This window comes from Oncorhynchus kisutch, linkage group LG8 (genome assembly GCF_002021735.2).
Source record: "Oncorhynchus kisutch isolate 150728-3 linkage group LG8, Okis_V2, whole genome shotgun sequence".
Classification (NCBI taxonomy): Eukaryota; Metazoa; Chordata; class Actinopteri; order Salmoniformes; family Salmonidae; genus Oncorhynchus; species Oncorhynchus kisutch.
The window spans coordinates 20,535,431-20,679,295 of NC_034181.2; the positions used below are offsets into that span (position 1 = coordinate 20,535,431).

Genomic DNA, 143,865 nt, shown 5'->3' on the forward strand with positions numbered 1-143,865 from the left:
TCCGTTCCTCTCTTTCCCTTTTTCTCTCGCTCTCCGTATCTCTCTCAACCTTATCTCCTCCTCCTCTCTCTCTCTCTCCCCTTCTCTCACTCCCACCTTTAGTTTTTGACAAACCCTTTACATAGTCCCGGGGGGCATCTCTCTCTTCATTCACCTCTTCAGGTGTGAAATATATTCCGTCACTGTTAAATTCCAAAACCAACTGGCAGGGGAGTCAGATTCCAAGTGTGCAATTTTGGTCTTAGCAAAGCTACATACAGTGGACGGATAGCAAGGCTATATTCGTATTAAGTAGACCAGCAGTTTATCTTTGATACTACGTGACTGTTCACATGACAACATCAAATGAGAACCTAAACATGTCAGTGTGAATGGAGCAGTCTACTGAATGAAAGCAATCAACGTTGGTAACATTTTGTCTACAAGAGTATTTACCCTTACACAGACAGGCTTAATATCCAATATAGAGTATTGATTTCTATCATACATCTGTCAAAAAATCAACACGTCTCACACCCTGAAGGCCAAGCCCATATCTTCTGGCCTGTAGCTAGTCCATTAAGAAGATCCTATGGGCTCTCCTGGGCTCCCTTAGTAAATCAGTCTTGCTAATCACAAATCTTTTTACTGAATTTGTCCAAGAAAAAGTCAATGAAACAAATATTTAAAGTCCCACCTTCTCAGTAATTGCTATCAGTATTCATATATTTGCCACAAGGAAATTCAAAATGTTGATGTGGCAACACTGCTGGGCCATTTAGCAGTGACTACCTGATTTAACTACCTGATTTAACTTTCCCTTCTCTTAATATAAGTATAAGGGATTTTATGCATTACATGTAAGCAATTTACGTTTCCATGGATGCAAGCTCCTGCCAAGTAAAGGCTGCCATGTGGGTACGGAGCTCCTTACTACAATGATATAGCTTCTCATATTTTTTAAGATGTCTCTCTTTACTCTTGCTGTATGTGTAATGAATAGTATCCCTCTTAAAATATGGAAGAACATATCTTAAGATAGTCTGCTGTATATACAGTATGTTTGAAACAAATGTTTTCATAGGCTATAAGATTTTATATAACCCACACTCACCAACATTGTCCTTTTCCAAAGGTCTTTCTCTGATGGCCAATGGAACAGCAGGATGGCCTTACCAAAAATACCCAATAATATCTGTGTGTCTACCTTTTATAAGGTCAACAAAGTGCCCAAGCAGGTGATTGGAGTGTCCCACAGGTAATTTGTTACAGATGAAATGATGGCAGGAGAATGAGAGAAATTGATATAGGGATGCAAGCCCTTGCTCGTAGGACCAGCCTCACTACACCTCTCAGTCCTTCAATTTACAATACATACATAGACAATAGAAAAGTCCTTACCAATACATCGTACCAGCCAGTTTTGCAATTTTATTGGGAGTAAAGTGCCAGTATCCCCATTGCTTCTGGTTGCCCTGTTTGGAGATAGTCAGCCGATGACTGCTGATATAGTGAACTAATGACAGTGGTGTACACAGACGAGGATGGTAGACTTAACTATCAGTACATGTAATCACTATATGAACTCTCAAAGAACATCAACACTCAATAATAAGAATAGGGGTGGATTCAAATATCCGTTGGAAAGATAAATGGCCTCTTTTTCTCCCCCTCATCCCATCCTCCCAGGCACTCTATCCGCTTTCTACTCATGGTGTGTGTGTGTTTATTTTCCAGTTTCCTCTATAATCCATAACCATATATCATTGGGGCACTTCTCTGCAGATGCATTAGCCAGATTATACACCACATCTCTCCAGGAGGAGGGAGGGAAAGGGAGTAGTGCAAGCCAGGGTATTTAGACTGACTGTGGGAGTAAACAATGAAGGCGTGACTGCTTCCTCAATGCAGGTATTCCAGGAATAGGTAGGCTTTGGCTGAGAAAAACAACATAGAGAGATTATATGCTGATGGGGAGATAATTGGCACTAGAGTAGCATAGAAAAATGGAATAGACAAATAGACTACATATGGTGAGACCCATTGATAGGAAATAGGGTTTGTTGAAAGAGTACACATGTGCAATGACTGTGTGTTTATTCATAAGGGGTGAAATGTTAAAACCAAATATCTGTGCACACAATTTCACTAACTATTACTACATCATAATACATAGTCCTGATCACCATCACCATCACAGAACTATAAAATACTTGTATTGGAAAGGCCACAAACCTACCCAATGCAATGATTCTGTTCTCTTCTAGACCTATTTACCGCCATCTAGTGTCATTTATGGATAAATCATCAGTACTGTATTTGAAAATGTTTGAATAAGTCTAGCAATTCTTTCATAGGTTACCAATGTTTTTTATGACAGAAATAGGGTAATATTTCAATAAGCAAACCTAAATTAAATTACAATGATAAGGTTCTGGCCTAAACCATGGACCTTTATCTTTTCTAAATCGATCTTTTCTGAATCGATCTTTTCTAAATGATTTAAAAATAAGTAATACATTTCTTTAATATAGCGCTTTCTTTACAAGTAGAATCTCAAAGTCGCTTCAAAAATAAAATAAACAAAAAAACAATTTAACACATGTAGGAATATGGCAGTTCTTGGGCGATGGTCTTGCACAGCTTTAGATGATAAGCAGTTGAGAAAGGTACTATCTTGAGAGGAGAGAGAAAGCGGTAGTACACATCAGCAGCGGTCCAGAAGAGCCGAAGCAAGCCTCTGCATCTCCTCAACGCAGTCCACTTCCCTCGAGAAACTGGGGAAGGGGGCCAAAAAGCAGATGCTCTTTATCTGGTGTTGCTGCATCATTCAAATTACAATTAGCAAGATAGCTAGCTAGCCAAGCCAAATATAAACAGACTTGTCACAATCATATAAGCATTTCGCTACACCGCAATAACATCTGCTAATCACGTGTGTGACCAATACAATTTTATTTTGATTTGAAAGACCTTATCTCTTCTGTTTAAAGGGTGAATATGCTCTGGAATTTGGTGCCATTTGGGACACAACTTGGTCAAATATTTTAATTAGAGAGAGGACTCTGCTCCGCAGGTGGGTCACCCACTCTGGAGATAAAACACCAGAGAAAATGTTTCCAACTTTTAATGGGGTGATTGGTGGCTAATCGGGTGTCTAAACACAAAATGTGGTATGGGCGGAGCTACCTCAATGGGGCGGAGTCGAGTGTCGATTCAACATGGTAACGCCCACTGTCATTACGTAAACCCTTCGGCGCACATTTTCAAATCTGATCAGGAACAAAAGTGCATTCATACAAAGCTAAATACGCGTTGTTTTCATTTTAATGTAGCTATATATAAAGAAACAGTTCACTGTTCCAGAAGCTTTGGAAATAATCGAGGTAATGTAGGAATTCAATCTATTTACAGCTTTTGTTTTCATACTCGTTAGCTAGCATAAACAAAATCTGGGGATGGCAAATGAGCACATTTTAGTTAACCTTTAATTCAAATCAAATTCATTTATATAGCCCTTCATACATCAGCTGATATCTCAAAGTGCTGTACAGAAACCCAGCCTAAAACACCAAATAGCAAGCAATGCAGGTGTAGAAGCACGGTGGCTAGGAAAAACTCCCTAGAAAGGCCAAAACCTTGGAAGAAACCTAGAGAGGAACCAGGCTATGAGGAGTGGCCAGTCCTCTCCTGGCTGTGCCGGGTGGAGATTATAACAGAACATGGCCAAGATGTTCAAATGTTCATAAATGACCAGCATGGTCAAATAATAATAATCACAGGCAGAACAGTTGAAACTGGAGCAGCAGCACGGCCAGGTGGACTGGGGACAGCAAGAAGTCATCATGCCAGGTAGTCCTGAGGCATGGTCCTAGGGCTCAGGTCCGCCGAGAGAGAGAAAGAAAGATCCTGATATCAATAAACGAGTTAAATTAGCTAAAGTTAGTGAAGGTTGGGTGGGCGTTTGTTGTTGGCATCCTTGTTATTTACGAAGTTTTTGGAACGGATTCCTGTTGGAACGTTACACAAATCATACCCACCCAACCTTCACTAACTTTAGCTAACTTAACTAGTTTATTGATATCAGATATAGTTAATTAGAGTAGCAAGTTATCTAATCCAGTTGTGTTTTTAGCTAGCTAAAAAGTTGGCTAACTAGGTAACGTTAACGTTAGTATCACAGCTACCAACAATCAAACGATACCTTCCTGTATTTAGGCTAGCTAGGTTTAGCTTTGCCAGCCCAAGTGCCAACTAAAATTACTTTGTTTACAGGTGGCCAATAACAAAAACGTGTTAATTTAGGATTGCTTTGAAAAAAATCAAGACGCCTTTGCTTTGGTAACGTTAGATAGCTATGATCAAATATCCAACAGCTAACGTTACTGTTAGCTACCGACAGTATAACTCATTTTAATAAATGTAACTTTAGGAAGCAGAGAGGAATAAAGAACTTAATGTGCATCTGTGTCCCCCTCTCCCCACTGGCAGTCACGATGAGCTCATCGTCCTCACCCCTTTCCCGGGTGCGTCAGTGGGCCTCACCGTCCCTGAAGCACAGAGGCGCCTCTCCTGTCGCGAGCAGCACCCCGCTCTTCGCATCTTTCGAGGGAAACGATGATGAGCTAGAGCGGCGTCAGAGGCGCAGATCCCGGGTCATTGGCCTGCAAGCTGCCGCTGACTCCTCATTTAATGAATCTACCTCTCATAGGTAGGACAAGCCCTCTCTCTGCCAGTAATCTCCTTTAGTACTACATCTTGACAGGTATTCTGTTGATTTAGACCTTTGTAAGAGACAATCCTTGTGTTTGTGTTCAGCACCAAGGGGACCCCTGCTGCTGTGCCCAAACTGTCAAATGCACAGATCTCAGAGCATTACTCCACCTGCATCAAGCTCTCCACTGAAAATGTAAGCAGCATGTGCATGCATATACTGCCGTTAAAAGGCCCTCTTCTAAGAGGGGCAGAATATGTTCTCGCTCCGAGTCATCGCTTATGGCTTCATGCGTTTTCTTCAGAAGGTATTAATACCCCTTGACTTATTCCACATTTTGTTACAGCCTGAATTTTAAAAAAAATCTCGCCCATTTACACACTCTCATAATGACAAAGTGGAAACATGTTTTTTTTTTTATGACACCCCTGTGTCAGTACATGTTACAATCACATTTGGAAGCAATTTTAGCTGTGTCTTTTTCTGGAAGAATCTCTAAGAATTTAGCAAACCTGGATTGTACAACATTTGCACATTATTATTTTTCAGCTCTGTTCCTTTATGATTTTGCCTGTGCTTAGTTCTTCTGTTTCTTTTTATCCTAAAAAGCTCCATAGTCCTTGCCAATGACAAGCATACCCATAACATGATACAGCCTTGAAAAAAAGAGTGCTACTCAGTGATATGTTGTGTTCAATGTGTCCCAAACAAAACGCTTTATATTCAGGACATAAAGTTAATTTCTTTGCCAAATATTTTGCAGTTGTACCTTGTTTAGGAATATTATTCTGTGCAGGCATCCTTCTTTTCACTTTGTCAATTAGGTTAGTGTTTGCGGAGTAACTACAATGTTGTTGATCTATCCTCAGTTTTGTCCTATCACAGCCATTAAACTCTAACTGTTTTAATGTCACTTTTGGCCTCATGTTGAAATCCCTGAGTGGTTTCCTTCCTCTTCGGGAACTGAGTTAGGAAGGACTTATCTATCTTTGTAGTGATTGGGTGTATTGATACACCATCCAAAGTGTAATTAATAACTTCACCATGCTCAAAGGGATATTCAATGTCTGCTTTTTTTTTTATTTTTTTTTTACCCATCTACCAATAAATGCCCTTCTTTGCAAGGCATTGGAAAAACTCCCTGGTCTTTGTGGTTGAAATTCACTGCTCGGTTGAAGGACCTTACAGTTATCTGTATGTGTGGGGTACAGAGATTGAGGTAGTCGTTCAAAAATCATGTTAAACGCTCTTGCACACAGTCCATGCAACTTATTATGTGACTGGTTAAGCAAATTCTTACTCCTGAACTTCATTGGGCTTGCATAACAAAGGGGTTGAATACTTATTGACTCAAGACATTTCAGCTGTAATTTTTGTTATTAATTTGCAAAAATAAAAACACTTTGACATTGTGTGGTATTGTGTGTCACTGGCATGCCTACAGCCAATCTCAATTTTAATCAATTTTATATTCAGGCTATAACAGAACGAAATGTGGGGAAAAGTCAAGGGGTGTGAATAATTTCTGAAGGCACTGTATCTCCAGCCATGCAGGTTATTGGAAACTGGCGTCTCAGATTCACAAAGCCTTGTCCTATTTTTGTAGAAAATTACCACCAAAAATGCCTTTGGTCTCCACCTGATTGACTACATGGCTGACATCCTCAAACAGAAGGATTCTGAGCTCACAAATTTCAAGGTATGGCTTGATACATTAATTATTCATTTTATTGTAGTTTCTGTTTCTTATCTCTCTTTAAATTTACTCATCACAAAACTCTTCAGATTTCCACTACTATTGAGGAGATTAAAGTGTAATCTACTAATGAAGAAATAAGCTTGTAGCGCAACCCCTTAAGATATACATTGTTTGTTTTAATAGGCTTATTCCAAACTAATGGAGTATATTGATGACAGACTGGTCATTTCACTTTATGGGCCTAGCGTCTATTGGCTGTATGAGATTGTGTTTTTCTCTCTCCTTGCCAAGGTGGCAGCGGGTACCTTGGACGCCAGCACCAAGATTTACGCAGTCCGAGTGGATGCTGTCCATGCTGATGCCTACAGAGTACTGGGAGGACTGGGTGCTGAGACCAAGCCTGGGGAAGGTGAGAGCCTCTTAACTATAACATCCATACACTGTCTGTGTGTCCCAAATGGCAAACTATTCTATGGTGCCATACTGTGACGTGCTCTGTTGTAAAAAAATTTTTGTTGTCAATAAAAGATAATCAGGCTCTGACCTTTTCCTATGCGCATGGAGCAGGAGATGGGGGAGAGATGGCGGAAGGTGCTGCAGGAGAACTGGCTGCCAAGCAGGTGGTGAAGAAGAAGAAGAGGCCTCCCAAAAAGACTGTGGAGCAGAACCTGAGCAACATCGACAGCTCTGAGTCGGAGAGGAAGTGTGAGGTAAGTGATGGTTTTCCTGCTCCAGGAATAGCCTGAGGTAAAGGACCAAGCTATGCCTGTGAGGTTTGATGTGGAGTCACCTGGACATTTTTGAGACACATAGCCAAACTCTGAATATAAATGGAATTGGTGCAGAAAGCCTTTTGAATTTTATAAAGTGAGTGTGGAATAGGTGAAATAATTGTTGTTATTGTATTACTAGAAAGTGTATGCCCTCAGGCCTGGAGGGAAGCAAGTCATTCTGCCACCTAAGAATAGAGGAATGACTGGCTCAAATAGCCACCCAATCAGACTCTTACCAACCCTTAATAAAGTTTTGGGAAAAAATTGTGTTTGACCAGATACAATGCTATTTTACAGTAAACAAATTGACAACAGACTTTCAGCACGCTTATAGGAAAGGACATTCAACAAGCACACCACTTACACAAATGATTGGCTGAGAGAAATTAATGATAAATATTGTGGGGGCCGCTTTATGATTCAGTGGGCTTTTGACATTATTGATCATAGTCTACTACTGGAAAAACGTATGTGTTATGGCTTTGCACCCAATGAAATATTGTGGATAAACAGTTACCTGGCTAACAGAACATGGAGAGTGTTCTTCAACAGAAGCCTCACCAACATAATCCAGGTAGAATCAGGAATTCCACAGGCAGCTGTCGAGGCCCCTTACTTTTTTTTTTCAATCTTTACTAACGTCATGCCACTGGAAAATGAGCACGTTGAGGTGACTAAACTGCTTGGAGTAACCCTGGATTGTAAACTGTCATGGTTAAAACATATTGATACAACAGTAGCTAAGATGGGGAGAAGTCTGTCCATAATAAAGAGCTGCTCTACCTTAACAGCACTATCAACAAGGCAGGTCCTACAGGCCCTAGTTTTGTCGCACTGTTCAGTCGTGTGGTCAGGTGCCACGGAGAGGGAGTTACATTTTTTTGCAATTGGCTCAGAACAGGGCAGCATGGCTGGCCCTTGGATGTACACAGAGAGCAAACATGAATCTATCCTGGCTCAAAGTGGAGGAGAGATTGACTTGATCACTAATTGTATTTGTGGGAGGTATTGACATGTTGAAAGCACCGAGCTTTTTGTTTAAATGACTAGCACACAGCTCAGACTCCCATGCATACCCAACAAGACATGGCACCAGAGGTCTCTTCACTGTCCAAGTCCAGAACCGACTATGGCTACATGGAACTCTATTCCACATCAGCGGGGACTGTGAAGCAACACAAACATAGGCACAGACACATGCATGTACACACAATAACATACGCACTATACACACAAGTACACATGGATTTTGTGTTGTAGATATGTGGTAGTGGAGTGGGGGCCTGAGGGCACACACTAGGTGTGTTGTGAGCTGCTGTCTGAAAGATGACTGGGAATATGACCGAATATAAACCGTGTATTTATTCCCTCCAAGGCAATCAAACAACCGACATGTTGTTGTAGGGAAAAAGTGGAGTCGCAATTCAACAGCTCAGACACGAGACGTATGTGGCAGGGTCTACAGGCAGTTACGGACTACAAAAAGAAAACCAGCTACGTCACGGACACCGTCTTGCTTCCAGACAAACAAAACACCTTCTTTGCCCGCGTTGAGGATAATACAGTGCCACCGAAGAGCCCGCTACCAAGGACAGCGGGCCCCCCTCTCCTTCTCCGTGGCTGACGTAAGACATTTTAACGTGTTAACCCTCGCAGGGCTGCTGGCCCAGACAGCATCCCTAGCCGCATGCGCAGACCAGCTGGCTAGTGTTCTTACGGACATATTCAATCGCTCCCTATCCCAGTCTGCTGTCCCCACATGCTTCAAGATGTCCACCATTATTCCTGTACCCAGGAAGGCAAAGATAATTGAACTAAATGACTATCGTAGCACTCACTTCTGTCATCATGAAGTGCTTTGAGAGACTAGTCAAGGATCACCTCCACCTTACCTGCGTGGCCATGCATGCCTCCAACTCAATCATCAAGTTTGCAGACGACACAACAGTAGTGGGCTTGATTACCAACAACGACGAGACAGCCTACAGGGAGGAGGTAAGGGCACTCGGAGTGTAGTGTCAGGAAAACAACCTCTCACTCAATGTCAACAAAACAAAGGAGATGATCGTGAACTTCAGGAAACAGCAGAGGTAGCATCCTCTCTCTATCCACATCGACGGGACAGCAGTGGAGAAGGTGGAAAGTTTTTAATTTCCTCAGCGTACACATCACAGACTAACTGAAATGGTCCACCCACACACACTGTGTGGTGAAGAAGGCGCAACAGTGCATCTTCAACCTCAGAAGAAATTTGGCTTGTGACCTAAAACACTGTCAAACTTTTAATGATGGGCAATTGAGAGCTTCCTTTCAGACTGTATCCCCGCCTGGTACGGCAACTGCACCACCCTTAACCGCAAGGCTCTCTAGAGGGTGGTGCGGTCTGCACAACGCATCACCGGGGGCAAACTATATTCTCCAGGACACCTAAAGCACCCGATGTCACAGGAAGGCCAAAAAGATCATCAAGGACAACAACAACCCGAGCCACTGCCTGTTTACCCCGCTACCATCCAGAAGGCGATGTCAGTATAGGTGCATCAAAGCTGGGACTGAGAGACTGAAAAACAGCTATCTCAAGGCCATCAGACTGCTAAACAGCCATCAGTAACACAGTGGCTGCTGCCTACATAGACTCAAATCATTGGCCACTTTAATAAATGGATCACTAGTCACTTTAAATAATGCCACTTGAATGTTTGCTGCTCGGTCATCGCTCATCCATATATTTATATGTACATATTCTTATTCCATCCCTTTAGATTTGTGTGTATTAGGTAGTTGTTGTTTAATTGTTAGATTACTTGTTAGATATTTGTGCACTGTCGGAACTAGAAGCACAAGCATTTCGCTACACTCGCATCTGCTAACCATGTGTATGTGACCAATGAAATTTGATTTGTGTAATCTGTTATGAATGTAATGTTATTAAAATTGTATAACTGCCTTTTGCCGGACCCCAGGAAGAGTAGTTGCTGCATTGGTAGCAGCTTATGGGGATCCATAATAAATACAAAGCCAGAGGACTTATTATGATATTTACTGAGAGTATGGATCCTACAGATCCTACAAAGCTCACACATGGTAAACTCACCAATATTCTCCTCGTTATCATCCCACCCCTCCAACTCCAGGTCGACCCCATGTTCCAGCGCATGGCGTCGTCCTTCGACGAGAGCAGCACAGCAGGTGTATTCCTGTCGGTGCTGTTCAGTGAAGACAGTAGCTGTGAGCTGCTCTTCCCCTCCCACATGACCCTGCTGCACTCCACTCACTCCTGCTCCCAGTCTCCTCCGCAGCACGTCCCTTCGCTGCCCTTCACAGGTAACACTGACTGGGTCACGTCAGCATCACACTTTTTGACCCGGGACATATGTAGCAAGTACCCCAGAGTAGAAGTTCTGATTTAGGATCAGCTTTGCCTTTTAGATCACAATGTATATGATTGTGTACAATGGGAGTCTGATCCGAGAACAGCACTCCTACTGTACAGTGCTTAATTTGTCAATTGGGAGGTGCCTGAACAAAGTGATCCTGAGAGAGGGGTGACCTGGGGGGGCTCTGAGGTACCAGAGCGTATAAAAAATGCTTTCACCTTCATAATAAAGCATTGGATGCATTATCGCTTTTGCGTACTGGCATAGCGTAGAGGCGATTTGTAGAAGTTGCACTCATGGGGGACCGTTTTGTAGCCTGGGATCTGAGGAAAATTTGGTCTTGCATAAACTCATTTCATGCAATTCTATATCATTTTAGATGACTCGAGACTTTAGCAGAATCTTTTTTTAATACCCAACAAGTTATTGGAATTTCTGGATACTTTGACACTGACAAACTAAGAATCAATAAAAACGACCTGTCTTGAATTCATCACTAACTTTGGCCTAGGTGTGTGGAGACAAACGTATTGTACAATATGAATATGACAATATGAAAAGGAAATGAGTCTTTAAAAAGCTTTCCAGTTTCACTGACTCACCCAATGATGTGCAGCTCACTCACCAGTGATGATTGATGTGCTCGTGCCAAAAGCTTATATCTCTCGTTTTACTTTGTAAAACAATGAAGTTCACTCAATAGGTCCATTTGGAAGTTGATAGCTTGGTAGACATATTAGTCTTTTCAGCAGGATCCATTTGCTTTACAACCTGTTTTCCCGAGATTGTATTTGAAATGATTGCTAAAGGCCTGTTTTTGGCTGCATGCTGTTAACCTACAGATTTACTGCTGGTTCCCGACTGTAGGCATCAAATCACATTTTATTGGTCACATGCGCCGAATGCATGTGAACGTGTGTGGGTAGAGTCTAGAGAGTGTGCATAGAGCCGGTGCAAAACAATTAAGATGAATAAATAAAATGGTCAATGTAAATTGTCCGGATAGCCATTTGATGAACTGTTCCGCAGTCTTTTGGCTTGAGTTATGATTGGGCTACGCACAATCCACAGCTAGGCTATTAAACAAACCAAAAAAGTTATTGATCCTCTGTGGCTAAATTATAGGCCTACTCCTTATTTCTGAACGGACGGCAGTGATTCCATAACTTTGGTAAATATATGGACATTTATCAGGGGTGCTACGGCACCTCCAGCACAATTCTTGTGGCTATGGTTCTATAAGGAAATAAATAATGTAGTGCAAGATACAGGCGTGTTTCTTTCTCTCACCACAGCAATGGCCACGTGCGTTGGTCTATATAGGCTACAATGTTGCGCAAAAACCCAGGCTGGCCCACACAAATCAATTCTTAGAATATCAGGCATGTTTTCACATCACATATGTTAGGGGGCAGAATAAATCTGGTGGAGTCAACTTTCATTTTTACATTGAAAACAGTGAAAATAATTTTTCATGCCACGACAGGTACTGAATCCCGGCAAATAGGTTCCGAAACGAAACGGTGAAGTGCCAGATCCTGTTGCAGCAGAATCCAGATTAAATTAAGCACTGCTCCTACTCTGAGACACATGAATACATATGACCCCTGGGCTGTTTTTGCTGTAGTCTGGCATAGTATCTCTAGATTTTCTCAAAGCCTGGTTGTGTTGATTGTTGAGTGATGCTGTAAGGCAGTGTTTCTCAATCCTGGTCCTGGGGACCCAAAACGGTTCACATTTTTGTTTTGCCCTAGCACTACACTCCTGATTTTACTAATCTAAGGTATGATGATGAGTCTGTTAGTGGAATCGGGTATGTAGTGCGAGGACAAAACGAAAATGTGCACCCACCCAGAACCAGGATTAAGAAACGATGCTGTAAATTATTGGCACTTGGCCTACATATTCCGATTTAATGGTATCATTCATGAAATGATTGTGTGATTGGACAGGTGGTCTCCAGCAGACCCAGGAGAAGAGCTCCATCTGCCCCTCCCTGGCAGACTTCTCTTTCACCAGCTGGAACCCTGACCAGGTGAGCGCAACGTACACTTGCAATATACACAGCTTCCATTCCAAATGGCACCCTATTTCCTATATAGTGCACTACTTTTGACCAGGACTCTATGGGCCCTGGTCAAATATAGTGCACGGTATAAGGAATAGGGTGCCATTTGGGAAGCACACGTCTTTATTTTAGTTTGGAAATGATACAGATCGGAGGTATTGTTTTGATACAGTAGTCATATAGCCCTATATAAATCGTTCTTCTATTACAGACCATGACCCAGATGCTGGAGAAGATGAAGCAGGGGGATCACGTGTTTGACCGGAACGCTGAGGCGGAGCCAGATGAGGAGTGTCAGGATTTTGGGGATCATTTTGATGGAGACTATGAGGATGGTCAGGGGGATTATGGTGGAGAGGGCTCCAAGGAACACAAGGATGGCTGTAAGGCTGGAGGGACGGGGAGAGGAAGGTGAGTGCACTGAGGGTGTTTGTTACAGGGTGGTAACAACCTGGGGGTGTTTGTTGGTACTCTGCTTGTTTATACCTGTAGAGCAGTGGTTCCCAAACTCTTTATAGTCCCGTACCCCTTCAAACATTAAACCTCCAGTTGCGTACCCCCTGGTTGTCCTGGTTTGCAGAAGAGGATGTCTTCCTTAATTGACCCCCCCCCATCAACGTAACAGACATATGCCAGAAGCTGTGCCAGGCCCGCCATGTCTGTTGACTCATCTAGCTGTAACGCTTAGAATTCACTGGCTTGTATGCCGAAGCAGTAATTGTTTCAAAACATCTCCATCCATGTTACTAATGTGTCATGAAACAGTGTTGTTGGATGAAGGCATTGTCTGTATAGTTTTATTTGCCTTTTCCCCCAATATTGCCCCAGCCATATCCACTGCAGCAGGAAGAATGAAGTCCTCCACAATAGTATGAGGCTTGCCTGTCCTTGCCACTCGGTAGCTCACCATATAAGACGCTTCTAGCCCCTTCTTCTTAATGGTATCTGTTGCTTTTATACACGTCTTACCACTCGAAAGTCATGTTAATTTTCGCTCAAACTCCTGTGGTGTATTTTTCAAATTGGCATGTTTTGTTTCTAAATATCTGCGCAAGAGTGACGGTTTCACCCATGGGAGAGCAACGGTTAATGTGATTTTATGTAAATTTTCTGGCTACCTGTATTTGACATTGTTATTTCGCTGAACCCTAGATAGTTTCATTAGATTTTTTTTGGCAGTGAAATGAGGCTACTTAAACGAGGGGGGAAAAACCTCACCTAAATGTTGTATAGCCCCTTTCGAAAATATAAATTGGCTGTTTGAAAATGTGAATACACACGCACATAAAAATCTTCACATTTTCAAACAGCCAATTTATATTTTGTATATATACACACACGCACACACTATTATGCATACCCCAGTTTGGGAATAGTTGCCATAGAGGATCCCAGAGATGTTTCATGAGGAACGGTATCCCACAAGGAAACCTGTCTGGTAGTTTTAATTGACCTTGTTCTGTCTCTAGTTTTGTTGTTGTTGTGTGTACCATGATGTCCTGAGTGTTTCAAAACTGTTATGACGGTAACACACCCAAACCCTTTAAATATCCAGTTTAGATGTCTGGATGAATGAAGGGAAACAATTTGACTCGACAGAAAAAGCTCTACTAATGACCTCCTTATCTTAGGTCCAGGCAGGCTTTAGAATGAGTTACTTATCCTAGCAAAAGTAATTGGATTAACTGAAGATGTGTTTATTAAATCCATATTTTTCCCAGTCTAGGTTTAAAAATGAAACTGATGTTTTTTTTCCATCTTGGGCAATAGTTACAGGGGAGATGGATGAGCCAATTAGACAATTAGGTGGCCATGATAGTATGCGGGCCAGATTGGGAATTTAGCAAGGACACCGGGGTTAACACCCCTACTCGTACAATAAATGCCATGGGATCTTTAGTGACCACAGTCAGGACACTCATTTAACGTCCTATCTGAAAGATGGTACCATACACAGGGTAATGTCCCCAATCACTGCACAGGGGGATTGGCTTTTATTTATTTTTTATCAGAGGAAAGAGGGCCTCCTACTGGCCCTCCAACACCACTTCCAGCAGCATCTGGTCTCACATCTGTGGACCGACCAGAACCAACCCTTAGCTTCAGAGGCAAGCCAGCAGTGGGATGCAGGGTGCTATGCTGCTGGCCATGTATTTTAATGTCATTCTGTGGTGTGGTTGACTGTCCACAGGGATGTGATTCCCATTGGAGGGGGGGACATAGCCACCATGTGTCTGCAGCTGTCCAACCAGCCCAGAGAGTACTCCTACTTCAGCCCTAGGACCATGGCTACCTGGGCAGGTCCTGGCTACTGGCGCTTCAAACCTCTGCACAAGAGTGAGTGGTGGTTGTACGGACAAAGTCATGTTGTGTATGTAGTTTATCTGTGTTTGAGAGAATTCCTTAACAGCATTGGCCACTAAATATCACCTGTTCATTCCTCTGTCTCGCTCGTGTGTGTGGTGTGTGTGTGTGTGTGTGTGTGTGTGTAGAGGACAACATGCCTGAGAAGGAGGGTCGCAAGAGGAAGTCTAAGAATGCCTTTGAAATTGACTTTAACGATCATGTCAACATTGAAACCTACTTCTGCACCACTAGAGTAAGCCCTTGGTAACCCCCCCAGTTCTCTGATTATTGTTTGAGCTACATTTTTGGAAATAATATTCTCAAGGTTTTGCTCACCTGAGGTAGTGTGGTCTACAGCTTATCATGAGATACTCTATCTACCTAGAGACTTTTCAGCTGTATTTTTCGTAGCTGTCTACATCCCACCGCAGACCGATGCTGGCACTAAGACATCACTGAATGTGCTGTATTCCGCCATAAGCAAACAGGAAAACACTCACCCAGAGGCGGTGCACTTAGTAGCCGGGGACTTTAATGCAGGGAAACTTAAATCAGTTTTACCAAATTTCTATCAGCATGTTAAATGTGCAACCAGAGGGAAAAAACTCTGAACCACCTTTTACTCCGCATACAAAGCTTGTCCTCCATTTGGCAAATCTGACCATAATTCTATCCTCCTGATTCCTGCTTACAAGGAAAAATAAAGCAGGAAGCACCTGTGACAAGATCAATAAAAAAGTGGACAGATCAAACAAATGCTAAGCTACAGGATTGTTTTACTAGCACAGACTGGAATATGTTCCGGGATTTCTCCGATGGCATTGGGGAGTACACAACATCAGTCATTGGCTTCATCAATAAGTGCATTGACGACGTCGTCCCCACAGTGACCATACGTACATACCCCAACCAGAAGCCATGGATTACAGGCAACATCCGCACTGAGCTAAAGGCCAGAGCTGCCACTTTCAAGGATCATGACTCTAACCCGGAGGCTTATAAGAAATCCCGCTATGCCCACCGATGAACCATCAAAGCATCAATGGAGGACTAAGATCGAATTGTACTACATAGGCTCTGATGTTCGTCGGATGTGACAGGGCTTGCAAACCATTACAGACTACAAAGAAACACAGCTGAGATCTGCCCAGTGACACGAGCCTACCAGATGAGCTAAAGTACTTCTATGCTCGCTTTGAGGCAAATAACACTGAAACATGCATGAGAGCACCAGCTGTTCCGGAAGACTGATCATGCTCTCCGCAGCCGATGTGAGTAAGACCTTAAACCTATTTGGGATCAGTGTCCCTTCCACGGGATGGTTGAGCTGACACAGGCTAATTCGATTAGCATGAGGTTCTAAGTACAATAAAATTTCCCAGAACATAATTTAGATATCTGATAGTCAGGAAGATTAACAAGAATTTAATCTAACTGCACTGTCCAATTTACAGTAGCTATTACAGTGAAAGAGTGAGGAGAGGTGCACAATTTTGAACATGAAAAGTTATTAATAAACAAATTAGGCACATTTGAGCTGTCTTGACACAACATTTTGAACATAAATGCAATGGTTCATTGGATCGGTCTAAAATGTTGCACATACATTGCTACCATCTAGTGGCCAATATCTAAATTGCACCTAGGCTGGAATAATACATTATGGATTTCAAAGATGATGGTACAAAATAACACTTTTTTTTTCTCCCCTTTGTATTATCTTTTACCAAATCTAGTGTGTTATTCTCCTACATTCCTTTCACATTTCCACAAACTTCAAAGTGTATCCTTTCAAATGGTACCAAGAATATGCATATCCTTGCTTCAGGGCCTGAGCTACAGGCAGTTAGATTTGGGTATGTCTTTTTAGGTGAAAATTGAAAAAAGAGGGTGGATCCTTAAGATCAACATTCACAGACTGATTACCAGGACATGCACTGCGAGCATACGCTGACCAACTGCCAAGTGTCTTAACTGACATTTTCAACCTCTTCCTGTCCGAGTCTGTAATACCAACATGTTTTAAGCAGACCACCATAGTCCCTGTGCTCAAGAACCCTAAGGTAACCTGCCTAAATGACTACCGACCCGTAGCACTCAGGTCTGTAGCCATGAAGTGCTTTGAAAGGCTGGTCATGGCTCACATCAACACCATTATCCCAGAAACCCTAGGCCCACTCCAATTTGCATACCGCCCTAACAGATCCACAGATGATGCAATCTCTATTGCACTCCACACTGCCCTTTCCCACCTGGATAAAAGGAACACCTATGTGAGAATGCTATTCATTGACTACAGCTCAGCATTCAACACCATAGTGCCCTCAAAGCTCATCAATAAGCTAACGACCCTGGGACAAAACACCTCCCTCTGCAACTGGATCCTGGACTTCCTGACGGGCCGCCCCCAGGTGGTAAGGGTAGGTAACAACACATCCAACACACTGATCCTCAACACAGGGCCCTCAGGGGTGTGTGCTCTGTCCCCTACTGTACTGCCTGTTCACTCATGGCTGCACTGCCAGGCATGACCCCAATACCATCATTAAGTTTGCCGATGACAAAACAGTGGTAGGCCTGATCATCGACAACGACAGTGGTGCCAGGACAAAAACCTCTCCCTCAACGTGATCAAGCCAAAGGAGATGATTGTGGACTATAGGAAGAAGAGGACCGAGCATGCCCCCATTCTCATCAACAGGGCTGTAGTGGAGCAGGTTGAGAGCTTCAAGTTCCTTGGTGTCCACATCACCAACAAACTTACTTACTTCTCATATCCTGATATCGATACATATCACGATAGACATTCTGTAAATTCAATGAATAAATAGTTTATATAATGTGTCCACATGTAAAGGCCTATTTCTTATGACCTTTTATTTGTTGAGTATAATTCAAAAAAAAAATTTTTTTGCATTTGGTATCTTGAGTCGAGTGTTAGCACCAACTCACGAAACCCCTGTTTCTCGACAGTGTAAATTAGGGCCATGTCTTTGCAAATGTAAGTTATAACGGCAGCTGTTACCTCCTTCCATCGAATTGTACTACATAGAGTTTAGTGGTGTTTGAGCCTGTTGTCGGGACCGGCCTGTGGCATATTTTGCAGAGGGTGTTTTTCTGGTGTGTGTCAGACTTTACATACCCAAACCACGCCCTTGCGACTGAAGTAGCCTCTCTTTTAGGTACGGTCTCGGTGCTCTGTATCACGTTCACTCTCCATGTTTTGCTTGTGTTGCAAATGTCCAAATATAAAGAGTGTGATTTGCGACACAACGAAATAAACGAGAGCATAATATGAAACGATAGAAAATCGTCTATCGTCACACGATATTTATCATCATCTCGCCTAGCCCTGGTCCAAGCACACCAAAACAGTCGTGAAGAGGGCACGACAAAACCTGTTCCCCCTCAGGAGACTGAAAAGATTTGGCATGGGTCCTCAGATCCTCAAAATGTTCTACAACCGCACCATCGAGAGCATCACTGGTTACATCACTACCTGGTATGGCAACTGCTCGGCCTCCGACCGTAAGGCACTACAGAGTTTAGTGTGTATGGCCCAGTACATCACTGGTGCCAAGCTTCCTGCCATCCAGGACCTCTACACCAGGCAGTGTCAGAGGAAGGCCCTAAAAATTGTCAGACTCCAGCCACCCTAGTTAGACTTCTCTCTGCTATCACACAGCAAGCGGTACAGGAGCGCCAAGTCTAGTTCCAAGAGGCTTCTAAACAGCTTCTACCCGGGCCGACTCTTTTCTCTGTATACATCAATGATGTCACTCTTGCTGCTGGTGATTCTCTGATCCACCTCTACGCAGACGACACCATTCTATATACTTCTGCCCCCTCTTTTGGACACTGTGTTAACTAACCTACAGACGAGCTTCAATGCCATACAACTCTCCTTCCGTGGCCTACAACTGCTCTTAAATGCAAGTAAAACTAAATGCATGCTCTTCAACCGATCGCTGCCCGCACCTGCCCGCACGTCCAGCATCACTACTCTGGACGGTTCTGACTATGTGGACAACTACAAATACCTAGGTGTCTGGTTAGACGATAAACTCTCCTTCCAGACTCACATTAACCATCTCCAATCCAAAATTAAATCTAGAATCTGCTTCCTATTTCGCAACAAAACATCCTTCACTCATGTTGCCAAACATACCCTAGTAAAACTGACCATCCTCCTGATCCTCGACTTCGGCGACGTCATTTACAAAATAGCCTCCAATACCCTACTCAATCAATTTGATGCAGTCGATCACAGTGCCATCCATTTTGTCACCAAAGCCCCATATACTACCCACCACTGCGACCTGCATGTTCTCGTTGGCTGGCCCTCGTTTCACATTTGTTGCCAAACCCACTGGCTCCAGGTCATCTATAAGTTTTTGCTAGGTAAAGCCCTGCCTTATCTCAGCTCACTGGTCACCATTGCAGCACCCACCCATAGCACTCGCTCCAGCAGGTATATCTCACTGGTCACCCCCAAAGCCAATTCCGCCTTTGGCCGCCTTTCCTTCCAGTTCTCTGCTGCCAATGACTGGAAGGATTTGCAAAAATCCCTGAAGCTGGAGACTCATTTCTCCCTCACTAACTTTATGCACCAGCTGTCAGCGCAGCTTACAGATCACTGCACCTGTACATAGCCAATCTGTAAATAGCCCATCCAACTACCTTATCCCCATACTGTTATTTATTTTTTACTCCTTTGCACCCCAGTATCGCTACTTGCATATTCATCTTTTGCACATCTATCACTCCGGTGTTTAATTGCGAAATTGTTATGATTTTGCCATTATGGCCTATTTATTGCGAACCTCTCTTATCTTACCTCAGTTGCACATGTATGTAGACTTTTTCTCTATTGTGTTATTGATTGTATGTTTGTTTATTCCATGTGTAACTCTGTTGTTGTTTGTCACACTGCTTTGCTTTATCTTGGCCAGGTCGCAGTTGTAAATGAGAACTTGTTCTCAACTAGCCTGGTTAAATAAAGGTGAAATAAAAAACCCAAGCCATAAGACTCATGAACATCTAATCATATGGCTTCCCAGACTATTTGCATTGCCCCCCCTCCTTTACACCACATGTATAGTCACTTTAATAACTCTACCTACATGTACTTATTACCTCAACTAACCGGTGCACATTGACTCTGTACCGGTACCCCCCATGTATAGTCTCGCTATTGTTAATTTACTGCTGCTCTTTAATTACTTGTTACTTTTATTTCTTATTCTTACTCAGTTATTTGTTTTCCTGCATTGTTGGTTAGGGGCTCGTAAGCATTTCACTGTAAGGTTGTATTCGGCGCATGTGACTAAATTTGATTTTATAATCACTAGTAGGCAGTCACATTCTAAAGTTAAAGTGCCCGTTTTCTGAGCCGTTGTCAATCACTTTTGATGCTAATACAGGGGTCAAGTGTCTTGACAATCCCTGCCTATGTGTAAGACAGTTATGCAATTTCTGCACCCGAGGAAATGTGGTTTTAGTGGCTATAGGAGTTTCCTCACCACTCACACATTGATTCAAATCTTTCTCTCACCTCTGCTTAATGTGTTCTCCCAGGCTGCTACCACTATCATCAAGTCCGCCCTCAGTACCAGCAACAAGAGAACCACTCTAGCTGCAGACTTCCAGTTCCCCCTTAAGACCCTGTCCCAACTCAGCCTCAAACCTGCCAGCACAGTAAGACCTTCTGTACACAACAACCAGCATGGAATAAACACATTTTGGGTGAAATGAATGTAACGCACACTAGTTGACCCTGTCCGGTGTCTCCATGGTGATACCAGGGGACAGTGGTGTGCTAAAACAATGTGCAGCCGCCACCAGATACAGTCAGGCTTCATAACCGTAGCTGAATGGAACTGATATGCTGGTGCAACTGATAAAGTGAAGATTGTGATGCCACTGACGTGTGCTCCATGTCAGTAAACGTGTGTGTGCTCCATGTCAGTTATCGTGTGTGTGTGTGCTCCATGTCAGTAAATGTGTGTGTGTGTGTGCTTCATGTTAGTTATCGTGTGTGTGTGCTTCATGTTAGTTATCGTGCGTGTGCTCCATGTCAGTAAACGTGTGTGTGCTCCATGTCAGTAAACGTGTGTGTGTGTGTGTGCTCCATGTCAGTTGTGTAAAGAGGGCCAGAAGAGGTTGTCTGGAGAGCTGGAAGGCATCGGAGACTACGACTACAACAACGCCAACGACACAGCCAACTTCTGTCCTGGCCTGCAGGTCTGTATTGTAACTCCTGTGTCAGTCTTATACAGTTTCCATTATGTGTCAATAAGACCACTACAGAGATAGACCTTGCCAGTGTATCATTACCCCCACTAATTCTATAGCTTCAGCCCTACTTTGTTAGTAGCTGGTTTTGTAATTATTTGGCTAATCTCTTTCTCGTCCTCTCTCTCTACATATCTATCCGACTCTCTCTATAGGGTGGGTACAGTGATGATGGGGAAGGTTTCAGTAGAGGTGCAGATCACACCCAGCCTTCTGCAGACAGTAACCTTGCCTCCTCACAAGACCATGACGACGTGTCCACCTATGGGGAGGACGACCTGGTGCCAGAACCACACCGGGTGGGAAGGGGAATGGTTATGGGGAGCCAGTGTTCAGCAAGTGTCATACTCTAAAATTTGTGTAGAAAGGATTAAAGACTGCAACAACACCAACGACACAGCCAACTTCTGCCCTGGCCTGCCCCGACACTGGCACCCAGTGCCGCCTTCAGGGTATAAATGCTCTGAAATGGCAGCATCATGTTTGAAATGTTGTTAAAGCCCAGCTTTGCCTTTCATTTCAGGTGAACAAGATTGAGATAAACTATGCCAAAACTGCCAAGAAGATGGACATGAAGAGGCTCAAGAACATCATGTGGAATCTTCTGACTGACAGTCTGGAAAAAACAGCCAAGGTCAATTTTAAAGTGTTTTCATGCCTCTCTTTCCCCTCCGAGGTCTCATTGACTGACTTCTATGGTTGGCTAATATGTTGTTTTTTTCCCTCCGTGCCTCTTCCTTGCAGACCTGGGTAGAATATCAATAGGTTTTGCTCGACTCCTATCACTTCTGTCCTCTCCTCACCTGCTCTTGAAAAAGGTCAAAGGTAGTCAAGGAGAAGAAACAAATGTTATTGTATGAAGTGAGACTGCTCCAATCACGTTTCATCGGGCAAAATGCGTATACAGGGGTGGAATGCCAAAATAAATGTGTTGTGATAAAATCAAATGTGGCTAGATGTGAAAGACATTTTACAGGTAAAAGGATGAGTAGCATATAGTTTTTAAATGTGTGCATGCTTTTCTCATATGAGAAAACAGCTGATTCAATGGGGGTGTGGCAGATTTTAAAACACTTCCGTGATAGAAGCTGAAAGGATACTCTTGTGCATCCTCTGCTGAAGTAGTTAATCAAGGAGGTAAGCACTCCTCTGTTCGCCTACTAACAATTTGACACACACTCCTTGACCATGGAGTTTCCAGGTCATGGAGGAGTGGACAGACTTGCCCAGTAGCTGACATGCATAAAGATGGTGACCCCCATGTACAGTGGGGCAAAAAAGTATTTAGTCAGCCACCAATTGTGCAAGTTCTCCCACTTCAAAAGATGAGAGGCCTGTAATTTTCATCATAGGTACACTTCAACTATGGCAGACAAAATGAGAAGAAAAAAAATCCAGAAAATCACATTGTAGGATTTTTAATGAATTTATTTGCAAATGATGGTGGAAAATAAGTATTTGGTCACCTACAAACAAGCAAGATGTCTGGCACTCACAGACCTGTAACTTATTCTTTAAGAGGCTCCTCTGTCCTCCACTCGTTGCCTGTATTAATGGCACCTGTTTGAACTTGTTATCAGTATAAAAGACACCTGTCCACAACCTCAAACAGTCACACTCCAAACTCCACTATGGCCAAGACCAAAGAGCTGTCAAAGGACACCAGAAACAAAATTGTAGACCTGCACCAGGCTGGGAAGACTGAATCTGCAATAGGTAAGCAGCTTGGTTTGAAGAAATCAACTGTGGGAGCAATTATTAGGAAATGGAAGTCATACAAGACCACTGATAATCTCCCTCGATCTGGGGCTCCACGCAAGATCTCACCCCGTGGGGTCAAAATGATCACAAGAACGGTGAGCAAAAATCCCAGAACCACACGGGGGGACCTAGTGAATGACCTGCAGAGAGCTGGGACCAAAGTAACAAAGCCTACCATCAGTAACACACTACGCCGCAGGGACTCAAATCCTGCAGTGCCAGACGTGTCCCCCTGCTTAAGCCAGTACATGTCCAGGCCCGTCTGAAGTTTGCTAGAGAGCATTTGGTTGATCCAGAAGAAGATTGGGAGAATGTCATATGGTCAGATGAAACCAAAGTATAACTTTTTGGTAAAAACTCAACTCGTCGTGTTTGGAGGACAAAGAATGCTGAGTTGCATCCAAAGAACACCATACCTACTGTGAAGCATGGGGATGGAAACATCATGCTTTGGGGCTGTTTTTCTGCAAAGGGACCAGGACGACTGATCCGTGTAAAGGAAAGAATGAATGGGGCCATGTATCGTCAGATTTTGAGTGAAAACCTCCTTCCATCTGCAAGGGCATTGAAGATGAAACGTGGCTGCGTCTTTCAGCATGACAATGATCCCAAACACACCGCCCAGGCAACGAAGGAGTGGCTTCATAAGAAGCATTTCAAGGTCCTGGAGTGGCCTAGCCAGTCTCCAGATCTCAACCCCATAGAAAATCTTTGGAGGGAGTTGAAAGTCCATGTTGCTCAGCAACAGCCCCAAAACATCACTGCTCTAGAGGAGATCTGCATGGAGGAATGGGCCAAAATACCAGCAACAGTGTGTGAAAACCTTGTGAAGACTTACAGAAAATGTTTGACCTCTGTCATTGCCAAAAAAGGGTATATAACAAAGTATTGACAAACTTTTGTTATTGACCAAATACTTATTTTCCACCATAATTGACAAATTCATTAAAAATCCTACAATGTGATTTTCTGGATTTCTTTTCTAATTTTGTCTGTCCTAGTTGAAGCGTACCTATGATGAAAATGTACAGGCCTCATCTTTTTAAGTGGGAAAACTTGCACAATTGGTGGCTGACTAAATACTTTTGTGCCCCACTGTACTTACTACAAATGCCTAATTTCACTGTGTTATACAGTGCTCCCCATTTCCTCTTGTATTGTATCTGCATTAGCACAGTAAACTTGATCCCGACTTTTGATCCAAGACCATTCTAAAAAGAAAAAAAGTAGATTGTGCAGATTTATTGGCACATTGAACCATGTCGTGTGCCGTAGTTTTTTTTTAAACTGTGGGTATTGCTAAAACAATAACTTAATCTGAATTCCTCCATCTTTATGCACCTTTCGCCATTGAGAATCTTCCCTGGGTTCAAATAGTATTCAAAATCTTTCAAATACTTTGAGCGTTTGCTAAGGTGTGCCAGGAGTCCCAGGTCTGCAAGGTTTGCACTTTTCGATTGGTTCCATTCCAACAGCAAAGCTTAATTTACCACAAATTAAATTTTAAATGTATTTGAACCCAGGACTGCATCCTTGTGGTTGACAGTGTTATGTTTTGTTCTCAGCAGGAGGTGGAGAATGCTGAGACTTCAGAGGTGTCTGGGGAGAAAGTCTTCAGTCAGACCACAAAGACCCTGCTTCAAAGGTACCAAGCCTTAGTATCACCACTGGGCCCATTTCTTAAATGGCTATAGTGTTTTCTCAGCTGCCATTGAAGAGAATTCTAGTTGTTTTTCTTCTTCGTCTTTTCATTAAACTAGTAGCGAGATAGACATGCGTCATTTATTTAGACATTACTGCCAACTGAGGGACTTTGGATGGTGATGGTCCAAACATTCATTTGCTAAAAGGGATGTGGATGGGACATACGTGCTGATAAATAATGTAATAAAAGCCATGTCTTGTTCTCCTGTCACTTCAGCCTGCCCCCCACCATGGCTCAGAACCTGTCTGTGCCCCTGGTGTTCGTCGCCCTGCTGCACTTGGCCAATGAGAAGGTGAGTAGCTACTTCTCTGACCTATTGCACCATGTCATTACTAAAATAAGTTGGTTCTAGACATGGCTATTATGTTGGCATGTAGTGGTAGTACATATCTACATTATTAACTCAATACATTTAGAGCTTTTATTCATTGAGTGGGTGTCTGGCACAATTTATTTTGTCTGTGTTAAATATAAACTCTATGAATCTTTCAGATAGTCGTCAGTATCAAGGCTGTTTCCACTTGGTAGTTGAGTGTGAATGAAGAGTTAACCACGCCACTCAATTTTTCTTGTCATTCATTGTCTGTTTTCTTTTAAAAGAATTTGGAGCTCGTGAAGGTGGACGACATGTCAGATATCCTCATCAAGCAAGGTCAATGAAAAGGGCTAAACAATGGGATTTAAACAGAGACTTGTTTCCTTTTCTCCTCAAACTGCTTATTCTCACTTTTTCTATGTATATGATGAATTCCCGGCCATTCGTGTCAAAGGCGCCATCACATTTAGGTGAAATATGTTATTTCTAGGAAATGTATAGTAAGTGTCCCTCATCTGTTTATTACCTGAATAGTGTTAACATATTTACCTGTACATTCAGTAGAACCTGTCCTTTTTTTGTTCTACATCTATTGTGTGTAAATAACTGTGGAGGCTGCTGAGGGGAGAGTGGCTCATAATAATGTCTGGAATGGTATCAAACACATGAAAACCATGTGCTTGATACCATTCCATTCCAGCCATTTATTATGAGTCGTCCTCCCCTCAGGAGCCTCCACTGGTAAATAATATAAATGCCTCCCTCAAGACTGTGTAATGTGTACATACCAAAAATAAAAAAAGTTTGTTTTTCTACATTACACAGGAATCCGGTACAAGATGGCTATTTATGCTCTACCTTGTTATACATTCAACTGGCGTCATTGGATTGTAGTGTACTCCCTGCAGCCTTGTCACGAATGTCCCAAACTGCACTCATTTTTACCAGAGCTCTAAGGGAATGGGTGCCATTTGGGATCCAGACGCAGGCCAAACCAGTTGGTCAAGGTTAACTGTGTGCGGGCTGGTTGATACCGCGTCAGCATGAGTGGTAGAACAGGAGCTGCTGGGATGGGTGGAGTCACCCACTTATTGATCTGGTGGCTGTAGAGGGAGGTTTGCATCTTGATACAGCCTGACTTGTCTGAGAATGTATTGTATGTTGTTACACCGCCTCACTCTCACCCCTCCCTATCTTCAATGACACACTACATTTGGAATGTAAAGCAGATAATTTTTTTTCCATAGGTCCACTCCCAGCATTAACACTATTACATATAATATAGGCCTACTGTATTTTGGCATCAAAAGCTTACAGCAAACTACCTACAAGCAACCACACAATACTGTCGACCTAAAGGCATGTCTGAGACTGAACTGCATCAGATATGTAGTATCTGTCAGCATGTGAGATCAGTCCTTTTAGACAAGATCCATCTTTATCACTGGGACATTATTCTGTGTTCAAAACAACTAGGAAATCCCTGACTCGGGGCATTCAAGACAACAGTTAACTCGGTTCCGACTGGAAAAAGTAGTTTAATGGTCATCTAACTCTGAATTCCAAGTCGGAAAATGTAGGACAGCATTTCAGAGCTCCGACCTGAAGATCGCTGACATCATGATTTGACCTCGTTTTTTTCCTGAGTTCCCAGTTGTTTTGAACGTACTGAAGTCGGAGATGTCCGAGTTCCCAGTTATGAACGCGGCATCGGTCCAGACTGCAGATTGAGGTGCTGACGTCAATCGACCTGCTGTATTTTATACAGTTCTTGCACACAGAAGTTACAGGTAAAAAGGAAACCGTTCCTTACTGTAGCACCCAGCACATACCAACGATGATCAAGAATCCTGATGTGAAAGTTTGTGGGCTAACCAGCACAACGACATTCTGATTTGGGTCCATTATTTTACCTGCTGCAGGTGCACCAGAGAACGGCGTGCTCCAACGCCCTCGTGAGGATGCAAAGTGGAAGCAGAAGACCCGAAGAGGTGGGTCAAGGCGAAGGACTTCACTTTAAGGAAGAAACAAAAGTTCATGAGCAGCAGGAGTCAACGTAGGCTGTTCAGCAAGAACATCAAACTCTCATTATCCATAAATAACAGTTATACTAATTGGATGCATCGGGATTTTAATTAATAAACTCTCCGGTTACGATAAACCAAGATCGAAGACAATGGATAATGATTTGGTAGGTGCCGATCATGGAACGGTCTGTTCTTTTCTGATGTGTTGTTGAACCAGTCTCAATCAAATCCACACATTAATAGCCTAGCTTTCTCACTTGAGAATACATGTAACAGGTCAACAGTCGCCTGTTTTGCTTACTTAGTTTGTGAAAATGTTCTGTTTTACCTTCATTCATTGCGCACATGGTATCTGACCAAGAGGTCACTGGCAGTATCGCTTTTGCGGAAGATTGCGTTTGAATTATTTAAATTGTAACGTTTGTGTATTTGACATGGCGCCTGTTACTTTGGGTGTTTGTTTTGATAATCACCACAAATTGTAGCCTATCTATTCCCTAACGACAACAATTGGTGAAAGTATACCCCTGTCAGAGCATATAAAGAGTCATTATGTAACACTTCAACGATTTTCGCTTGAGTCGTCAGCTGGAAAATATAGGAGAATAGTCAAATATACCAAACTCAAATACTACACCTTACTTTTTATGGGCTCTATGGGGGAATACTTGGAGAAACCCGGAATGAATTTAGTGTGGATTACTGTACTGTACTTTCCCATCAGGAGTGGATGTCAAGTTTTGAATTGCCACTACAAGGGGGACATCAGCTAAACTAACACAAACATGCATTTGGCCTTTCTTGCCTGTACCTGGATTGTTCGTTCCCTTCATCTCTGTTAACATGAAACGGTTATTACAGTAAGTGGTTTATTTGTTTGGTAATTCATCAGCCTGTTGACTCATCATACTCTCCAAATGAAGAAACTTATATGCACAGGATGGAACCTAGGCTATTTTCTACTTCTGAGCTAGAGCTGAGTTTAGACCATTCACAAGGAAGTGGGCAGGTTGGTATGCCTAATATTGCTTGCCTGGTGTCAGTTGCCTGGGTTGTATGGTCTTGGAGGGTAGATTGTAGACAGACCACTTGATAGGCTCTTCAGCATTAGTTTATCCAAAATCCATTAGCTAGACACAGGCCAGCGTGTACCCAAGAGTTTGGTTCTGGGTTGAGGTTCAGAGATAACTTAAACATAAATGTCTGATTCATGAGTCCGTCCACAATATCCATGAGATGCACTTTAGAACAAAAATTAAAACCTGATACATTTTCATTTGCATATTGTAACTGACCAAAATGTGAGGGAAATGACTTGGTATTTACAAGTACATTTTAGAGCAAAGTGGAACACAAATCAAGTGCTTAACCCCTGTTCAACATGTTTGGCATGCCAAGGAGTTGTCATATCACAAACAGACTGGCACTTATTTACTGACCAAAGATCCATAATTCATCTACATGATGAGGAAATGATTCATCTACATTTCCTCATGTCAGCGAACATCTGTTTGATGTATCTCTGTCAAGGACAGCCGTCATGCCGAGGTAGTGCTGTGTGTTGTGAGTTTGAATCTCTAACCAGTTGAAGGACTTTCAAAGCTTCAAAAGGCCTGTTTCTCAAGTATTTGAATAAGATAATGTGTGTAGTCTGCTAAACTCTCTAACGCCAGTGAACTTCCTTTGTCAGTATGTAATGTTTCTCTCTTGGTGGGACTTGTCATTTGATAGCAGTCGACCATTTAGTGGGCCTCATACAGGCAAAGCCCTGTGTCAGGGGAAAGCAGGTTGTGAAGGAACGAGGGAGGAGACTGAGGGGGGAGGGGGAGGGAGGGAGCCAGGTTGTGACGCAGCAAAGTTTACCGTTTCCTGGAGACGCCTGTGTTTTTTAGGCCGGTGAGCCTGCTCATGGGGTTTGGAGAAAGAAAAAAATAATTGCAACATGCACACTCACTCCTTTCTCTTTGTCTCGCATACAAAGCCTAACACGTCAGCAACGTCTAATCGATTCTTTTGCACTTTTGAGTGTAGTGAAGTTCCTCAGAAAACTAACTGGTTCTGGATGTCAAAAATAGCATTTCCTGGCTTACAGGGACCTTCAGACATGTACTGTCAATTTAAATGTGCCTATTTAAAATATATATTCCTGACATAGATTTTCATTGGATCTTGTGTGCATCTGTTATTTTTGTGCAGGTCTTACGTGATCATTCAAAGGCAGCTATGACATAAAGATATGGACATTCTTCTGACTAGACCGTAAAAGGTTATTTGAGAAGTGATACAGGTGTAAAACTTCCCCACAGGGTTCTCTTCTTACTACTGTTAATGGATTGTTGATAAGGCTTTGTAGGAATAATCTACACCATAACCCCAGTCAGCCCACTAGCAGCATTTGAGTTCTTTACTATTGTCTTGATGGTCTATATTTCACACAGATATCCTCAGTTTATGAAAACACGTGCTGGATGACTGCTGAAGTGTATTTTCGTCATTGACCTCTCTCGCCTCTGTCTGTCTCTGTCTGTTGATCTCCAGGAGCAGGGAGAGGTGGTGGAGCAGGACAAGGTGAGGACCCTGCAGTCTCAGGTGGAGGGAGTGAAGGACATCATGACCCAGAACGTGGACCGGATCCTGGCCCGGGGAGAGAGGCTGGATGACTTGATGGGCAAGTCAGAGGACCTGCAGGCTGGGGTCAGTCAGTCCTGCAACACTGCTCCACATCTCTATACATCTCAGTTCTACATTGTCTCTCTCCTCATCATGTGCTCCTCACTGCATTCATTTGTCCTCACTTAACATCTACTATAACGTAGTAGTACATCCAATTACTGATAGTACATCCAATTACTGATACGTAAAGTATTTAATGGACCTAAAGAGTGAACCATGATGTGGGTTTGTTCAAGGTGTACATTTAAAAAAAAAAAAAATGTTTTATATATATATAAACAATTTTATCAAATTGCAGGCCACAAACTCTCTGAAATGTGTAGACTACATATCTGCAGTTTACAAAGCATCGATTACTGCAAAACGTTGCAAATGGTAGAACGTCTGTGAGCGTGTTCCTAGTAGCGTCCTATCTCTCCCTCAGGCTGAGGACTTCAAGCACACGTCCCAGAAGGTGGCTCGCTCCTACTGGTGGAAGAACATGAAGCTGTGGGTGGTGATCGTGGTCATTGTCCTCGTCATAATCCTCATCATCGTACTGCTCAGCACTGGCGTCATCCCAACCAGCTCCCCTGTTCCCCCACTTCCCAAACCTACTAAAAGATCAAACTAGTAATGTTTTTCCCCACTGTGTTTCAATGGATTTTAGCTGAGCTGGTTGCTAGAGAGGATGTCAGTGGGTTTTGTTTGTTTTGAAAGATGGGGAAAACTTAGCTGCAATGGTATAGTGAAAGAAAGGGGAATGGAGAGTCTGAAGAAGCATGAGAGCCTTTTGACCTCTCTCCATGACCTGATACTCCATCATACACAAACTGCGGGAACTCATGTCATGACTTAATGTGAGTTCTCATGGTCCATGTACTCAGGCCTTGGAAACTCTGGCTAACTCCAGACAACCTGTTGTGAGAGAGGTGGAATTGAACAGCTAACAACTCCCCTTGCTGGTCCAAACGAGTGTCTCAAGCTCCTAGGACTACTGTCAGCCATCTCATAGCTTTGCATAGTAGCTTTTGGTAGGCCCACCTGTATTCTTTAACTACTTGTGGGTTTGAACTCATCTCACTGTCCACTCCAATGTTACAATACCAGCCATGCTTTGGGGAGGTCAAGGAGTTAACTCCCATGCTTGTTTATAGTTATCATACCTGTATATACATTTGTAAAGCACCCACATGGGGCCCTAAACCATTCCAGTAGTGTAACAATGAGGTTAATTTGAGGCTATTTATTGTTATATTTGCTCATCCCTACTGAACATCTTTTCTTTTTTGTTTTTCATATGACTGTATTGATGTTTTTAATCAACAAAACCAATTAAATACAATTATATGGACCCCCCCCCCCCCCCCCCCCCCCAGAGTCCTATCAGTAGATATGTGGTTTAGAGCTATAATTGTATTTTAGACAAGTAGGATGTATTGGGAATTTGGGCCAGTTTCAATTGCTATAGAATTCTATTATTTTGTTTTTCATTCATTGGAGTTCAATCATGTTATATCTGATTAATTATAGAATAAATAGCATTTACTTCCACAGTGATTTTGTTAATTATTCTGTTATCTCAAATGTTTTCTGCCTGATCATAGGGTCACAAGAGGAAGACACAGTAAAACGAACACAAAGAGGTTGGTACAGTTGTTGAATGCACCATGGGAAATTCCTTAATTGTTTTTACTGTGTTCTTACTACTAAGATCACTTAATAAGCTAAGCGGAAACTAGGAAGTCTTGAAGAAGAGCTTTCTTTGAGTTGACAGAACAGAATAGTTGAGCCATTACCACAACAGTCAGTGTTACAAGAGTTTTTAAACTAATATTTAATATCTTTGGTGGAATCCTTAACAGTATTTTCTTGGACTATATACACTGCCCCAAAAAATAAAGGGAACACTAAAATAACACATCCTACATCTGAATGAATTAAATATTCTTATTAAACACTTCTTTACATAGTTGAATGTGCTGACAAAATCACACACAAATTATCAATGGGAATCAAATTTAGCAACCCATGGAGGTCTGAATTTGGAGTCACACTCAAAATTAAAGTGGAAAACCACACTACAGGCTGATCCAACTTTGGTGTAATGTCCTTAAAACAAGTCAAATTGAGGCTCAGTAGTGTGTGTGGCCTCCACGTGCCTGTATGACCTCCCTACAACGCCTGGGCATGCTCCTGATGAGGTGGCGGATGGTCTCCTGAGGGATCTCCTCCCAGACCTGGACTAAAGCATCCGCCAACTCCTGGACAGTCTGTGGTGCAACGTTGGTGGATGGAGCGAGACATGATGTCCCAGATGTGCTCAATTGGATTCAGGTCTGGGGAACGGGCGGGCCAGTCCATAGCATCAATGCCTTCCTCTTGCAGGACCTGCTGACACACTCCAGCCACATGAGGTCTAGCATTGTCTTGCATTAGGAGGAACCCAGGGCCAAACGCACCAGCATATGGTCTCACAAGGGGTCTGAGGATCTCATCTCGGTACCTAATGGCCAATTGTGTGGGTTGTAGACTCCGTCTCATGCTACCACTAGAGTGAAAGCACCGCCATTCAAAAGTGACCAAAACATCAGCCAGGAAGCATAGGAACTGAGAAGTGGTCTGTGGTCACCACCTGCAGAACCACTCCTTTATTGGGGGTGTCTTGCTAATTACCTACAATTTCCACCTGTTGTCTACTTCATTTGCACAACAGCATGTGAAATTTATTGTCAATCAGTGTTGCTTCCTAAGTGGACAGTTTGATTTCACAGAAGTGTGATTGACTTGGAATTACATTGTGTTGTTTAAGTGTTCTTTATTTTTTTGAGCAGTGTATTTGATTTTCCAGTGGGTGCTTACTTTTAGGATTTTTACTCACCATGCATAGACCTCTCCAAATCTCCATCAATGTGTGATATCTCACAGCACAGATCTCAGACGGGAAGAGGGATGAGGTTGCTTGGATGTGATCTACAATGTTATCTTTAATCACAATGTCTCAAGTGTTGTACTGTATGATGGATCACAGCAGTTGGAAATCTGATGACACATTATTTTTCACAATAGCACTGATTCAACTTTGACATCCTCTCTACTCTTGTTTATCTCCAACAATGAATTTGAGGGGTTTTAACAAAGCACAGATATGTTCCGGGTAGCCTCTAAGAATAACATTGACGGATACGGTGAGTTTTTCAGGAAGTGTATAGGATATGTTGTACCCACTGTGACCATTAAAACCTACCTTAACCAGAAACCATGGATAGATGGCAGCATTTGCGCAAAACTGAAAGCGTGAACCAATGCATTCAACCATGGCAAGGTGACTGGGAATATAGCAGAACACAAACAGTGTAGTTATTCCCTAAGTAACGCAATTAAACAGGCACGTCAGTATAGAGACAAAGTAGAGTCACAATTCAACGGCTAAGACATGAGACGTATGTGGCAGGGTCTACAGACAATTATGGACTACAAAGTGAAAACCAGCCATGTCGCAGACACCAACGTCTTGCTTCCGGACAAGCGAAACACCTTTGCACGCTTTGAGGATAACACTGTGCCACCGATGCGGCCCACTACCAAGGTCTGTGGGCTCTCCGCGGCCGACATGAGTAAGACATTTAAGCGTGTTAACCCTCGCAGGCTGCCGGTCCAGGCAGCATCCCTAGCCACGTCCTCAGAGCATGCGCAGACCAGCTGGCTGGAGTGTTTCAGGACATATTAAATCTTCCCCTATCCCAGTCTGCTATCCCCATTGGCTTCACGATGTCCACCATTGTTCCTGTACCCAAGAAAGCAAAGGTAACGGAACCAAATGAATCGCTCCGTAGCACTCTCTTCTGTCATCATGAAGTGCTTTGAAAGGCTAGTTAAGGATCATATCACCTCTACCTTACACCCTAGACCCACTTCAATTTGCTTACTGCCCCAATAGATCCACAGACTATGTAATCGCCATTGCACTGCCCATTGCTCTCTCCCATGTGCACAAGAGGAATACTTACAGGTATGTAAGAATTCTGTTCATTGATTATAGCTCCGCATTCAATATCATAAACGTCCTCTCGCTGTCAACTGAGTTTATTTTCAGCAAACTTAACATGTAAATATTTGTATTAACATAAGACCCAACAACTGAGACATAAACTGAGCAAGTTCCACAGATATGTGACTAACAGAAATTGAATAAAGTGTCCCTGAACAAAGTAACAGTCAAACGTAACAGTCAGTATCTGGTGTGGTCACCAGCTGCATTAAGTACTGCAGTGCATCTCCTCCTCATGGACTGAACCAGATTTGCCAGTTCTTGCTGTGAGATGTTACCCCACTCTTCCACCAAGGCACCTGCAAGTTACCAGTTCTGGGGGGAATTGCCCTAGCCCTCACCCTCCGATCCAACAGGTCCCAGACGTGCTCAATGGGATTGAGAGACGGGCTCTTCGCTGGCCATGGCAGAACACTGACATTCCTATCTTGCAGGAAATCACGCACAGAACGAGCGGTATGGCTGGTGGCATTGTCATGCTGGAGGGTCATGTCAGGATGAGCCTGCAGGAAGGGTACCACATGAGGGAGGAGGATGTCTTTCCTGTAACGCAAAGCGTTGAGATTGCCTGCAATGACAACAAGCTCAGTCCGATGATGCTGTGACACACCGCCCCAGACCATGACAGACCCTCCACCTCCAATCGATCCCATTCCAGAGTACAGGCTTCGGTGTAACACTCATTCCTTCGACGATAAACGTGAATCTGACCATCACCCCTGTTGAGACAAAAACGTGACTCGTCAGTGAAGAGCACTTCTTGCCAGTCCTGTCTGGTCCAGCGACGGTGGGTTTGTGCCCATAAGCGATATTGTTGCCGTTGATGTCGGGTGAGGACCTGCCTTACAACAAGCCTACAAGCCCTCAGTCCAGCCTCTCTCAGCCTATTGCAGACAGTCTGAGCACTGATGGAGGGATTGTGCGTTCCTGGTGTAACTCGGGCAGTTGTTGCCATCCTGTACCTGTCCCGCAGGTGTGATGCACCAATCCTGTGCAAGTGTTGTTACACGTGGTCTGCCACTGCGAGGATGATCAGCTGTCCGTCCCGTCTCCCTGTAGCGCTGTCTTAGACATCTCACAGTATGGACATTGCAATTCATTGCCCTGGCCACATCTGCAGCCCTCATGCCTCCTTCCAGCATACCTAAGGCATGTTCACGCAGATGAGTAGGGACCCTGGACATATTTATTTTGGTGTTTTTCAGAGTCAGTAGAAAGGACTCTTTAGTGTCCTAAGTTTTCATAACTGTGACCTTAATTGCCTACCGTCTGTAAGCTGTTAGTGTCTTAATGACCGTTCCACAGGTGCATGTTTTTTAATTGTTAATGGTTCATTGAACAAGCATTGGAGACCGTGTTTAAACCCTTTACAGTGAAGTTAATTGGATTTTTACGAATTATCTTTGAAAGGCAGGGTCTTAAAAAAGGGACGTTTCTTTTTTTTGCTGAGTTTAGTACCCTCCAAGCTCATTATTAAGCTCGGGGCCCTGGGTCTGAACCCCGCCCTGTGCAGCTGGGTCCTGGATTTCCTGACGGGCCGCCCCCAGGTGATGAAGGTCAGAAACAACACCTCCACTTAGCTGATCCTCAACACGGGGCCCCACAAGGGTGCATGCTCAGCCCCCTCCTGTACTCCCTGTTTACCCATGACTGCGTGGCCACGCACTCCTCCAACTCAATCATCAAGTTTGCAGACAACACAACAGCCTACAGAGAGGAGGTGAGGGCCCTGGGAGTGTGGTGCCAGGAAAATAACTCACTCAATGTCGACAAAAAAAAGGAATGGATCGTGGACTTCAGGAAACAGCAGAGAGAGCACGCCCCTATCCACATCGATGGGACCGCAGTGGAGTATGTGGACATTTTCAAGTTCCTCGGCGTACACATTTCTGATGATCTGAAATGGTACACCCACACAGACAGTGTGGTAAAGAAGACACAACAGCGCCTCTTCAACCTAAGAAACCCCCCAAAAACATTTTTACAGCAATTAAGAGCATCCGGTCGGGCTGTATCACCGCCTGGTACAGCAACTGCATCGCCCGTAACCACAGAGCTCTCTAGAGCTACCTGCCCTCCAGGACACCTACAGCACCCGATGTTACAGGAAGGCCAAAAAGACCATCAAGGGCAACAACCACCCAAGCCACTGCCTGTTCACCCCACTATAATCCAGAAGGCGAGGTCCTTACAGGTGCATCAAAGCTGGGACCGAGAGACTGAAAAACAGCTCAAGGCCATCCAACTGTTAAATATCCATCATTAGGCGGCTTCCAACCGGTTACATCACCCTGCTACTGGCCACTTTCATAATGGAACACTAGTCACTTTAATTATGTTTACATATTTTTGCTTTACTCATCTCATATGTACAGTTGAAGTCAGAAGTTTACATACACCTTAGCCAAATACATTTAAACTCAGTTATTCACAATTCCTGACATTTAATCCTAGTAAAAATGCCCTGTCTTAGGTCAGTTAGGATCACCACTTTAATTTAAGAATGTGAAATGTCAGAATAATAGTAGAAAGAATGATTTCTTTCAGCTTTTATTTCTTACATCACATTCCCAGTGGGTCAGAAGTGTACATACACTCAATTAGTATCTGATAGCATTACCTTTAAATTGTTTCACTTGGGTCAAACGTTTCGGGTAGCCTTCCACAAGCTTCCCACAATAAGTTGGGTGAATTTTGGCCCATTTCTCCTGACAGTGCTGTTGAAACTGAGGCAGGTGTGTAGGCCTCCTTGCTCGCACACACTTTTTCAGTTCTACCCACACATTTTCTAGATGATTGAGGTCAGGGCTTTGTGATGGCCATTTCAAAACCTTGACTTTGTTGTCCTTAAGCCATTTCGCCACAACTTTGGAAGTATGCTTGGCGTCATTGTCCATTTGGAAGTCCCATTTGTGACCAAGCTTTAACTTTAACTGATGTCTTGAGATGTTGCTTCAATATATCAACATAATTTTCCTGCCTCATGATGCCATCTATTTTGTGGCATGCACCAGTCCCTCCTGCAGCAAAGCACTCCCACAAGATGATGCTGCCACCCCCATGCTTCACGGTTGGGATGGTGTTCTTCTGCTTGCAAGCCTCCCCCTTTTTCCTCCAAACATAACGATGGTCATTATGGCCAAACAGTTCTATTTTTGTTTCGTCAGACCAGAGGACATTTCTCCAAAAAGTTCCCATGATGTCAAGCGAAGAGGCACTGAGTTTGAAGGTAGGCCTTGAAATACATCCACAGGTACACATCCAAGTGACTCAAATGATGCCAATTAGCCTATCAGAAGCTTCTATGGCCATGACATCATTTTCTGGAATTTTCTAGGCACAGTCAACTTAGTGTATTTAAACTTCTGACCCACTGGAATTGTGATACAGTCAATTATAAGTGAAATCTGTCTGTAAACAACTGTTGGAAAAATGACTTGTGTCATGCACAAAGTAGATGTCCTAATCGACTTGCCAAAACTATAGTTTGTTAACAAGAAATTTGTGGGAGTGGTTGAAAAAACGAATTTTAATAACTCCAACCTAAATCTATGTAAACATTCGACTTCAACTGTATATACTGTATTCTATTCTACTGTATTTAGGCTATGTCACTCCGACATTTGATTTGATAAAGTGCAAATGTTATATTTACTTGGAGCCACTCACATTACATTTTACACACATGACCAATCATCATGAGATCCTGAAACAACAGATTCTGATGTTAGAAAGTGAGAGTCCATTTATACTATATAGGAAATGGTAAGTAGGCATTCTGTCTGGATTCTGTTTTGAAGTTATGTGGCTGTGACTAATGGTGCATTTAAAACAACTGGTAACTCAAACAAGTTTTGAATTCAAGTCCTGACACCCGTGATCTTCAGGTAGGAAAGTCGGAGCTGTAAAAAGAGGCCCGAGTTCCTGAGTTGGAATTCCGAGTTGGAATACCGTTCGAATAGATTTTTCCCAGTCAGAGCTTGTTTTTTTCCCCCAGAGTTCCCAGTTGTTTTGAATGAACTGAAGTCGTAAGTATATGATTTCTGAGTTCCCAGTTGTTTTGAACACAGCATAACATCATCCTAAATTCTCCATATTGCACAATGATGGAGAGGGAGGCCAGACTGGGCTGAATATGTTCTTGGTGTTGGTGTGGAGCGGACCCAGAATTGACCCATTGTAAACCGGGCCTGAGAGAGTCTGGTTAGTACCACACGACATGGCACAGCCTCACGTGGTGGCTGTCATCTACCCTCATACAGAAACATACTGGCCATTAGCCAGTTTAGGTAAATGCCATGATGGGCCGGTCCATCTTTAACCCAGTGGATCAGTCTAATTTGGGGGTTTTGCATAGAATTATCATTAATGGCCTAATAATGGTGGCCTCAAGGGGAAAATTAGCAGTGTGTTACTTTGAGGTCCCAGTCCATCCCTGCCCCCAACACAATCAGGGGCCCAACCCTGGGGTCAATTCTAGTCTGCTCTGATAAAGCCATAGCAGGCAGCCAGGGTTATAGCTCTTATTCATGTTTACCAGAGAAAATCCTACCTCCTTAGGTAACCTATTTATTTTTTCTTTAGTGTAATTTCAATTAAAGGACAGTTAATGAACATATATGAAAACCTAATGTTAGTGTTGCTTTAATGTCATATTGGAGGACCACCGACGTCTTGCATGACCTTGATTACAAACATACCAAGCATATACATGTATAGTGCAATCTGACAAAAAGCATGGTTTCCGTTCACATTCGTGTTCCTGTTTTGGTTTTATTTATAGTTGTTATGTTGAAGTCATGAAATAATATGCATTCAACTCAGTGATCAAATTACTCTGACTGCAAGTCCCTACTGCAATGTTGGGCAGTCACTAGCAAATGGAATATACATTTTTGTTGTTTGTTTAACTGTGAGAAAAGCTCTACTTCCTCTTACTGTTATTACTTCACTTTCAATTTCATGTTTATTTTTTCAAGTGTGGTTTGTGATCTCTAACTCCACTCCTCGCTTCCTCTCTTATATGTCCTGTTTGAAAGTGTAATATTATGACTCTGTTACTGTATGTCAGTTGTCATAAGTGGAATGTAGGTTTTCATCGACTATAACTATTATGGCTAGCGCTATTTGTTATGTATTATAACTGCAGTATAACAGAGTAAGGAAACCACACATTGACCTTTTTGGGTTCAGCTAGAATGATACAATAGTATTAACAGAACAGGGTGGACACTAGAAGAACAAGGAATTTTGGATGGCAGTTGGTTGCCTATAACACCATGTTTTCAGAGCCACCAGTGGTGTAAAGTATTTAAGTAGTACTTTTAAGTATTTTTACTTAAGTATTTTTTTGGGCTATCTGTACTTTACTATTTATATTTTTTTACCAACTTTTACTTTTACTTCACTACATTCCTAAAGAAAAATAATGTACTTTTTCCTTCTTAATTTTTCCTGACACCTAAAAGTACCTGTTATATTTTGACAGTAAAATGGTCGAATTTACACACTTATCAAGAGAACATACATGGTCATCCCTACTGCCTCTAATCTGGTGCTCACTAAACACAAATGCTTTGTTTCTAAATTATGTGTTGGAGTGTGCCCCTGGATATCCATCAATAAAAATATAAGAAAATTGTGCAATCTGTTTTGCTTAATATAATGGATTTTGAAATGGTCTATACTTTTACTTTTGATACTTAAGTACATTTGAACAATTCCGTTTACTTTTAATACTTAGGTATATTTAAAAGCAAATACTTTTAGACTTTTACTCAAGTAGTATTTTACTGGGTGACTTTCACTTTTACTTTCGTCATTTTCTATTAAGGTGTCTTTACTTTTACTCAAGTATGACAATTGAGTACTTTTTCCACCACTGAGAGCCACCATATACTGATCATTGGTGACAGTGAACACAGACTGGGACCCCATTGTTTGAGTTTTGGAGCATGTTGAATGGCTACCAAATTGTCCTAAAATGTTTAATTTCATTACATTGTGTGTTTTTTTTTTTCAATCCCTTCTATGTGTTTGATGCTTAATCAAAAGGCTGACTATGGTCATATACTCATTAGACTAGCTACTGTCATTGTAGGCTGTGGTGAAAGAAAAGTCAAAGTAAATGGCTGAATATGAATATATCATTTACAAGACTCTACAATAGAGTAGTAGAAGTTTAAATGGTATAGGCGAGGTGTACGTTTTTCCCTTTCACCTAGAAAGTCTGATCCATGATCAAATACCCATCATTCAAATACAGTGACGTAAGGCCACGACGTCAAAGGGTCTGTTCTGTTGACTTCCAGATAGGGGTAGTGTGGGAAAGTGTCACCCGACCCGACCAGCAGACTGCAGTGAAAGCGTGAGAGACCAGACCAGGAAAAAGAAAGAATATCGACTAAAAGAAAGATAGAAACTAACTATAATCAACTACAAATGAGAGAGGGTGAAGATCAACTTTGCGATATCTGAAAGCCACCTTGGTTAAACGCAACGTTTGTTCTGACACAAAGGTTTATGCCAAGACGCTTCTCTCAATGCATTGGTTTCGGTGACAGTTTTGGACAGGAATAGAGATAGTGACGGGAGAACAATGGTATGTTTATATATATTTTTATTTTCAGCAAATTAAATAATAAAAAATAGTATATTAATATGTTTATGGTTTCATAATTTAGTTTCTGCACCTATTGCACACACGGTACCCGTAGGCTCAGAAGCGTTTGTTGTTGTTGTGACTGTCACTACATTAAGCTACAGCCTTGCGTTGAATTACATTAGACCGTTTTCCCACATTGAACTTGACTGATTTTATGTAAAATACACCTTATTTAAAGTCCGTGTGCTACAGTCATAATATTACCTTTTTTATTTTAGTTTTGGTTTTAATTTATGAGAGATCATACACAATTCAAACAAATTCATGCAAATAGATTATTTTATACAGACCCATGTGAGTTGTTATGAAAATGGTTTGTAAGTGTCATTAGAGGGTCAGGTTAATAAGTTAGAGTAGCACTCAATCAACCAAACTTAAATGGTTAGATATGTTCTATTATGCTAGTTGATGAAATTACAATGTGTATTCTGTGGATAACAGATATAGACCCAGGTATGTTCGTCTATCCTATACATATCTGTAAAGTCCATGAGCAGACTATCCCTGTCCGCTTGATTGAACGAGACATGTAAAAAATACATATTGTCGATTTGTGAGAGGGGGTTTCCTAGCTAAATGCTAGGTACTCTGTTGAGGCTGGAGTGAGTGAGTGAGGAAGGGAGTGAAGGGAGGAAGGAAGCAAGGAGGAGAACTGGAAAAGGCAGCAGTTCCTGTGTTAAGATTTTGTCGCCGGTTGATTTTTAAACACAGACTATTCCTCAGCTATGAAAACTGAATTGGTGGGGGCCGAACTAAAACAGTGAAACGCATTTCCTCAAAATGTATGTTTCAATCCAATTTCACCAAAGCAAACCAGTAGCCTATTCACCATATGACAGCTGTAATAGTAAATACAAATGGGAAAGAAATGCACCTTTCATTAAAACTTGTATAACTCATGATGTATTGAGCGGTAATGTATAACAGCTAGTCCTAACTTGTCTCTACGAGGGCACTGAACTAGTGTTCTAACCTGGCCATATCTCATTCCGGTTCTGTGAGTCTGAAAGGGTGTTATTGACAGTGAGATATGGAGTCACTGAGATTGTACTTGTTTTGTTTGTTCTCTTGGTTTCCTGTAAGTGTCAGCGCAGTCAGCATCCTTGACTGCTGAAACACTCACTTCCCTGTCCGGCACAGAGGGAAAAAAGTCAGGGATAGTCCCGTCAGGATATAAATTATGTTATTGTTCAGTCTATTATTATACTGCCTAAATATCCTGTTTTAAGTAGGCCTTCTTATTCGCCTACAGTACATGTAGGCCTGAATCCTATCTTGAGATTTGTGAGTCTTCGTTCAAGCCTTCCATTGATATCAATCAATGTATTTCCCTGAAAGTTAAGTGAAGCGTGCACATCTCACGGTTAGGATGTGGCCGCTATAGTAGATTTTGGTGGGTTGTCACAGTGGGTTGTCCAACCTTTGTTCCCCCAGGCTAAAGTGGTTATTTGTTTGTAAAGCTGTAGCGTGCCACCATGTTCCTTCAGAAAGTCAGAGCTTACAGTAAACGGAACCGTCCAAGTCATCCAGATGTCCAGGCTCACCTGCCCCAGATCAGTTGTTGGCCGTCATCTTCCTGTTCTGTCCTGTTTTCCCCCTATGGAAGCTTAATCTCTCAGCCATTATGACTAATAATTCATGTTAATGTGAACAATGCGCTGTTGTTAATTATATAAAATATCACCTTTAAGATGGTAACACAAAGACGGGGACAGATGTTGAAAAAATGTATGTGAGCTATTCATTGTGTCAATCAATACTTGTAAATCATACATCAAATATGCACAAAATCAGAAGTGGTTCCAACTAAGTCATGTGGCCTTACCAGGATGTATCTTCCATTAACCTCAACTTGTTTGTTGTGTGTTCAGGAGAATGGGAAGAACCGCCTGCAGCAGGCCCAGGATGAGGTGGAGGAGGTGAAGGTGATCATGCTAGATAACCTCAACAAGGCTGCCGAGAGGTCAGGCAAGCTGGGAGATCTTGATAACAGGGCAGACGAACTTCTGGAGAAGGTGATTGTTGTACTTTATGGGTGCTCCCCAAATGGCACCGTATTCCTCGATAGTCTACTACCTTTGAACAGGGCCTATAGGGCTCGGGTCAAAAGAAGTGCACTATATCGGGAATAAGGTGCCATTTGGGACGTACCCTAAATTAAGAGGTGTAATAAGAGACGTCTTAATGGAACCAAATCATGACTTAATATAAAACACAAACATAATTTTAAGATACTGACTTTGAAGGCCGTACTTTGATGATTGCAATGCTATAATACCGGTAAAACCTTAGGTGGGTTTCAGAGAGACACAATAGCACAAAAGGTTTCTCCTTTGGAATTCTTCTTTGGTGTGTCTCATGGTAGTTTTCCAATGTTCCATACGAGTCCAGGGAATAGCCAGGAAATGTCATATTGCTGTCTATAAATACACATTAGGTGGAGTTGGAGGCAAAAAATAATGGACAATTTACATCCTGATTGTGGTTTGCAGTGATATTTTTAGAAAGGTATTTCCTATTGTTGTAAGATTAATGAAACCCACTGGTCTCCCACTGTATTATGAGAGGGGTGTCCAGGACGTGCCACAGGGCACATGTCCGTCCTGGTCAACCCTGGGGTCAACCAACCAGGTCGCAGCGTTCCCACATCACTCCCCAGCCAGGCCGGCTGGGGAGTTATGTGTTATGTTATGTTACAGCCTTATTCTTAAAATATAATTATTTGTTTAATCTCATCAATCTACGCACAATACCTCATAATGACAAAGCAAAAACAGATTTTTAGAAATACCTTATTTAAGTATTCAGACCCTTTGCTATGAGATTTGAAATTGAGCTCAGGTGCATCCTGTTTCCATTGATCATCTTTGAGATGTTTCTACAACGTGATTGGAGTCCACCTGTAAATTCAATTAATTGGACATAATTTGGAAAGGCACACACGTCTATATTATGTCCCACAGTTGACAGTGCATCTCAGAGCAAAAACCAAGCCATGACGTTGAAGCAATTGTCCGTAGAGCTCCGAGACAGGATTGTGTCGATGCACAGATCTGGGGAAGGGTACCAAAAAATGTCTTCAACATTGAAGGTCCCCAAGAACACAGTGGCCTCCATTTTTCAATGGAATAAGTTTGGAACCATCAAGACTCTCTCTAGAGCTGACTGCCCGGCCAAACTGAGCAATTGGGAAAGAAGGGCCTTGTTCAGGGAGATGACCAAGAACCCGATGGTCACTCTGACAGAGCTCCAGAGTTCCTCTGTGGTGATGGGAGAACCTTCCAGAAGGAAAACCATCTCGGCAGCACTTTACCAGTCAGGACTTTATGGTAGAGTGGCCAGACAGAAGCCACTCCTCAGTAAAATGCACATGACAGCCCGTTTGGATTTTGCAAAAAGGAATAGAAAGGACTCTCAGACCATGAAAAACAAGATTCTCTGGTCTGACGAACCAAGTTTGAACTCTTTGGCCTGAATGCCAAGCATCACGTCTGGAGGAAACCTGGCACCATCCCTACAGTGAAGCATGGTGGTGGCAGCATCATGCTGTGGGGATGTTTTTCAGCAGCAGGGACTGGGAGACTAGTCAGGATCAAGGGAATGATGAACGGAGCAATGTACAGAGAGATCTTTGATGAAAGTCTGGTCCAGACCACTCAAGACCTCAGACTAGGGCGAAGGTTCAAATTCCATTAGGACAATAACCCTAAGCACACAGCCAAGACAACGCAGGAGTGGCTTCGGGACAAGTCTCTGAATGTTCTTGAGTGGCCCAGACTGAGCCAGACCTTGAACTTGATCGAAACATCTCTGGAGAGACCTGTAGATAGCTATGCAGCGACACTCCCCATTCAACCTGACAAAGCTTGAGAGAATCTGCAGGTGTGCACAGCTTGTAGTGTAATACCCAAGAAGACTCAAAGCTTTAATCATTGACAAAGGTGCTTCAATACAGTACTGAGTAAAGGGTCTGATTACTTATGTAAATGTCTATTTCAGTTTTTATTTTTATTTTATACATTTGTAAAAAAATATATACAAAAATAATAGTTTTTGCTTTGTCATTATGGGGTATTGTGTGTAGATTGATGAGGGGAAAAAACAATTTAATACATTTTAGAATAAGGCCGTAACATAACAAAATGTGGAAGAGTAAAGGGGTCTGAATAGTTCCCGAATGCGCTGTAGTTCTCTGAGAACGCACTGAGCGGCTGACTGTGGCTGTGCCCCAAATCACACCATATTCCCTATATAGTGTACTACTTTTGACGAGGCTCTGGTAAAAAATAGTGCACTATAAAGGGAATAGGGTGCCATGTGGGACACTGTCATAGTTCTTTGAGGACTTGCTGGCTGGCTGACTGGGTAACTGGGATAAACAAAACAGCAGTGCCAAGAAAAAAAAACACCAGTCTAGATTCTTTGGAAAAAACATTGAGAAAGTAGTGTGCACTGTAACTAAAGACTTCTGTCTACCGAATTGTCAGAAAATGGTGGGTTTCATGACATAATAGTTTCTTTCTGGAGTTTAAAATATATACAATGCAGCGCAGCCTCAATTGCAGATATATAGAATACACTCCATATTCAGGAGGGGGGGGGGGGGCATAGGGTCTTGGCATGAACATCGGACTAACTTTTAACATCTTATGATGATGTGATTTCAGAGTAAAGCTTTCTCAAAGTCTGCTCGGAAAGTGAAACAGCAGAAGTGGTGGGAACACATGAAGATGAAAGTGTTGCTGACTGGCGTAGGGGTCGTCATGGCAGCCATCATCATTGGGATTATTGTATGGTCAGCATCTGGACCTGACAACGGAGAGCAACCTGCTGCAGGGCAACCCACCTCAGGGCCTTAGGATCCAAGAATGTCTGTCAGAGCAAAAGACATGGAAGAAATGAAGATGGAGGATGGAGATAGACACAGGGGCAGGCGAGACCTCTGAGGAAATAAGGAGTCAGTCAAGACAGAAATAGTGGCGGAAGATAAAGAGTGAGGTTTTCTAGCCTGGTCCCAGATCTGTTTGTGCTTTTGTCAAATACATTGCTGTCATTGTCAAGCCAAACATTTGGCATGATAATGAGTGACAAGGAGTTGGCATGATGATGGCACAAACAGACTGGCACTCAGGCTGTAGGTTTTCCACCTAAGCTCAAACTAGGTTTTGTGGGTTGACTTTTCTGAACTATGCAATCTGTGATATTGTTTGTTTTTAGAGGCATTTCAGGCTCTGTGATCCGTGTGTAGATCGTTGAATGAAATGGTACCATCACCAGCTCAGCTGCTTCCCCATTCGGCATCATCTTCAACTGGCCTAGTTGGTCAGGCTCACTGGTTTCACATTCATACTCAGAAATGCTTCAGCCTCACCATAAGATTTGGTATAGGTGAATGTTTTGTCAATTCAAATTAAACATATTGTGCCTTTGGAATGTAAAAAATCCCCATTGGATGAATTGTGTGACCGTTTCAAAGTATTCCATTTAAGCTGTAAGGGGACATCACATAATTATATTTTTCATTAAATGTTTTGAGTAATTTCTTCTCATAATTTCATTCTTTGTTTTTACAGTCCAAAGAAAAAATGAAAATGCACATAATTTTGATATGTACATAAAATGCGGTTATGTTTGAGGCCAATTTGGGCAATGCAGTGTGAATATTTATATTTAATTTTTCATTCATTGTCTTACAGGTAATCAATGTGTACAGTATCAAAAAAACAGTGCTGAGAAATCACATATCTTCAGTTGTCCAATATCTGTTTTTTGTATTTTATATTTGTTACAGACTTCCCTTGCCCTTTTGTTGTTTACTCTTGACATACTAGTATTTGAAATATATATGTAAAACTGTAGTGCATTGTAAAATAAAAGGAATTGACCAGATATATCTGCAGAGAATCTTTATTTTGAACTGTGTGTATGTAACAGTATAGACTTTACGTCCGTCCCCTCGCCCCGACCTGGGCGCGAACCAGGGACGCTCTGCACACGTCAACAGTCACCCTCGAAGCATTGTTACCCATCGCTCCACAAAAGCCACGGCCCTTGCAGAGCAAGGGGAACCACTACTTCAAGGTCTCAAAGCGAGTGACGTCACCGATTGAAATGCTATTAGCGCGCACCACCGCTAACTAGCTAGCCATTTCACATCCGTTACATGTACAACTGACAGTTGTGTGTACAATTTACATTTGTACACCATAAAGTTACTTTTTATTTGCGAGAGAGAGAGATTCCGAAAAAGGTCCAGTTACCAGGACTACAAATTCCATCTAGACACACAAAAACTATGCATACCTCAGACTAAACATCAGCACCACAGGTAACGTCCACAAAGCTGTGAACGATATGAGACAAGGCAAGAAGGGACTCTGCATGCAGAATTCTGCAAAAACATCCTCCATGAAGAACGTAAAACACCAAATAATGCATGCAGAATTAGAATACCCGCTAATTATCAAAGCCATCACCAACTGAGAGATGAACCTAGAGAATAGTCCCCTATGCAATCTGGTCCTAGGGCTCTGTTCACAAACACAAACAGCCCCCACATAATCCCAGGACAGCAACACAACTAGACCCAACAAAATCATGAGAAAACATAAAGATAATTACTTGAAACATTAGAAAAAATTAACAAAAGAAAAGATCAAACTAGAATGCTATTTGGCCCTAAACAGAAAGTACACAGTGGCAGAATACCTGACACAAAATTAAGAAAAGCTTTGACTATGTACAGAGCATGGCCTTGCTACTGAGGGAGGCCGCCGTAGGAAGACCTGGCTCTCAGGAGAAGACAAGCTATGTGCAACAAAATGAGGTGGAAACTTAGCGGCACTTCCTAACCTTGTGCCAAATATATTACCATTTTAAAGACACATATTTCCCTCAGATTACACAGACTCACAAAGAATTAGAAAACAATCCAATTTTGATAAACTCCCATATCTACTGTGTGTATTCTCTAATTCTGCATGCATTATTTGGTGTTTCCCTCCGCAAGGCTATCAAACAAGCTAAGCGCCAGTACAGAGACAAAGTAGAATCTCAATTCCACGGCTCAGACACAAGAGGCATGTGGCAGGGTCTACAGTCAATCACGGACTACAGGAAGAAACCCAGCCCAGTCACGGACCAGGATGTCTTGCTCCCAGGCAGACTAAATAACTTTTTTGCCCGCTTTTAGGACAATACAGTGCCACTGACACGGCCTGCAACGAAAACATGCGGTCTCTCCTTCACTGCAGCCGAAGTGAGTAAGACATTTAGACGTGTCAACCCTCGCAAGGCTGCAGGCCCAGACGGCATCCCCAGCCGCGCCCTCAGAGCATGCGCAGACCAGCTGGCCGGTGTGTTTACGGACATATTCAATCAATCCCTATACCAGTCTGCTGTTCCCACATGCTTCAAGAGGGCCACCATTGTTCCTGTTCCCAAGAAAGCTAAGGTAACTGAGCTAAACGACTACCGCCCCGTAGCACTCACATCCGTCATCATGAAGTGCTTTGAGAGACTAGTCAAGGACCATATCACCTCCACCCTACCTGACACCCTTGACCCACTCCAATTTGCTTACCGCCCAAATAGGTCCACAGATGATGCAATCTCAACCACACTGCACACTGCCCTAACCCATCTGGACAAGAGGAATTTCTATGTGAGAATGCTGTTCATCGACTACAGCTCGGCATTCAACACCATAGTACCCTCCAAGCTCGTCATCAAGCTCGAGACCCTGGGTCTCGACCCCGCCCTGTGCAACTGGGTACTGGACTTCCTGACGGGCCGCCCCCAGGTGGTGAGGGTAGGCAACAACATCTCCTCCCCGCTGATCCTCAACACTGGGGCCCCACAAGGGTGCGTTCTGAGCCCTCTCCTGTACTCCCTGTTCACCCACGACTGCGTGGCCATGCACGCCTCCAACTCAATCATCAAGTTTGCGGACGACACAACAGTGGTAGGCTTGATTACCAATAACGACGAGACGGCCTACAGGGAGGAGGTGAGGGCCCTCGGAGTGTGGTGTCAGGAAAATAACCTCACACTCAACGTCAACAAAACTAAGGAGATGATTGTGGACTTCAGGAAACAGCAGAGGGAACACCCCCCCATCCACATCGATGGAACAGTAGTGGAGAGGGTAGCAAGTTTTAAGTTCCTCGGCATACACATCACAGACAAACTGAATTGGTCCACTCACACAGACAGCATCGTGAGGAAGGCGCAGCAGCGCCTCTTCAACCTCAGGAGGCTGAAGAAATTCGGCTTGTCACCAAAAGCACTCACAAACTTCTACAGATGCACAATCGAGAGCATCCTGGCGGGCTGTATCACCGCCTGGTATGGCAACTGCACCGCCCTCAACCGTAAGGCTCTCCAGAGGGTAGTGAGGTCTGCACAACGAATCACCGGGGGCAAACTACCTGCCCTCCAGGACACCTACACCACCCGATGCTACAGGAAGGCCATAAAGATCATCAAGGACATCAACCACCCGAGCCACTGCCTGTTCACCCCGCTATCATCCAGAAGGCGAGGTCAGTACAGGTGCATCAAAGCTGGGACCGAGAGACTGAAAAACAGCTTCTATCTCAAGGCCATCAGACTGTTAAACAGCCACCACTAACATTGAGTGGCTACTGCCAACACACTGTCAATGACACTGACTCTACTCCAGCCACTTTAATCATGGGAATTGATGGGAAATGATGTAAATATATCACTAGCCACTTTAAACAATGCTACCTTATATAATGTTACTTACCCTACATTATTCATCTCATATGCATACGTAGATACTGTACTCTATATCATCGACTGCATCCTTATGTAATACATGTATCACTAGCCACTTTAACTACGCCACTTGGTTTACATACTCATCTCATATGTATATACTGTACTCGATATCATCTACTGTATCTTGCCTATGCTGCTCTGTACCATCACTCATTCATATATCCTTATGTACATATTCTTTATCCCCTTACACTGTGTATAAGACAGTAGTTTTTTTGGAATTGTTAGTTAGATTACTTGTTCGTTATTACTGCATTGTCGGAACTAGAAGCACAAGCATTTCGCTACACTCGCATTAACATCTGCTAACCATGTGTATGTGACAAATAAAATTTGATTTGATTTGATTTGAAATACCACAGTGTGACATCACAGCAACACGATTTGTGACCTGTTGCCACAAGAAAAGGGAAAACGGTGAAGCACAAACACCATTGTAAATACAACCCATATTTATGTTTATGTATTTTCCCTTTTTTACTGTAACTATTTGCACGTCGTTACAATGTACATAGCCATAATATGACATTTGATATGTCTCTAATCCTTTGGAACTTTTGTGTGTGTAATGTTTACTGTTAATTTTGTATTGTTTTATTTCACTTTTATTTATTATATATTTGACTTGCTTTGACGATGTAAACATGTCTCCCATGCCAATAAAGCCCTTTGAATTGAATCGAGAGAAAGAGATCCTAAACCCCACCCACCCACACATAATGTGTGATAGGACGGATAAAAGTCACGTGATGGTGCATTGTCATACCCGGTAGACAGTGTGGTGTAGCTAGCTGGCTAGTTGCTGCACATTTCAGGTTATGACAAAACACAGGTAATGTAAGTCAACTTTTGTGTGACTTTAATTTGATGTCGCAGTATAGCACCGTGTATTCACGGACATTTCTGTGTATTCGACAAGTTGGCTAAAACAGCTCAATGAGAGAGCGGTTGAGCAGTATAGGGGTTAGCTAAATGAATTAGCTAACTAGCTAACTGTGTAGCTAGCTTGCTAACGTTATCGAATCAACTCGAGGTTGGAAGGTAGCTTGGGCTTTGAGTGTCATTTTGCTCAATCTCTTTTTCGTAAATTCAAAAAGAGTCATTAAATTAGCTTCATGGTTAGCTAATGTGGCTAAGGAAAATAGTTTGATTGACGCTCCACAGATTGGTATTCTGAAGATGGCTTCTTATTTTGATGAGCATGACTGTGAACCAACGAATCCCGAAGAACAGTACCGTCAGAATGCACTACTGGAACTGGCTAGGTGAGATTCAAAGATCTAACTAATTAGCTAACAACCCAAGTGATGCAACACAATCCATTCTGTATTTTATAATATCCTACATTAACTGTCTGCCACTGAGAGACTTACATTGAAGATGTTTTATAACTAAATCAAGATAGACCACAGCCTGCCTTTTCCAATGGGAACTAATTAGTCATAGTGTACAGAACAAGCAATAGAGGCAGAGCCAATCACGAACTTTTGCAAAGGGTAAAGTCTACAAAACTTAATCCACTCTGTTCATAACAGATTTTAGTTTAGGGAACAGAACTTTGAGAAAAAAATGTCATTGATGAGAAAATTTGCAGAATGTCGGCTAAAATCTATCTTGTTCCATCTTCTGCCGGGCATTGGGCTTCTTCTCACTACAATATTTGGTAATGAGGGGAAATGCCAAGCGGATGCTTCACATTTATACATCCAGTGAAATATCTGTGCTGACATTGCCTGTTCTTTTTCTTCGGTGGGGTTTATCGGTGGTTGGCATCCAACGTTATTGTGCCTTACCACCACCTACTGTTACATTGCCTGTTGACCTCTGTGTAGGTCTTTGATGCAGGGCCTCGACATTGACTCGGGAGCGTTTGACCTGTCGGACTGGGACCAGCGTCTTCCTCCCCCAGCTGCTAAAACAGCTGTCCAAACCTTACCTGTGGTTGTCATATCCCCAGAGCAAGCAGGTGAGTCCTGCTGCACGAATAAGCTACCCTCTAGCTAATTACCTGTGAAAAACATTTGGGAATTATATGCTACTATCAAAATGCTATGCTGTCTCACGTGGTACCAAATTTCATTTTAAATCATAATTGCAAGCACGACTTCCTCTGTAGTCTGCAAGTGTAGTCAATTGTCTGTGGATGTTTCAGACTGTGGGATTGAACTCGCTCTCTCCCCCCCCTCATCTAGACAAAGGGCTGAAGTGTCCTGTGTGTCTGCTGGAGTTTGAGGAGCAGGAGACAGTGAGGGAGATGCCCTGCAAACACCTCTTTCACTCTGGTTGTATCCTGCCCTGGTTAGGGAAGGTGAGGGCTTGTCCACTGACTAGTCACACACACACACACACACGGATACATTTTCACATATAGGTTTGATGGTATGTACAAATTAATGTACTAATTACCTGAACACAGTGCACTAAACATAAAGAACAGCCCATACAAATGCATTTAATAACAGATTCACTACATGGAACAGTCACCCCCCCAACAACAAAAAAATCTAACGGAAGTTTGTTCTGAAGTGTCTGTCCTATATCTGAAAGATCAAGAAACATGATTATTTCTATGTATTTAACCCCTTATTTATGTCACTAAACAGTCTACATATATACAGTGCATTCGGAAAGTATTCAGACCCCTTAATTTTTTTCCCACATTTTGTTACATTACAGCCTTAATCTAAAATGTATGAAATTGTTTTTTCCCTTCAATCTACACACAATACCCCATAATGACAAAGCAAAATGTTTTTTTGTGTTTTTTTAAAAACATTTATTTATATATCACATTTACATAAGTATTCAGACCCTTTAATCAGTACTTAGTTGAGCACCTTTGGCAGTGACTACAGCCTTACAGCCTGTGTTTTTGGGGAGTTTCTTCCATTCATCTCTGCAGATCCTCTCAAGCTCTGTCAGGTTGGATGGGGAGCGTTGCTGCACAGCTATTTTCAGGTCTCTCTAGGGATGTTTGAACGGGTTCAAGTCCGGGCTCTTGCTGGGCCACTCAAGTACTTTGAGACTTGTCTTGAAGCCACTCCTGTGTTGTCTTGGCTGTGTGCTTAGGGTCATTGTCCTATTGTCCTAGAGATGGTGTCCTTTTGGAAGGTGAACCTTTGCCCCAGTCTGAGCTCCTGAGTACTCTGGAGCAGGTTTTAATCAAGAATCTCTCTGTACTTTGCTCCGTTCATCTTTCCCTCGCTCCATTTGAGTCCCGGTCCCTGCCGCTGAAAAACATCCCCACAGCATGATGCTGCCACCACCATGCTTCACCGTAGGGATGGTGCCAGTTTTCTTCCATACGTGGGGCTTGGAATTCAGGCCAAAGAGTTCAATCTTGGTTTCATCAGACCAAAGAATCTTGTTTCTCATGGTCTGAGTCATTAGCAGCCTTTTGGCAAACTCCAAGCGGGCTGTCATTTGCCTTTTACTGAGGAGTGGCTTCTGTCTGGCCACTCTACCATAAAGGCCTGATTGGTGGAGTGCTGCAGAGATGGTTGTCCTTCTGGAAGGTTCTCCCTTCTCCACAGAGGAGCTCTGTTAGTGACCATCAGGTTCTTGGTCACCTCACTGACCAAGACCCTTCTCCCCCGATTGCTCAGTTTGGCTGGGCGGACAGCTTTAGGAAGTCTTGGTGATTCCAAACTTCTTCCATTTAAGAATGATGGAAGCCACTGTTCTTGGACCTTCAATTCTGCAGAAATGTTTTGGTACCCTTCCCCAGATCTGTGCCGTGCCACAATCCTTTCTTGGAGCTCTACGGACAATTTCTTCGACCTCATGGCTTGGTTTTTGCTCTGACATGCACTGTCTAATGTGGGACCTTATATAGACAGGTGTGCCTTTCTAAATCATGTCCAATCAATTTAATTTACCACAGTTGTACTCCAATCAAGTTATAGGAATCAATGGAAACAGGATGCACCTGAGCTCAATTTTGAGTCTCGTAGCAAAGGGTCTGAATACTTATGTATGTCATATTTCAGTGTTATTTAAAAAAATAATTTGCAGCATTTTTGTTTTAGATTAAGGCTGTAACCTAACAAAATGTGGGAAAGGGGAAGGGGTCTGAATACATTCCGATTGCATCGTATAGTGTACTTCCATTTTTTTTTATATTTTTTTTTTATATCAACTGGGACCGTCAGACAAGTCTTGTGAGGGTGTCCTAGCGCAAAACAACAGACATGTTCATGCCAGTCTCACCTTTCCACAGAGGGGTCATATTAGTGTGTATACTGTTAGGATGCTACAGGCAGAAGTTGGCAGATCGGATGTTCCAACTTCAGACGAGTCTCAAGACGCTTGTGGGGATTATAGGACAAAACTGAGAACACCCTGTCTTTGTGAGTCTCCTCTTTCCATAGATGGGTCATAATAATTTGCCTAACCGTTCTGACGCTACAGATTTTGTGAGAAGACCAATTTTCGGGAAGTCTCATGGTCTGACAAACACCGCTCCTATATCTTGTCAACTTTCACTGCAGATGCGGAAGTGCGACTCTGGCGGATGTGGTGGGGTGGACTGAGATGCATCCAATGCAAAAAAACATATCTCTTGTTTAAACTGGTAGATTTGTTTGGGGATTGTTTCATTATGCTTATTTAGATCTCAGCAGGGCGTGGATCTTATGGGGTTAACAAGTGACATCAATAAGGGATCATATCTTTCACCTGGATAATCTGTCATGGAAAGAGTTCATAATGGTTTCTACACTGTGTATAACATTTACATTTTTGTCTTTTAGCAGACGCTCTTATCCAGAGCAATTTACAGGAGCAATTGGGGTTAAGTGCCTTGCTCAAGGGCACTTCAACAGATTTTTCACCTAGTCACCTTTCGATTACTGGCCCAAAGCTTATAGCCACTAGGCTATAACCTTTGCAGATTCCCTCTAACTCTTGCTGTCTATCATCACAGACAAATTCTTGCCCGCTATGCCGTCTCGAGCTACCAACCGACAATCCAGAGTATGAAGAGTTCAAGAAGGACAAGGTGGGTGTGAAACTAGGGTATCAGTCATTATCCTGCGAAATCGAATTCAACGTGCTTTTCCCTTTTAGAGTTGAAACTTGGCATGTGTCCCAAATGGCACCCTATTAACTATGCAGTGGTCTATGGGCCATGGTCAAAATAAATAGTGAACTGAATAGGGTGCCACTTGGGACACAGGATTGGTCAGCGTCAACCCGTTACTAAATGGAGCATTTCTGTCTGTTACAGGACAGGAGAAAACAGAGGGAAAACAGACTGGAAGATCTGCATGGAGCCATGTACACATAACGGCTCAGAGCACACTGCTTATGGCTGATTTCCCCTTTCTAGCGTTGGGTCGCAATAGAATTAAGAATTGACCAAAGCTGCAAATAATATTATGTAGCTATTATGTTTTATCGTATGTACTGTAAATATGTCAGTTTTAAATACAGTCAATTGTACAAAGACTCATTTTGTGATTCAAATTATGGATGATCATTATACAATGAAAGGAATACTAAGACAGTTGAGTCTGTTTGAACATTCACTGCCTTAACACATCATAGCATTTCTTCCTTTTCCCCAAGATGCAATACATTGACCAAAACAGATGATTAAATGGCTTTTCATGGCATATGTTTTGTTGGCCTCACAATATTTATCAGACTTTAAATTCAATCTGTGTATAGTGATGCTTGCTTTGGCATCATCATTAAAGGCCCAGTGCAGTCAATTCTGTTTTCCTGTGTTTTGTATCATTTTGAACAACAGCTGATGAAACACACAAAAAATGTGTTTTTATTTTATCAGTGTTACTGGTTAAAAATGCAATCTACACAGGACTTTCTAATCAGCAGGTTTGTATGGGCAGGAGTTTGTTTTCCATGGTGACATCACCATGCGGTAAATTGGATAATAGACCAATAACTAAGAGTTCCAAACCTCAATTTAAATAACTGCTAGTTTTCAGTTTTCCCCTCTCCACTCAGACCACTTCCAGACAGTCCTAGCAAATGTCTTGTTTGCTTAAACTATTTTGGTTGATTTTAATGTCACCTCTATAACAGTAAGGTACTTATTTGATATAAAAATGGCTGCATTGGGCCTTTAACACCCTACCCTGGTATAGGGTATTGAAGAAAGCTTAAGGAACACCACTCAGTACACACTACCTGTGAAAATACACTGAACAAAAATATAAACACAGCATGCAACGATTTTACTGAGTTACAGTTTATATAAGGACATCAGTCAATTGAAATAAATATATTAGGCCCTAATCTATGGATTTCACATGATTGAAAAACAGACCGGCATCTTTTGGTAAGATACCGTAAAGAAAAATAGTGGGGTGGATCAGAAAACCAGTCAGTTTCTGGTGTAACCACTATTTGCCTCATGCAGCACGACACGTCTCCTTCGCATATAGTTGATTAGGCTGTTGATTGTGGCCTGTGGAATGTTGTCCCACTCTTCAATGGCTGTGCGAAGTTGCTTGATGTTGGCGGGAACTGGAACATGCTGCGTACATGTCGATCCAGTTCATCCCAAACATGCTCAATGGGTGACGTCTGGTGAGTATGCAGACCATGGAAGAACTAGGACATTTTCAGCTTACAGCAACTGTGTAGAGATCGTTGAGACTTGGGGCCGTGCATTATCCAGCTGAAATACGAGGTAATGGCGGCATTCAAATTGCCATCAACAAAAATTGCCATCAACAAAATAGCTTATGCCTGTCCATACCATAACCCCACCACCACGGGGCTCTCTGTTCACAAAGTTGACATCAGCAAGCCGCTCGCTCAAATAAATGCTGTCCGCCATCTGCCAGGTACAGTTTAAACCGGGATTCATTTGTTAAAACACACTTCTCCAGTGGCCATCAAAGATGAGCATTTCCCCACTGAAGTCGGTTACAATGACGAACTGCAGTCAGGTCAGGACGATGAGCGCACAGATGAGCTTCACTGAGACGGGTTCTGACTGTGCAGAAATTCTTCTGTTGGCTGGTCTCAGGCAATCCCGCAGGTGAAGAAGCCAGATGTGGAGGTCCTGGGCTGGCATGGTTACATGTGGTCTGCGGTTGTGAGGCCGGTTGGACATACTTCTAAATCCTCTAAAACAGTGTTGGAGGAGGTTTACGGTAAAGAAATTAACATTACATTATCTGGCAACAGCTCTGGTGGACATTCCTGCAGTCAGCATGCCAATTGCACGCTCCCTCAGAACTTGAGACATCTGTGACACTATATTATGTGACAAAACTGCACATTTTAGAGTGGCCTTTTATCGTCCCCAGCATTAAGGTGCACCTGTGTAATTATCATGCTGTTTAATCAGCTTCTTGATTATGCCACACCTGTCAGGTGGATGGATTATCTTGGTAAAGGAGAAACTCACTAATAGGGATGTACAGTGCATTCGGGAAGTATTCAGAACCCTCAACATTTTCCACATTTTGATTCATCCAATTTAGAATAAGGCTGTAATTGTTTTTTCCACTCATCAATATAAACACAATACTCCATAATGACAAAGCAAAAACAGGTTTTTAGAAATGTTTGCAAATTAATAAAAAATACAAAAGGTGAAATATCACATTTGCACAACTATTCAGACCCTTTGTTGAAGCACCTTTGGCAGCGTTTACAGCCTCAAGTTTTCTTGGGTATGACGCTACAAGCTTGGGAAACCTGTATTTGGGGAGCTTCTCCCATTTCTTCTCTGCAGATCCTCTCAAGCTCTGTCAGGTTGGATGGGGAGCATCGCTGCAAAGCTATTTCCAGGTCTCCAGTGATGTTCGATCAGGTTCAAGTCTGGCTGGCCACTCAGAGATTTGTCCCAAAGCCACTCCTGCGTTGTCCTGTTGGAAGGTGAACCTTCACACCAATCTGAGGTCCTGAGCACTCTGGAGCAGGTTTTCATCAAGAATCTCTCTGTACTTTGCTCCGTTCATCTTTCCCTCAATCCTGACAAGTCTCCCAGTCTCTGCCGCTGAAAAACATCCCCACAGCATGATGCTGCCACCACCATGCTTCACCGTAGGGATGGTGCCAGGTTTCAGCCAGATGTGATGCTTGGCATTCAGGCCAAAGAGTTCAATCTTGGTTTAATCAGACCAGATAATCTTGTTTCTCATGGTCTGACAGACCTTTAGGTTCCTTTCGGCAAACTCCAAGCGGGATGTCATGTGCATTTTACTGAGGAGTGGCTTCAGTCTGGCCACTCTACCATAAAATGCCTGATTGGTAGAGTGCTGCAGAGATGGGAGAAACTTCCAGAAGCACAACCATCTCCACAGAGGAACTCTGGAGCTCTGTCAGAGTGACCATCAGGTTCTTGGTCACCTCACTGACCAAGGCCTTTCTCCCCCGATTGCTCAGTTCGGCGAGGCGCCCATGTACATTTTCTTTATCCCTTTACACTTGTGTGTATAAGGTAGTAGTTTTGGAATTGTTAGGTTAGATTACTCGTTGGTTATTACTGCATTGTCGGAACTAGAAGCACAAGCATTTCGCTACACTTGCATTAACATCTGCTAACCATGTGTATGTGACAAATAAATTTGATTTGATTTTCTAGGAAGAGTCTTGATGGTTCCAAACTTCTTCCATTTAAGAATGATGGAGGCCACTGTGTTCTTGGGGACCTTCAATGCTGCAGAAAGTTTTTGGTACACTTCCCCAGATCTGTGCCTCGACACAAGCCTGTCTCAGAGCTCTACAGACAATTTCTTCGACCTCATGGCTTGGCTTTTGCTCTGACATGCACTGTCAACTGTGGGACCTTACATAGACAGGTGTAGCATGGGTCCTCAGATCCTCAAAAGGTTCTACAGCTGCACCATCGAGAGCATCGTGACTGGTTGCACCACTACCTGGTATGGCAACTGCTCAGCATCTGACCGCCAGGCACTACAGAGGGTAGTGCGTACGGCCCAGTACATCACTGATGCCAAGCTTCCTGCCATCGAGGACCTCTACACCAGGCAGTGTCAGAGGAAGGCCCTAAAAATTGTCAAAGACTCCAGCCAGCCTAGTCGTAGACTGTTCTCTCTGCTAACGCACGGCAAGCGGTACCGGAGCGCCAAGTCTTGGTCCAAGAGGCTTTGAAACAGCTTCTACCCACAAGCCATAAGACTCCTGAACATCTAATCAAATGTCCACCCAGACTATTTGCATTGCCCCCCCCCTCCCCCTCCTTTACACCTACTCTCAGTTGTTGTCATCTATGCATAGTCACTTTAATAACTCTACCTACATGTACATATTACCTCAACTAACTGGCGCCCCCACACATTGACTCTGTACCGGTACCCCCCCTGTATGTAGTCTCGCTAGTGTTATTTTACTGCTGCTCTTTAATTACTGGTTGCTTTTATTTCTTATTCATTTATTTATTTTAAACTGCATTGTGGTGAAGGGCTCGTAATTAAGCATTTCACTGTAAGGTCTACACCTATTGTATTCAGCGCATGTGACATTTGATTTGATTTTGTGTGCCTTTCCAAATCATGTCCAATCATTTTAATTTACTACAGGTGGACTCCAATCAAGTTGTAGAAACAGGATGCACCTGATCTCAATTTGAAGTCTCAGAGCAAAGGGTCTGAATGCTTACGTAAATAAGGTATAAGGTCACAAGTTTGCAAAAACGTCTCAACCTGTTTTTGCTTTGTCATTATAGGGTACTGTGTGCAGATTGATTAAATAAAAAATGTAATCAATTTTAGAATAAGGCTATAACGTAACAAGTGGAAAAAGTCAAGGGGTCTGTATACTTTCCGAATGCACTGTAAATAGATTTGTGCAAACTTTGACGGAAATAAGCATTTTGTGCGTATGGAACATTTAGGGAATCTTTTGTTTCATCACATGGGACCAACACTTTACATGTTGCATTTATATTTGTATTCAGTATAGATTAAGGACCAATCTCACAGCGGTGGTTTTTCTCAGGTCCTCTTGAGCCGAACTGTAAACCACTCAATCTCATTTCCTCAAATATTAAAACGTTTGATAGTCATGTTATATTTACCCCAAAGAAGATAATGATCCAGCTTTTTTTGCACACAAAGTCCCATGGGTTGTTATAAAGCATGTTGGTCTGGTTGGCCAAACTGGTTTATGATTCATGTCCATTCGTAAGCATATGACAAAATAACCTCTAACTGTTGACTCCTGTGATTGAGTCCTGAAAATAGACAGTTGCTCTGAAATGCTAACGGTACTCAACTATTTCAAGGCAGGGTTAATTGTTCTGCCATATTTCAAAGGGATGTCTTGTAGAGAACATAAGTCAAATTATTTAGGGAAGGTAGCCTCAAAACCTGAGTGATCTTGCAATATCACACATTGCAGTTAGTCTGGTTTCACAAGGCTAGAGGAGAGGAGCAGTAATTTTCGAGGAGTTGATGTTCTGGGCTCAAGGGAAGACCTAACGTTGATTTGCCTGTAGTTGTCAGACCCAGCCTCTTCAACCGTGCCAAGTGGTCTGACGTACAAGGGTGACTCTTGGTAGCTACAATGCAATAAAGAGTTGAGTGAACTTATGCAATATTGATTAAATTGACATTTTCAGTGGGTAGTCTGCCAAGCCATCCAACTGATTTTTCTGAGAAGATGCAGCTGATACTCATCCCAGATCAGTCATGTCGAAACAAACCATTTACTAAATCTTGTGCCCAAGAATAAACCATACAAGAGCAGATCATTTGCTTATAATTACATTTTATTTCATATTTGAATATAAATCTGACAAAATAAAATAGGCAAATGATAGATAAGCATACACCTTTAGAAACAATTTATAAAAGAAAATGCTTTGTTTGCTTTTTTTGGGAGGGGGGGGTAATCATCTTTCCTCCCATTATAGAGAAGAATTTAGTAAAATACATGTTTTACATAGTCATTTTATAATCTTTGAAAACTATTATATCTTTCAAGACATTTGATCTGCATTGCTGTTAGTCTTTTGCAACTGGAATTGGTATTCTCTCTCACAAAATGCACAACTAAAAAAGTTACAATAAGTGCAGGAATTGGAACAAAACAAAAACTTAAATACCATTTCATCATGTTTTGGCCTTGTCTACAATAAAGAGAAATGTTTACACATAATAGTTCCAATCCCGTGAAGGTACATTTTTGTCAAAGCTGCCGGTTGAAGTCTAACCTTGATACTAAGTTACAGTATGGTGAAATACATCACAAAATAAGGTTATTTGAAGTGAAATATTTGAAAAAAACATTTGGGCTGGTAGAGAATGAGGGGGGAAAAAGCCAACCGAATGAACTTACACTGGAGCTATAGAATTTTTACATCAGAAACTACCAGTATGCTTTCATTTTGTATTTTCTGTGTGGCCTGGCTGTTTTATAACATAGCCAACCCACCAAATTCCAGTGTAGATTCCTATCTTTTTTGGAAAGAAGGATAGGAAATACCAGCTACGCATCTGCTCAGCATGCGCCTTGGAACAACAAGTCCACTCACAATCACAGAGGTAGCTGACATGAAGAAAACGAAACATTTAAAATAGTTTTGTTGGCTGAAACACCATTCAGTGATTGTATTGTACAGTTGAAAATATACCAGACACACAATGGCCCAACAGAAAATACTGGGTTAGTGACAATGTTATAGAGGCCTACCCCCTAAAAAAGTACTTTTTTAATTTCAGGAAATACATAGGCATATAAAGTTCTTTATACATTTGCGTAAAGAAATCTGCCAGTGAAGCCCCTGGGCAGTTAGGGCCCATTTCTATTGAAACCCCTTAAACATAGGCCCCAGGGACTTTGTTATTAATGACTTGCATTTGATTTCTCTCTACGGAGACAATCATTGGCCTCAAGGTGGCACTGGTTCATTACAGAAATAAGTTCTCTCCTGGGGCATATTTGTTTGTTAGTCAGTCAAAGTTGAGAGTTTTATTCTGAACCATTTCAACTCATTACACTTAGATGTTTGGCAATGAGAAATACATAAGGTTATATTGAAAGGGGAACCTGATCCTAGAGCAGCACTCCTACTCAGACTAGAGGTCGACCGATTAATTAGGGCCGATTTCAAGTTTTCATAACAATTGGTAATCGGCATTTTTGGACGCCGATTACATTGCATTCCACGAGGAAACTGCGTGGCAGGCTGACCACCTGTTACGCGAGTACAGCAAGGAGCCAAGGTAAGTTCCTAGCTAGCATCAAACTTAACTTATAAAAAACAACCAATCTTCACATAAATCACTAGTTAACTACACATGGTTGATGATATTACTAGGTGAACTAGCTTGTCCTGCGTTGCATATAATCAATGCGGTGCCTGTTAATTTATCATCGAATCGCAGCCTACTTCGCCAAACGGGATGATTTAACAAAAGCACATTCGTGAAAAAAGCACAATCGTTGCACGAAATGTACCTAACCATAAACATCAATGCCTTTCTTAAAATCAATACACACAAGTATATATTTTTTAAACCTGCATATTTAGTTAAGAAATTCATGTTAGCATTAACTAGGGACATTGTGTCACTTCTCGTTCATTGCAGAGGGTCAGGGTATATGCAACAGTTTGGGCCGCCTGGCTCGTTGCTAACTAATTTGGCAGAATTTAACATAATTATGACATAACATTGAAGGTTGTGCAATGGAACAGCAATATTTAGACTTAGGGTTGCTGCCCGTTCTGTAAAATAAGGAACGGTTCTGTATTTCGCTGAAAGAATAAGCGTTTTGTTTTCGAAATGATAGTTTCTGGATTTGACCATATTAAATGACCAACGGCTTGTATTTCTGTGTTTATTACATTATAATTAAGTCTATGATTTGATATAGCAGTCTGACTGAGCGGTGGTAGGCTGCAGCAGGCTCGTAAACATTCATTCAAACTTGCCAGCAGCTCTTAGCAATGCTTGCTTCACAGCGCTGTTTATGACTTCAAGCCTATCAACTACTGAAATTAGGCTGGCAATACTAGTGTCTATTAGAACATCCAATAGTCAAAGGTATATGAAATACAAATGGTATAGAGAGAAATAGTTGCCGCGTCTTAATTCCTATAATAACTACAACCTAAAACTTAACTGGAAATATTGAACCACCAGCTTTCTCATGTTCTGAGCAAGGAACTTTAGCTTTTTTTTTTTTTTTCTTACATGGCACATATTGCACTTTTACTTTCTTCTCAAACACTGTTTTTGCATTATTTAAACCAAATTGAGCATGTTTCATTATTTATTTGAGACTAAATAGATTTTATGTATTATATGAAGTTAAAATAGAAGTGTTCATTGTTCATTCAGTATTGTTGTAAAGTATTTAGTCAGCCACCAATTGTGCAAGTTCTCCCACTTAAGATGAGGCCTGTAATTTTCATCACAGGTACACTTCAACTATGACAGACGAAATGAGAAGAAAAAAAATCCAGAAAATCACATTGTAGGATTTTTTATGAATTTATTTGCAAATTATGGTGGAAAATAAGTATTTGGTCACCTACAAACAAGCAAGATTTCTGGCTCTCACAGACCTGTAACTTCTTCTTTAAGAGGCTCCTCTGTCCTCCACTCGTTACCTGTATTAATGGCACCTGTTTGAACTTGTTATCAGTATAAAAGACACCTGTCCACAACCTCAAACAGTCACACTCCAAACTCCACTATGGCCAAGACCAAAGAGCTGTCAAAGGACACCAGAAACAAAATTGTAGACCTGCACCAGGCTGGCAAGACAATCTGCAATAGGTAAGCAGCTTGGTTTGAAGAAATCAACTGTGGGAGCAATTATTAGGAAATGGAAGACATACAAGACCACTGATAATCTCCCTCGATCTCGGGTTCCACGCAAGATCTCACTCCGTGGGATCAAAATGATCACAAGAACGGTGAGCAAAAATCCCAGAACCACACGGGGGGACCTAGTGAATGACCTGCAGAGAGCTGGGACCAAAGTAACAAAGCCTACCATCAGTAACACACTACGCCGCCAGGGACTCAAATCCTGCAGTGCCAGACGTGTCCCCCTGCTTAAGCCAGTACATGTCCAGGCCCGTCTGAAGTTTGCTAGAGAGCATTTGGATGATCCAGAAGAAGATTGGGAGAATGTCATATGGTCAGATGAAACCAAAATATAACTTTTTGGTAAAAACTCAACTCGTCGTGTTTGGAGGACAAAGAATGCTGAGTTGCATCCAAAGAACACCATACCTACTGTGAAGCATGGGGGTAGAATATCATGCTTGGGGCTGTTTTTCTGCAAAGGGACCAGGACGACTGATCCGTGTAAAGGAAAGAATGAATGGGGCCATGTATCGTCAGATTTTGAGTGAAAACCTCCTTCCATCAGCAAGGGCATTGAAGACGAAACGCTGCTGGGTCTTTCAGCATGACAAAGATCCCAAACACACAGCCCGGGCAACGAAGGAGTGGCTTCGTAAGAAGCATTTCAAGGTCCTGGAGTAGCCTAGCCAGTCTCCAGATCTCAACCCCATAGAAAATCTTTGGAGGGAGTTGAAAGTCCGTGTTGCCCAGCCCCAAAACATCACTGCTCTAGAGGAGATCTGCATGGAGGAATGGGCCAAAATACCACCAACAGTGTGTGAAAACCTTGAAGACTTACAGAAAACGTTTGACCTCTGTCATTGCCAACAAAGGGTATATAACAAAGTATTGACATAAACTTTTGTTATTGACCAAATACTTATTTTCCAACACAATTTGCAAATTAATTAATAAAAAATCCTACAATGTGATTTTCAGGATTTTTTTTCTCATTTTGTCTGTCATAGTTGAAGTGTACCTATGATGAAAATTACAGGCCTCTCATCTTAAGTGGGAGAACTTGCACAATTGGTGGCTGACTAAATACTTTTTCCCCCCACCGTATGTATGTATGTATATATATATATATATATATATATATATATATATATATATATTACATTTAAAAATGTTAAAGAAATAAACCTTGGTACTGACTGACATCCCCCCCCCCCCAAAAAAAAAAAAAAAAATCATAAAATCGGTCGACCTCTGAGACGCTCTATAAATACATGCCCTGATCTCAACATGTACAGTATCTCACTCAGCACATTAATAACAGGCTTTGAGAAGTCTCTTACAGAGATCGTATTTCTCACAGTATCCAAATAAGGCTTCCAAGGAACCAGCCTAGAATCCATCCATTTTCTTTCTCTCTGCATTGTTGGGAAGGGCCTGTAGGTAAGCATTTCACTGTTAGTCTACACCGGTTGTTCACAACGCATGTGACATAACATTTGACTTGAAATAGTAGATATCCCTAATATATATATATATATTTTTTTCTTCTTCCAAATAAGACAGTCAAATTTGCACCTTCAAAATGGATTGTAGCCAGTGGAGCCTGGATCATAATGGCTGGAACGGAAGTCATGGCATGGCAAACTCCTGGAAACCATGTTTGATACCATTCCACTCAAGCCATTACCACGAGACCGTCCACGCCAATTAAGGTGCCACCAACCTGTGATTGTAGCCGACCAGTTGACTTATAAATTGTGTACATTACATGTACTATAGCTAAAACTGCAGATCAGAAATGAAGAGCAATGTGTGAGACCTTTCTATGAATAGTTAAACACCTGGCAAAATGCACAACTCCACTACTCTGGGATACACTTTGGCGGATGAATGGGCCATTACCGTACCAAACAAAGATTGAAAACAGTAAGGTGACCTAAAAAAAAAACACAAGCCATGTAACCAGTAGGTAACAAGTGAGAGAAATTCAGAGGCAACATGAATAGGCAATATAAAACAAATCAAGCAAGAGTGATTGAGACGCAGAGGTTGACCCAGTAAAAGAGGGGCAGAAAAGACCAGCAAGTTTGTATGAGCATTCTGTCAGATAGATAGCATTTCATACATCTATAAAATGCTATGTACGTTATCTAGGGAATAACTAATATAATCACTAAACAGATAAATAATTTTAAACAATAAGAAATCAAGTCATATCACTTGCCCTTTTGAGGCCGCTATTAGGAGGACTTGGACAGGTATTGTGCACAAAATGTGCAAATATTTTTGTTAAATGACATTGCTAATTTCACAAATCCTTCTGCAGTTCATTTATACTTGATTGATCAATAAAAAGGTGTGCGTACAACCTGTTCAACTTGGTCTCAGGGCTAATCGTATTACTCTGTATGTCAATCTGAGACATCAATTATGTTAAGTTACATTATGAATGGAATAGCAGTCATACAATATGATACAAATTAGAGGACCTATAGTATCATACGTGTTACCCGGTCGTACAATAGCATACGAATTGGAAGACATAACTTATCTTGGAGGACGTATAGTATTGCACATCTTTATTTGAGACCAGGTTGCTTGTTGCACCATAACAAAGGAGAATTAACATTGGCAGTTAGGGGAACAAATGACAAAGGTTAGGTGGATTTGGATACGTTTACAATCAGGGTTAGCTAAAATGCTATAGTTGTCCCTGACGTTTCTAAACATGCAACCTTTGGCTTGCTAGTCTGTCGTGGGTTACGCCCACCCATCCTCTTTGACCAACCTCCCTACTTTAGTTTGTGTCAAGTAACTAAACCATTAGTAGGTATCATACGTCTTGGAGGTGCTCAGAAATACATTTAGTACATTTCGTATTGCTCTGAGGCCAGGCTGAACTGTCATGTACATAACAGTATACAATCTATAGTTCCACTTCTCAAACATTCAATATTTTCTATTACGATGCATTAACATTGGCAGAGTACAGACAAAATTTAAAAAAAACTCAGTCTGGTCAATCCAACGACACACTCTACTCTCTCATTCAAATTGTAGCGTGCAGAGTTGAATGGCATGAGAGACCGGGCCCCACCACAAGCCATGGCCAGGTAGAGGAAGTCTGTCAAATGTGGCAGAAAACAAAAGTTGGCATATAAAATAAACCTTATTTTGTGTCTGTCATCCCAACATGACAAGGATGAACACTGGCAAAAGCCTCAGTGACTGTTCAAACACTGATCTTTAAGAAAGAAGGTATCATGTCAGAGTGCAGAGAGGCCAGTAGCCATCTTGGAAACAGTCACAGCATCATCGCCCCTCATCATCCCAGATATGTATTCTTTGTGTAAGTGTACCTTTATGCTGATGAAGCGAAGGAAATTCGACCGTAGTGGAGAAGCGGATGGCTTATTAAAACACAAAAACCCAATACAGCAATACCGACCCGGTGCGTCAATCATATCTTGTGATTTTCAATGTCTTGTCTCCTCCCTCTGGCTGGCCAGTGCCATCATCGACTCCTGCTGCCTGTGTGGTGGTTCCCCTCTGCAGCAGTGTGGTGATCTCCTTGGCCCCTGCAGAGCTACAACATGGCTATGCTCTCTGGGGTGCAGTTGAGATGGGTGGATGTGCTGCTTCCTCCAGGGGACTTTAGGCCCTTGGCTCCCATGCCCAGCGACATGGCCCCGGCCGTGCCGCCCATCATGACCCCCGAGTGGTGGTGGGTCTGCTGCAGGCCGACCATCATGGTGTCGTTGGTGACCGTGCCAAACTCGTAGGTGAAGGTGCCGTAGAAGACAAGGATGTCCACGGTGAAGACCCACTCGCAGATGGCTGCTGCGTGCTGAAGAACAAAGCTCTCGTGGATGAAGAAGATACCACCTGGGGAAAGAGTTAAGGAGACGCAACAGCCCCATCGATGGAGGAAGAAAGGCCACATCAATAAATCTATGGATGCGTCCCAAATGGGACACATCACCCGCAGAGGGGAGGGGACACCTCACACCAAATCGTAAATTGTATGCAGCAGACGACTCTTTTTGTTCTCTAGTATGGGGGATTGGAATATCTCTTTGTTACAGAGACATTTTGCCAACCAAAAACTCTAACGTCCAAAAGTGAACACTGGGACAATACATTTCAACATCTGAATGTGGGGAATGAGATGGAATATGGGAAATTAATGTCTATCATTAAAAAGGTACAAAAGTGATAACAAAAATATTGTAACTTGAAGAGCATTCACACTGTGTATATCAGGTTTACATCCTTTACATTGTGTAGGAAAGGATGAAAATAATATTTTTGTTAAGATAAGAATGTGACTTTAGTTTTCTAATGAGATCATTGTTTTTGATGATGATTTGGCCCATAACTAGCCACGCCCAAGGGAGTGTGTTAGTATGACGGAAATGCTCCTTTTTACCAAAGTGTATAAAAGATTGAGTTAAGAATTACCATACCAGACTAGGACTCAAGCTGCAGCTAGGTCTCGACCCTGAAAATCAACACGAGTTGAAGACAACGAAGTAGCCTCTAACAATCAATGTTACGGTTGAGTAGCTGTTCTAAGAAAGTGAATTTAAGTAGGACCATCCGGTTATTCTCTTCAAATCATCGCCGACTACACTGCTCTCATCACATCTCTGGGGATCATCGACACAGCTGATTAGCTGTACTCAGAAGACCACTCTTCAAGAACGAGTGAAAGTAAACAGACAACTAAGGAGAAGGACATTGTGATCTCTTGTGGACAATTAGAGCCTTACACTTACGAACTAAGGAGAAGACCCAATCGAACCCTTTTCAAAGGCCTGGGTCCAACAGAGACAAAACGAAGGAAGACCTTCAACACGTAAATACATGCATTACTTCTTACCCAAAATGGGTGGCAGTTCAGGGTAAGGTATTAGGATTACTGTGAGCATAGTTCCTAAATAAATCCAAGTGTTGTCTCTCCTTAACTCTCCATCTTTATTAACAAGTGTCATATTGTGTTAGTCTGCTAGGGATCCATTTTCATCGTATTAAGTTTCTAATCAATAACCTATACCGTGTGTCTATATCCTGTGTTATCATTTAGTTAGTAAGTAATCAAATCAATGTGTGTGGTACAGAATGATCACCAAGACTCGGGTTTGTGCAGTTTCAAGAAGTCTGCGACGTTCAGAATGAGACTAATATGAAGTAATGATTAATAACTGTTATCGAAAAACAGAAATTGAGTTTCAGTCGGGAGATGATAACACTATAAACAAATTCCTCCGTGGTGCTCCAAATTCCTAACGAGTTAATAGTTACATGATCAATTTAATTTTGGGTAACAATTAAAACGTTATTTGTCGAATCAACTGTCATCCCATTAATTAAAGTCATGACACTATGCAGTGAACTACTTTTGTCCAGAGCCCCATTCATCACAGACCGGAACTAGATGACCGTTTACGCGGTTTCACAGACTAGCCATTGCAAGGTTTCAATAGAGAAGAGAAATTACACATGAACTGTGCTTGATTTAAATTACATGACGCTATGGAGACATGATCAGTCACCTTTTATTAAATGGTGTAATCCATCATGACCAATATCTAATAACCTACCCCCACCCCTCCACCAATCCCAGCGAGTCAGGAAGGATACTAAGGACAAGTGAGACCAGGGCTCCTGCGGCCAGCGCTACGCGGACGTGTGCCATCCAGTAGTCAAGGGCGGTGATGGCCATCCGGTAGGTGAGAACACACTGCAAGCACACGAAGAGCAGACCCGCAGGGAATGCCACGCCCGCGCCAACGTAGTGCAGAGACTTGGCATGGTCAACCTGCTCAGCGAGGGGGGGGGGGTAAACAGGTTAATCCATTTTTTAAATTGAGATTGAAAACATACATTTTAATACACAAGTGAAGCTGATCCGAATACCCAAATTCCATTGACTGTCCCCCTGAACCCACCCACAAGACAAACTCAAAAACGTCACTCACAACAAAAAGGGAGCTAACAAAGAAAATCCCTTTAACAACTAAAACAGAAAGGGATTCAAAAGGGGTTCTGAAAGGAACCCATGTGTGTGCACACTGAAAGTTGGCAAAGCCACTAGTAAGGGGTTATAAAAAAATAAAGACACCCACCATGGATGTCCACTAGGTTTGCCTCCAAAAAGACAAACTAAATAACAGGATAGGGAGTAAAAAGAATATGGAGCAACAAAAAAAAACAGGAGAAACACCAAAACTCAGGCCTCGTTCAAAATCACACCTCAGTTTACATGAAGTGTAGCTCTCACCAACATCTCTCAAGCTCGCCTGGGCACAGGGCCAGCCACTACACTTACCTAGATGGCATAGCAGCCAGACATCCTTTGTCCTCGTCTTGTCCCGTGTATATATTTACATCTTTCTTCGCATATCTTTCATATATTTTCTTTTCCAAAAACACTCCTGCAACCCGTCTCACCAATTTAAAAAAGTATTATTCACCTCAAATCTGAAATCCACAATAGAAGCTAGCCAGTTTACTGACTAACGGTTTGTGGTCATCAGCTATCCTTTAACTCGAAAAGCTATCGCCAGTTTTGTACAACGCGACTCACACCAGAACATACCGGACTTATTTTTTTCTCCATATCCCCAGATTTCAACCGCAAGTTCTGGACATTTACACATGGATCTCGCAGCTAGCTAGCTGCTATCCGTGTGACTATTGGCTTACGTTGATCCCAGAGCAAACATAAATTATTCCGGAGCTAGCCAGCTGAAGAGTTCCATCAGCCACTCCTGGGCTACAATCACCTATCCAGACCCGTTTTACTGCGGACGCGGAGCCCCACCGGGCCTTCACGACTGGAATACCGACGTTATCTGCCCGAGGGAGTTATCCAACTGGCCCCCTCCATCGCGACGTTACCTGAACGCCCATCTGCGGCCCACTATTCATTAGCAGTCTTATCGGCTGCCATCTGAATAGGTCTATCGGACTATTTTTCTTGGATCACTATATCACCAACTGGATTGATCCCCTCTTCCACACGGAACCCCACTAATCTACCGACGGAAACGCACGAGGTGGCTAAAAACAGACCTCCATCCTATGCTAGCTTGCTAAAGATGGCCCGGCTAGCTGTCTGAAATGCTGTGAACCCAATCAACCTCACTACTCAACGGACCCTTATGATTACTCGACGAAGCATGCCTCTCCTTAATGTCAATATGCCTTGTCCATTGCTGTTCTGGTTAGTGTTTATTGGCTTATTTCACTGTAGAGCCGCTAGCGCTGCTCATTACACCTTATCCAACCTTTCAGTTCCACCACCCACACATGCGATGACATCACCTGGTTTCAATGATGTTTCTAGAGACAATCTCTCTCTTCATCACTCAATACCTAGGTTTACCTCCACTGTATTCACATCCTACCATACCTTTGTCTGTACATTATACCTTGAAGCTATTTTATCACCCCCAGAAACCTAGACGACCAATTCTCATAGTTTTTAGCCGTACCCTTATCCTACTCCTACTCTGTTCCTCTGGTGATGTAGAGGTGAATCCAGGCCCTGCAGTGCCTAGCCCCACAGCAACTCGCCCAAGCCTTCCCCATTTCTCCCAAATCCAATCAGCTGATGTTCTGAAAGAGCTGCAAAATCTGGACCCCTACAAATCAGCCGGGCTAGACAATCTGGACCCTTTCTTTCTAAAAAATTATCTGCAGAAATTGTTGCAACCCTTATTACTTGCCTGTTCAACCTCTTTCGTGTCATCTGAGATTCCCAAAGATTGGAAAGCAGCTGCGGTCATCCACCCTCTTCAAAGGGGGGGGGACACTCTTGACCCAAACTGCTACAGACCAATATCTATCCTACCCTGCCTTTCCAAGGTCTTCGAAAGCCATGTCAACAGATTACCGACCATTTCGAATCCAACCATACCTTCTCCACTATGCAATCTTGTTTCAGAGCTGGTCATGGGTGCACCTAAGGCACGGCACGCTCAAGGTCCTGAACGATATCTTAACCGCCATCGATAAGAAACAATACAGTGCAGCCGTATTCATTGACCTGGCCAAGGCTTTCGACTCTGTCAATCACCACATCCTCATCGGCAGACTTGATAGCCTTGGTTTCTCAAATGATTGCCTCGCCTGCTTCACCAACTACTTCTCTGATGGAGTTCAGTGTGTCAAATTGGAGGGCCTGTTGTCTGGGCCTCTGGCAGTCTCTATGGGGGTGCCACAGGGTTCAATTCTTGGGCCGACTCTCTTCTCTGTATACATCAATGATGTCGCTCTTGCTGCTGGTGAGTCTGATCCACCTCCACGCAGATGACACCATTCTGTATACTTCTGGCCCTTCTTTGGACACTGTTAACAACCCTTGAGACGAGCTTCAATGCCATACATCTCTCCTTCCATGGCCTCCAATTGCTCTTAAATACAAGTAAAATTAAATGCATGCTCTTCAACCGATCGCTGCCTGCACCTGCACGCCCGTCCAACATCACTACTCTGGACGGTTCTGACTTAGGTATTTGTAGTTGTCCACATATTTTAGGTGCCTGGTTAGTCTGTAAACTCTCCTTCCAGACTCACATCAAACATCTCCAATCCAAAGTTAAATCTAGAATTGGGTTCCTATTTCACAACAAAGCATCCTTCACTCATGCTGCCAAACATACCCTTGTAAAGCTGACTATCCTACCGATCCTCGGCGATGTCATTTACAAAATAGCCTCCAATACCCTACTCAATCAATTTATTGCAGTCTACCACAGTGTCATCCATCCAAAGCCCCATGTACTACCCACCACTGCGACCTGTACTCTCTCGTTTGCTGGCCCTCGCTTCATACTTGTCGCCAAACCCACTGGCTCCAGGTCATCTACAAGACCCTGCTAGGTAAAGTCCCCCCTTATCTCAGCTCGCTGGTCACCATAGTAGCACCCACTTGTAGCACGCGCTCCAGCAGGTAAATCTCTCTGGTCATCCCCAAAATCAATTCTTCCTTTGGCCGCCTCTCCTTCCAGTTCTCTGCTGCCAATGACTGGAACTAACTACAAAAATCTCAAACTGGAAACACTTATCTCCCTCACTAGCTTTAAGCACCAGCTGTCAGAGCAGCTCACAGATCACTGCACCTGTACATAGCCCATCTATAATTTAGCCCAAACAACTACCTCTCCCACTACTGTATTTATTTAGCTCCTTTGCATTTCTACCTTGTACATTCTTCTACTGCAAATCTACCATTCCAGTATTTTACTTGCTATATTGTATTTACTTTGCCACCATGGCCTTTTTTTTTTCTTTGCCTTTACCTCCTTTATCTCACCTCATTTGCTCACATTGTATAGAGACTTAATTTTCTACTGTATGTTTGTTTTACTCCATGTGTAACTCTGTTGTTGTATGTGTCGAACTGCTTTGCTTGATCTTGGTCAGGTCGCAATTGTAAATGAGAATGTGAAATTTAAAAAAAACTCCTAAATAGCACCTGGGCCAACACAGGTGAAACACCTTCCCACTAATGGGATAGCAACCAGCACAAGTGTAACATACTGACTGATGAGGTGACACCATGTGCTAACCAGCTATACGTGCTAAAGTCCAACCTTAAAACATAAAAAAAACAAAGCCTGTAACACCCACTTCTACCTACCCAGACTGCTTGTTTTTAACCAATAGACAAATATTAGACAAAACAGGGAATCAGAAGGAGAATATAGCCACCACTTGATAATTGACAAAACTTTAAGTTGCTTTAGATAAGAGTGTCTGCTGAAAAATGGTGGGGTTTAATTGACATCAAGTCATTGGGATAATACAGTAACAACTGGAGAGGGACTGGTAGCAGAGTTATGGAATCAAGATGTACTGTATGTCTAGAGAAGAATTGACGTGAATCACCTGGAAGTTTCCCACCATGACCAGTCCTACAGCATTGGTGCAGCCAGACAACAGGGCATTGGTGTTAATCCAGCAACCGTGGCTGTGCTCAATCACCTGGGCATAGCGCAGAAGGCACACCATCACCACTGGGGGGGGAGAGCAAGAGAGATGGGATGAAGAGGAGCACAGACAAAGGCAGCAGAGTGAGTGGTGATAAAGACAGAACAGGAAGTAATGGAGAAGGGTCATGGATGATAAAGGGGGGAGGGGGGGGGCAATAATGGAGGAAAGGCCACATGCATTATTGATTAAAGGCCAGAGCCCATTTCAAGCCCTTCTGCACATACTGCTGACTAGTGGCATACACCGATTTGCTATGTAAATTCATCTAGAAAGGCAGACTAGATCAGTTAGGCCTATAGGAAATTCTTTTAAATATTTGGTTTTGATAAAAGTTCACATTATACCTGTGGATTCAGCACCCGTTTCCTGTGTCATGGTGATAATGACTACAGTACTAAAAAGGAGATTATGTGAGGTGATATAATCTCCTTTGGGGGAATAAAAAAAAAATGATAGCAAGTATAGGTATTTAATCACCACCTTCAGATCATTATCACCATGACACAGCAAAAGTATTATCTGTACTGTTGCACAAACAACCAACCTCTCGAATGAGCCAATGATCATATTTGGCCAATATTTCTACTGAGATAATGTTTTTATTATGCCAACCCAGCAGACTGTCGACCAATCGTGTTTATGGTTGTCATGCTGCGGCACGCTGTTGCTAAGCTAATCATCATGCAATCCCTTCTCAGTCAGTGTTCATGTCAAAAACATGCCTATTTTCCTTGAAAGTACGTAATGTCACAATTCTAAAGCTATATGATACTACAGATGGCAAGTCATTTTTTCTAGATCAGCTTTAATATATATGTAAACTATAAATCTATCTGCAATGTAATTGTCTGCATAATTGAAAATCCCCCATACACAGTACCAGTTTGGACACACTCATTCAGGGTTTCTTTATTTTTTACATTGTAGAATAATAGTGTAGATGCCAAAGATATGACACACATATTGAAAGTGTTATACAAATCAAAATATTTTATATTTGAGATTCTTCAAAGTAGTCCCCCCTATGCCCCTAGCTTTGCACACTCTTGGCATTCTCTCAACCAGCTTCATGCGGTAGTCACCTGGAATGCATTTGAATTAACAGGTGTGCCTTGTAAAAGTTCATTGTTTTCCTACTTAATGTGTTTGAGCCAATCAGTTGTGCTGTGACAAGGCAGGGGTGGTATACAGAAGATTTACCAAATAGGGCTAAGACCAAGTTAATATTATGGCAAGAACAGCTCAAATAAGCAAAGAGAAGAAACGACAGTCCATCTTTACTTCAAGACATGAAGGTCAGTCAATTCGAAAATTAAGAACTTTGATAGTTTCTTCAAGTGCAGTAGCAAAAACCCTCAAGCGCTATGATGAAACTGGCTCTCATGAAGAACATTATAGGAGAGGAAGACCCAGAGTTACCTCTGCTGCAGAGGATAAGTTCATTAGAGTTACCAGCCTCAGAAATTACAGCCCAAATAAATGCTTCAGAGTTCAACAGACACATCTCAACATCAACTGTTCAGAGGAGACTGCATGAATCAGGCCTTCATGGTCAAATTGCTGCAAAGAAACCACTACTAAAGGACACCAATAAGAAGAGACTACTTGGGCCAAGAAACATGAGCAATGGACATTAGACTGGTGGAAATCTGTCCTTCGGTCTGATGAGTCGAAATTTGAGATTTTTGGTTCCAACAGCCATGTCTTTGAAACGCAGAGTAGGTGAATGGATGATCTCCGCATGTGTGGTTCCCACCATGAAGCATGGAGGTTTGATAGTGTCACTAGCACTAGCATCCCCACACCATCAGTGATTTATTTAGATTTCAAGTCACACTTAACCAGCATGGCAACCACAGCATTCTGCAGCGATACGCCATCCCATCTGGTTTGCGGTTAGTGGGACTCTGTTTTTCAACAGGACAATGACACAACACACCTCCAGGTTGTGTAAAGGCTATCTGACCAAGAAGTAGAGTGATGGCGTGCTGCATCAGATAACATAGCCTCGACAAAAATCACCCAACCGAAATGAGATGTTTTGGGATGAGTTGGACCGCAGAGTGAAGGAAAAGCAGCCAACAAGTGCTCAGCATACGTAGGAACCCTTCAAGACAGTTGGAAAAGCATTCCAGGTGAAGCTGGTTGAGAGAAGGCCAAGTGCAAAGCTGTCATCAAGGCAAAAGGTGGCTATTTTGAAGAATATATATTTATTTGTGTAACACTTTTTTGGTTATTACCTGATTTCATAGATCATAGGTCTTCTCTTTTTACTATTTTCTGCATTGTAGAATAATAGTGAAAAACCCTTGAATGAGTAGGTGTCCCAAATTGAATGGTACTGTATATACACTTTTTTTGTATAATTTTCTCTTAACCCTACCATCCCTCCCCTAATTGGAGTAAACTAATGGACAACGCTTAAGATTCAACATACATTTTACAGCCAATGCATTTTACAAGTCATTTTTTGTTTTTAATCCCATCCTTCAGCTACCCTCATCTCTGAAGACCATCCAGATGGCAAGTTAATTATCTCACATCTGAGAAAAGATTTGTAATGTTGTACTTCTTGTTGCCGAAATTCTTGCTAATGTTGGGTTTTTGAGCTGGCGCCCATTGACATAGCATGGGCAAAGTTTCCCCCATCCTCAAAAGTATATCTGCCGTTCTGAATGTTAGACTCCACTCTGAGGCACATCAATCCGCAGGTTGAACATGGTGAGATTGTAGACGCCTAAATTGATAGCGGTAAAGTCAAACTGCACTAACTAGCTACGTTACAGGCTGATAATGTCTTTGGTTTTATTGCGTGAAGCTACGTTAGCCCATAGAGCAACCATTGCATTGTGGATTTTGTAGTAGACTTGAGCTGTTACAGATTATCACAACGATTTTACTACCAACCTTATTATAACGGCAAAATGAAACAGTTGTTTGCCCTCCCAAAAAAGTGTTATTTAACACTGTAAATTAAAGGAATGAGTGGCTTTGACCTCCAATACATCACTGATGAGTAATACAAAGGGCACAGCTTATTGTCAGTGTGAGTGATGACAGAAGAGGGCTGCATCCCAAATGACACCCTATTAATACCTACATAGGTCTCTGTTCAAAAGTAGTGCACTATGGGCCCAGGTTAGAAATAGCACTCTAAAACGTGAATAGTTTGCCATTTGGGATGGAGAAGAGGATCTTCTTACCCATGAAGCCTCCGACGTTCCCGATCAGACTGAACAGACAGCTCTCAGGGGGGAAGGAGCCACATTTACTGTACGAGACACAAGAGGGAGGAAACAACATGTCACTCAAAAACGCATAAGGAATCCACTCACAAGTTGACTAGGCCTATATTATGACCATGATTAAAATGTTAGGAAAAGGCATGCATGACAAGGTTGTTACTATTTCACCATCTCTCTTCTGGTACGGTTACAAGACTGTAGATGAACGTATTATTAGAGAGCGAGAGAGAGGGAGGAAGAGCGAGACCCTAATTGACAAACAAAAGCAGTCTTCTCATGCTTGGTTGATAAAAAAAAGAAGCTTTGACTCAATTTGGCATGAGTGTCTGCTATACAAATTGATGGAAAGCAGTGTTGGGGGGAAAACATGGCATTATAACATCCATGTACACAAACAAGTGTGCAGTTAAAATTGGCAATAAACACATCTTTCTTCAGGGCCAGGGGGTGAGACAGGGATGTAGCTTGAGCCCCACCCTCGAACACTGAGTGTACAAAACATTAGGAACACCTACCTAACATTGAGTTGAACCCCCTTTTGCCCTCAGAACAGCCTCAATTCATCGGGGCATGGAATACAAGGTGTCGAAAGTGTTCCATAGGGATACTGGCCCATGTTGACTCTAGAGGTCGACCGATTAATCGGAATGGCCGATTAATTAGGGCCAATTTCAAGTTTTCATAACAATCGGAAATCTGTATTTTTGGACACCGATTTTGCCAAAAAAAATTCAGCTCTTGCATTGTACTTCAAGCATTGCGCTGTTTATGACTTCAAGCCTATCAACTCCCGAGATTAGGCTGGTGTAACCGATGTGAAATGGCTAGCTAGTTAGCGGGGTGTGTGCTAATAGCGTTTCAAAAGTCACTCGCTCCGAGACTTGGAGTGGTTGTTCCCCTTGCTCTGCATGGGAAACGCTGCTTTGAGGGTGGCTGTTGTCAATGTGTTCCTGGTTCGAGCCCAGGTAGGAGCGAGGAGAGGGACGGAAGCTATACTGTTTTACTTTCTTCTCCAACACTTTCTTTTTGCATTATTTACCAAATTGAACAATGTTTCATTATTTATGAGGCCAAATTGATTTTATTGATGTATTATATTAAGTTAAAATAAGTGTTCATTCAATATTGTTTAACTTGTCATTACAAAAATAAATATAAAAAAAATAAATCGGCATCGGCTTTATTTGGTCCTCCAATAATCGGGATTGGCGTTGAAAAAAAATCGGTCGACCTCTAGTTGACTCCATTGCTTCCTACAGTTTTGTCAAGTTGCCGGTGTCCTTTGGGTGGTGGAACATTCTTGATACACATGGGAAACTATTGAGCGTGAAAAAAAAACAGCAGCGTTGCAGTTCTTGACAAACCGGTGCACTTGGCACCTACTACTATACCTCATTCAAAAAGGAACTTAAATCTTTTGTCTTGCCCATTCACCATCTAAATGGCGCACATACACAACCCATGTCTCAATGCTTAAAAATCTTTATTTAACCCATCTCCTCCCATTCATCTACACCAGAGGCTCCTCACAGGAAAACGGGAGGACCATCCTCCTCAGTGAATTTCAGAAACATTTTAGTGATTTATTTTTAACTAATATATTATTTTTAACTAAATATAGTCACGTCACATTACAACAGTAATTCATTAAAAAAAAAAAACACTGTTTTGCAATGTACGTCTTCGTAACCTCAACTGCACTCTGTAGGGTAGCACCATGGTGTAGCCGGAGGATAGCTAGTTTCCATCCTCTGGGTACATTGACTTACAGTTGAAGTCGGAGGTTTACATACACCTTAGCCAAATACATTTAAACTTTCGCAATTCCTGACATTTAATCCTAGTCAAAATTCCCTGTCTTAGGTCAGTTAGGGTCACCACTTTATTTTAAGAATGTGGAATGTCAGTATAATAGTAGAGAGATTTATTTCAGCTTGTACTTCTTTCATAACATTCCCAGTGGGTCAGAAATGTACATACACTCAATTAGTATCTGGTAGCATTACCTTTAAATTGTTTAACTTGGGTCAAACGTGTCAAGTAGCCTTCCACAAGCTTCCCACAATAAGTTGGGTGAATTTTGGCCCATTCCTCCTGACAGAGCTGGTGTAACAGTCAGGTTTGTAGGCCTCCTTGCTCCCACACGCTTTTTCAATTCTGCCCACAAATGTTCTATGGGATTGAAGTCAGGGCTTTGTGATGGCCACTCCAATACCTTGACTTTGTTGTCCTTAAGCCATTTTGCAAGTATGCTTGGGGTCATTGTCCATTTGGAAGACCCATTTGCAACCAAGCTTTAACTTCCTGACTGATGTCTTGAGATGTTGCTTCAATATATCCACATTATTTATTCTTCGTGATGCCATCGATTTTGTGAAGTGCACCAGTCCCTCCTGCAGCAAAGCACCCCCACAACATGATGCTGCCACTTCCGTGCTTCATGGTTGGGATGGTGTTCTTCAGCTTGCAAGCCTCCCCCTTTTTCCTCCAAACATAACAATGGTCATTATGGCCAAACAGTTATATTTTTGTTTCATCAGACCAAGGACATTTCTCCAAAAAGTACAATCTTTGTCCCCATGTAGTGCTGCAAACGGTAGTCGGTCTTTTTTTAATGGCGGTTTTGGAACAGTGGCTTCTTCCTTGCTGAGCGGCCATTCAGGTTATGTCAATATAGGACTCATTGTACTCTGGATATAGATACTTTGTACCAGTTTCCTTCAACATCTTCACAAGGTTCTTTGCTGTTGTTCTGGGATTGATTTGCACTTTTCACACCAAAGTACGTTCATCACTAGGAGACAGAACGCGTCTCCTTCCTGAGCGGTATGATGGCTGCGTGGTCTCATGGTGTTTATACTTGCGTACTATTGTTTGTACAGATGAATGTGGTACCTTCAGGTGTTTGGAAACTGCTCCCAAGGGAGAACCAGACTTGGAGGTCTACACATTTTTTCTGAGGTCTTGCCTGATTTCATTTTCCCATGATGTCAAGCAAAGAGGCAATGAGTTTGAAGGTAGACCTTGAAATACATCCACAGGTACACATTCAGTTGACTCAAATGATGTCAATTAGGCTCAGAATCTTCTAAAGCCATGACATCATTTTCTGGAATTTTACAAGGTTTATAGACAGTAAATTTAAGTGTATGTACAATTCTGACCCAATGGAATTGTGATACAGTGAATTAGAAGTGAAATAATCTGTCTGTAAACTGTTGAAAAAAAAAAAGACTTGTGTCATGCAAAGTAGATGTCCTAACTGACTTGCAAAAACTATAGTTTGTTAACAAGAAATTTGTGGAGTGGTTGAAAAAACGAATTTTAATAACCCCAATTTAAGTGTATGTAAACTTCCGACTTCAATTGTAAATACAAAACCTAGGAGGCTCATGGTTTTCACTCCCTTCCACAGCAATTATGACAACTTCCGGAGGATGTCTTTGAACCTATCAGAGAGCTTGTAGCATGAACTGACGTCCACCCAAATCAAAGGATCCGAGAATGAATGTAGTACTGAAAGACTAAGCTGAAGCTATCTAGCACTGCAATGCATATTGTCTCAAAGACAATAGTTGAACAAAATAACAAAACTGGAATAAACATGTCTGAATTTGTCCAATAGAAACTCGTTTGCAAATTTTGGACTAATGATCACACCCTAGATCAGCTAGATGCAGGCAAGAGTGTGCAAGGCGGTATTGAAAGTGTCACCTTGATTACTCAAATCTCTCCCAACCAGTGCACAGAAACTTTTGTTGCTTAGTTGTAGCAACCTCTTGATGGGTATAGGGAAAATTTGAGTATCATGTAGTAGTGTAACAGTATAACTTTAGACCGTCCCCTCGCCCATACCCGGGCGCGAACCAGGGACCCTCTGCACACATCAACAACAGTCACCCACGAAGCCGCGGCCCTTGCAGAGCAAGGGGAACCACTACTTCAAGGTCTCGGAGCAAGTGACATCACCGATTGAAACACTATTTAGCGCGCCCCACCGCTGACTAGCTAGCAGTTTCACATCCGTTACACTAGCCTAAACCTATCAATATCATATTGAGCTCGGTGAATGGAATATGAATGAGTCATCCAATATGCTGTAATATAAATTAAGCATTAATACATTTTAGAAAATGTAATTAAAATAAAACAGTAATACCTTATTTACATAAGTATTCAGACCCTTCGCTAGGAGACTTGAAATTGAGCTCTGGTGCATCCTGTTCACATTGATCATCCTTGAGATGTTTCGAGAACTTGCGGTAATAGAGTCCACCTGTGGTAAATTCAATTGATTGGACATGATTTGGATAGGCACACACCTGTCTATATTAAAAGGTCCCACAATTGACAATGCATGTCAGAACAAAAACCAAGCAATGAGGTCAAAGGAATTGTCCATAGCGCTAAGAGACAGGATTGTTTGAGGCACAGATCTGGGGAAAGGTACCACTTTTTTTTTTTTAAGAATTGAAGGTCCCCAAGAATACAGTGATCCTTGATGAAAACCTGCTCCAAAGTGCTCAGGACCTCAGACTGGGGCAAAGGTTCACCTTTCAACAGGACAACGACCCAAAGCACAAAGCCAAGACAATGCAGGAGTGGCTTCAGGACAAGTCTCTGAATGTCCTTGAGTGGCCCAGATAGAACATCTCTGAAGAGACCTGAAAACAGTTGTGCAGTGACACTCCCATCCAACCTGACAGAGGTTGAGCGGACCTGCAGAGAAGAATGGGAGAAACTCCAAATACAAGTGTGCCAAGCTTGTAGTGTCATACCCAAGAAAACTCAAGGCTGTAGTCGCTGCCAAAGGTGCTTCAACAAAATACTGAGTAAAGAATCTGAATACTTATGCATCAAATAAAAAATATCACATATCTTAGAACCAGTTTTTGCTTCTTCATTATGGGGTAGTGTGTGTAGATTGAGAGGGGAAACGATTTAATCCATTTTAGAATAAGACTAACGTAACAAAATGGGTCTAAATACTTTCCGAATGCACTGTATATCAATGAATTGTCGAGAACACTAGAACAGTCTGCAGCCTTACCCTACTGGACCTGGAAATCAAATGTCTGTCTGCAGAATATCTGGTGTGTCGGTCCCTAACCAAGAAGGGCCTACAGCAGCACCTAAGCTTCTGCACAGATTCTGGCCCTGACAGTAAATCTCAGGAAGACAAAAATAATGGTGTACCAAAAAAGGTCCAGTAGCCAGGACAACAATTTTCAGTGGTATTGTTAACAAGCACACCCACATAAAGAAAATTAAAAACCGGTTCAGCCCCTGGTTTGACCGTAATCTTGCAGAGTTACTCCACCTCAAGAATTGCATTTAGCGAAAGGCTTGGCATACACATACTCAGGCTGACTGGCTATCGTTCAGGGAAATGAGTAATAAGTGCACTCAGGCTATACGGAAGGCCAAAGTTGGTGACTTAAAAGGAGAAGTTCTCTCTCTGTGGGTCTAACCCAAATAAGTTCTGGTAAACGGTTAAAAACCAGGAGAATAAGCCATGCTCCTCAGAGCTGCCCATGTCCCTTAACGTAGATGTGATTGCTACCAACAAGAAGCACATGGCTGAGCTCTTTAATAATCACCACGTCATTAAGTCAGGATTCCTATTTGACTCAGCCATGCCTCCTTGCCCGTCCAACATTTCCTCATCTCCCACCCCTTCTAATTCGACTAGACCCGATGCTTCTCCCTCTTTTTCCCCTGCCCCGCTACAAAGTTTCTCCCTGCAGACTGTCACTGAGTCCGAAGTGCTAAAGGAGCTCCTTTAACTTGACCCCCCCCAAAAAACATCTGGGTCAGAATGGTTTAGACCCTTCTTTAAGGTTGCTGCCCCTATCATCGCTAAGACTGTCTCTCCTTTCTGGGGAGGTTCCCATTGCTTGGAAGGCAGCCATGGTTCATCCTATATTTAAAAAAAGGGGGAGATCAAGCTGATCCTAACTGTTATAGGCTTATTTCTAAATTGCCCTGTTTATCTGACCGACTTTCTTGATGTCTATAGTTCTCTATGGTATGCAATCTAGTTTCCGCTCAGGTTATGGATGTGTCCCTGCAACCTTAAAGGTCCTCAATGATGTCACCATTGCCCTTGATTCTAAGCAATGTTGTGCTGCTATTTTTATTGACTTGGCCAAAGCTTTTGATGTCTCTGAGGGGTCTTTGGCCTGGTTTGCTAACTACTGCTCTCAAAGAGTGCAGTGCATAAAGTCAGAACATCTGCTGTCTCAGCCACTGCCTGTCACCAAAGGTGTACCCCAAGGCTCAATCCTAGGCCCCATGCTCTTCTCAATTTACATCAACAACATAGCTCAGGCAGTAGGAAGCTCTCTCATCCATTTATATGCAGATGATACAGTCATACTCAGCTGGCCCCTCCCCGGATTTTGTGTTAATCGCTTTACGACAAAGCTTTTAGCGTCCACAACAAGCTTTCTCTGCCCTTAACACATCCAAAATATAGGTAATGTGGTTTGGTAAGAACAATGTCCCTCTTCCCACAGGTGTTATTACTACCTCTAAGGGTTTAGAGCTTGAGATCGTCAACTCATACAAGTACTTGGGAGAATGGCGAGATGGTACACTGTCCTTCTCTCAGCACATATTAAAGCTGCAGGCTAAAGTTAAATCTAGACTTGGTTTCCTCTATCATAACTGCTTCTCTTTCACCCCAGCTGTCAAACTAACCCTGATAAAGATGACCATCCTACCCATACTAGAATACAGAGACGTAATGTATAGATCGGCAAGTAAGGGTGCTCTCGAGCGGCTAGAGGTTCTTTACCTTTAGGCCATTGATTTGCCACCAATGCTCCTTATAGGACACATCACTGCACTCTATATGCCCTCTATGGTTGTGAGGTCTGTGGTCCACTCACCAACCAATAATTCACAAAATGGCACCAACATCCAATTGAGACTACATGCAGAATTCTGCAAAAATATAATGTGTACAACACAATGTATACAGAGCAGAATTAGGACTTCACCCACTAGTTAACAAAATATATCTTAAATTCTACAACCATCTAAAAAGGAAGCGATGCTCACACATCCTATGACAAAGCCATCACCTACAGAGAGATGAACCTAGAGAAGAGTCCCCTCAGCCAACTGGTTCTGGGGCTCTGTTTAAAAACACAGACAGACCCCACAAAGCTCCAGGACAACAACACAATTAGACCCAACCGAATTATAAGAATGCAAAAAGAAAACTATGACATACTGGAAATAACCAAAAAAACAGAGCTAACTAATGCTATTTGGCTATAAACAGAATACACAGTACCTGACAGACAAAATAGAAATATTGACTAAGTACAGACTCAAGTGAGCATAGCCTTGCTATTGAGAGAAGCCGCCATTGCCCGTCTTCTCTACAGAGCCAGGTCTGCCTCTGTGCCCACAAAATGAGGTGGACACTGAGCTGCACTTCCTAACCTCCTACCAAATGCATGACCACATTAGAGATACACACAGTGGGGCAAAAAAGTATTTAGTCAGCCACCAATTGTGCAAGTTCTCCCACTTAAAAAGATGAGAGGCCTGTAATTTTCATCATTAGGTACACTTCAACTATGACAGACAAAATTAGAAGAAAGAAAAAATTCCAGAAAATCACATTGTATGATTTTCTATTTATTTATTTGCAAATTATGGTGGAAAATAAGTATTTGGTCACCTACAAACAAGCAAGATTTCTGGCTCTCAAAGACCTGTAACAACTTCTTTAAGAGGCTCCTCTGTCCTCCACTCGTTACCTGTATTAATGGCACCTGTTTGAACTTGTTATCAGTATAAAAGACACCTGTCCACAACCTCAAACAGTCACACTCCAAACTCCACTATGGCCAAGACCAAAGAGTTGTCAAAGGACACCAGAAACAAAATTGTAGACCTGCACCAGGCTGGGAAGACTGAATCTGCAATAGGTAAGCAGCTTGGTTTGAAGAAATCAACTGTGGGAGCAATTATGGGGGGACCTAGTGAATGACCTGCAGAGAGCTGGGACCGAAGTAACAAAGCCTACCATCAGTAACACACTACGCCGCCAGGGACTCAAATCCTGCAGTGCCAGACGTGTCCCCCTGCTTAAGCCAGTATATGTCCAGGCCCGTCTGAAGTTTGCTAGAGAGCATTTGGATGATCCAGAAGAAGATTGGGAGAATGTCATATGGTCAGATGAAACCAAAATAGAACTTTTTGGTAAAAACTCAACTCGTCGTGTTTGGAGGACAAAGAATGCTAAGTTGCATCCAAAGAACACCATACCTACTGTGAAGCATGGGGGTGGAAACATCATGCTTTGGGGCTGTTTTTCTGCAAAGGGACCAGGACGACTGATCCGTGTAAAGGAAAGAATGAATGGGGCCATGTATCGTCAGATTTTGAGTGAAAACCTCCTTCCATCAGCAAGGGCATAGAAGATGAAACGTGGCTGGGTCTTTCAGCATGACAAAGATCCCAAACACACAGCCCGGGGAACGAAGGAGTGGCTTCGTAAGAAGCATTTCAAGGTCCTGGAGTAGCCTAGCCAGTCTCCAGATCTCAACCCCATAGAAAATCTTTGGAGGGAGTTGAAAGTCCGTGTTGCCCAGCCCCAAAACATCACTGCTCTAGAGGAGATCTGCATGGAGGAATGGGCAAAAATACCAGCAACAGTGTGTGAAAACTTTGAAGACTTGCAGAAAACGTTTGACCTCTGTCATTGCCAACAAAGGGTATATAACAAAGTATTGACATAAACTTTTGTTATTGACCAAATACTTATTTTCCACCATAATTTGCAAATTAATTAATTAAAAATCCTACAATGTGATTTTCTGGATTTTTTTTCTCATTTTGTCTGTCATAGTTGAAGTGTACCTATGATGAAAATTACAGGCCTCTCATCTTAAGTGGGAGAACTTGCACAATTGGTGGCTGACTAAATACTTTTTTGCCCCACTGTATTTCCCACAGACTCACAAAGAAACATTGATCAACTCCCATACCGGTTACATGATGAACAAACCAGCTCCGTGCGTGTGCAGGTTGAGTTTGTCTATCCCCACCAGGCGCAATCAGGACACGCAGGTTGAAATTTCTAAATGAACTCTGAACCAACTATATTAATTTGGGGTCAAAAAACACATTAAACATTCATGGACATTTAGCTAGCTAGCTTGCTGTTGCTAGCCAATTTGTCCTGGGATAAAAATATTGGCTAGTTATTTTACCTGAAATGTACAGTCTTTTCTGGATCATTGTAGAATATCGGCCTATTTTGAGTCACAACATCGTGTGTTTATACTCTGACAATGAATCCACAGATTAAAAAGGGGAAACCTAGTTAGTTTAGGTTGGCAACCAACTTTAAGATGCACTACTGCAACCAACCGGACTGGAGTGTGGACCTCGTTCATCTTTCAATCACCCACATGTATATGCTCCTAAAAACCAATGAGGAGATGGGAGATGCAGGACTTGCAGTGCATCAAGTGTCTATTTTAGCGCCTAGCCACGCTAACACTCATTGATGCGCACATGCAGTTTTGATGAAATTATTGAACACGTGTACATTATTTTGCAATGCTCACACACAAAACGCAGCAGGTGTGGTCAGCATGAAAGGTGAGAGAGCAAGCGAATGTGAGACCTGATGAGGGGGATGTCCTGTATGGTGCAGCATGTCTTAGGGAAGCCTGGCCTGGCCATCTCCTCTGTACATGTCACATTGTAGGACCTGCACACAAGACACACCATTTTGGGAGGGAATTAGCCCCTTGTTCAGTCAAGCAGATGATATACTGTAGTATCAAGTCAATGTAGGCTATAAATCCAAAGACAAAACTGGGTCTTCTTTACTCCCACAAATGTTTATATGAAACTCACTGAAGGGTCACTCACCAGTTCTCCACAGGACAAACGTGATGATTCATCACAGCCATGGCGTAGCTGTGAGGGAAAACAAACACATCAATGACTTAAAATCACGACATTATGGACTGGATTCCTGGACATATATTAAGCCTAGTCCTGGACTAAAAATGTAGATTCTCCATTAAGAATGTTTTTTAAGATCCAGAACGGGGCTTAAATCGGTGTCCTTAATCGGTGTCCAAGAAACTAAATATCAATGTTTCTCTGCCAATCACTTTGTAGTACACCCTTAGTAAGGAAAACAAATGTAACTGGAGCCTAGTATTTGAGAACTCACACTATCCATATTCCTGTGATGGAGAAGGCAGAGAGGCTGACAGGCAAGACGATCCAGGCAGTCATTGGACTGACAGTGTGCTGTCTTTGTTCAAAGCATGAGGGAGAGGAGGGCTTCAGGCTGGACAAGGCAGACAATGAGGGGACAAGGTGGGGACACTAACAGGCAGGGAGGACAGACATGGGGGGGGGCATGAAAGGAAGACAGGGGGATGGCACACTGCTTGTCTTATGACGCTCGATGCCTGCAGCTGTCTTTACCACAGAGCAGGGAGTGAGAGAGTTGAACAAAAGGCCAAATGTGAGCAGAGAAGAAAAGAGGGGCAGGGGAGAAAGAACAATTAGGCATAGTATTTGTAGTTTATTTTTCAGTAGGGTGACTTCACTTTCTTTAGTTGCCTGAAAAAAATGTCAGACATCAGGAATTCTAAAATCAGGTATCCTAGGTCTAGGAAAATCACACCACAATAACATTTGAAAGTGTATTAATTTAGCAGACACTCTTATTCAGAGCGACTTACAGGAGCATTTAAGGTTAAGTGCCTTGCTCAAGAACACATCAACAGATTTTTCACCTAGTCGGCTCAGGGATTCGAACCAGCGACCTTTCAATTACTGGCCCAACACTCTGTCAAAATCACCCTTTGTCAGTATAACCTACAGACGAAAACAAAATCTGATTGTCATTGCTATACTAAAATGAGTGTGTTGACTGACATTATAAGCAGTGTCATTTTGCAGTTTAGGCCTGTACAGTTTCAACCTTCTCTCAGACTCACAGGGATTAGAATGAACTAAGAATGATCACACCATAACTAAAAACAAGCTCTTGGTTTTCCATGATCACATTAGAAAACAGACTAATACTTAGGTTAAAGGGGTAGTTTAGTTCTCAAGTAGTACTGAAAGACAGTAGATTTTATACAATGTGGGGGGCGGTAGAGATACTGAGAGCTCATCTCAGTGACAAATGAGAGAGGCCATTGTTTCCTGATACATTTACACAGGGAAGAGATAATGGAGAGGTTCATGACAGAATATTTCCTGTCTAAGAATTGATCAATTTCCCCATTTAGCTGGATATCTCTTCTCAAGTCTCACAATTATCAACCCCCACTGTTACTGAAGCATCGGACTTGGCTAGGGCAGGGGTCCCTCTCTATCGTGCTAGGCTAATTCATTTGAGGTCCAACTGCAGCAAGCAACAATTATTGGGTTTTCTAGCTGACTTATGTTGAAATTGAGTAGCTATGATACATTGTTGCACTGTGGCTGGCATGGATGATCAGATAATCATTGTCAGAACACCGGCTGTTAGCCAGCTATCAAGCCAACCTTAGCTAACCACTAGCTAGCTAGCTAATTAAAGCTAGTCTCAAATGATTGGCAGTACACCCTGCAAGTGTGAAAGGTAAACTAGCCACCTACAGTAGGATCAAATGCATTACCTTGCTACCAACAGTAGTTAATGCATTTGATCCTATTAACGTTAAATCGTTACTCCTAGTTAACTAACGACATAGCATCTTGTTTCGCTAACCAACGTCAGTCCATACGCAAACGAACGTAAGCTAACTAGTCAACACTGCTACTAGCTAACAAGTTAAAGCGGGGGTTGTGTACCGGTAACGCTGGGTAAAGTGTGTTCACTGACAGACAGCTGGTTCATGCTGGCTAAATAATTATTATCCCCTTTCTCCAAAGCAAGTAGCTAGCTGGCGGACTGGACAATTGAACAAAAGAGAGGGGTTCGTTTTGGCTAGTTTTGACCCCACATACAAGTTAAACGTCCACAACAGTAGCACATATAATGAAAACCACTATGTACATACCCCAGATCCCGCTATTCCCACCACGAACCTCAACATTGGTTTCCCTTTAAAACGGGCCCCTCCACTCAATCGTGCGTGCCACTCTTCTGCCTCTTCTTCTTCTGTGGGTTTTATGGCAGACTACCACCTAAAAAGTTTTATTGCCGCCACCAACTGGACGGGTTGAAACCAAAACAAGGTAAAAAAGAAGATCCATATGTGACTTAATTCACCAAAATAAAAAATAGTACATTGACAAAACAAAACTCCCACTTCTTCCTTCTTTCAATTCTCCATATCTACCTTCTCAGGCTTGAGGACCTGAGGGTGGTACAGTTTGTGACAATATTCCATGTAAAAGAGAAATCTTTCAGCCCCAGTAACCACTCCCCCACTTCCACAATGATTTCTATCTTCCTGGTTCTTCTCTCCACCTTGGCAGAGCCATTTATCACTCTAGCTATAAAGGTCAAAAGTCCACCTTCCTAACCATTAAAATGTCAGGATCCTGCAGCCTGCAGTGAAGGCCTATCAAATCAAATCAAACCCATTTTTATTGTTCACATACACATGGTTAGCAGATGTTATTGCGAGTGTAGCGAAATGCTTATGCTTCTAGATCCGACAGTGTAGCAGTATCGAACAGGTCAAATCTAACAATTCCACAACAAACATAATATCTAACAAATTCCTCAACAAAACCTAATACACACAGTCTAGTAAAGGAATGGGATAAGAATATATAAGTATAAAATATATGGATGAGCAGTGACAGAGCGGCTAAGATGCAATAGATAGTAAATAATAGATAGTGAAGGATGCAGTATACATTAAATACATGTGAGATGAGTAATGCAAGATATGTAAACATTCTTAAAGTGGCATTATTAAAGTGACTAGTGTACCATTTATGGCTGTTTAACAATCTGATGACCTTGAGATAGAATCTGTTTTTCAATCTCTCTGTCCCAGCTTTGATGCACCTGTACTGACCTCACCTTCTGGATGGAAGCGGGGTGAACAGGCAGTGGCTCGGGTGGTTAATGTCCTTGATGATCTTTTTGGCCTTCCTGTGACATCGGGTGTTGTAGGTGTCCTGGAGGGCCGGTAGTTTGCCCCCGGTGATGCGTTGTGCAGATTGCACCATCCTCTAGAGAGCCTTGCGGTTGTGGGTGGTGCAATTGCTGTACCAGGCGGTGATACAGCCCAACAGGATGTGCTCAATTGTGAACCTGTAAAAGTTAGTGAAGGTTTTCGGTGACAAGCCACATTTTTTCAGCCTCCTGAGGTTGAAGAGGCGCTGTTGCGCCTTCTTCACCACACTGTCTGTGTGCGTGGACCATTTCAGTTTGTCTGTGATATAAACACAGACGAACTTAAAATCCAACATCATGGACTTTTCAAGTGCACCATTCAAACCCTCAACCCGTTTAACAGCTGCTCTGGATAGCCCTGACTTTGGCCACCTCATTCTCTTTCACCCTTGTGGAACATTCGAAAGAAGTGGCTTCATGGTTCTCACCACAATTACAACATGTCCCATTTTCATCACTTTTATAGCACATATGATCTTTTCCACAACTTGGACATCTCGGCTTCTCCCTTCTGAAAACACTTGAAACATTTATCTTGGGATAGATGCTCTTACTCTGTAGTTAATATAACCAAACTGCGCTTGAGTAGGGAGAGACTTCATATCAAAAAACAAAAGAACAGGTAGACTTCACTTTGTCTTCATTCACCACATGATTCATCCGACGTGGATCAATCACTTCAGGAAGTAAGCCAGTGTGTCTATGTATACGGATGAGTCTAAATATTTCTAAAACTAAAAGCATTGTATTTAGGAAAAATTATTCACTAAACCCTAAACCTCAACTAAATCTTGTACTAAATAATGTGGAATTTGAACAAGTTGAGGTGACTAAACTGCTTGGAGTAACCCCGGATTCCCCCGGATTCACCCCGGATTGTAAACTGTCATGGTGAAAACATATTGATACAATAGTAGCTAAGATGGGAAGAATTGTCAAAGACCCCAGCCAACCCAGTCATAGAATGTTATCTCTACTACCGCATGGCAAGCGGTACCGGAGTGCCAAGTCTAGGACAAAAAGGCTTCTCAACCGTTTTTACCCCCAAGCCATAAGACTCCTGAACAGGTAATCAAATGGTTACCCGGACTATTTGCATTGTGTGCTCCCCCCAACCCCTCTTTTACACTGCTGATACTCTCTGTTTATCATATATGCATAGTCACTTTAACTATACATTCATGTACATACTACCTCAATTTAACCGACCAACCAGTGCCCACGGACAATCAGTCCGACTAACTGGTGCCTGTATGTGGCCTCGCTACTGTTATAGCCTCGCTACTGTATATAACCTTGCTACTGTTATTTTTCACTGTCTTTTTACTGTTGTTTTTATTTCTTTACTTACCTATTGTTCAATTTGCATATACTCCAGAATGTTATGAAGAGTGATCAGATGAATTGCAATTAATTGCAAATTCCCTCTTTGCCATGCAAATGACCTGAATCCCCCCAAAACATTTCTACTGCATTTCAGCCCTGCCAGAAAAGGATCAGCTGACATCATGTCAGTGATTCTCTCGTTAACACAGGTGTGAGTGTTGACGAGGACAAGGCTGGAGATCACTCTGTCATGCTGATTAAGTTTGAATAACAGACTGGAAGCTTCAAAAGGAGGGGGGTGCTTGGAATCATTGTTCTTCCTCTGTCAGTCATGGTTACCTGCATGGAAACATGTGCCGTCATCATTGCTTTGCACAAAAAGGGCTTCACAGGCAAGGATATTGCTGCCAGTAAGATTGCACCTAAATCAACCATTTATCAGATCATCAAGAACTTTAAGGAGAGCGGTTCAATTGTTCTGAAGAAGGCTTCAGGGCACCCAAGAAAGTCCAGCAAGCGCCAGGACCGTCTCCCAAAGTTGATTCAGCTCCGGGATCGGGGCACCACCAGTACAGAGCTTGCTCAGGAATGGCAGCAGGCAGGTGTGAGTGCATCTGCATGTACAGTGAGGCAAAAACTTTTGGAGGATGGCCTGGTGTCAAGAAGGGCAGCAAAGAAGCCACTTCTCTCCAGGAAAAATATCAGGGACAGACTGATATTCTGCAAAAGGTACAGGGATTGGACTGCTGAGGACTGGGGTAAAGTCATTTTCTCTGATGAATCCCCTTTCCGATTGTTTGGGGCATCCGGAAAAAGCTTGTCTGGAGAAGACAAGGTGAGCACTACCATCAGTCCTGTGTCATGCCAACAGTAAAGCATCCTGAGACCATTCATGTGTGGGGTTGCTTCTTAGCCAAGGGAGTGGGCTCACTCACAATTTTGCCTAAGAACACAGCCATGAATAAATAATGGTACCAGCACATCCTCCAAGAGCAACTTCTCCCAACCATCCAGGAACAGTTTGGTGACAAACAATGCCTTTTCCAGCATGATGGAGCGCCTTGTCATAAGGCAAAAGTGATAACTAAGTGGCTCGGGGAACAAAGCATCAATATTTTGGGTCCACGGCCAGGAAACTCCCCAGACCTTAATCCCATTGAGAACTTGTTGTACATCCTCAAGAGGCGGGTGGTCAAACAAAAGCCCACAAATTCTGACAAACTCCAAGCATTGATTATGCAAGAATGGGCTGCCATCAGTCAGGATGTGGCCCAGAAGTTAATTGACAGCATGCCAGGGCGGATTATAGAGGTCTTGAAAAAGAAGGGTCAACACTGCAAATATTGACTCTTTGCATCAACTTCATGTAATTGTCTATAATAGCCTTTGACACTTATGAAATGCTTGTAATTATACTTCAGTATTGCATAGTAACATCTGCCAAAAATATCTAAAGACACTGAAGCAGCAAACTTTGTGAAAATGAATATTTGTGTCATTCTCAAAACTTTTGGCCACGACTGTACACCTGTTGTATTCGAATGCTGTACCTAATAAAGCACTGCTCTGCCTTCTTGACAGCACTATCAACAAGGAAGGCCCCACAGGCCCTTGTTTTGTCGCATCTAGGCTACTGTTCAGTCATGTGGTCAGATGCCACAAAAGGGGACTTTGAAAATTGCAATTGGCTCAGAACAGGGCAGCACGGCTGGCCCTTGGATGGACACAGAGAGCTAATATTAATAATATGCATGTCAATCTCTCCTGACTCAAAGTGGAGGAGAGATTGACTTCATCACTACTTGTATTTATGAGAAGTATTGACATGTTGAGTGTGTTGAGCTGTCTGTTTGAACTACTGGCGCAGAGCTTAGACACCGATGCATACCCCACAAAATCAAATCAAATGTATTTATATAGCCCTTCTTACATCATCTGATATATCAAAGTGCTGTACAGAAACCCAGCCTAAAACCCCAAACAGCAAGCAATGCAGGTGTAGAAGCACAGTGGCTAGGGAAAACTCCCTAGAAAGGCCAAAACCTAGGAAGAAACCTAGAGAGGAACCAGGCTATGAGGGGTGGCCAGTCCTCTTCTGGCTGTGCCGGGTGGAGATTATAACAGAACATGGCCAAGATGTTCAAATGTTCATACATTACCAGCATGGTCAAATAATAATAATCACAGTAGTTGTCGAGGGTGCAACAAGTCAGCACCTCAGGAGTAAATGTCAGTTGGCTTTTCATAGTCGATCATTGAGAGTATCTCTACCGCTCCTGCTGTCTCTAGAGAGTTGAAAACAGCAGGTCTGGGACAGGTAGCACGTCCGGTGAACAGGTCAGGGTTCCATAGCCGCAGGCAGAACAGTTGAAAATGGAGCAGTTGGACTGGGGGCAGCAAGGAGTCAGGTAGCCAGGTAGTCCTGAGGCATGGTCCTAGGGCTCAGGTCCTCTGAGAGAGAGAAAGAAAGAAAGAATTAGAGAGAGCATACTTAAGTTCACACAGGACACCGGATAAGACAGGAGAAATACTCCAGATATAACAGACTGATCCTAGCCCCCCGACACATAAACTACTGCAGCATAAATACTGGAGGCTGAGACAGGAGGGGTCAGGAGACACTGCCACAAGAGGTCTCTTCACAGTACCCAAGTCCAGAACAGACTATGTGAGCCGCACAGTACTACATAGAGACATGACTACATGGAACTCTATTCCACATCAAGTAACTGATGCATGCAGTAAAATTAGATTGAAAAAACGGATAAAAATACACCTTATGGAACAGTGGGGACTGTGAAGCAACACAAACATGGGCACAGACACATGCATACACACACAATAACATACGCACAATACACACACATACACATGGATTTTGTATTGTAGATATGTGGTAGTGGTGGAGTAGGGGCCTGAGGGCACACAGTGTGATGTGAAATCTGTGAATGTATTGTAATGTTTGTAAAACTGTATAAACTGCCTTAATTTTGCTGGACCCCAGGAAGAGTAAGCTTTCAAGCTTTATCGTGTTATCCTTGATGATTCTCTTAAATTGTATGTGGAGCGCCCCTTATGTACATGTATGTATTTAATAAAGAAAAGTATAATAAATTCAATCAATCAAATAGGGCTCCCCACCTCCGAATCCACGTAGTATTCCATGCTATGGGTGTACTGTATATACTGCATTATAATGTCTATGGATTTATTGGCCCAATGAATGAACTCAGATATGGCCTGGTCATGTAATAAACAAAGAACACCCTGTATAACTGGTTCTCAAACCCTTCCTACTGAAGGTATGCTGTTTTAATGTCAAGCTCATCGAACACAATTACAACCACAACACAATCAGAGAAACTTAGAGGACGCACTGTTTCCATGTTTATGGAGGAACCTCGCTCTTCATTCAATTGAAGGTAATACTAGATTTCGGTTATGCCAATTGACTGATAATAAGGGACTTTTCGTTAGGTAATTCTATTAGGCTAAATTAAGATTGGAATTTTTTGGTCTTGGTATATCATCGGATTTGTGAACTGCTGCACCACTATACAAACACTAAAGCTTAGAATAATTACATTAACTGATTAAAAACATAATCCTGATTTAAACAAAAACTACTTCTACTACTACTACTACTACTACTTCTACTACTACTGCTGCTAATATTATCATCATAATCATTCAACACATTGTCACTGTCATCCTCATTATTATGATCATCATATGTTTGTGAATCTGTGACTCTCAGCAGGACATCAAGTGCCTGATGAACCATGGGGCCGAGGCTCTCTCATGGCAGTTGGCTGTGGGTGTTCATGTCCCTACTGGGTGCTGCAGACTGCACTTACCACTGCCTCAGCAGCAGCAGTGACACACAACCTTTCCTCTCCTTGACCCAAACTCAGACTTGGCGGGTGGAAAGCGATGGTGGTCGCCTGAAGCCCTTGTATAACTTTGCCAAGCTTTTCCTTGACTCAGTACAGCCAAATCCTTTCCCGGAAGGTAAGCAAGCAACATTGATGAGGCTTAACCTTACACTGTCTGTTGCACAGGGAATTGGAGCAACATTTTGAAAGCCCACATTCTTAGAACACACTGTGAGTTCGTTGCACTGTGAGTGACTTATTGTAAGCATTCTAATAGCTGTCCTACATACTGAAGAGCCATATGATGTTAACATCTGCTACTTCCCTTTATTGACCCTGAAATGATACTACTTAGAATAAGTATTGTGACACAGAATCAATATAACAATGGTTAGATGTCTTAAAAACTACCAGTTTCCCTTGGCTTAGTGCAAAAACAAAACCTGTATGATTTCTATTTTCAGATATCATCTCTACAGCTTTAAAGACTGAACAACTAGATATTCCACAGGTATGTGCTTCCTATGTTCTATCTCTATGGTGTTCCCTGGCCTTATGTCTTTCAGACATATTCCTGATTTATATGTTGCATATTATACATTCATGGACAAGATGGTCTGCTATGCCTTTACAATCATATCAGCTCAACAGATCATTTCAGATCCTCTGTCCCACACTGGTAACATTACTGGGTTGTGCAGCTGATTTCCTCCTCCTACAGTGGGGGTAACATTATGTAATGCATGTTTTTTTAGCAGACACTCTTATCCAGAGAGACTTACGGTTAGGTGCCTTGTTCAAGAGCACATCGACAGATGTTTCAGCTACAGAGCTCAGGGATTTGAACCAGGAACCTTTTGGTTGCTGGCCCAACTGCTTAACCGCTAGGCTACCTACTGCCTCTTACTCTAAGGGATTATTATCTCAATCAGATGTTCGTCAATGGATAACACCATTCTGAACTTTATGAAGTATTTGCTATTTGAAATGGTTGTTGCTTATGATGTAATCTTGGCGGTTTTGTTTCCGCAACTCTCAACAGCTGGTTCGGTATGAGGCTGGATACATAGTGTGTTTGCTCTTGGCTGTACTTTACCTGCTTGTGATGCCAGTTGCCGGTGGAGTTCTTGCTTGGAGGTCTTTCCATAGCAGGAAGGTAGAGGTGAACAACACTCAGTCATCATCATTAGCATCCCTCTACCATCAGGACATCGGTGTGGCAGCTTGTTTAGTTCTTGTCACCATTTTACTCCTGTAAGAAAGTATGCACACACACATGCACATGTATGAAGTTGTATAATTACTGTGTATGATAGTGTATAGGTGGATATTGTGTGACGTGTGATTTCTTCCTTGGTATGTGTGTTTAGGACAGGGGTGATCTTGGCTTTCACCGTGAACAGTCGAGTCAGTGAGAACATGCACCCAGGCCTGTATCATGTAGAGACCAGCGCCAGGATCATTGAAGACTCTCTAACTTCAATTACACAGGTCTGGCTGGCCACCATAACACTTCATAACACTCTGTCTTCCTGGAATTCGTTTTTGATTGTTGGTTTGTTCTGGGAATTAGCATTTTGGAAATATACAGTTGTAGCCCTAATGCACTCTCTTTGCTTACTTTTTTCTGTACAGAAAATTAAGGTCATTATGGAACAGTACTCCATTCCCAAAGCAGAAATCTCAAAGGAAATGAATGGTAAATAAAGTTGGTAATAAAATGTTGCCTATTTAAAAAAAATAATGTAAGTATGTGTACAATCTGTACTTTACAGATGCTGACGACATCATTGGTGCAACAATCATCTCCTCTTTCAACACTGATGTCGACGAATATCTCATAGACTTATCTGTCTCCATCGAAGGTGTGTTTCGCTCCAATATTTAAAAATATATATTATTTCACCTTTATTTAACCAGGTAGGCCAGTTGAGAACAAGTTCTCATTTCCCACTGCGCGACCTGGCCAAGATAAAGCAAAGCAGTGAGACACAAACAACACAGAGTTACACATGGAATAAACAAACATACTGTACAGTCAATAATACAATAGAAAAAGTCTATATATAGTGTGTGCATGAGGTAGGATAAGGGATGTAAGGCAATAAATAGGCCATGGCGAAATAATTACAATATAGCAATTAAACACTGGAGTGATAGATGTGCAGAAGATGAGTGTGCAAGTAGAGATACTGGGGGGCAAAGGAGCAAAATAAATAAAATAAATAACAGTATGGGGATGACGTAGTTGGATGGGCCTAGAGCGTGACAATATACCTAGAGCGTGACAAAATTCTGCCTCGGGGAGCAGGTAAACTGTCCTTTTCCTGCTCCTGATGGTAGTTGCTGGAGGAGTTCTTGCTTGGAGGTCTTTCCATAGCAGGAAGGTAGAGGTGAACAACACTCAGTCATCATTATCATCATAACTCTACCATCAGGACATCAGTGTGGCAGCTTGTCTTGTTCTTGTCACCATTTATTCCTGTAAGAAAGTATACACACATGCCCATGGACATACAGACATACACACACACACACACACACACACGCACATGGACATACACACACCCATTCATATCCTATTCAAATGCTAAATATTTTGCTGAAATGTATTGTCTTACGCCTGACTTAAGACAAGGCAATACACCTTGTCAACTATTGTGACAGATATGATTGGTAAATTCAGTTCATATGTAAAAAGATGTTTTGTTGTGATGAGTTAGTACAATCCAGGGAGTGCCATTGGCTTGCACTCTGGCATACTTTAGCTACCATCACAGTTAGACAAAGGTATTCATTGTCTCTCATCCAGAGAAGATATGTGATTACATACACAAAACAAAGTCCTGAGTCATGTCTTCTCAACAGACACAAAAACCAGGGTCTGTATTCATAAAGCACCTTAGAGTAGGAGTGCTGATCTAGGATCATGTTGTTGTTTTTTTAGATCATAATGAATAAGAGGGGGAACCTGATCCTAGATCTGCTCTGAGACACTTTATGAAAAACAGGCCATGGCCACCAGTCAAAATCAGTATCTGCCACCCAGTACTTAATCAGACATGGTTTCTAATGTTTTATTCAAGTACCGGATCTCACTGAGTCTCAGTGACTTTAATTTCCTTCGCAATGGGCCTGTGTGTTTGTCTGTATGGACACAGATGCTATTGGAACCTTTGAGAACCTGCAGCTGTATCAGATGACCAGGACAAACCTGCAGGCCAATCACACAACCCTGCAGAACGGCATCCAGGGACTACAGAGCCGAGTGGAGAGTCTGGGGAAATGCCCCACCTGTGACGTCCCCAACCCTAGCAACCTGACTACTGTTGCTAATTACTACCTGGTATGAAAAATGAATGAAAAATTTGAACAGGGCATCCAATGTGTCTTTCTCCAATGTTGTTTTCTTGTCTGTCAAAACCAAGGATATGATGGATATGATGGAGATCGATTTTTTTTTAAATAACATTTTCCCAGTGTATGTTGTATAATATGTCTGGTGCTGAATAATGTTGCAGTGTCTCTTCTGTGTTTGTCATTGTAGATCCCCAGTGTGGATGACAAGTTGAATGATATGCCTCCTGCATCCAGCCTCGCAGGCCTCATTGAACAGGTGGGCATACAAACAGGATTCATTTAATCACATCACATTGCAAAACTATTCTTGAACTGGAGAAAATCAAACTGAAATAATGTTTTTATCGGCTGTCTTCTAGGGGAACCTAACCTTCCATGCCATTCCACAAAAGTGCTCAGAGCAAGTGGCTCCCACAATAGCAGGTGAATTTGAAGACGGCCTTCTTGTTCTTCATCATTATTTGCGATACTTAATTATGTCTAATGACCAAGTAAATGGCTGCAAGGCATAAATGTGCAATTGATCAAAACCTCTCTCTCTCTCAAATCAAAGTTTATTGGTTGCGATCACAGTTTAGTAGATGTTATAGCAGGTGCAGCGAAATGCAGGTGCAGCGAAGTGTTATTAACTCCTGACAGTGCAGCAAAAATGTTGAAAAATACACAAATAATAATGAAAACTAGAAACAAGAAATCACGAATGTCAGTACGAATCCATGTAACAACCCAAATAACACTGTATCAGTAATCTGATACAATCTATGCGTATATATGCCACAAATATATACTAAGAATGATATGCACGTCATTAGATATATTACAGTGAGCTATGTTGAGAATCCGGTGTATAAATAAACAGTGGAACAAAATGCAATGTACAGCAGTAGATATACTATATATACACAAGTATGTGGACATCCCTTCAAATTAGTGGATTCGGCTATTTCAGCCACACTCGTGGCTGACAGGTGTGGCTGTCAGCACACAGCCATGCAATCTCCATAGACAAACATTGGCAGTAGAATTGCCTTACTAAAGAGCTCAGTGACTTTCAACGTGGCACAGGATGCCACCTTTCCAAGAAGTCCGTTTGTAAAATGTCTGCCCTGCTAGAGCTGCCCCAGTATGTGAAGTGAAAACGTCTAGGAGCAACAACGGCTCAGCCGCAAAGTAGTAAGCCACACAAGCTCACAGAACGGGATCGCCGAGTGCTGAAGCGCGTAGTACATAAAAATTGTCTGTCGTCGGTTGCAACACTCACTACCGAGTTCCAAACTGCCTCTGGAAGCAACGTCAGCACAAGAACTGTTTATCAGGAGCTTCATGAAATGAGTTTCCATGGCCGAGCAGCCGCACACAAGCCTAAGATCACCATGCGCAATGCCAAGTGTCGGCTAGAGTGGTGTAAAACTCGCCGCCATTGGACTCTGGAGCAGTGGAAACGCGTTTTCTGGAGTGATGAATCACGCTTCACCATCTGATGGACGAATCGGGGTTTGGCAGATGCCAGCAGAACGCTACCTGCCTGAATGCATAGTACCGACAGTAAAGTTTGGTGGAGGAGGAATAATAGTCTGTTTTTTTTTTTCATGGTTCGGCCTAGGCCCCTTAGTTCCAGTGAAGGGAAATCTGAACGTTACAACATACAATGACATTCTAGATGATTCTGTGCTTCCGACTTGGCAACAGTTTGGGGGAAGACCCTTTCCTGTTTCAGCATGTCCCCGTGCACAAAGCAAGGTCCATACAGAAATGGTTTGTCGAGATCGGTGTGAAAGAACTGGACTGGCCTGCACAGAGCCCTGACCTCCTTTGGGGTGAATTGGAACACTGACTGTGAGCCGGGCCTAATCGCCCAACATCAGTGCCCAACCTCACGAATGCTCTTTTGGCTGAATGGAAGCAAGTCCCTGCATCAATGTTCCAACATCTCATGGAAAGCCTTCCCAGAAGAGTGGAGGCTGTTATAGCAGCAAAGGGGGGGACCAACTCCATATTAATGCCCATGATATTGGAATGAGATGTTCACAAGGAGGTGTCCACATACTTTTGGTCATGTATTGCATATTAGAATGGGCTATGTGAAGAATCTCTCTGTGTGTGTGTGTGTCTCTCTCTGTCTCGCTCTCTCTCTGTCTCTCTTTCTTTCTCTCTATCTCTCTCTGTCTCTCTCTCGCTTTCCTTCTCTCCTTGTCATTACTCTATTTATGAAACCTTCTGCCCTCTGTGTCTGGTTAACGTAGCTCTCATGTCAGTGCTGAATGAATCCCAAGAAGAGTTGCTGAACACCAGCCATAGGTTCCCCTCGCTGGAGTCTCTCATTGAGGCTGTGTCTGACTGTAAAACCACTGTGAGACGCTTTGCAGACCCAGTAGATTACTACGACTTTGTCAGGTAACATTTAGCTGAGTTCCAAATTGTACCCTATTGTCTATATAGTAAACTACTTTTGACCAGGGCCCACAAGTTGTGCACTATGTAGGGGATAAGGTGCCATTTGTGATACAGCCTATGACTATCATGGAACATTTATCACCAGAGTCATAAAATCATATCAATGCTGTCAGTTGTTAATCTCTTGTGGACAGACTACGTAAACATAAATTGTGCCATAGATTTGTACTGTTACAACGGAATGCATGAGATCAGCAGCATTAGTTCCAGTGCTTGGGTTTTTCATCACTGGTTATTCAGACAAATCACAATGTGATGTTAGCATCTTGCGAATATCTGAAAGTTAAGGGTAATTTGGCCCATAGACTTGCCTGTAATGTTCAGAGAGAAAGGGTGGAGCTCTTTGTTCCGGTTCCTAATCTCGTACTATCGCTCCGAATGGGCCCACAATTTAATTGAGCATCTGACCAATTACATAAGATTTTTGTTCTGGATTAATCAAGATTAGTCACTTGTTAAAGGCCCAGAGCCGTCAAATACAATTTTCCTGTGTTTTATATTTATTTCCACACTATGAGGTTGAAATAATACTTTGAAATTGTGAAATTATGGTTATGTTGTTTTAGTGTAAGAGCTGTTTGAAAAGACCGCCTGAAATGTAAGATTATTTTGCATGGGTGGGTATTTGGACAGCTTGGTGACATCACCAGGTGGTAGGAAGTGAATAGACAAATAACTAAGAGAGTTTCAAACCTCTCTGCCAATAACAGCTTGTTTTCAGGTTACATATCTCTATTAGGCTCCTCCCATTCAGGTCCTCCAATTAGGTCCCTCACTTAGACCACTCCCTGACAGTCCTAGCAAAATTATTGCTAGAGATATAGGTTTTTGCTAAGAAGGAGCTATTTTTGTTTATTTTTGACCAATTTAATTGAAAACAATTACAATAACTTACTTAATTGTTATCCAGAAAGTATTTGATATTGAGAACAAAAAACAGCTGCATTGGACCTTTAATACTAAGGTGTCATACCATACACATACAGAAGCATAATGAACCTGTCTACCACATTACAGGCATGGTTCCCTTAGCAGTCAGTAGCTTAGGCACATATCAGTGTATTGTAAACTATTTTCCATGTGACTGATACAGTATTTTGATTATCTCTGTCACTTACAGTATCTCAAGACATACAAAAACAAATTTGATAGCGTTTACCCACAGACTTCTGAATGCATCTGTCCCCCTTGTCTTCCCCTATAGGGTCACATATTTTTCTATCATTTATAAGATAACGACATGTTGACATACTTTTTGCGGAAAGACATTGAGGTGGATTGACGCCAGTATGCTCTCTGGCGCGCTCTCCAGGTGGGCAGTGTCATTGACACTCTGCATGGTGATGCTGGTCATAGTGGTTCTGATGGTGGTTGCTCTCTCTCTGGGACTGCCTGTGTTCTTCTACCCTACGATTTACTCCACATACCAAGATGCTCGACTGGAACACACAGCAATTGGCCTGTATAGAGCGTAAGTGAAGTATACCCGATTTAGCATATCATGGCCAGTATTCATAAAACGCCAAAGAGCAGGGGTGCTGATCTAGGATCAAATGAAGCCCACCCTGTCCATGTAATCATATTCTTTGTGGTGTTAAAGCAAGAACTGATCCTAGATAAAAATGTCCTTATCTGAGATGTTTTAAGAATACCTGTATCTTCTCACAGGTTACAGATCCAGTCCTGTCCTCTTCTGACATGGACCTGTTTTCTCCTGACGGTATTGACTGTGTTTTTCTTTAATTATGTTGTTTTCTGTCATCATTCCACAGAGCTGTAGTAGCGAGCTTCGTGTTTTCCTGGCTTTTCATCCTCTTGGTCTTTATTGTGTTGTTTTTCGGAGGGAATGCCCACACCCTGGGCTGCCGGAGCTGGACCCATGGACAGCTCTTTGGGGTCAGTGAGGGCCCCTATGGAGCAAATGGGAAATATATGTGCATAGGGAATAATCTGTGTGTAAAAAGCTATTTTAAAAACCTTATACTTATTTAACTTAAATTAATACATATACAACTCATTAAAATGATTCTCTCCCCCGTTGTCATTTCTATCACAGTTCTTAGACCAGCAGAATAATATTTTCAGCAGCCTAAACAACATCAGTCAAAGCTTCAACACCAGTCAAAGCCCCAACACCAGTCAAAGCCCCAATATCAGTCAAGAGACCAACTCTGAGACCCAACAGATTCAGCCCAGCACCTCAGCAATATACCAGTGAGCTCTCAATTGCTGCTCAATGAGCATCTGTCCTTTCATGTGCTACTGCCCCTCGCATTCCACAATGATGCTCAGTCACTATCACATTGTCTCAGACCGTTAAACTGGATAACAGCTTTTGTACCCTCTGTTTCTGGGTTTGGTCATACTTTTCTCTGTCTGTGCTCTTTGTTTCAGTGGCTGTAAGAGTGGACAGTCATTGTTCCACAGCATGCACATGGAGCAGCACTTTGATCTGGAGGACTTCCTCAATGCCAGCAAGGTGTTGCTCAATTTGTCATCTTCATATTTAATTTGTTTTCTGTTCTTTCAAATATCACCCTGTGTGTCTAAGGTACTGTTACTACTGAACCTTTGATGACAGTATATTTACATTTTCAAATGGCATATAATAATGATACTGTCTGTGCCAGGTATTTAATATGTGCCTGGATGTTTCTCCTCTCATTTGTTGTAGTACTTGGATGGATTCAATGAGACTGCTCAGAATATGTCAGTCAACCTGGATGGCTTGAAACTGCTACCTGACAATGGCAGACAGGGCCTACTGAGCTTTAAACAGTGTGGGATAGACAGCATCAACTACCATGAGCAATTACTACTGGTATACACAGGAGCAGCAAATTGTGTGTGTGTGTGTGTGTGTGTGTGTGTGTGTGTGTGTGTGTGTGTGTGTGTGTGTGTGTGTGTGTGTGTGTGTGTGTGTGTGTGTGTGTGTGTGTGTGTGTGTGTGTGTGTGTGTGTGTGTGTGTGTGTGTGTATGTGTGTGCGTGTGCGCGCGCGCGTGCATGTGTGTGTCAGAAAGCTCCATATTTATGTTGGTCATTTATCAATTTATTGTCTCTGTAGCTAAGCACACCAGTTGTGAAGACAGACCTTGGAGTATTTGCCAATGAACTGGATAAGAAGGCAGAAGTTCCTGTAAGTCTGTCTTGGTTTAGGTAACAAACCTCAGAACACAATGGACCATGTAAATTGCAATGCATGATTATTTTCTTCACATCAGGCAAATGGTGAAATTAAGGAAGAATTGAAAAAAGAGGCAGAAACAACCAGATATCTGAACACCATCGTTAAGCTACAGCAGACAAATGCAGTGAGTTTTATTTTGACATTTATTGTCATCCCAACCACAAGCATTTATAAGTGATAATGTTCCACCCCAAAATAAGCACATAGAAATTGTAGCTCTAAGTAGATTTTTTTCCCAGAACTATTTAGACTCGCTCAGTCCTAACATTGCAAAGTATTTTATTGCCTCAAATTGGAATGTTTTCACTACTCAGGCAAAGATGAGCCAAATTGTGAGTGCCTTGAAGACTATCAGCACAGTCTACAAGGTAGAGTACTGTCACTATCTGATGATGATCCCTTTGAGATAAAATAACCACTGAGTTGTGTCTGTGTGTGTTTTAATGTGATTATTTGAGTGTGGTGATCAATCCCTTAAAAACGAATTCATCTCACTCTAGGCTAATGTAGACAAAACTCTGGAAAGTTTGACACAGACAGAACTGGCACTCCACAACCAGCTTCCTTACATTGTGGGAAATGTAAGACCAAAATGAAATTGTTTTCCATTATTCTCTATGCACTTGGTCAAGGACTACATTACAATTAATTGTATACAGGAAAGTTGAACATAGAATAGCTCTGGTCCAGAACGTTTTGTGTGGCACGTTACCACATGTAACGCCCTGGACCAGAGCTAAATGTAGAGCTGCTGTTAGAAGTTATGATGAATGACCCTGCCAAAACTTTTCAGGGGTCATAGTTATAATGGTTCTAGACTGAGGTGAGGTTTTTCTCTGCAGGTGTCTCAGTGTATCATGGAGAAAGGAGAACAATCCCTGCTTCGGTACCTAGATTGGGTCCGTCATGCGGCAAGTACTGTACTAGTATGCCATAGAATTACACAGAGATAATAATAGCACTTAGCAACAATGTGTAAATCAGAATGGCTACTTTGGGTAGGTAATTGCTCATGTCACTGTTTTACTATGGCCATGTTTTCAAAATGTACATCATTGTTATGGTGTTGATGTACAGGACTGTGCAATTATTACTAGCACAACAAATGTCATACAGAAATCATTTCACTGGCAGGCACCATGTTGCTGCCTCTGAGCATTACATTTGGATACCACTACAGAATAATCTCTCCCCAAAGTGTTTGCAATAGTAAGGTCAAAAGGACAATTGTTTCTATACCATGATTCTTGAAACAGTGGAATATTGTTTCATAATGTCATGCTGGTAGGGTGTCAATAGACGTGAGGACATCCCATGTGTTTGGTTTTAAAGAGGGTGCATTGAGTAAGTGACATGACAAGAAACATATTGCTTTGATGGATTGGTTATCATAGCTCCTTTCATAACCATACAATAACTGTCAATGTACATATGTACAGTAGCCTACATACAGGACACAAAACATCAGCATATATTACATCCTTTTTCTATGCACATTAGTCTCCATGGAGAACATAGACTAGACCTACTCGATAATTGATACTGTATTTTCCCATGTACAGATCTTATATAAGGTCCTGGATTGCCATTGGCTTGCTGTGTCACTGGACAATGTGTATACAGCAGTCTGTCTCAATGTGGTTGATCCATTGGTGAGCGTTTTCTCTATTACTATATCCCAAACATACCATGCCATCTGATCTCACTCTCTCTCTCCTGCTGCCTCTCTTCCTTTCTTTTTCTGTCTTTCTCTTCCAATCAATCTGAGCATGTTACTCATCTCTGTCTGTCTCTCTCTTCATCTCTATGTTTTTGTTTCTCTCTGCATGAAGAATGCATTCTGGCTGTGTCTGGGATGGTGTTGTGCATTCCTGGTCCCTGGAGTGATCTTCAGCATCTATACAGCCAGGCGATTGAAGCCAGAGCCCACCTTCATTAGGTGAGAGAACCTTGCTCAGAACACTGATACAACGTTCTCCTCATATAACTAAAATGAATAGAACTAGAATATAACTTATTCTAGTTTTGTGGTACTCCTTTCAGCTCAATGTATGAGTAGTGTCCATGTTAACCTGACTGCATGGCATGTGCGCCTAGCAATTATCTACTGTCTTTATTGGCTCCCACTGAATTGCGTCATGAGACAAATCTCTAACCATGTTTGCTCATACGTTGTGCTATAATACTAGTATGGTTGACGCCAGCTTTACCGCGCGGTGTAGTCAGTTGGGTCACTCGTCAGCCCTGCTACTAAAATATCATACGCCCTTGCTCTATAAATGTAGTTCAACATAGCACTGTCGTTTTAATCATATATTGCTGTTTCTATCTGCAGTAAGGATACATTCATCTTGCCTGAGAAGAAGACAGAGAATATGAAATGCCATACAGAGAAAGCTGCATCCAACAACTACATGAGCTTAGAAGAAGTCCATGAGATGAGCATGGTTTCTGAATACATCAAAAGCAAAACATGTGAAGACTAAGACACTTGAATTTAAATGCAAAAAAAGATGATACTATGTTGAAAGCAAAATGGTGGGGTTACCCCATATGGAATCTAATCTTGTCGATTATAGAAATAATTTGTGTAACAACTCCTGACATCCTGACAACGTTAGTTGTGGTATATATCGCTATGTGGTCTCGGGTATCTATTCTTATTTCAACTGGGCAAGCCAGCCTCTATAATTCATCTGAAGCACATGCCTATTTAATCAAAAGCGAAGGCCTATATAATCTGATAAATTGGTTTATTCGTTCCTATTAGTTTTTTTCTACTAAGTTGTTATAATGAATAAAAAACGAATACATGTATAATACAAATAATGAAAATACTTAAAGCATTGCCTGTCTCTTATTAGTATTATCACTGTATTTATAACTTATGTCATCAGCGCCGCTGGTGTAATGGTATCATGGAAGATTCCCATTCTTTCGACCCGGGTTCGATTCCCGGGCGGCGCACACATTTTATTTATTTGTTCTCGCCAAATTCCAATTCCAAAAAAATTGTGAAGAAAACAAATTATATATTGAGTAATACATCCACCGTCACCTATGTATTTGGATGCTTTCATCTCACTTGAGAGCGAACCAAAGATTGTCAAAGGTCCAACTACTAAACCCACCCTGGCCCCACTCAAGGGAAGTTTGGATTTGCAAAAAAACACATTCCCAATTCACACTTGTATATTTGTGTGTAATAAGACAAATATAAGCACCGACGAAATTATTATTGTAGAATTATTGCATTGTCAACCCCTATCTCTGACGCTAACGTTAGCTACAATGTTGCTGGTTGTGATCAGTCACGTGAGTTTCCAAGACGTGTGTTATTTTTTGTTCATCACCATTTTTTTAAATATTTTTTTTATTTACAATACAAAATAAACAATTTACATCGCTACATCAAACATGTCTAACAAAACACAACACAGGTATAAACAAGAAAATATTAAATAAAATAATAATAATAAATAAATAAATAAATAAAAAACAATTATAGTGCAATTGTATTCACTCGGGAAAAAAAATGCATTATAATGATTCAGGAAGATTATATTATATTTGTTATTCACTAGGGATAATGTCTCAATTCAATCAAAAATATTAGTAATTTTGGTATAGAATTCTGGAATTTTTGTTTCTGTATAAAGTATTTGGCAACAAGAATAAAAAAAATCACAATCATTTCAATGGTCTTGTTATTATTGCAATAGTAACATATTATATCCTTCATGTCAAAAACATGGGTGGTGTTCAAAATGGTAAATAACTATTCTGCAATGCTTTCCCAAAAATCTATCACAGATTTACTTTCATAGAACAAGTGTGTCAGATTTTCACATTTTTCACAGAAAACGCAGATATCATCAATGGCCACATGTAATTACATGGATATATCGTATATTTTATGTAGAATTTTAAAGTGCACAATATATGTTTTGTTTTGTCCCAGACAATGTCGGGATTTGTTCATCACCAGTGTCTTGGTAATGTCACTTAAAAGGTCGTCATTATAAAACGCAAGATTACAAGCAGATATGGTTTCGAAATAGTGGTTTTACTGACGCCTGCAGCTGAAGTGTGTTACACATTATTTGGTCCATTCATTGCGCATGCGACCGTGGACATCCGCTCTTATTTTCCGCCATCTTCCACTTCGGCTGTGCACCCATTGTTCATACAAGCTGATCACGGCTGGTTTCCACAGTCAGCGACTGAGGTGATTTGTGCCCCTTTTTATAAATACTCCTGTAAGTCTGCATGAACTGTATCAGAAAGTGCGTGTGTATCCCTCAAAATACCATACACTGATTACTCTCGCAGGGCGCGACATACGAAAACATGATGATGATGATGGACGACGAACAGCCCAAAACCCTGTAAGTAACTAACATTAACGCGGGCTGGCTAGCAGTAGCTAGCTACCTTTACATGTGTCTATAATAAAGTGTGTTCCAGCATTTAAAAACGTCCATGTACTAATGTCTTGTTATCTGTCAATGTGTGACCATTATTGATGTAGATGGTGTAACTCAATCGGGCCAGTCCATGGCTCGAGATTTGTCAGAACACAGTTGGCTAGCTAGCTGCTCGTTCGCTTTTGCCGAAACGAAAACTAGTTATAGTTAGCTAACCAGCTAACGTTAGCTACCTACGTCTCAACAGACTAGCTATATATATATATCTAGTCGTTCTAACCAGCTAACTACTAGCTAGTTACTTGATATTGATTTTATTAATATGTCCATAACAGAAATGAGCTACTACTGTTACTTTTAACGTTACCGTCTTGTCAAAGCAGCAATCATTGGCTAACTTTCAGCTAACAACCTTACTTTCGTGGCAAATATGCAGAGACAGGCGTGTCATCCACTAATTTGTGCCCTGGCGTCAGCCAATTTGCCCAGTATTACATTTAATCGGTAACCAAAATTATGTTCTGGATTTATTGAGTTTAATATGATAGCTAGCTGGCTAACTAGCTGACATCCACACATTCCAACAAGCAAGGGACTGCGCGAGGCCCAACTCCAAGCGTCATGCAATGCATGCTTTTCTACCGGCTGCTGGGGATGATAGCCACGTAAACGAGAGTCAGATTTTTGGGGGGACGGCCAGAAGTTGCTTTAAACGAAATATGCGTCAAACGCAAGGGTTAGATAAGGTTAGTTGTCTCACTGAAGTAACTGTCTACTGTTCTTGCTAATTGTAAGTGCAGCAGTGTACCCAACATTTTGCTTCCCTGGAAGAAGTAGCTAAACTTGCTTAGAACTTGCTTGCTCACGTGCTTGTTTTTTCCCTCCAGGTATGTAGGGAACTTGTCTAGGGATGTCACTGAGCCCCTCATCCTACAGGTTTTCACACAGATCGGCCCCTGCAAGAGCTGTAAAATGATTTTTGATGTGAGTATTCCTGGACCCAAGAGAATTACATGCACACAATAATGTAATTATTGTGGGTAGTTGGATTAATATGTTAGTTGCTTGATTATGTTCATGTTCTTTTTGGGAAGCATATTTGCATGTGAAAACTTGTAAGACTCTTGTATTCAATTGTGCTGAACACACTCGCTCTAAAGAGGGAGGCTTGCTCGGCTGGTGCAAGCACATACGCAGATCAAACACAGCAGGAATCCTGAATTTAAGGTGTTTACATGTCCTAATGATTTGAAAGATTGCAAAAAAAAAATACTGGTTTTAATCGCCGTATGCTTACTTGGTTTTGACCTTATGCTGATTTAAGATAAGCAGAGTAATGTGTTTATGACTTGCATAATCAAATCAAATTTTATTTGTCACATACACATGGTTAGCAGATGTTAATGCGAGTGTAGTGAAATCTGCCTACTGCCATGATCAGTTTAATATGGTGTTATTAGTGTGCATGTAAACATACTCATTGTAACTCTTGTTATCTTAGACTGCAGGCAATGATCCATACTGCTTTGTGGAGTTCTATGAACACAGGCATGCTGCTGCTTCGCTGTCTGCCATGAATGGACGTAAAATTATGGGTAAGGTAAGCTATCGTATCTACAAATTGAGTTGGGATGGGTGAGTTATGGTTTTGAGCAACCAGTAGGCAAAAACTATGAGGAGTAGCTGTGTCAGGCAGTGAGTTTCTCAACAATGTTGAAATGGCAAAGTCATGTATTGATTTGCTTTGTGAGAATGGCTTATTCCGACTTCGCGTCCACAGGTAAGTACTTTGATTCCCCAGATTAAATCAGACTGAAAGATGTGATCTGATTCCAAATATAGTCCTAACCACCACGGTTGGTTCCAATTTTGACTACCAGGCATGTTCGTGTATAATATATATTATCCTATTGCTCCAAATATGGAGTAGGTTAGTTCTGTTGTATGGACATCAAGTGCATTTCTGTCTTAGTGGTTGATTGACTATATATTAGAGATTAAAATGTTCTTGACCCATCGCTGGTTTTGTAAAAGAAAACAATCGGTATGCTTTTTAATTTTTTTTAAAAATATATATATATTTTTTTAAATATAAACTAGGGAATCCAGTTAAGAACAAATTCTTATTTACAATAATGGCTTACCTCAGCCAAATCCTCCCCTAAACACGGATGACGCGGGGCCAATTGTGCGCCACCCTACGGGACTCCCGATCACTGCCGGTTGTGATAAATCTAAAACAATTTCAGTACCTTTTCCAGACTCACAGCTTCACAATACATATAGGGTCTAACCTCAGGAGAAATATATATTCAGTGCCAATTATTTTATCCTCAACAGGTAATGAAGGACCATTTGAGGAGTAATACAAGTTGATAATGTCACTGGTTTGTAAGTCCTTTGTTATTTGGACCTTTTACTCAGTAGTTTATAGTCCACTTGTTTATGGAGTGCACAGTTCTTCCATGTTCTGTTCTCTGCTTGTCACGGCATTGAGATTCACTCTGCGTTTGGTCAGGTGGCTCATTTGTTTCTCACAGACTGCACCACAGAAACTGAGGTAGTAATATAGCCCACTGTATCTAAATTATATAAACATCTAGCCTGCTCACTATTGCACTCTCAATTTAAGGGGTTTTATTGGCATGGGAAACTTATGTTTACATTGCCAAAGCAAGTGAAATAGACAATGAAGAAAAGTGAAATGAAATGAAAATGAACAGTAAACAGTACTCACAAGTCCCAAAAGAATAAAGACATTTCAAATGTCATTATGTCTATATACAATGTAATGATGTGCAAATAGTTACATTTGACCTGGCAACAGGTCACAAATCGTATTTGCTGTGATTGCACACTGGTATTTCATCCAATAGATATGGGTGTCTATCAAAATTGGATTTGTTTTCAAATTCTTTGGTCTGTAATCTGAGGGAAATGTCTCTAATATGGTTATTCTCTCTCTAGGAGGTTAAAGTCAACTGGGCCACAACACCAAGCAGTCAGAAGAAAGACACAAGCAGTAAGTGCCCAGCTCCCTTATCAGTCAGTTCCATAGGAAAATAGTGAGGTTCTCTCTGTAAATGTGGTCTTTCACACCATAGATATACAAATACATCTCTATATGGGCAACTCCACTGTAACAGAATGATGCAGAGACTCAGAATTTTCACATTAAAATATGTATAACAAATAACTATTATTGCAAAGTTAAACAAACCATACAATTCTATGCACAAGGACCACTTTGAACAATTTCCGCTGAAGATTTTACTAAACACATTTACTTGAACAGTGCAGATGCAACATTTGGTAAGAGAATTACAATTTGTGTGGTTTGTTCTGTCATTCTGTTACTTACTTTCTGCACTGTTCTTCAAGTAAATGTGTTTTAGAAAAATGTTCAGGGATCATTGTTAAATGTAGTCATTGTGCATAGAGTTGTATGGTTTTAACTTTTGCAGTCATTAACTTTGCAGTCAACTCATCAAAAAAAGAAACGTCCTCTCACTGTCAACTGCATTTATTTTCAGAGAACTTAACATGTAAATATTTGTATGAACATAAGATTCAACAACTGAGACATAAACTGAACAAGTTCCACAGATATGTGACTAACAGAAATAGAATAATGTGGCCCTGAACAAAGGGGAGATCAAAAGTAACAGTAAGTATCTGGTGAGGCCACCAGCTGCATTAAGTACTGCAGTGCATCTCCTCCTTGTGGACTGCACCAGATCTGCCAGTTCTTGCTGTGAGCTGTTACCCCACTCTCCACCAATGCACCTGCAAGTTCCCAGACACTTCTGGGGGGGAATGGACATAGCCCTCACCCTCCAATCCAACAGGTCCCAGAAGTGCTCAGTGGGATTGAGATCCGGGCAGAATACTGACATTCCTGTCTTGCAGAATATCACGCACAGAACAAGCAGTATGGCTGGTGGCATTGTCATGCTGGAGGGTCATGTCAGGATGGGTACCACATGAGGGAGGAGGATGTCTTCCCTGTAATGCACATCGTTGAGATTGCCTACAATGACAACAAGCTCAGTCCGATGATGCTGTGACACACCGCCCCAGACCATGACGGACCCTCCAACTCCAAACCGCTCCAGAGTACAGGCCTCGGTGTAACGCTCGTTCCTTCAAAGATAAACGCGAATCCGACCATCACCCCCGGTGAGACAACTGCAACTCGTCAGTGAAGAGCACTTTTTGCCAGTCCTGTCTGGTCCAGCGACGGTGGGTTTGTGCCCATAGGCAATGTTGTTGCCGGTGATGACAGGCCTTACAACAGGCTTACAAGCCCTCAGTCCAGCCTTTCTCAGCCTATTGCGCACAGTCTGAGCACTGATGGAGGGATTGTGCCTTCCTGGAGTAACTTGGGCAGTTGTTGTTGCCATCCTGTACCTGTCCCGCAGGTGTGATGTTCTGATGTACCGATCCTGTGCAGGTGTTACACGTGGTCTGCCACTGCGAGGACAACCAGCTGTCCGTCCCGTCTCCCTGTAGCACTGTCTTAGGCGTCTCACAGTACGGACATTGCAATTTATTGCCCTGGCCACATCTGCAGTTCTCATGTCTCCTTGTAGGGTGCCTAAGGCACGTTCTTGCAGACGAGCAGGGACCCTGGGTCTCTTTCTTTTTTTCTTTTTCCCCAGAGTCAGTAGAAAGGACTCTTTAGTGTCCTAAGTTTTCATAACTGTGACCTTAATTGCCTACAGTCTGTAAGCTGTTAGTGTCTTAACGACTGTTCCACAGGTGGTGTTCATTAATTGTTTATGGTTCATTGAACAAGCATGGGAAACAGTGTTTAAACCCTCTACAATGAAGATCTGTGTAGTTATTTGGATTTTTACAAATTGTCTTTGACAGACAGGGTCCTGAAAAAAGGACATTTTCTTTTTTTGCTGAGTTTACATTTTAAAGGGAAAAATCCGTCTGCATCCTTCTGTTAACATGGAATTGCTCATCTCTCAATTTCTTCACAATGTGCTGCATCCAGCAAGGAGTCACAATTGTCTCATGTTCTCCCAACAGATCATTTCCATGTCTTTGTTGGAGATCTCAGCCCCGAAATCACAACAGATGATGTCAAAGCTGCCTTCGGCCCATTTGGGAGGATATCGTATGTACCTTACAAACATTAATGTCTATCTGCTCTATCAGAGGGTTACATTGGATAGCTTAAGTCCTGAAGAGTAATTGGTGTGATATCAGTCAGTAATTTGTTTACATGGTCACATTACTCCTTATTGAGTGAATGGTGTGTTTCTCCTCAGGGATGCTCGTGTGGTCAAAGATATTGCCACAGGGAAATCTAAAGGCTATGGTTTTGTCTCTTTCTTCAACAAGTGGGTAAGTGTTACAGATGGACGTAATCACTTATGGAGGGGTCATAATAACTCATAATGGAAGAGTTTCCTGTAAATGTAGTCAACATTATCCTTTGGTATTTGGGTATGTAGATGGGTCATATGATGAATCTCTTTTACTACCCACAGGATGCAGAGAATGCCATTCAGCAGATGGGTGGCCAATGGCTAGGTGGCAGACAGATCAGGACCAACTGGGCCACTAGAAAACCCCCAGCCCCTAAAACCACCTATGAAAGTGAGTCCAGGCAAGATAGTCATTGGTTTCCAGCGCATTTGTCATAGAGAAGAAATGTTTGGTTTTTATCTTACAACTATATTCTCTATTTTATCCTCTAACACTGGTTGAGTTCAGAGGACAATGTCATACATTTTACTCCATTGTGTGATCAATGGAGCCCCTAAGATCTTATTTTGTTGAATGCTAATGTATTAACTTTCATTCTCCTGTTCCCAATAGCCAACACCAAGCACCTGGCCTTTGATGAGGTAGTGAACCAGTCAAGCCCCAGTAACTGCACTGTGTACTGTGGGGGAGTCAGCACCGGTCTAACAGGTTGGTAGTCTGTCATTCAACTGTTTACTTTCTGTTGTGTGTGAGAGAGAGGGGTCTTTGACATGCCTCCCTCCTGTTTTCTAGAACAATTGATGAGACAGACCTTCACCCCCTTTGGACAAATCATGGAAATCCGTGTGTTCCCAGACAAAGGATATTCCTTTGTGAGGTATGCCATGAGATGAAAAATTGCTAAACCTCTGACAAAGACTTAGTATCATTGAAATACAATTTTCTGCATATGTTTCTCAGTACCTAGCACCATATTTTGACTCCTCTCTGTTCAGGTTTAACTCTCACGAGGGAGCAGCCCATGCAATTGTGTCTGTGAATGGTACTTCGATAGATGGACATATGGTGAAGTGTTACTGGGGTAAAGAGACCCCGGACATGATTAGCTCTATGCAGCAGGTTCAGCAAGTTCCCCAGGTATGAAGCAAGAGCCAGAGGCTTCCACTCATCGGCATAGCTTATGCACAGCTTACGCACGCACGCATGCATACACAGGCACACACTCTTACACTGTTGTCCTCTTTCCCCTGCAGCAGAACAAAGTGGGCTTTGCAGCCCAGCCCTATGGCCAGTATGCCCAGTGGTATGGCAATGCCCAGCAGATTGGCCAGTATGTCCCCAATGGGTGGCAGGTACCCACCTATGGCGTTTACGGCCAGGCCCAGGCCTGGAACCAGCAGGGTTTTCAGTAAGTACACAAGGACATCTGCAGGGCTCCCCTCCCCTCCAGCAACAAGGCTGCAGCTGAATGTCTGTGACTTTGGCTGGGCTTCCCAAGGACAGCTAGGCTCCAGCCCAGTCGCCTGCAGCTCTGGCCAGGGGAAGGAAGGAGCCAAAGATGTCCTCCAACCTTCACTCTCGCCACCATATCCAGCTTATGAGGACAAAGACAAAGACAAAAAAAACACACTTAAAAAAAAGATATAATCAAAGATTTAATTTGTGATTTATTGGTCAACATAACAGCAATTTCATCCTTTTTTTTCCCATCTGAGTTTGAGCCTTTTTTCTTTTTTTTATATATAAAAAGAGCATTAATTAATGTCCTTTTTGGCCTTTCAAAATGGCCACTATTCTGGGTCTAATTGGACTTGTCGCCAGATGTGAGTGTCCGCTCAATGAACTACATCGTCCTAGACAGTGAGGAAACTGGTATTGTTGAATACACAGAAAGGGACCTGCTGCCCTGCCCTATGAAGCTCTTCCCAGTGCAGAGGGATACATCTTAGTGTGCACGTGTCGCATCCACGTTATTATTTTTTAAGTGCCATGTCATCTTTTGTTACTTCATGCACACTTGTTTTTACTCTGAACTTTAATTTGCCCTTAATTTGTTGAATATGATTTTTTTTCTCCTGAGTTAAGACATTGCTACTTGAAATGGGATGTTGTATGAATTTGTGTTGGTAGATTATAGCTACATTTGACATGACTGGTCATTTGCTTGTCTCAAATTGGTAGAATTGGGTTTGACAAATCCTGTTAACTGCTCTTACAACAGGAGAAACATTGATAATGAGTTTACCACTGTTTTTTTTAGTTCTTGTTTTTCTCTAATCTAGAGAACCAAAGAATGTAGTAACTTGGAATAATTTTCTGAAATCCTAAATCTTACTGTTTTGGAAATAGAAATTGCAGAGTTACTTAACTAGATTGTATGTAAACATCCCACCAAATTTTTTCCCCATGTAAATATTCTTATGAGGAAATATTAGGCTACAAAGAAATAGTTAAGCAATAATGCCTGGGAATTATAGTTGACAACTCCTGACAAGGGCTGTTCTGAAACTGTTTTTTAAATCCTAAAATCAATCTGTCTGAGCTACAGGCTCCCCAACTCTTACTACGTTGAACTCATCAGTCACTGTTGCCAATACCCGATGTACTGTTTCATACTGGATGTTGCTAAAGATTTGATCAGGAAAACAAGTCATGAATGGGGTTTTGGCATGAAACAGTCACATTTTTGTTATTCATTTGCAGTGTTACAGGATTCAGGGAAGAAGTTTAAAATTCAACTTCAAAGCCAAATTTAAACGCAGCTAGTCCCACTTCAGCCGTTCATTGACCCATTTCAGCAACTTCGGGTTGGATACGAGGAGTCAAGACGCATGCAAACATATTTTATGTAAAGCTAAACCAGTTGATCATGACTAATTTAATACACTGAGCCTATGCTCTGTCTGCATGCCCACACTCACAAATACCATCCGTCGCTCTGTTTCCCTTTTCAATATCAAATCCCTTTCTCTCTCTCCCTACCATATTCTCTGCTGTCTTAGTTTTGTGCTGATCCTCTGACATACCCTCGTGGGCTCGCACGTTCTGTCCTCAGCTGGCGCTTGCTCAGTTTATTTGTTGTGTGTGCTGTCTGCTTGAGTCCCAAATGGCTCCCCTATGTAGTGCACTACTTTTTCAGGGCCCTGGACAAAAGTTGTGCACTATAAAGGGAATCGGGTGCCGTTTGGTATTAAGCCTGTCTTGCTTTCGCCTCTTTAAGCTGCTGGTGTTTTTTCTCCCCCCCCCCCCCCCCCTGTTTGCAGTCACTTACTGGCCAATGCTGGGTGGACAGGTGTGAGTGCCCTCAGTAATGGTGGGGTTATGGAAGTTACACTGGGATTGAATGGGAGTATGCTAGCAAACCAGGCCAGTATGGGAGCCACAGGATACCCCACACACTGATGATTGGGGGGGGTGTAGTCAACTTCTTACTGGCTACTGGAGCACCACCACAGGGATCTGTGTTATATCCCTGCCTCTTGTGGCAGACTAAGACTTGTTGGTACATGGAATTTGAAGGGGAAGTTTACCTCTGCTTAGGCTCATGAAACTGATTTCATAGGAGGTTAAGGGGAGCCATGGAGGACTGGAATAAACCACACGTATTATGCTGCCCTTGTTAGACGGACTGTACATGGCCAGTGCTGTACCATTTTAAATTAATATCACTTAAGGAGAGACTTTAGGATTTGCGCCATTGTTGGTATGTTTACACTGTCTCAAACCCATTTTCACAAGGACTTAAAGTCAAAATAAATTGCTTTTGATTTAAGAATAATAATCCATTTAGAGTTTGATGCAATGAATCATGTCAAAAGTAATGGCTCCTTCACTTTTTGGGGGGTTTGACGTAATAAAATGGGTAACTTTATTTTTTCTTGCATTTTGTTTTCAATTCAGCCAATTGCAGGGATAGATGCCACTGCTTTCTTTCTGCAGGGGCAGACAAATATTGCACAGTATTCTCTTGTTTTTACAAATTTAATTTCCAAGAAGTTTCTTTTTGCATTCCACCTTTTCCCCTTTATATATTTTGGATGGCCTCAACATTTGCTTAATGTGTAAATAACCATACCTTGATTTCAAGCTGTATGAAGGAAAATCCAAATGTTCACTAAGGGAGCTTGTTTGCTTTCTTTGTTTCGATAACTGAATAAATTAAACATTATTAGTAGCAGCATTATCAAATGCATATCCATGGTAACTGGCATAGTGATACATGTGCATCCAGGAAGGGAAAAGACAGCATTGCTATGCAGTGCAAAAATGAACACAATTTTTACTTTGAATAGTAATTCTGTGCATAAATTGATTTTTCTGCCATTTTCTATAAAGTAAGATCGGTATTTTTTTATGGAAAAACCTGAATGAATCTGAAATGTGCGCTGTTGCCCCTTGAACATGTTTTAATACCAGAGGGACCAGACCCATTGTGTTGCCTTAGAGTTGGTTGCTTTTAATGGACACAATATCATTAAAGATTAGGCAGTGCCTACAGACATTTTCAAAACTTTCGTTTTGAAAAGTGTTTTACTCTGGGGTTTGATAATGTTTCTGCTACTGTAATAACCAATGTGTTCTTGCTTTGTCCAATTAAATTGCTGATGTGCAAAAACAATTTTCTGGCCTGTGTGATTAGTAGAGTGGAAAATATTCAAACAAGTATTCCAAGTGCCTATAAAAGTTTGTTTTATTATAGAGATTGAAGTGTGATACGATCATTACAACCAAATCACACATTGAGGGGTGTAAGGGGCATGGGGAACAAACAACTTCAATATTTGCTTCCTTTGTTGTGTTTCTTGTAGTTGTACCACAGAACAAGGATATGTGTTTCACCAGATGTATAAATCTGACGCATCAGGTTGAAATTTCTATTCCTCACTAAACATGGTTAGGAAAGAAAGCCATTGATTTGGGTTTATATGCATCATTGGAGGAAGAGGAGCGAATGGAGCAAGATGGAACTGGTCTGACGACGTGCTTATTTTGTCAGCGAAGAAAAGCCCGATTTCAGGTTTCTGTTCTCAACTAAAATGTGTTTCTAACAGAGTGAACTAAGTTTTGTAGACATGACCCGTTGCCAAAGTTTCTGAAAATATTGTTTACAAGGAGTGCAAGGGGCAAATTTAGTTATTCAACAGGCACGCAGAAATCGTTCCCAAAAGAAAATATAGAAGTACATGACAATAGGAACTTGCTTGCTCACCTCCTTGCTTGTTCTGCCTACGATTTTTTTATTTAACTTGGCAAGTCAGTTAAGAACAAATTGTTATTTACAATGACAGCCTAGGAACAGTGGGTTAACTGCCTTGTTCAGGGGCAGAACCACAGAATTGTACCTTGTCAGCTCAGGGATTCGATCTAGCAACCTTTCGGTTACTGGCCCAACACTCTAACCACAAGGCTACCTGCCGCCCCACTATGCTTAATTTGCTCCCATTGAAAATGACACCGATTAACTATCTTGGGTTAGTTATAAATATATTTGGTTGTACCAAATATTTTTTGGAACTAACCCAAGATAGACCAGAGCCTGTTGTGGGAGTAAAGTAATCATCGTAGGCAGAACATGCAAGGAGGTGGGCAGAGCCAAGCATGAACTAGTGAGATCCTATTGATGTGTTTTTGTCCATTAAAATAACATCAAATTGATCAGAAATACAGAGTAGACGTTAATGTTGTAAATGACTATTGTAGCTGGAAACAGCAGATTTTTTATGGAATATCTAATGGAATAGGCATACAGAGGCCCATTATCAGCAACCATCACTCCTGTGTTCCAATGGCATGTTGGGTTAGCTAATCCAAGTTTATCATTTTAAAAGGCTAATTGATGATTAGAAACCCTTTTTCAATTATGTTAACACAGCTGAAAACGGTTGTTCTGCTTAAATAAGCAATAAAAATGGCCTTATTTAGACCAGTTGAGTATCAGGAGCATCAGCATTTGTGGGTTCGATTACAGGCTCAAAATGGCCATAAACAAATAACCTAATGAAACTCATTAGTCTATTCTTGTTCTGAGAAATGAAGGCTATTCCATGTGATAAATTGCCAAGAAACTGAAGATCTCGTACAACGCTGTGTACTATTCCCTTCACAGAACAGCGCAAACTGGCGCTAACCAGAATAGAAAGAGGAGTGGGGTGCACAACTGAGCAAGAGGACAAGTACATTAGTGTCTAGTTTGAGAAACAGACGCCTCACAAGACCTCAACTGGCAGCTTCATTAAATTGTACCCACAAAACACCAGTCTCGGCTTTTTCTTTGCAAGTAACACCCCCCCCCCCCCCCCCCGACGTCCAGGACTTCACGAACCGAGTACGCCGGACCTCCCTCGATGTCCAGAGTAGGAGGCATGGCGTCACTGGGCCCAGCATCAGCGAGGGGACCTGGCACCACTGGCCTGAGGAGAGACATGTGAAAAGTTGGGTTAATGTCGTAATCAGCAGAGAGTTGCAAACTGTACATTACCTCATTAACCCTACTCAGGACTTTAAAATGGCCCCACAAACCGCGGGCTCTGCTTCTGGCCGAGCAGGCGGAGGGGCAGGTTCCGGGTGGAGAGCCTGACCCGGTTGCCTGGAGAGTAGACAGGCGTCTCACTGCGGTGGCGGTCAGCCTGTTCCTTGTGCCGATGCTGAAGATGAGTGTGAGCAGCGTTTCAGGTCTTCGCCCAAAACCACTCGTCCATCACAGGGGCCTCGGTCTGGCTCGGATGCCAAGGTGCCAGGGCCGGCTCATACCCCAACACGCATTGGAAAGGAGTGAGGTTAGTGGAAGAGTGGTGGAATTCTGCGCACACTAAGTCCAAGGTAGAAAATCCGCCCACTCCTCAGCCGGTCCGGACAGTAACACCTCAGCAACCTGCTCACTTCCTGATTGAACCTCTCCCCCTTCCGTGCGCCGTGTGCACCCAGGTAAGGCACCGTGTGCATCCGTGTCCCTGTTCTCCGGGCACTGTGCAAGTGCAGTTTCCGTGCGCAGGGCCTGCCGTATGTCGGCGTTCATGTCACCACATCACTGGTGCGATGAAACGGGATGGAGGGATGATGGGGGTCTTCTCTCCCTCCCTCTCCTCTGCATCATAGAGGTGAGACAGGGCATCCGCCTTCACGTTCTTCGAGCCTGGCCTATAAGAAAGCATGAATTGGAACCTGGTGAAGAATATAGCCCACCTGGCCTGTCTCGGGTTTAGCCTCTTCACTGCCCTGATGTACTCCAGGTTGCAGTGGTCCATCCACACCAGGAAAGGGTGTTTGGCCAGTGCCTCCATGCCTTCTGAGAATTCATGACTGCCAAGAGTTCCCGGTCCCCTATGTCGTAGTTCCTCTGGGCGGGGCTCAGCTGCTTGGAGTAAAAGGCGCAGGGTCACAGCTTTGGAGTGGTTCTGGTGCGCTGGGACCACACAGCTCTGACTCCTACTTCAGAGAAATCCACCACGATGATGAAGTGAGGGGTTGGGATATGTCAACACGGGAACAGTGGTGAAGCGTGCCTTCAGTGTCTCGAAAGGCCTCTCCGTCTCCGTCCAATGTAGCCGCTGGTGACCTCCTCTCAACAGGGCCACCAGCAGGAAGGTAAGAAGTGCGACCACAGTGCAGATGCCCTGGATGAACCTCCGGAAATTGTTGTCAAATCCCAGGAATCGCTGGACTGCTTTCATAGAGTTGGGGATGGGCCATGACCTGATAGCATTGACGCATTGCTCCTCCATCTCTACTCCCTCTGTGGATATGAGGTAGCCTGAAAATGACACGGACTGCTGGAAAAACAAACACTTCTCTTGTTTAACATATAGATCATGCTCCAACAGTCTTCCCAGCGCAGACCTGACTAACGAGCACAGACCTAAACCACTGTGCCCCGTCCCAGCATGTCCCAAAACACTTCGTTAATTAAGGCCTGGAAGACTGAAGGAGCATTAGATAGGCCAAAAGGCATCACAAGATATTCGTAATGGCCCGTGATAGTGCAAAAGGCCGTTTTCCATTCGTCTCCTGCAAGAATGCGCACCAGATTGTTGGCGCTCTTCAAGTCCAGTTCTGTGAAGTACTACGCCCTGTGCATTTGTTCGATGATGGTTGGGTTGAGGGGTAAAGGATAGCTGAACTTAACGGTGGCTTTATTCAGAGGTCGATAATCAATGCAGGGGCGCAGTCCCCCATCCTTCTTTTTAACAAAAAAAGAAGCTAGAGCAGGCTGGTCACTTTAGAGGGACGGATAAAACCCAGCTGGAGGCTTTCCTGTATGTAGGTCTCCATGGCCTCGGTCTCCGCATAGGATTGGGGATAGATGTGTCCTCTCGGGAGGGCTGCGTCAGACTGCAGGTCAATGGCACAGTCCCAGGGGCGATGAGGAGGCAGGCGTGTAGCCTGGGTCTTAGAGAAAACCGGGTGCAGATCCTGGTATTCCTCCGGTAAATCCACTTAAGGGGCGTGGTCCGGACTTTCCACCGTAGTGATGTTGACACCTCCCTTGACACTTCTGCGACCAACCCAGCAGTCTCCCCTCGGACTAGAAAATAACAGGGTTATGCCAACTCAACCAAGGGAGACCTAAAACAACAGATGTGGGTGTCAATAATCAAAAAGGTTATCTGTTCTAAATGAGTGTCATGGGTCAGCAGAGAAATGGGAACAGTGATGTATGAGTGTGGGTGACTGTGGGTGACTGTGGGGGAACCCAAGGAATGGGTAATGCAGTGGCCCGTGCGCTATTTAAAAGATTCCCGGCATCTCCGGAATCAATCAAAGCTAAAGGGAGTGAGGCGCTAGGGTATTCAGGGAATTTAATGGGAAAACACACTGGTTGAGTTGACAGGCAGTTAACCCACTGTTCCTAGGCCGTCATTGAAAATAAGAATTTGTTCTTAACTGACTTGCCTACTTAAATAAAGGTCAAATAAAAAGAAGGGAGGGGAGATCTTGCATCCTACCTGGGTTAGAGCAGGAGAATTCCCTGGCTTGTCACCTCCTCGCCTACGATCTGCCTCAGGCAAACGCGTCGGCTCTGGCCACGGAGCAGGTGTAGCCATGGGCTCCGGATTCCGCGTAGGTCTTTGTCGGGACCGCAGGACGTTGTCCAAACGAATCGCCATGCTGATGAGCTGGTCGAGTGACAGGTTGTCATCACGGCAGGCTAACTCTATCTATACCTCCTCCCGCAGTCCGCTGTGGAACAGTTGACCAGAGACGACTCGTTCCATCCGGTGGAGGTCGTGATGGTCCGGAACTCCAGAGCGAACTCCGAGGCGGTCCTAGATCCCTGGCGTAGTCGGAGTTGGCGCTCACCCCCCTCTCCGCCCTCCACAGGATGATCAAACGGCGAGCGGAAGGGGAGGGTGAAGCGCGCGTAGGACTTGACCTCGGGTCCGCCCGTTTCCCAGACATCCCAGTCCAGGGCCCGTCCGGTCATGACCATAGCAAACCCTGTCTCTGGAGATGACCATGGCCACCCTGTCTCTCCCGGAGACAGCCTCGGTGTAGCAAGTGAGGTACATATCACATTGCAGAAGGAATCCCTTGCAACTCGCTGGCGCTCTGTCAAAGTATTCCGGGAAGGACAGGGGTATTCCACGGACCGGCTCAGATGGGACAGAGGCAGGTAGTGGTGTGGAGGCTGGTGCCGGAACCAGTGCTGGAGACTCGAGGGACTGCACATTCCCCTCCAAATGCAGGATGGTTGATGCTGGACTGTCTCTATGAATATTGACGCTCCGTTTCTCCTGCTGTCTTTAGTTAGTGGGATGGTTATTCTGTCATGTTGTATAATGGTAGGATACAAGCACAGGAATAGGTAATAGTTTTTTTAAATTTCTCCACCCAAACTAAGAGCGAGATGTAAACCTCTAAATAATACACGAGACCCGTAAAACAAGGGCACAATAACACGTAGCATGGAAGCGGATACACCATCACAGGTACTCACAAGACCTACGGACCTGGTAACAATAACCGACAAGGACAATGGGGAACAGAGGGCACATATATACACATACTAATCAGGGGGAATCGACTCTATCCAACATGTTACTGGGCCCACCCATAACCGCAGCCATACTCTTAGACTTAGTTATTACCAAGTGTCTTCCTATTGACATATCTTCTATTGTTGTTACTTTATCTGATCACCACTGTGTATTTTTTACTACCTTGTTGCCCATAGCACAGGGTAATACTGAACGCAATTATTAAGAAACGTGTATAAACAATACACCATCATCTTGTAATCATTTAGTTGATAACTTTAATAGCAAATTCGGGGCAACCATTGATGCTTTAGCTCCAGTAAGGTTGAAAGAGGATCCAAACGGAGAGAAACTTGGATGAGAAATTCCAGAAAGTAATAGCAGTGGAGAAAGTCACATTTGCAGGTCAATTATGATATTCTGAGAGAGTAACTTGGCATATACAGTTGAAGTCGGAAGTGTACATACACTTAGGTTGGAGTGCGGTGGTTAATTTCTTTACTATCAAATGAGGAGAGACAAACTTGTCACACAAGTCAGAGTTATACTTACACTAAATCTTTAATCACTTATTAATAAGGAAGCAGGTCAATACAACGCACACATATAAAGTGAATCGATTGGGTGCTCTACGATAATGATGGCTGGTCATGGCTGGTCGACGATTCACGATCAGATGATTTGTTGAGAGCCCCGAGACAAAAGTACAAAGGTCTTTTATAGCCAAGGTACTGTACACCCCTTTCAACCTACATGAAGAACAACAGATATATATAATGGGTCACAAGTTTAAAATGTGTATTAAAGATACCTATAATACAAAGCAGACAGTATGTGATGTGTCAACAGTTTTCATTGTATAGACCAGTGTCTGGTCCTTTGACTCCAAACTGGAACCATCTCTCCCTGGTACGGTATAGAACAGAAATATTAACTCATGCTCTGGAATGCTCTAGGTTTTATCACCCAAAAGACATTGTAAATCTCCTGTCAGTGTTATCTCCCAGAGGCCCATCCTCAGTAGAACACACACACAAAATAGTTTAGAAGAACCCTCTAATCTGTTGAATAAAACAACCATTTGATGTAATAAAAGTATTATAACATAATCTTGCAATTTGTCCGCCATAGTAGTCATTAAAACTCGTTTTTCAACCACTCCACAAATGTCTTGTTAACAAACTATAGTTTTGACAAGTCGGTTAGGACATCTACTTTGTGTATGACACAAGTAATTTCCAACAGTTGTTTACAGACAGATTATTTCACTAATCATTCACTGTATCACAATTCCAGTGGGTCAGAAGTTTACATACACTAAGTTGACTGTGCCTTTAAACAGCTTGGAAAATTCCAGAAAAGAATGTCATGACTTTAGAAGCTTCTGATAGGCTAATTGGCATAATTTGAGTCAATTGGAGGTGTACCTGTGGATGTATTTCAAGGCCTACCTTCAAACTTAGTGCCTCTTTGCTTTTGACATCATGGGAAAATCAAAAGAAATCAGCCAACACCTCAGAAAAAAAATTGTAGACCTCCACAAGTCTGGTTCATCCTTGGGAGCAATTTCCAAATGCCTGAAGGTACCACGTTCATCTGTACAAACAATAATACGCAAGTATAAACACCATGGGACCACGCAGCCACCACTCCGCTCAGGAAGGAGATGCGTTCTGTCTCCTAGAGATTAACGCACTTTGGTGAGAAAAGTGCAAATCAATCACAGAACAACAGCAAAGGACCTTGTGAAGATGCTGGAGGAAACAGGGTCAAAAGCATCTATTTCCACAGTAAAACGAGTCCTATATTAACATAACCCGAAAGGCCGCTCAGCAAGGAAGAAGCCTCTGCTTCAAAACCGCAATAAAAAAGCCAGACTACGGTTTGCAACTGCACATGGGGACAAAGATCGTACTTTTTGGAGAGATGCCCTCTGGTCTGATGAAACAAAAATAGAACTGTTTAACCATAATGACCATTGTTTTGTTTGGAGGAAAAGGGGGGATGCTTGCAAGCTGAAGAACACCATCCCAATCGTGAAGCACGGGGGTGGCAGCATCATGTTGTGGGGGTGCTTTGCTGCAGGAGGGACTGGTGCACTTCACCAAATAGATGGCATCATAGGGTCGGGAAATTACATGGAAAATTACCTCAAGACATCAGTTAAAGCTTGGTCGCAAATGGGTCTTCCAAATGGATAATGACCCCAAGCATACTTCCAAAGTTGTGACAAAATGGCTTAAAAGTCAGTTAGGATCACCACTTTATTTTAAGAATGTGAAATGTCAGAATAATAGTTGGGCGAATGATTTATTTCAGCTTTTATTTCTTCATCACATTCCCAGTGGGTCAGACATTTACATACCCTCAATTAGTATTTGGTAGCATTGCCTTTAAATTGTTTAACTTGGGTCAAACGTTTCGGGTAGCCTTCCACAAGCTTCCCACAATAAGTTTGGTGAATTTTGGCCCATCCCTCCTGACAGAGCTGTTGAAACTGAGGCAGGTTTGTAGGCCTCCTTGCTCGCACACGCTTTTTCAGTTCTGCCCACAAATTTTCTATAGGATTGAGGTCAGGGCTTTGTGATGGCCACACCTTGACTTTGTTGTCCTTAAAACAGGGATTTTTTACTGGGATTAAATGTCAGGAATTGTGAAAAACTGAGTTTAAATTAATTTGGCTAAGGTGCATGTAAACTTCCGACTTCAACTGTATAACAAGGCAATTAGAAATGCCAGACGGGCTCATTTTTCTAACTTGATAATTAATTATCAGAATAATTGAGAGAGCGCTCTTATCGAGCGTTTTCCCTGGTTGACACAGACATGCTCACGAAAGTGATATCACAATTTAAGCCTTATACCTGTCTTCTCGATCCTATCCCCACCACCCTCTTAAAAACGGTTTTAATTGCATATCTGAAGTATTAATCACTCCCTGTTCACAGGCACTTTCCACACTGCACTAAAAACTGCTATGGTGAATCTATCTACTGTAGATTCTTCAGCTCTCAGCAATTTTCGGCCAATCTCCTTTCTTAAGCAAAATTCTGGAGAAATTAGTTTTCAAACAGCTAAAAGATAATTATTTTTTAAAGTGCCAACTGTGTTTTTGAAAAATGTCAATCTGGTTTTCGTGCCCACCACAGCACATAGACAGCCTTAGTTAAAGTGGTAAGTTATCTTAGAGCCAACACAGATACCAAACAGCTCTCTGTCTTTGTACTCGTAGATTTAAGTGCTGCATTCAACACTGTTGACCATGATGTCCTTCTGGACAGACTGAAGAGGTGGGTTAGGCTCTCCGGTCAAGTTCTAAATTGGTTTACAACTGACCGATTTAACCGGTCAAGAGTTTTTTGTCACCCTTGGTGAAAAAAAAATGATATATCACGTGGCGTTCCACAAGGTTCGATTTTGGGTCGGTACTGTTCAGATCGTGGAATTATTGAAGCAGCGAAGCATGTTTTCTTCTTTTGGCTCTATACTCCAAAGGTTTGGATTTGAAATCCAACAATGACTATGTAAAAGTGCAAACTTTCAGTTTTAATTTCATGGTATTTTCATCCATATCGGGTGAACCGTTTAGAAATTACTGCACTTTTTGTACATACTCCCCCATTTTAGGGGAACTAAAGTATTAGGACAAATTCACATATGTGCATTAAAGTAGTAAAGATTTAAGTATTTGGTCCCATATTCATGGCACACAATGACTATATCAAGTTTGTGACTACCAATTTATAAATGCATATGCTGTTTTTTTTGTTTTTGTTTCAGATTATTTTGTGCGCAGTTGAAATGAATGGTAAATAATGTATTGTGCAATTTTGGAGTCACTTTTATTGTAAATAAGAAAAGCATATATTTCTAAACTTCTACATTAATGTGGATGCTACCATGATTACGGATAATCCTGAATGAATCGTGAATAGCGTTGAGTGAGAAAATTTCAGACGCACAAATACACTATATAGACAGAACTATGTGGACACCCCGTCAAATTAGCGGATTCTGCTATTTCAGCCACACCCGTTGCTAACAGGTATATAAAATCGAGCACACAGCCAAGAAATCTCCATAGACAAACATTGGCAGTTGAATGGCCTTACTGAAGAGCTCATTGACCTTCAATGTGGCACCGTCATTAGATGCCACCTTTCCAACAAGTCTGTTTGTAAAATTTCTGCCCTGCTAGAGCTGCCCCGGTCAACTGTAAGTGCTGTTATTGTGAAGTGGAAACATCGAGGGGCAACAACGGCTCAGCTGCAAAGTGGTAGGCCACACAAGCTCACCGAATGGGACCACCGAGTGCTGAAGCGCGTAGCGCATAAAAATCATCTGTCCTCAGTTGCAACACTCACTACTGTCATGACGTTGGCCTGGGGGTAGGTTTATGACAGTGATAAATACCTCTTCCCCCCTTTTTCCTCTCTCCACCCTACTGATGTGAAATTTGAAAACCCCTTGGTTAACATAGAGATTCTGGGAACATCAGAAGGTGGGGGGAAATGAACTATTTTCTGGTAATCCGACCAATTGAACATATGCGGTGGTACTTAATGAATATGATGTCAGTTCGGTTGTCATCTGGGACCTTCTCATCAATGAATGGATGACATAAACTCTACAGTGGAAAGTCTGCACATTGTAGTTATTGGAGTCACATGGAATTGTTGTTCAATTTAAATGTTTGAATATAAAATGATTGGTGAAGAGATTAAACGTAATTCTAGCTTCCAAATGAGAGATTTGGGTTTTCATATGGTTAGGGCTCTGGTCAACCCTGTGAAGAGACATGGGTTCTAAAACTTTTCAAACACACCCTTCTCACTCCACTATATAAAGCCTTGATGAAAATGTAACCTCCTTTTCCAAGTACGTGAGGTCTGCAGCCTCTGCGTTAAAAGGACTAACATGTCAACTACAGAACTAAGCCAACCTCAGCGTGAGCTTTGGTTGCGAATGGTATGAACTTTGAACCCTTATTCACTACAGAAGTGATACCTCCTAGCCGTTGAGTTAGCAGCAGCAAACGCGGGCTAGGAAAGAACAGTATCCAAATGACCACCAGAGACATTCTTCAGAAGACAAAGGACTCGGTTTTGCAACACGGCCTTCCATCTACCACCAACCTACCGAAGCGCAGCTCAGAGTAAATATTTATTGCATTTTCCTTTTCCAAATGGGCGTTAATTTAGAATGCATAAGATACTGTATTTACGATAGCACAGCTCCCTTTGTCCCTCAGTCTTCCCGCTCTTTCACTCAAACCCAGCCATCTTTTGTGTAACCAGCTGTCATATCTGTTCTGCCCGCTAGGGACGTTTTCCTTTATGACGTAATTTGTAATCAAGGTATGATAAATTTTTTGTATATGTAATTCTGTGTGATTAGTTAGGTATTTAGTAAATACATAATGAAACCCAATTTTGTATTGCTGATTCAACTTGTTAGCCAGGGTTCGTGAAGATAACCAAAAATGTACAACTCAGATGAGACTGAATTAAGGTGACGATTAATATTGACTGCTATTGATGTAAAATATTACTAGGTCTTTAAGAGTTTATTCGGAAGATAACAGCTCTATAAATATTATTTCGTGGTGCCCCGACTCTCTAGTTAATTACATTTACATGATTAGCTCAATCAGGTAATATTAATTACGGAGAAAGGATTTTATAGAATAGCATGTCATATCACTTAATCCGGCATAGCCAAAGATACGACACTACCGAGTTCCAAACTGCCTCTGGAATCAACGTCAGCACAATAACTGTTCATTGGGAGCTTCATGAAAGGGGTTTCCATGGCCGAGCAGCCGCACACAAGCCTAAGATCACCATGCGCATTTCCAAGCGTTGGCTGGAGTGGTGTAAAGCTCGCCGCCATTGGACTCTGGAGCAGTGGAAACGGGTTCTCTGGAGTGATGAATCACGCTTCACCATCTGGCAGTCTGATGCACGAATCTGCATTTGCCGGATGCTAGGAGACAGCTACCTGCCCGAATGCATAATGCTAACTGTAAAGTTTGGTGGAGGTGGAATAATGGTCCAGGGCTGTTTTTCATGGTTCGGGCCCTTATTTTCAGTGAAGGGCAATCTGAACGCTACAGCGTACAATGACATTCTAGATGATTCTGTGCTTCCAACTTTGTGGCAACAGTTTGGGGAGGGCCCTTACCTGTTTCAGCATGTCAATGCCCCAGTGCACAAAGCGATGTCCATACAGAAATTATTTGTCGAGATCGGTGTGGGAGAACTTGACCTGCACAGATCCCTGACCTCAACCCCATCGAACACCTTTGGGATGAATTGGAACGCAGACTGCAAGCCAGGCCTAATCAACCAACGTCTGTGCCCAATGTCATTAATGCTCTTGTGGCTTGAATGGAAGCAAGTCCCCGCAGCCATGCTCCAACATCTAAAGGAAAGCCTTCCCAGAAGAGTGGAGGCTGTTTAATCAGCAAAGGGGGGACCAACTCCATATTAATGCCCATGATTTTGGTCATGTAGTGTATCATACCCCCAAAACATGCTAACCTCTCACCATTACAATAACAGTGGTGGTTTGCATTTTTGGGTGGGTATGATATTTGTGCGTCTAACTTTCTCACTGATCATTATTCACGATTCATTCAGGGTTATCTGTAATCATGGTAGCATCCACATTCATGTGGAACTGTTTAGAAACATTCTATTCTTATTTACAATAATAGTGACTTCAAAATGACACTACATTATTTGCCATTCATTTATTTGCCACTCAAGAAAATAATTGTAAACATCATAATTTTGATCCCCGAACTATTTGAATGTATTTTTTAAAGCAGAAAGGGACAGCACAGGGGGATATAGAAATTATGCTGGCCTAGACAGGGCTCCATCCCCTGTCACCAGGCAGTATGACAGGGTTCCGGTGTGGCGCAGCGGTCTAAGTCACTGCATCTCAGTGCAAGAGGCGTCAGTACAGTCCCTGGTTTGAATCCAGGCTGAATCACATCCGGCCGTGATTGGGAGTCCCATAGGGCGGCGCACAATTGGCCCAGCAACGTCCGGGTTTGACCGGGGTAGGCTGTCATTGTGAATACGAATTTGTTCTTAACTGACTTGCCTAGTTAAATAAACTGCTATACGAGACTCACACACAGTGTGCTACTTTTGGTCAGAGCCCAAATAAGGGCATAGGCAATTACTGCCTACTGAATCTCTGTTGCCATTGTGCTTAACAGCAGAATGGAGACAGCTGGCAGAATCTGTAGAGAGAGGGACTCTACAATGAGATATACACTTCACTCAGGCCAGCAAGTCAGTCTGTCTGTCTGCTAGTGTGGAGCCATAGCTATAGAGAGACATATGATCTAATCAAATAGCCTAACTGACCTACTCTGTCTGTCTGTCTGTGTCTGTCTGTGTCTGTGTCTGTCTGTCTGTCTGTCTGTCTGTCTGTCTGTCTGTCTGTCTGTCTGTCTGTCTGTCTGTCTGTCTGTCTGTCTGTCTGTCTGTCTGTCTGTCTGTCTGTCTGTCTGTCTGTCTGTCTGTCTGTCTGTCTGTCTGTCTGTCTGTCTGTCTGTCTGTCTGTCTGTCTGTCTGTCTGTCTGTCTGGTCTGTCTGTCTGTCTGTCTGTCTGTCTGTCTGTCTGTCTGTCTGTCTGTCTGTCTGTCTGTCTGTCTGTCTGTCTGTCTGTCTGTCTGTCTGTCTGTCTGTCTGTCTGTCTGTCTGTCTGTCTGTCTGTCTGTCTGTCTGTCTGTCTGTCTGTCTGTCTGTCTGTCTTCCTGAAGCTGAGGTTGTTGTTGATTAGGATTGAGTATCACAGTGTAGACAAATAATTCAGGTAAGCAACTACTACTACTACTAGTAGTATTAACAATAGTAGTGGCGGTAGTAGCAGCAGCGTAGTAGACAGATTTATAATGCTTATTTCATTATTTGACACATTGACTGTGGTTTTGTGGAGGGCTGTTGCACGCCTGTTAAAGATGTTTGTTGTTTGTCAGTATGTTGGTGAATCCTCCCAGCCACATCAACATAAAGCTGTGGACTCTGGGTTTCATCATAGCCAGCAATGCCAAAAGGTACAGTACCACCTTTTGTTTAACAGTACTGTAACTCTACCACCCTAATATTAGCTCCCTAGCTAGAGCCTTGACTCAAAGTTATCAGTATGTATGGGAGTATTCATGGTAGTCACTTTTGTGTTTGTGTGTGTTTGTTCAGGGCGAGTATGCACTGCTCTGTGTGTCACAGCGACATCAAGGATTTGTCCAGGATGCGACCCTGCAGGTGCACTGAGCAGTGACCCAAACAAGCCTTTTCATTACTAACCTCATTTTCACAAGAAGCAAAGCAATGGAGACAAGACTCTTGAGAGGTGCAGAGAGGGTGCAGCCTCCAATTCCTCCTCTAGGTGGGGTCCTCATCCCACATGTTTCTCCACTGTGCTGAAAAGTCAGGCTTGTCCTCGAGGCAGTTGAGCAGCAAGTCCCTCTGTCTGTCCTGTTCGCCTCATTACACCACTCACACAGGGCAGAGACACTCAGAATGGCTGTCTGTCACCATGATCCCTCTGTCTCATATGAACCTGTCTGTTACCCATGAGTGTTTCTGACCTGCAGGACTGTCTCTCACCTGTGTGTTTCTCACCTCTGTGTGTGTGTGTGTGTGTGTGTGTGTGTGTGTGTGTGTGTGTGTGTGTGTGTGCGCCTCCCATCAGTCTCAAATCAAATCAAATGTATTTATATAGTCCTTCATACATCAGCTGATATCTCAACGTGCTATACAGAAACCCAGCCTAAAACCCCAAACAGCAAGCAATGCAGGTGTAGAAGCACGGTGGCTAGGAAAAACTCCCTAGAAAGGCCAAAACCTAGGAAGAAACCTAGAGAGGAACCAGGCTATGTGGGGTGGCCAGTCCTCTTCTGGCTGTGCTGGGTGGAGATTATAACAGAACATGGCCAAGATGTTCAAATGTTCATAAATGACCAGCATGGTCAAATAATAATAATAGGCAGAACAGTTGAAACTGGAGCAGCAGCATGGCCAGGTGGACTGGGGACAGCAAGGAGTCATCCTGTCAGGTAGTCCTGAGGCATGGTCCTAGGGCTCAGGTCCTCCGAGAGAGAGAAAGAAAGAGAGAAAGAGAGAATTAGAGAGGGCATACTTAAATTCGCACAGGACACCGGATAGGACAGGAGAAGTACTCCAGATATAACAAACTGACCCTATCCCCTCGACACATAAACTACTGCAGCATAAATACTGGAGGCTGAGACATCACACATCTCATCCCACATCTCTTGAGTCTAGGCTTCAGACGGCCATCACTGGGAGTTATGCCCTTCAGGTAAGTAATCAAACCCTTCTAAACAGGAATACACACACACACACACACACACACACACACACACACACACACACACACACACACACACACACACACACACACACACACACACACACACACACACACACACACACACACACACACACACACACACACACACACACATCAGTGTGTCCTGTTATTAGTAGAGGCTGCCTAGTGCAGGCAGGCAGTAAGGTCCTGGACAGCTAAGCACAGTAGAATAGCAGGCTGTGATTGACAGGCTGATAAATGGGCCAGCCCCCCAGAGAGAGAGGAGAGAGAGCTGTCAGGAGATGAGTTAGTGAGCAGATTACAGCTGAAATAAATCAAAGTACCCTGCTCTCTCTCTCTCTCTCTCTCTCTCTCTCTCTCTCTCTCTCTCTCTCTCTCTCTCTCTCTCTCTCTCACACACACTCCTTTCTCAGGCTCCTTATCTCTCTCCCTCTCTATCTGGTCTCCCCACCCTTTCTGTCTCTGTGATCTGTGATTTCACTACCGTAGTGAATACGTTTCCTCTTCCTCTTGTGCTCTTGACATCCACAGTGGTTGGACAGTGTGTGTGTGCCTCCCATGTTCTCTCTCCCTCAACCCTCTCTTCCCCACACTTTCCGAGGCTTGTGTGTGTTTCCTCTCTGCTGTAGCCCAGAGGGAGAGACTCTTCGAGAGAGGGAGTGTGTGAGGCAGCAGCAGCAGCTGGAGGTGGGGCTGGACTCTACAGGCCAGTTCCCCTGCAGGACATCTCTCCTGTAAGACTGGGACATCGAGGCAATTACTGTCGACACACACTCACCTTCTGAAACACTAGCACTACCTTACTAGAATCTGGCCAGCTAGAACTTCCTTAGCCAGATATTAAACATACATGTAATAATAACATAATACACATCATCAGTTAATGTGTCTATGTGTGTCTATGTGTGTGTGTGTGCGTGCCAGTGCGTTGCGTGTGCGTGCATGTGTGCATGTGTGCGTGTGTCTGTGTGTCTATGTGTGTGTGTGCGTGCGTGCGTGTGTGTGTGTGTGTGTGCGTGCGTGTGTGTGTGTGTGTGTGTGTGTGTGTGTGTGTGTGTGTGTGTGTGTGTGGGCCTGTGTGTGTGTGTGTCTGTGTGTGTGTGTGTCTGTGTGTGTGTGTGTGTGTGTCTGTGTGTGTGTCCTCTCCTCAGACCAGACAGAGTGCGAGTACCCTGGCGCTGCAGGACCACGTAGTGTTGTGTGTGTTTGGGGATGGGGGCTCCAGCTTGCTGGGTCTGGGGGACTTCATGATGCCTCTGAGGGCCAGCAGCCTGACGGCCCCAGAGCTGAGAACTGTGGTCTTCCTGGGAGACCCACATTACTTCAGAAGGGAGTGGCCCAACATACAATACTTCCCCAACATCTACTGTGAGTCTCTGGACATGTTGGAATACCCTAGAATAGATCTTAAGTCTACCCCCCATCCCTCTCCCCCAGAAAGACCGACAGACACAGAGACAGACACAGAGGCAGACAGACAGAGAGACAGAGAGACAGAGAGACAGAGAGAGAGACAGAGAGAGACAGAGAGAGAGAGAGAGAGAGAGAGACAGACAGACAGACAGACAGACAGACAGACAGACAGACAGACAGACAGACAGACAGACAGACAGACAGACAGACAGACAGACAGACAGACAGACAGACAGACAGACAGACAGACAGACAGACAGACAGACGATGAGAGAGACAGATGGACAGGTGGTAAGGGAAAGTCCTGAAGACTCAGCAGAGGTGCCCTGGGAATTGTGAGTGAACGGAGTGTGTGTGTATGATGCCAGCGTGTGTGTAAGCAAACGTTTTTTGTGTGTGTGTTTGAGCAAATGACGTGTGTGTGTGACTGCCAGTGTTTGCGCCCACAGCCTGCCGCTGAGGCTGTCAGAAAATAAACATGTTCCAGTAATTAACCTTGACAGGATCAATGTGCCGCCAACAGCAGAAATGTGCTAATGACACAATTAATCCATAATTAAGGCATGCTTTCTCACTGGAGACACATAGCAACTGGACCAACCCATCTGGGCTGCCTATCAATGACAGTCTGTACGATGAGAGGGGATGTGTGTGTTGATGTTGATGTTGTTATTCTTTGTTTGAGACATTAGTGCATAATGTCACAGTTATACACTAATACCCAAGATGTTGACATGATTTGTGACACAAAACTCAGTGTTATAGAACACAAATCGTGTTATACAAATGCTTTTGGGGATGTCATTCCTTTGAATGTGTAACATCATTGTATAGACGAAGAAGATATAGTTTGTTTGTCTAGTTTACAGTGCCTTGCGAAAGTATTCGGCCCCCTTGAACTTTGCGACCTTTTCCCACATTTCAGGCTTCAAACATAAAGATATAAAACTTTATTTTTTTGTGAAGAATCAACAACAAGTGGGACACAATCATGAAGTGGAACGACATTTATTGGATATTTCAAACTTTTTTAACAAATCAAAAACTGAAAAATTGGGCGTGCAAAATTATTTAGCCCCCTTAAGTTAATACTTTGTAGCGCCACCTTTTGCTGCGATTACAGCTGTAAGTCGCTTGGGGTATGTCTTTATCAGTTTTTCACATCGAGAGACTGACATTTTTTCCCATTCCTCCTTGCAAAACAGCTCGAGCTCAGTGAGGTTGGATGGAGAGCATTTGTGAACAGCAGTTTTCAGTTCTTTCCACAGATTCTCGATTGGATTCAGGTCTGGACGTTGACTTGGCCATTCTAACACCTGGATATGTTTATTTTCGAACCATTCCATTGTAGATTTTGCTTTATGTTTTGGATCATTGTCTTTTTGGAAGATAAATCTCCGTCCCAGTCTCAGGTCTTTTGCAGACTCCATCAGGTTTTCTTCCAGAATGGTCCTGTATTTGGCTCCATCCATCTTCCCATCAATTTTAACCATCTTCCCTGTCCCTGCTGAAGAAAAGCAGGACCAAACCATGATGCTGCCACCACCATGTTTGACAGTGGGGATGGTGTGTTCAGGGTGATGAGCTGTGTTGCTTTTACGGCAAACATATCGTTTTGCATTGTTGCCAAAAAGTTCAATTTTGTTTTCATCTGACCAGAGCACCTTCTTCCACATGTTTGGTGTGTCTCCCAGGTGGCTTGTGGCAAACTTTAAACGACACTTTTTATGGATATCTTTAAGAAATGGCTTTCTTCTTGCCACTCTTCCATAAAGGCCAGATTTGTGCAATATATGACTGATTGTTGTCCTATGGACAGAGTCTCCCACCTCAGCTGTAGATCTCTGCAGTTCATCCAGAGTGATCATGGGCCTCTTGGCTGCATCTCTGATCAGTCTTCTTCTTATATGAGCTGAAAGTTTAGAGGGACGGCCAGGTCTTGGTAGATTTGCAGTGGTCTGATACTCCTTCCATTTCATTATTATCGCTTGCACAGTGCTCCTTGGGATGTTTAAAGCTTGGGAAATCTTTTTGTATCCAAATCCGGCTTTAAACTTCTTCACAACAGTATCTCGGACCTGCCTGGTGTGTTCCTTGTTCTTCATGATGCTCTCTGTGCTTTTAACGGACCTCTGAGACTATCACAGTGCAGGTGCATTTATACGGAGACTTGATTACACACAGGTGGATTGTATTTATCATCATTAGTCATTTAGGTCAACACTGGATCATTCAGAGATCCTCACTGAACTTCTGGAGAGAGTTTGCTGCACTGAAAGTAAAGGGGCTGAATAATTTTGCACGCCCAATTTTTCAGTTTTTGATTTGTTAAAAAAGTTTGAAATATCCAATAAATGTCGTTCCACTTCATGATTGTGTCCCACTTGTTGTTGATTCTTCACAAAAAAATACAGTTTTATATCTTTATGTTTGAAGCCTGAAATGTGGCAAAAGGTCGAGGTCAAAAGGTCAAAAGTTCAAGGGGGCCGAATACTTTCGCAAGGCACTGTACATAGTTGTACTTTTCAGTGTGCACCATTGTAATGGTGTGTTATGCTTTGTGCTTTGCAGACTCCTCCTAAATTGTTATGATACCTGAGAAGGTGGAGATCACCCCTGCTCACAGCACCGGCACCACGGTCCCTCTGCTGGTGGAGGTGGGTATTGCGACAACTTCACTTCCTAGCACTGTGCTACATCAAAACAGTGACGGGAGTTTTTTTCAGAAATTCATGGTTAAGTCACATAGTCAGTAAAAAACTTCTGGCCCTTAAGAATTCAAGATAGTCCAGTAAAAACCATGTAGTTTTAGGTGGATGGTGACAATTTGTTATAGTAAAGTACTGTAACGACCCTGGGTTTATAAGCGCGGGAAATCGACTCTGCCGCTGGAGCATGCTTTAGCGTGCCGGAAGGTCGAGGGTTCGAGACCTGCTCCCTGCTGTTTCAATACAGTACATTATTGATATTCACAGCCAGCCCTGTTTAACAAAACTTTTTTACCAATGGAATCTTTACCTGACCTCTATACTGACTGTATGTACCAGCGGAGGCTCCTCAGTGGAGGAAGGGGAGGACCATCGTCAGTGAAAAAAAAAAAGTACCTTATTAGATAAAACTATAATAAATATATTCATGTCACCAAATAATTGATTAAAGCACACGGTTTTGCAATGAAGGTCTACAGTAGTCTCAACAGCACTCTGTAGGGTAGCACCATGGTGTAGAGGACAGCTAGTTTCCATCCTCCTCTGGGTACATTGATTTCAGTACAAGACCTAGGAGGCTTGTGGTTCTCACCCCCTTCCATAGAATTACACAGTATTCATGACAACTTCTGGAAAACGTCCTACAACCTATCAGAGCTCTTGCAGCATGAACTGACATGTTGTCCACCCAATCAAAGGATCAGAGAATGAATCTAGTACTGAAAGCATAAGCCACAGCTAACTAGCACTGTAGTCCATAAGCGAAGGGAAAAGGTGAGAGGAGGAAAGAGCGTAGATGCGAGAAGGAATTATACAAAGATCAAAGAGCTCATGCTGTTTGTATGTGGCTGCTATGAAAGTAAACTGTGTTTGCGTGCGATCAGGGGTGTATTGATTCCGCCGATTCTGTTGGGAAAAAGTTTATTAAACGGAAGCAAACAGATCAAAACGGGGATAAACATTTCTGAATTTGTCCAACTCTCGTTTGCAACTTTTGGACTTAAGATTACACCCTAGATCAGCTAGATGCAGGCAAGAGTGTGCAAGGCCCTATTGAATATGTCAATGTCTGTCATCTTGATTACAGAAATGTCTCTTGACCTGTGCACCTACGTTGTAAACTTTCAATCATAGGCTAGGTTGTAGCAACCTCATGATGGGTATAGGGAAAATTTGCGTATCATGTAGTAGCCTAAACCTATAGATGTTACATTGAGCTGGGTGAATGGAATAAGAATCACAGTCATCCAATATGCTATAAACACACTGTATATAGACTTTTCTATTGTGTTATTGACTTTACGTTTGTTTATTCCATGTGTAACTCTGTGTTGTTTGTGTCGAACTGCTTTGCTTTATCTTGGCCAGGTCACAGTTGTAAATGAGAACTTGTTCTAAACTAGCCTACCTGGTTAAATAAAGGTGAAATAAAAAACTTTTTAAATGCTGTAATAGAAATAAGTCCATGCTCATCAAACAAATGATTCTCCTCCCTCATCTTAAACGGCACCAACCACCACTGGTATGTACTGTATATAGACTACTAACTATTCCCTCTCTCCCATGCAGTAAACAGCTCTAATGTGTGCTATGTGAACTAGGCAGACAGCCATGAGGACCTCTTCAGCCTGACCCAGGCCCCGTCTTCTCGGTTGACCTGCTCGACTCTCTCATAGCAGTTGTGCGTACACAGGACATCACAAGACTGGATCTAACATAATGTTAATAAACTGTCTGGCCATCACACAATGTTTACAATGACATTACCCGATATTCCTTAAATAGTAAATCAGTACTGCTTTGTTGCTTATACTTATGCTATAGTTCATGGCTTGAAAGTATTATTTTACGCTTGGGAAGCATGATAATAGTACTGTTGTACTTCTTCTCTACTCAATGCTATAAGGTCATGTATCTGGAGCACCAAAGATGGTGGACGATTGATAGCCTCCGCTAACCAGTCAACTAACTTTTGAAAAGTCGTTACTAGTTATTGGCCGCTAGTAGAACACACAGTGTCACTGCAAACTGAGGGTTACCTCAGAAAGAAAAAACACAGAAAATCACATTGTAAGATTTTTAATTAATTATTTAATGAAAATAATACTTATTTTCCACCATAATTTGCAAATAAATTCATTAAAAATCCTACAATGTGATTTTCTGTTTTTTTTCTTTCTAATTTTGTCTGTCATAGTTGAAGTGTACCTATGATGAAAATTACAGGCCTCTCTCAGCTTTTTAAGTGGGAGAACATGCACAGTTGCTGGCTGACTAAATACTTTTTTGCCCCACTGTATATGGACACAGACACACCTACTGTATGTGGACCCACACACACTCAGACGTTCTCATGATTTTCTATCCTCTGCAGTGTGAGGACTTCAAGGACTTGTTCTGGCAGGCTCTGGACTCTTTGGAGATTCTGTGTTTTGGACTCTATCGCCTGCTGGACCCTCCTAATCCCTCCATGAAGAGGTACACTACCCATGCTCTGCTGTTCTTCCCTCTGCTGTCCGCACGGACGTACTGTACCAGTCTCAATCCTCATTTCTCTCGGCATGCTCATCTCTTCTCTCACCCTCTCACTCATCAAATGTATTCTGTATAGGTTAGAACAGGAGTTTTCAAACTTTTCTTGCCCAGAGACCCCCATTATATGTTAGCAAAATCAAATAAAATCATGTCTTGTCTTATCATCAGGTGAATGATAATAGCAAGTAAAAGTAATCGACATTTTAAAATGAATAGATTTGATAGACCTCCACACAGTTCATTGGAAGAGGTAGTGTAAACTCTGACATAGTCCATTAGCTCGAAAGGTATCTTGGCAGGGTAGAGCATTTTCTGCTGTTGTAAAACATATTTTCTGCAATTCTACACAGTTAGGCATGGAGCTAAGATACAATTTTGCAGTTGTAGCTAATTTCTTGCAATGTTATGCATTTGCCAGGGCTAATGCGGTGTTCCTCTGCTCAAACATTAGAACAACATCCATGGCTAATGCGGTGTTCTTCTGCTCAAACATTAGAACAACATCCATTTCTAATGCTGTGTTCTTCTGCTCAAACATTAGAACAACATCCATGGCTAATGCGGTGTTCCTCAGCTCAAACATTAGAACAACATCCATTTCTAATGCGGTGTTCCTCAGCTCAAACATTAGAACAACATCCATGGCTAATGCTGTGTTCCTCTGCTCAAACATTAGAACAACATCCATTTCTAATGCGGTGTTCCTCAGCTCAAACATTAGAACAACATCCATGGCTAATGCTGTGTTCCTCAGCTCAAACATTAGAACAACATCCATGGCTAATGCGGTGTTCCTCAGCTCAAACATTAGAACAACATCCATTTCTAATGCGGTGTTCCTCAGCTCAAACATTAGAACAACATCCATGGCTAATGCGGTGTTCCTCAGCTCAAACATTAGAACAACATCCATTTCTAATGCGGTGTTCCTCAGCTCAAACATTAGAACAACATCCATTTCTAATGCGGTGTTCCTCAGCTCAAACATTAGAACAACATCCATTTCTAATGCGGTGTTCCTCAGCTCAAACATTAGAACAACATCCATTTCTAATGCGGTGTTCCTCAGCTCAAACATTAGAACAACATCCATTTCTAATGCGGTGTTCCTCAGCTCAAACATTAGAACAACATCCATGGCTAATGCTGTGTTCCTCAGCTCAAACATTAGAACAACATCCATTTCTAATGCGGTGTTCCTCTGCTCAAACATTAGAACAACATCCATTTCTAATGCGGTGTTCCTCTGCTCAAACATTAGAACAACATCCATGGCTAATGCGGTGTTCCTCAGCTCAAACATTAGAACAACATCCATTTCTAATGCGGTGTTCCTCAGCTCAAACATTAGAACAACATCCATTTCTAATGCGGTGTTCCTCAGCTCAAACATTAGAACAACATCCATTTCTAATGCGGTGTTCCTCAGCTCAAACATTAGAACAACATCCATTTCTAATGCGGTGTTCCTCTGCTCAAACATTAGAACAACATCCATTTCTAATGCGGTGTTCCTCAGCTCAAACATTAGAACAACATCCATTTCTAATGCGGTGTTCCTCAGCTCAAACATTAGAATAACATCCATGGGTATGTGCCCTGAATGCCCGTACATTAAAATAAAATAAAATCCCTGACTGTCTAGCTTTTATTTTATTGTTAATTCTCAAAGATGGTGTTATTTTTAAATATATATATGTATACATATATAGTTCAATATCTTTTCTGCATGTTTTATATCTGGTTTTGGTTGTTTAAGTTGACACTGAAACTATTTTTCCATCACGAAAATTAGATGGCCCTCCCAAAAATGTTCTATACGGGAAAAATATATATAATTAGCTCAAATGACTGTAATTTCCTCCATATTAATGGGATAGTTTGAGATTTTGGCTTTGAAGCCATTTATCTACCGCCCCAGAGTCAGACGAACAGGAACAGATAGCATGTCATGGCTGATGAAAGGAGAGGACCAAGGTGCAGCGTTGTGAGCGTACATGTTCTTTAATTAAGAAAAGACGCCGAACAAAACAATACACACTACAAAACAAAACCGTGAAGCTTAAGGCTAAGTGCCATAAAGAAAGTCAACTTCCCACAAATACAGGTGGGAAAAAGGGTACCTAAGTATGGTTCCCAATCAGAGACAACAATAGACAGCTGTCCCTGATTGAGAACCATACCCGGCCAAAACATAGAGATAGAAAATCATAGAAACACAAAACATAGAAATGCCCACCTCAACTCACGCCCTGACCAAACCAAAATAGAGACATAAAAAGGATCTCCAAGGTCAGGGCGTGACATAGCATGCTAGAGTAACTGTTCCTGTAGACTTCCAGTCTTTATTCTAACGGTAGTTGAGCTCTCATTGCTCCCCCAGACCAGGTCTTCTGCTCCGTACCCTTCCACCAGAGTCACCTGCTCCCCCAGATCAGGTCTTCTGCTCCGTACACTTCCACCAGAGTCACCTGCTCACCCAGAGGAGAGCTAAGACCCCAAGTCACCGCCTATGAAACTTCTCCTACCCCACCTCTCTACCCCTCCACCCTGGGCCTTCCCTACATCGCCCCTGCACCCTGGACCTTCCCTACACCGCCCCTCCACCCTGGACCTTCCCTACACCGCCCCTCCACCCTGGACCTTCCCTACAATGCTCCTTTACCCCTCCACCCTGGACCTTCCCTACACCGCCCCTCCACCCTGGACCTTCCCTACAATGCCCCTTTACCCCTCCACCCTGGACCTTCCCTACATTGCCCCTCCACCCTGGATCTTCCCTACATCGCCCCTCCACCCTGGACCTTCCCTACAATGCCCCTTTACCACTCCACCCTGGACCTTCCCTACATCGCCCCTCCACCCTGGACCTTCCCTACACTACCCTTCCACCCTGGACCTTCCCTACACTACCCCTCCACCCTGGACCTTCCCTACACTGCCCCTCCACCCTGGTACTTCCCTACACCGCCCCTCCACCCTGGTTCTTCACTACAATGCCCCTTTACCCCTCCACCCTGGACCTTCCCTACATTGCCCCTCCACCCTGGACCTTCCCTACATCGCCCCTCCACCCTGGACCTTCCCTACACTACCCCTCCACCCTGGACCTTCCCTACACCGCCCCTCCACCCTGGACCTTCCCTACACTACCCCTCCACCCTGGAACTTCCCTACACTGCCCCTCCACCCTGGACCTTCCCTACAATGCCCCTTTACCCCTCCACCCTGGACCTTCCCTACATCGCCCCTCCACCCTGGACCTTCCCTACACTACCCCTCCACCCTGGACCTTCCCTACACCACCTTTCCAACCTGGACCTTCCCTACATCGCCCCTCCACCCTGGACCTTCCCTACACCGCCTTTCCAACCTGGACCTTCCCTACACCGCCTTTCCAACCTGGACCTTCCCTACACAGCCTTTCCAACCTGGACCTTCCCTACATCGCCCCTCCACCCTGGACCTTCCCTACACTACCCTTCCACCCTGGACCTTCCCTACACTACCCCTCCACCCCGGACCTTCCCTACACTGCCCCTCCACCCTGGACCTTCCCTACACCGCCCCTCCACCCTGGACCTTCCCTACAATGCCCCTTTACCCCTCCACCCTGGACCTTCCCTACATTGCCCCTCCACCCTAGACCTTCCCTACATCGCCCCTCCACCCTGGACCTTCCCTACACCGCCCCTCCACCCTGGACCTTCCCTACACTACCCCTCCACCCTGGACCTTCCCTACACTGCCCCTCCACCCTGGACCTTCCCTACAATGCCCATTTACCCCTCCACCCTGGACCTTCCCTACATCGCCCCTCCACCCTGGACCTTCCCTACACCACCCCTCCACCCTGGCCCTTCCCTACACTACCCCTCCACCCTGGACCTTCCCTACACTACCCCTCCACCCTGGACCTTCCCTACACCGCCTTTCCAACCTGGACCTTCCCTACACCGCCTTTCCAACCTGGACCTTCCCTACACTACCCCTCCACCCTGGACCTTCCCTACTCTGCCCCTTCACCCTGGACCTTCCCTCTGCCTCGGACACCATAAGGTTAATGATTCCACAGAGGACACAAGCAATTGGTTTACGGAAATCTTATGTCTTTATAAATCTTTATACATTTTTTTATAGAGATTAATGGAAATTCTTATTGTTGCTGACACAGCACCCAACCCCACCGCAACTGTCACACTGTCTTTTATATTCCTGACTGATTTACACTGAGAGTACCAAACATTAAGGACACCTTCCTAATATTGAGTTCCCCCTTTTGCCCTCAGATCAGTGTCAGTTCTTTGTGACATGGACTCTACAAGGTGTCAAAAGCGTTCCACAGGGATTCCCATGTTGACTCCAATGCTTCCCACAGTTGTGTCTGGTTGGCTGGATGATACACACGGGAAACTGTTGATCGTGAAAAACCCAGCAGCATTGCAGTTCTTGAAAAACTGGTGCAGCCTGGCACCTACGTACCATACCCTGTTCAAAGGCACTTAAATCTTTTGTCTTGCCCATTCACCCTCTGAATGCCACACATACACAATCCATGTTTCAATTGTCTCAAGGCTTTAAAATCCTTCTTTAACCTGTCTTCTTCCCTTTATGATTGTAGTGGATTTAACAAGTGACATTAATA

At 42.6% G+C, this 143,865-nt stretch overlaps 7 protein-coding genes and 1 non-coding gene across 19 annotated transcripts; 7 read left to right on the top strand and 1 right to left on the bottom strand.

Moving 5' to 3' along the window:
* The first annotated feature begins 3,113 nt into the window (after positions 1-3,113).
* On the top strand, positions 3,114-25,860 carry LOC109896093 (condensin complex subunit 2-like). Of its 4 annotated transcripts, none has more exons than XM_031829768.1 (18): positions 3,114-3,365; positions 4,471-4,690; positions 4,798-4,888; positions 6,300-6,392; positions 6,684-6,801; positions 6,957-7,102; positions 10,300-10,489; positions 12,495-12,577; positions 12,822-13,021; positions 14,802-14,947; positions 15,103-15,209; positions 20,534-20,653; positions 21,095-21,199; positions 21,406-21,549; positions 21,774-21,884; positions 24,577-24,656; positions 24,933-25,008; positions 25,317-25,860. In XM_031829768.1, exons 1-18 carry the CDS (start codon positions 3,155-3,157, stop codon positions 25,374-25,376), a joined length of 2,301 nt encoding a protein of 766 aa, XP_031685628.1. In that variant the 5' UTR covers positions 3,114-3,154; the 3' UTR covers positions 25,377-25,860. The 4 variants fall into 4 exon arrangements, with proteins under 4 accessions (XP_031685628.1, XP_020345919.1, XP_031685629.1 ...); XM_020490330.2 differs by having other exon boundaries at positions 24,580-24,656; XM_031829769.1 differs by having other exon boundaries at positions 6,960-7,102.
* Positions 25,861-26,860: 1,000 nt separating this feature from the next.
* LOC109896094 (vesicle-associated membrane protein 8) lies at positions 26,861-31,271 on the top strand. Its single transcript, XM_020490332.2, has 3 exons — positions 26,861-27,223; positions 29,598-29,753; positions 30,157-31,271. The coding sequence occupies exons 1-3, from the start codon at positions 27,209-27,211 to the stop codon at positions 30,343-30,345; spliced, it is 360 nt and encodes a 119-aa protein (XP_020345921.1). The 5' UTR covers positions 26,861-27,208; the 3' UTR covers positions 30,346-31,271.
* A 1,952-nt stretch (positions 31,272-33,223) lies between these two features.
* LOC109896092 (vesicle-associated membrane protein 5-like) lies at positions 33,224-46,315 on the top strand. Its single transcript, XM_031829770.1, has 4 exons — positions 33,224-33,518; positions 33,652-33,723; positions 42,298-42,441; positions 45,094-46,315. The coding sequence occupies exons 1-4, from the start codon at positions 33,483-33,485 to the stop codon at positions 45,283-45,285; spliced, it is 444 nt and encodes a 147-aa protein (XP_031685630.1). The 5' UTR covers positions 33,224-33,482; the 3' UTR covers positions 45,286-46,315.
* Positions 46,316-49,921: 3,606 nt separating this feature from the next.
* Positions 49,922-54,950, top strand: rnf181 (ring finger protein 181). Of its 2 annotated transcripts, none has more exons than XM_020490327.1 (6): positions 49,922-50,063; positions 50,396-50,496; positions 51,064-51,197; positions 51,424-51,539; positions 54,156-54,230; positions 54,459-54,950. In XM_020490327.1, exons 2-6 carry the CDS (start codon positions 50,411-50,413, stop codon positions 54,516-54,518), a joined length of 471 nt encoding a protein of 156 aa, XP_020345916.1. In that variant the 5' UTR covers positions 49,922-50,063; positions 50,396-50,410; the 3' UTR covers positions 54,519-54,950. The 2 variants fall into 2 exon arrangements, with proteins under 2 accessions (XP_020345916.1, XP_020345917.1); XM_020490328.2 differs by having other exon boundaries at positions 49,940-50,068.
* A 10,611-nt stretch (positions 54,951-65,561) lies between these two features.
* Positions 65,562-88,590, bottom strand: LOC109896090 (transmembrane protein 150A). 4 transcript variants are annotated; one of them, XM_020490326.2, is made up of 8 exons: positions 88,317-88,590; positions 86,458-86,707; positions 86,148-86,195; positions 85,897-85,983; positions 76,203-76,270; positions 72,895-73,022; positions 68,641-68,818; positions 65,562-66,882 (listed from the first exon to the last, which is right to left on the bottom strand). In XM_020490326.2, exons 2-8 carry the CDS (start codon positions 86,520-86,522, stop codon positions 66,584-66,586), a joined length of 873 nt encoding a protein of 290 aa, XP_020345915.1. In that variant the 5' UTR covers positions 86,523-86,707; positions 88,317-88,590; the 3' UTR covers positions 65,562-66,583. The 4 variants fall into 4 exon arrangements, with proteins under 4 accessions (XP_020345915.1, XP_020345912.1, XP_020345913.1 ...); XM_020490323.2 differs by having other exon boundaries at positions 86,458-86,711; XM_020490324.2 differs by having other exon boundaries at positions 88,289-88,590.
* Positions 88,591-93,987: 5,397 nt separating this feature from the next.
* Positions 93,988-106,412, top strand: LOC109894930 (prominin-2). The gene is made up of 24 exons (XM_031829772.1): positions 93,988-94,109; positions 94,445-94,698; positions 95,027-95,073; positions 95,605-95,816; positions 95,933-96,053; positions 96,198-96,261; positions 96,338-96,427; positions 97,724-97,908; positions 98,110-98,178; positions 98,282-98,345; positions 100,166-100,316; positions 101,689-101,847; positions 102,149-102,272; positions 102,433-102,590; positions 102,771-102,855; positions 103,051-103,197; positions 103,443-103,514; positions 103,600-103,689; positions 103,880-103,933; positions 104,066-104,146; positions 104,408-104,476; positions 105,128-105,217; positions 105,398-105,504; positions 105,901-106,412. The coding sequence occupies exons 2-24, from the start codon at positions 94,470-94,472 to the stop codon at positions 106,049-106,051; spliced, it is 2,619 nt and encodes an 872-aa protein (XP_031685632.1). The 5' UTR covers positions 93,988-94,109; positions 94,445-94,469; the 3' UTR covers positions 106,052-106,412.
* Positions 106,413-106,461: 49 nt separating this feature from the next.
* trnag-ccc (transfer RNA glycine (anticodon CCC)) lies at positions 106,462-106,532 on the top strand. Its single transcript has one exon. It is a non-coding gene; the product is annotated as a tRNA-Gly (tRNA).
* A 1,085-nt stretch (positions 106,533-107,617) lies between these two features.
* LOC109896088 (nucleolysin TIA-1) lies at positions 107,618-117,833 on the top strand. Of its 5 annotated transcripts, none has more exons than XM_020490320.2 (12): positions 107,620-107,793; positions 107,898-107,953; positions 108,880-108,976; positions 109,494-109,592; positions 110,960-111,014; positions 113,033-113,120; positions 113,275-113,350; positions 113,497-113,605; positions 113,828-113,923; positions 114,008-114,092; positions 114,211-114,352; positions 114,469-117,833. In XM_020490320.2, exons 2-12 carry the CDS (start codon positions 107,916-107,918, stop codon positions 114,625-114,627), a joined length of 1,044 nt encoding a protein of 347 aa, XP_020345909.1. In that variant the 5' UTR covers positions 107,620-107,793; positions 107,898-107,915; the 3' UTR covers positions 114,628-117,833. The 5 variants fall into 5 exon arrangements, with proteins under 5 accessions (XP_020345908.1, XP_020345909.1, XP_031685634.1 ...); XM_031829774.1 differs by having other exon boundaries at positions 114,472-117,833; XM_031829775.1 differs by having other exon boundaries at positions 107,637-107,953; positions 114,469-114,623; positions 116,479-117,833.
* Positions 117,834-143,865: the final 26,032 nt, after the last annotated feature.

What these genes read in the sequence shown, in the direction of transcription:
- LOC109896093 (XM_031829768.1), top strand. Translation starts at nt 3,155, where the DNA reads ATGGGCGGAGCTACCTCAATGGGGCGGAGTCGAGTGTCGATTCAACAT. An exon ending in TCAAGCTCTCCACTGAAAAT is followed by an intron (nt 4,889 to 6,299) that starts GTAAGCAGCATG and finishes CTATTTTTGTAG; the next exon opens with AAAATTACCACCAAAAATGC. An exon ending in AGTCGGAGAGGAAGTGTGAG is followed by an intron (nt 7,103 to 10,299) that starts GTAAGTGATGGT and finishes CTCCAACTCCAG; the next exon opens with GTCGACCCCATGTTCCAGCG.
- LOC109896094 (XM_020490332.2), top strand. An exon ending in CAGAGGACCTGCAGGCTGGG is followed by an intron (nt 29,754 to 30,156) that starts GTCAGTCAGTCC and finishes TCTCTCCCTCAG; the next exon opens with GCTGAGGACTTCAAGCACAC.
- LOC109896092 (XM_031829770.1), top strand. Translation starts at nt 33,483, where the DNA reads ATGTCCACCATTGTTCCTGTACCCAAGAAAGCAAAG. An exon ending in CTGTACCCAAGAAAGCAAAG is followed by an intron (nt 33,519 to 33,651) that starts GTAACGGAACCA and finishes CTGCCCCAATAG; the next exon opens with ATCCACAGACTATGTAATCG. An exon ending in CACAAGAGGAATACTTACAG is followed by an intron (nt 33,724 to 42,297) that starts GTATGTAAGAAT and finishes TTGTGTGTTCAG; the next exon opens with GAGAATGGGAAGAACCGCCT.
- rnf181 (XM_020490327.1), top strand. Translation starts at nt 50,411, where the DNA reads ATGGCTTCTTATTTTGATGAGCATGACTGTGAACCAACGAATCCCGAA. An exon ending in TCCTGCCCTGGTTAGGGAAG is followed by an intron (nt 51,540 to 54,155) that starts GTGAGGGCTTGT and finishes CTATCATCACAG; the next exon opens with ACAAATTCTTGCCCGCTATG. An exon ending in AAGAGTTCAAGAAGGACAAG is followed by an intron (nt 54,231 to 54,458) that starts GTGGGTGTGAAA and finishes TGTCTGTTACAG; the next exon opens with GACAGGAGAAAACAGAGGGA.
- LOC109896090 (XM_020490326.2), bottom strand. Translation starts at nt 86,522, where the DNA reads ATGACTGCCTGGATCGTCTTGCCTGTCAGCCTCTCTGCCTTCTCCATC. An exon ending in CAGGACATCCCCCTCATCAG is followed by an intron (nt 76,271 to 85,896) that starts GTCTCACATTCG and finishes TGTCTCGTACAG; the next exon opens with TAAATGTGGCTCCTTCCCCC. An exon ending in CCTGGTCTCACTTGTCCTTA is followed by an intron (nt 66,883 to 68,640) that starts GTATCCTTCCTG and finishes CTCTTTCCCCAG; the next exon opens with GTGGTATCTTCTTCATCCAC.
- LOC109894930 (XM_031829772.1), top strand. Translation starts at nt 94,470, where the DNA reads ATGGGGCCGAGGCTCTCTCATGGCAGTTGGCTGTGGGTGTTCATGTCC. An exon ending in CTTATCTGTCTCCATCGAAG is followed by an intron (nt 96,428 to 97,723) that starts GTGTGTTTCGCT and finishes GTATGGACACAG; the next exon opens with ATGCTATTGGAACCTTTGAG. An exon ending in TAGATTGGGTCCGTCATGCG is followed by an intron (nt 104,477 to 105,127) that starts GCAAGTACTGTA and finishes TCCCATGTACAG; the next exon opens with ATCTTATATAAGGTCCTGGA.
- LOC109896088 (XM_031829775.1), top strand. Translation starts at nt 107,916, where the DNA reads ATGATGATGATGATGGACGACGAACAGCCCAAAACCCT. An exon ending in TCAGAAGAAAGACACAAGCA is followed by an intron (nt 111,015 to 113,032) that starts GTAAGTGCCCAG and finishes TTCTCCCAACAG; the next exon opens with ATCATTTCCATGTCTTTGTT. An exon ending in TGGAACCAGCAGGGTTTTCA is followed by an intron (nt 114,624 to 116,478) that starts GTAAGTACACAA and finishes CCCTGTTTGCAG; the next exon opens with TCACTTACTGGCCAATGCTG.